Source organism: Cololabis saira, chromosome 12 (assembly GCF_033807715.1).
Source record: "Cololabis saira isolate AMF1-May2022 chromosome 12, fColSai1.1, whole genome shotgun sequence".
In the NCBI taxonomy this organism is placed as follows: domain Eukaryota; kingdom Metazoa; phylum Chordata; class Actinopteri; order Beloniformes; family Belonidae; genus Cololabis; species Cololabis saira.
The window spans coordinates 27603470-27747648 of record NC_084598.1 but is presented as its reverse complement, the minus strand read 5'-3'; the positions used below and the strand labels follow the sequence as shown (position 1 = coordinate 27747648).

General features: G+C 42.6%; 5 protein-coding genes across 11 annotated transcripts; 2 read left to right on the top strand and 3 right to left on the bottom strand.

Annotated features, from left to right (window-relative positions):
* The first annotated feature begins 23655 nt into the window (after positions 1–23655).
* On the top strand, positions 23656–31890 carry LOC133457281 (PPARGC1 and ESRR induced regulator, muscle 1). The gene is made up of 4 exons (XM_061736343.1): positions 23656–23737; positions 24052–27899; positions 30113–30229; positions 30600–31890. Exons 2-4 carry the CDS (start codon positions 24074–24076, stop codon positions 30713–30715), a joined length of 4059 nt encoding a protein of 1352 aa, XP_061592327.1. The 5' UTR covers positions 23656–23737; positions 24052–24073; the 3' UTR covers positions 30716–31890.
* Positions 31891–32371: 481 nt separating this feature from the next.
* plekhn1 (pleckstrin homology domain containing, family N member 1) lies at positions 32372–44496 on the bottom strand. Of its 2 annotated transcripts, none has more exons than XM_061736345.1 (16): positions 44339–44496; positions 42589–42679; positions 42272–42433; positions 41542–41622; positions 41031–41121; positions 39069–39202; positions 38343–38483; positions 37298–37378; positions 37120–37195; positions 36724–36869; positions 36334–36495; positions 35439–35681; positions 34819–34974; positions 34241–34486; positions 33970–34030; positions 32372–33177 (listed from the first exon to the last, which is right to left on the bottom strand). In XM_061736345.1, the coding sequence occupies exons 1-16, from the start codon at positions 44410–44412 to the stop codon at positions 32993–32995; spliced, it is 2130 nt and encodes a 709-aa protein (XP_061592329.1). In that variant the 5' UTR covers positions 44413–44496; the 3' UTR covers positions 32372–32992. The 2 variants fall into 2 exon arrangements, with proteins under 2 accessions (XP_061592329.1, XP_061592330.1); XM_061736346.1 differs by having other exon boundaries at positions 36343–36495.
* Positions 44497–52729: 8233 nt separating this feature from the next.
* klhl17 (kelch-like family member 17) lies at positions 52730–69564 on the bottom strand. Of its 4 annotated transcripts, XM_061736341.1 has the most exons (13): positions 68641–68796; positions 68086–68243; positions 67077–67341; positions 66273–66394; positions 65951–66172; positions 61540–61656; positions 61181–61412; positions 60916–61060; positions 60551–60718; positions 58409–58497; positions 58175–58248; positions 57891–58072; positions 52730–54937 (listed from the first exon to the last, which is right to left on the bottom strand). In XM_061736341.1, the coding sequence occupies exons 2-13, from the start codon at positions 68092–68094 to the stop codon at positions 54709–54711; spliced, it is 1854 nt and encodes a 617-aa protein (XP_061592325.1). In that variant the 5' UTR covers positions 68095–68243; positions 68641–68796; the 3' UTR covers positions 52730–54708. The 4 variants fall into 4 exon arrangements, with proteins under 4 accessions (XP_061592325.1, XP_061592323.1, XP_061592324.1 ...); XM_061736339.1 differs by lacking the exons at positions 68086–68243; positions 68641–68796 and adding an exon at positions 69382–69564; XM_061736340.1 differs by lacking the exons at positions 68086–68243; positions 68641–68796 and adding an exon at positions 69382–69564 and having other exon boundaries at positions 61199–61412.
* Positions 69565–69824: 260 nt separating this feature from the next.
* Positions 69825–89961, top strand: noc2l (NOC2-like nucleolar associated transcriptional repressor). Its single transcript, XM_061736338.1, has 18 exons — positions 69825–69881; positions 70246–70374; positions 70463–70643; positions 70723–70978; positions 72310–72400; positions 72500–72578; positions 72767–72877; positions 72989–73102; positions 73256–73444; positions 76154–76293; positions 77295–77406; positions 79209–79322; positions 80854–80955; positions 82174–82317; positions 83987–84100; positions 84309–84447; positions 86809–86907; positions 89693–89961. Exons 1-18 carry the CDS (start codon positions 69862–69864, stop codon positions 89821–89823), a joined length of 2265 nt encoding a protein of 754 aa, XP_061592322.1. The 5' UTR covers positions 69825–69861; the 3' UTR covers positions 89824–89961.
* Positions 89962–90914: 953 nt separating this feature from the next.
* Positions 90915–143916, bottom strand: samd11 (sterile alpha motif domain containing 11). Of its 3 annotated transcripts, none has more exons than XM_061736335.1 (13): positions 142960–143916; positions 141648–141739; positions 129083–129258; positions 120898–121007; positions 112939–113031; positions 109862–110026; positions 105043–105196; positions 99132–99247; positions 96180–96258; positions 94477–95273; positions 93774–93907; positions 93018–93128; positions 90915–92765 (listed from the first exon to the last, which is right to left on the bottom strand). In XM_061736335.1, the coding sequence occupies exons 1-13, from the start codon at positions 143693–143695 to the stop codon at positions 92481–92483; spliced, it is 3048 nt and encodes a 1015-aa protein (XP_061592319.1). In that variant the 5' UTR covers positions 143696–143916; the 3' UTR covers positions 90915–92480. The 3 variants fall into 3 exon arrangements, with proteins under 3 accessions (XP_061592319.1, XP_061592320.1, XP_061592321.1); XM_061736337.1 differs by lacking the exon at positions 142960–143916 and adding an exon at positions 142531–142598 and having other exon boundaries at positions 90917–92765; XM_061736336.1 differs by lacking the exon at positions 93018–93128 and having other exon boundaries at positions 90916–92765.
* Positions 143917–144179: the final 263 nt, after the last annotated feature.

Here is a 144179-nt window from a genome sequence, read left to right as displayed (position 1 = left end):
GAATAATATTTGTGAAAAAATGCTCGCTTTTTAAGCGGTATTGTGAAATGATCCTACATTTTCAACTATTGATTATACATCATAAAATAATTGAAATGGTCAAAATGATTGTACGAATACAATAATTATCTTAAATCTGGCAACACTGCTTTAAACCTAGAAAGCCCAAAGGTGACATCATGGAGGGCTTGTCCGGTAATTCTATGGTCATCTTAATCGCAGATTAGCAGAACATCTGGGTAAAACACTGCTCGGGTAAAATAATTATATTTAGTAGATTTTAGATTATATTTATGTACCACAATTTGATTTGCGGATGCATGCATTGATGCTTCAGAAGTTGACAAGCTCTCAACTTTTGATGTCCCTTCATTCAAAGTAGATGAACGGCGTTACACAGGACGCTTCCAACGCTGTGAGCGTGCTGTACCTGTCGGTAGCTGTCTCAGACTGTGAAAACTCTAGACATCCTGGTTTATCTGTGTTTAGTAGGAAACTTAATCCAAGCCCGTCATTTGGTTCTGTTTTGTTTGGATTTAGAAAATGGTAAGTAAGTACCCTAAACACATCATTTTAAAGTTTTAGGTTGTTTTTTTTTACATAAACTCCATAAAACGATAATAAGAAAGTTGGAAACTAATGTCACAACTGATTTTGATTGATTTGATTTGATTTGATTTTATATATATATATATATATATATATATATATATATATATATATATATATATATATATATATATATATATATATATATATATATATATATATATATATATATATATATATATATATATATATATATATATAAAATAAGATATGACAAATCGGTTTCTTTAACATGACATACTGTAGGTGTATCATTTAAGTCTATGATCAAGAGAAGCTCTTATGAATAAAAACACAGGGGGTTTATAATAAGGTGTGCACCGAAGGGAGCATAAAAGAACTCAAAAGTCTGGTTAGACTTTACCATAAAAAGTCCTGGAATCAGTTCATATGGACAAATGAAACCAGAATAAACCTGTATCACTGCGGTGGGAAAAGAAAAGTTAGGAGAAGGAAAGGAAAGGCTCATGATTCAAAGGTGGCAAAGAAGAGTATGCCACACTAACCAATGCTTAGTTGACTCTGCAAAGTGCTGTCATGCTGGGTGTAAACATGCCGGTGAATGCTATACCGCTGCTCTGTACCGCTTGGTTTATGCGCAATTGTAAATGTGAACAGTGGTACTTAATGACGACATCTCTTTTTGCACCACTATGACTCAGGTGCTGTGTGAAAATGACTAATGAAGAAATGAAGCGAGACGACACGCAAAGGAGACACCTAAAAGGAGAATACAACTAGCGAAAAAAGAAGATTGTTGCAGAGATCGTGGGAAGAAAGCATGGCATGCAGGGGCTCAGGAATCTGAACAAAACTTAATTTAACTTTGTCATAACAAGTACAAACTACCAATTCTCTTCAATGTTATCATGCTCAAAATAGATGGCTGTATTTGTTTTATCACACTGTAATAACAACGTATGTATAATGCTACAAACTGCTGATGAGGGCCAGTTAGATAAATCAGATGATTAGGTTGGTGAACAATCTTGTAGAGCGTGACCCAATGTAGGTGGGTTTAAAACTCCCAATTGCAAGAGAAGCATGTTGTCTTGTGTGCACAACACAACAATTCGACAGCCATGAAAATCTAGACATCTGAACTGAGTTTAACTCAGTCTTCCATTAAAGAAAAATAGAACTGTTTCCAGTGAAAACAATGCCTCTTTCTTTGCTTTTTCATCACTTTTATCCCTCGTCTCACCATGGATGAAGTGACTTGTATAAGTAACACAAAAGTCCACCACCACATGGAGAAAAGTGGAAACAGAGCAAAGTGGAGTACAGAGCTGGGAAAGCATTCAAAACGAAGGGTTTTATAGCTATAAATTAATAAATATGAAGAATCCTATAATCCCAGAGCGATAAAAGAAACAAGACCAGGCTGAGAGGACCAGGACAGGAATGCGCCGCTGTAAAACAGCTGCTATTCAGGGAACCAATGTGAACTTTAGATGTGGAAAGCTCATTTGAAAATGCGGAAAAAAATAAAAAAGTAAGAGATTAAAACATAAACGACCGATGTCGATATTAATGTAGCCTTTTGATATTATAATGGAGAAAATTGTCAGAATAATTTCTAGATCTCTAAAAAGCATGATTCGCAGAGACAGCAGAAGCATCACTTTTGTGTCAGAGGGAGGAAAAAGCCTTTCTGTGTCTGTTATTGTAATTTTAAGGTCTCTGTTCAGCCCCACAGCTCGGATACTTTTAAGCCAGATCAGATCCTCTATCTCCGGGTTGTCTTCAATGAACCTCCTGCTGGAAGCTGATCCCTAAGACAAAGCCCTGTTTACACTAATGGCCCACTAGGCATTTTGCCACAGAAACAAATAGCAGTAGGGGGAAGTCAATAGAATTTAGCATTTTGACATTTTCCCTCCAGTTCTGAAAACCAATATTGACCCAGCCTCCCTGCATGACTCTCTTTAGTCCAAGACCTTGGCATACAAATCAAGCCTATGCAGCCAGAACCGCAGGCAGCCAGTTGTGGGTTGAAGCCAACAATAGCCTGCCCAGGATGGGGCTCTCCCACTGGGCAGGTGGAGCGGCTACTGTCCCTGGTTTCAAGCTGGTGCATAGAGGCCCGATGTAAGAAAAAGTTATGCTCCCTCCTGCTTTAATGATTACATCTGAGAGGACCAATTGTGCCTGTAGTCCAGACCCTGCTGGTGAGTTAGGTGCACAAGTAGAAGGGACAGTGGGGCCACTCGCATGTGCAGGACAACCCCATGCAGGCCAGTACTTCTCAAAGGCCAGATTACAATCAATTAGAACCTAATGAGCGGAAAGCTGGACTTGTAACCTGTTGCAGCAGGGTTGTTGTTTAGAAAGCTCCCAGTTGGTAGACACATCAATAACCTCTGAAATAGCTCTGGACTGAAAGCAGGACTCAGCAAGAAGTGCCTAAGTGCGTGGCCATCTATATCTGAGTGCCATAAATGGAGAGCCAAGAACACGATGAAGAGTTGTATTCAGCTGTCCAGAGGAAACTGACAGATATCATTTAAAAAAAAAATAACAGTACTCTCCAATCTTTCATCCACTATGGTTTTATTTGATATAACTCACAGTGACAAACACCTTTTTTGTCTTATGAACATCTGAGCAAATTGAAAGAGAGAAAAACTGAAAATATTTGAGTTTCATCTAAATGTGTCTCAATACATCTTTATTTTCAGCGGCACCATCCAAGCGTGTGCCGTTGTTTCACACACTGTGTTACATAAAGTGTCAGGCTTGTGGCATGATTTAAAAAAAAAATTACAGCTAATTGTCACGTTAAGAAGATTAACTGTCAAAGAGTTTTGTGTGGTGCTGCAGCTTCTCCTCTAACCTCAGCTGTGATGTGAAGAGGTGAAATAAAAGATTACATTTGGTTCTTTGTTTTAGTAAATAACAAGTTTGTTGTTTCTTCAGTGCCATTAAATCCCCATGAATAAAACACCAGCATTACAATAACTCCTGCAGCATTTTTATTTTAACACCTACTGTTCAATGACTTTCAATATGTTTTAAAAAAAGTTTGTTTGGTCAATTGATTATTTTTTCTAAAGCTTCCTCCACTATGCTTAAAAAGCCACTGCACACGTGGCATGCTTATATGAAATGTTAGTTTGAAATGACAGTGAGATGTTGTATCAAGACTGTAACTCTGAGGGGATTTCAATAATATGCTTCATTTGATTTACTGTCCGACCTCCCAGGAATGGAAAAAATTGCTTTCGCCCGAGGGCTGTCTTTGTCCCTTTTACTGACGTGTCTATCAGAAGCCGTTGTGAAGAGTCACAACTGAATGTCACCCCTTTTACAGACTGATGAATACATTAATATCACATGCTATATCTCTTAAAATGTACCTTTTGTGTGCAAATTCTTCCTTAAATCATTCAGTCTTGATAAGGCTTATACTGGCAGGTGGTTGACTTAAGATCTCATGCAGAGTGCTAACAGAAAAACAAATAGTAGAGGCATTCAAAAACAAAGCAATCAGCAGCTTGTATTCTCCTTTCTTACATGTGTGCATCCCTGCCTCTGCAGCAGCGGCTCTATGGGGAGGTCTATATAGCTTTCACCAGAGAAAGGCAGGAGTGGGCGAGTGTGTGTATCACTTCCCAGCAGGAGCTCATCCTCAGGCCACACTTACCTGAGGAGCCCCTTTCTCCACAGTGAAAGGTCTTTGGATGGTTGGTTGGCCCACAGCAGGGAAGCGGGGGGTATAGAGAGGACTCATATAAGAGAAGGTAGAACAGCAGGAAGAAAAGGGACATTCTGGCCAGACGTGGATTCAGGCGGAAGTTGAGTTGTAGGGGCTATTGAATCTTGAAGTCATCATAAGTGCTGTGCCTCCTGCTTGCTCTTCACACAAAACTGCGGAAAAAAGTACCTTTTCATAAATTCAAGCATGAGAAGAATTGGAATAACCCTTGACAACTGATGTAATAGGATTATTCATCCATCCATTAGTGTTATACTGCTGTATATACTCCTATTAACACTCACCAAAACTTTCATTCAAAACAATCACTTCATTTCTCTCTTTTAGTTGTTTTTTAAGGTTTTTGGAATACGTAGATTGAAAAAAGTGGCATAGACATTTAGGTTCCGGTCTATCAGACAGAAAAATAAAAACATTTTAACATTATTTATCTTGATTCTGTTTCTTGTTTGTGTTCCTTAAAGACCACATGGCAGTTGTCTTTAGTCTGCAGTGAAAATGCTGGAAAAAGAAGGAAAAAAAACATGCACGAGTTTTAAAACGTGTTTCTCTCGCTATTTTAAACCCCTCACTGAAAGCAACAAGCAGGCCTGCCTTATTTCACAATCCAAGCGCTCCTCGACCTCAGTATGTGGCTGGCTATGATGGAGGTGTTCAAGTTAAAGGCGGATTTGAAACCCTTCATCGATAGTGAGAGCGAAAGAAAATACATCATTCAGCCAATGTCAGATCTACGCCTTCACATGAGAAGGCGTAAATCGGATAACGGATATCCTCAAAAAATAAAAATTAATTAATTAAAGGAGCTTGAGGCAGGATTTATGAAAAAAATTAGTATACGTTTTAAGTTTTCTAGTAATAATGTCAGATGAAGCGTTCCAAACCAAAAAGAATGAGCCCTCTAGTGTATCTCTCTGTTGCCTTGAACAGGCTGTTGCTGCAAAATGTGCTGCAATTCGGACTCCGAATTTCCCGCACTGGGCGGCGGATGTGACGTCACATGACGCTGCATGCACGTTCTCCCCGTTCTCCTGTGCCGGCTTCGCTGTTGGCTGCAGTACCCCCTGCGGCCGTCGTGGCGAAGGGTGGCGCTAGAGAGTCTCATTTCTTAAAAGGAGCCTCATGCTCCTTTAAAATCCACCACCATGTGGTGACTTCAGGTTGGCCCAAGTTAAATCATAAAAATCTGTCCAAATTTTGAGATTTTGTGAAAGAAATCTGACTGTAAATTGTCATAATAAAGCATGATTTGTACTTTAATGTAATCTTCATGAGATTCTTAGATGTTGTTAGTTCTTTTTTAGAGCTTCCACTCTTTTATCATCTTGAAATGTTTCATTTTGATGGAAATTACTTCATGAAACTTGAAAGAGTTTGTTGAAAATTCAGAAAAAAACTTTAAAAGGTTGGCTGGTATAAGCAATATTGCTTTTTCAGATACCTAAACATACCCTTTCATCAAAGAGATGAGCTTGGATTGTAACATTTTTGCTTTTATTTTTTATTAATTTAATAACTTTCAGTTAGGTTGGACTTAGGTATGAGAAGTACTCAGGAGTTCAAAACAAATGGCGTTCTGATTCAGAATTTTCTACATTTTTTTCCCTATTGGAAAAATATATTCTGAATGTACATGGCACCACGCACCATGTCACAGATCATTAATCACTTCTCGGCACTCATCAGCTCAGCTGGTGTTTGTATGATATAAAGAGCTATTCCTTCGCTGTTTCACGGCCCTCCTTGAGAAAATCTCTGTCCTAATCTGCTGTAAATATCAACAACCAAATCAACATTCATTAGAAAAATTCTAGCCCTTTACAATAGAATAGCCCCATCGAAAAAGGATGAATGGACATTTTCACTTTTGATGTCAGTTCTCATATATAATCATTGCTGTTTTTACTATAAATAAAACGAAACGTATTTGAAAAGTATTTGAACTAGATAGCTCATGCTGTGAAAACTAGAAACACCTCAGTAAGAAAACTACTTAAGTTTTGGTTTCAGCTCGGTTCAAACATAATTTTTCAGGCTTAAATAGAGATATATGGGGGTATAGAACTTAACCTGTCCTTTCAGGTGAATGACAATTTTGTTTAAGAGCAGGAGCGAGCTTAGTGCGGATACATCCGAAGGCATCTGAGAGACAAATACTTCTTAGTACCTACATAGGTCTAAAAATGAGAAGGAATAAGGAGTGAACCATGCAGAAGGGTGAATGTAAGCACATACTCACGGCGGCGATCGCCTGTCTGAAATAACTCTAGGGGTCATTTTCATTTTTGCTTATATTCGGGAGTAAATATATATTTTTCTTTTTTGCCATTTGGTCCCATTCAGTCTTATTCATTGAGCACTATCTTGTGAGCGCCCCTTGGTGAATCACAGGCCTTTGGCGTACTGGGGTTACTAAGAAATGCCAAGGCTTTCAGTAATAATCAGACTCTGGCATCACCAACAGAGAACATGTGGCTGCAGTCACATGACATCTGTTTCAGTTGCTGAATGACTTCTATTACTGTGGATCTGACTCAGAGTCTGAGAAGCTGGTAGTGACAGTGAATCCTAATTAAGTATCTGTATATGACACAGCACCACTGATAATGGTTTAGGGAGACCCTTGTGTGCCTACTGCAACAGTTTAGTATCTGTAAAACGCGTGTAAATCTTTTAAGCTGAGTATGTGCTGCGACCAGGCTTTGAGCTTATAAAGCTGACCGGATCTTTCCTTCCACGGGACAATATTAAAAGGACCTCACGCCTTATAAATCTGTCTCCACATGCCCACCTTCTCATGTTCAGATTGATGTGGGAACATTCGCAATCCCCAGCTGATCATTTTAATATATGATGTTGTTAGTTTCCTCATGGCAAGCAGTTGGGTAGCACTGGTAACCACTGTGCTGAGACACTTTTAATCAACCAGAACCCACTGTGAAAGTCAGAGCCCCGCCCGGCTCCCCACCTGCCACAACCAAGCAGTTCACCTCAGCAACCTCAAAGCAACGGCTAGTATTTAGTAATATCGTGTGCCTGTTCAGAGGCTCCAACTATAATGTACGCACTGACGGCACCAACCTCTCAGAGGCCTGCTACCCCCTCCTAAGGTTATATTACAACACAGCGGGAGCTCTGAGAGAGGACAGGACGGGAAGCAGCGATTGTTTGGAAGTTCTCAAGACAAGCTGGCATGTTCCCAGGCTATGGTGGGGGAAGGCTTTCTCCCAGCATGCCATGGCCTGTGTAGTTAGATTAAATTTGAAGTGAGTTGCTCAAGTATATGGTTTTTCTTGGCTTGTTTTCTACCAGCCCATCATCTCGGTGCATTGAGTCAGAAGTGCCAAACTATTTTGACCATGAAGACCTTTTGTGGTTTTTCCCTGTGTGAGTATTCTAAGAAACCTCGTGTAGGCAGCACTATTCAGATCAAAACTGTGTTTGTGAAAAGTTTCACCATGTGGCAGAATTGACAGCATGTGGGGACAATTTCCCCGTGAAGAAATATAGCAAAGAAAACAAAGCTGAAATTTTTCACAGAGACGATGCATACATATAAAATTACTGACAAACTGCAGAAAACAATTCTTTTTCTTTAAGGAGCATAAAACAGAAAACCTTTGACTTGAAATCAGTCATTTTCTGTATCTGAAAAACTTAAAACTGAAACATCTGCAGTTTTTGGTTAAAACCACAATGTTGTAACACAGGTTGTTGGCTAATGTTACATTTGAATGCACTGATTGGAAAATGTAGTCAGGCACCTGACTAAAACTGAAGCTCTGCACCATTTGTCTTAATCTGCCTTTGTTTGCAGGATCCACAACAGAAAGATAACATCGCAAAACTTGCTAATTTGCACTAATTATCCTCAGTGACCCACAGGCTAGCAGCAGGGGGGACCAACTTCGAATAATGCATGAAGGCTCTTAGGTTGATATAACATAAGGTTTTCCTGTTCTCCCTGTTCTGCATTATGTGAATTCAGCTTGACTAAACAAATCCTGCCCATTTGAATATGTGGTCCTGACAATCAGAGCTGATTATTCTGCAGTGTGAATGGATTGCACCTCTGAGAGGTTTTAGAAACTAACGGCATTGGTAATCCTGACCCCTGGCCTTTTTCTTTTGTTGTGCCTTATTAAGCAGTGGAAACACCAGCCATTGCTTCTTATAACCCTTTCTGTTATTGCAACTACCAAGCAAATAACTTCAACTTACTTCTTGTTGCCTAAGCTTTCCATTTGGCCTCATGGCGTCATGCAAGTGAAGGGTCTCTTTCCTTGAAAAGCTGCACTCCCCAAGACCCAGACGAGCAAAGCAGCACTTGTCAGAGACCTGCCTTATTGTTGCATGAATGGTGTGGCCTCAATGCAAATTCTTCCACACTCTCGGGCAGTAAAGGCAAGAATTGACTGGCTGGTTGTGTTAATTTAGCTGCCTTTCAGTCCTTCAGTCTTCCCCATGTCAGTGGCAACAGAGTTAAAAACATCTGAAGTGTCAGCGCAAGAATGTGCCATTCAGCCTCGAAGAAGAAATGTCAGGCAACAAACAACCAGCTGTGGTTAAACAGACCATAGGGGGCGACGCTACAGTTTACTATTACTACCGTGTTCATTGATAACTTTGTGCACTGACTCATTTGAACACTGTGTGTGATTCACAACAACAGGAAGCACAGGAGTTGCAAGAAGCTTTAGATATGAAAGGAAAATATGCAGCTGTCACACCACAAACAGCTTGTGGAGTGATCTTTTTTCTTTCTTTCTTTCTTTCACTATGGAGGGACAAACTGTACCCTTTCTCAGTAATTTTGCCCCACGACAAAGCTTACCCAGGGGATGGCCCATGCCCACAGCTGCCTAACGCCTACTCCTGCTGACTCAGATCCAGAGGGCAACCAGGGCACAACGCAGGCTGTCAGACATTTTGCTCAGACTTATAGGCTGAGGCAGTGTGCTAATGGGCTGAGTAGTCCAGCTGTGATTTACAAGTCACTTCTGACAAGGTTATAACCTGCCCCGTTTCCTTACTGGACAGCAGACACCCTAAAAACTGACTGTATGCTCTTGTTACAGCCGTAATTTCAAATTTCACTTTCTCTGGCAGCTGGAAACTGCTTGTGGACTTCATCAAAATCTCTATTGCTGCTAAACGTACTCGTGAAAAATGACTTGAAGATGGTTTTAAATTCTGAATATGAACCAACTATATGATATCCACTTCACTACCCCGCTCCACACATGCCAGTCTTCATTATGATGTGGTTAAATTGAGTATGTTGCTTTTTGTGCTGAGGGTGTTTTTTTTGTACTTTCACACTGTTATTTCATACAGTGTGAAGATGTTTTTTCCCCTACTCCTTTTTCTTAGTGTCACCCTTTTTCTCACCTAATGAAATGGCGGCGCTGACCCATTGGCTCGTGCACCTGTCTACCTATGTTTTCTCTTTGGATGGGCTGTATTGGAATGATATTTCATTGTAAAATAACCAATAAAGGAATCACATCATCATCATCATCATCATCATCATCATCATCATCATCATCACTGTCTGCTAATTTTTATGGCATAGTTAATATATAAATGATAAGTGAAGCAATGCTCATGCTACGGGGGTCACCAGACAGGACAGCAGACACAGGGTTTCGTGCAAGAAATCCTTTATTTCACCCAGACACACGTGCTAGACTCAGAACCTTCAGCAGCTCTCCTTCCTTCCTGCAGAGCCCCGCTCTGCGTCATTCCTCTCTCGTCTCCAGGGCCCGCACACTACTGAAATACACAGAGAGTGATTAGACACACCTGTGCACCATCAGCTGTTCCAACCGCGTCACCTGTGCGCCACTCCCCCGCACTCCCTCTCTCCCCTGCAGACCATGCTCCAATCCTGCACCCTGCCACAATAAGGTTTATCACCTCTTCTGAAAATAATTGCCTGAAGTTAAAACATTTTCTCAGGCCTGCTCACTCCTCAGGTTAAGGAGGAGACATGAGCTCAGTGCAGGGCCCTCCCCGGGTTGGTAGAGGATGGCAAAGCCCAGGACTGCCATTTAGGTAGGAGCACTGGGTGATATAATGGGAAAAAAAATCGGGGATAAAAAATATATTAAAAAAAAAAAAAAAAAAAATTCTCATGACCAGGATTTCAGAGTGGAAGTCAGTGTGAGACTGTTATCTTTGGACTTTTTGTTCACTTTTGATTTAAAGTGCAATTTTCAGGCTGTTGTTCACGAATTATATACATACAATTTTTATTTTTGATGTGCATTTGAAAATTACTGATCATTTAAAATACATTTTTATTAGATGTATTATGGAATATTCCCCTGATGGACTGGAAGCCTGTTCAGGGTGTAGCCCACCCCTCGCCCGATGACAGCCAGAGTAGGCAGGGATAGGTGGATGGATGGATGGATGGATGGATGGATGGATGGATGGATGGATGGATGGATGGATGGATGGATGGATGGACTGAGTAGAGTAGTGTGTGTAATATATCATAGTACGAATCATGGAGAATATAGAATCTATTTTCCACCATTGTGAGTGTTGTTGTAGTTCAAGTAGCACAAACATTCAGGCCAAGAGTGTACAGTTTTCTTGTTCTAATGAGACCAGCTCTTGTTCTTAGGTGTATTTAGTGCTGGTCAGGAGTCAGGACTCCAGTGACACGTCTTTAAGAGTCTGTTGTTACAGACTCTGTAACAACAGTAATAATGATCTTTATGCTAATTCTTAATTGAAACAAGCAGACAGGGCTTGCAGAATGAGTGACAAGAGTAAAACATTGTTTGGTTCGAAAGATTGTACAATCCTCAACATGTGTCTGAGTTTCTGTCTATATTATCAACTCAACTCTGCTATGTTGGTGGGCTTCAGCGTCTGCTAACCCTGCATGTTACCTCATCAGCTCACCCAAATTGATTAATGTAGATCTTCATCTAGACCAAGAACTGCTTCACTAGAGATATTAAGGATGGATGATGGGTTAGAGATGCATAAAGGTCCTCTAAACTTCCTTCCTTTGGAAAAACATGCAATAATCTGGTACTTCTCACTTAAATCTACATTCATTCAACCTGTGACCAAAAGAACGATGAGGAGAGACTCACAGGAAGCAGAAGAAACTCTGCAAGTTTGAGCCCACAAACAGGATGAACTCCATGATCCTCACCGAGATTACATTAATTCCATGACTGAATCAATTCCAGGAGAGACAAATTAGCACAGGAATTTATCATAATTATCTTCCTCTTTATGCGGTACCGTGCTGGGACCTGGACAGACGTCACCAGGAGCTGACCTGACCTGACCTGACGACCTCCCTTATGGACAAGAAGATGGCAATGGCATTTTCCACTTGTGAGTGACTCCCTGGAAAAAGAAAGAATAAAATCTGGAAACTAATAATCTCTGTAACTGTAACCATGAAAGAACCCATAAAAACTTAGATTATGTTACAAATCACAAGTAAACATTTTCGTTACATCTCTTTGGCCTTGATTTGATGTTTTGGATTTCCCAGTGAAGGAAAGAAGAGTTATGTGTCTCGCTGAAAAAAAGTCTCCTTACTCTCTCTGCAGAGCATTGTTGGCTCTTGTGAAAGTCCTGGAAAGGTGCTGTATACTTTTCATGATGTGGATTCCAATTAATTAAACAGCAGTTCAACTTTCCACTGTCCCTTGTGCTAGTGGACAGCCAGACAGTCCAGGCGTCGGCATACAGCCCAAATGGAAATCTTAAGCTTTATGGAATAATTTCTACTTAAAGAATTACAAAACACAAAAATAAAACATCTGACCATGATGACAGCAAGAAATAAACATAAATTATGAACCAGTGCCCTCAAGTCCATAAAGAAAGTTATCATATTAGTCAACTTTGGGTTTAACTGCTTTGTGGCACATTCAATGGTAAACGATACACACATCTTTTTCTACCAGCTTTTAAAAAATATATTTTAGGACTCAGGAGTTTTCTTAAAGGCGAACTATGTAAGAACACAACTCTGGACCCAGTGGGTGCAGCATAATGCAAGACATTTCATGTATCAGCTTCTGCCGTAAGACACCCTCACCCTTCATCCTGCCCCACTTCTTTCCAAAAGACAGCTCCACAAGGCATATTTTGTGTTCACAACACCAAATGAAATACAGGGCAGTGACTCTGTTATGTATCAACTGGCATTATAACTTTAGTATTTATATTTTAATATATTTTACCACCAGTAGTTTAGCCTGCTTATTAATCTAGAGGGAACACTGCCAATGCGACGCCATGTTTCATTCCCTTATATCACTCCTTCTCTTTGACTCCAGAAGCAGTTTTTTTTGATGGGAGCTAAGAATAAGAATAAGAATAATACTTTATTGTCAATGTACCTGGTACAGTGAGACTGAAAGCAGCATCACCTCTCCAGTGCAAGACAAATAAGAAACAATAGTGCAAACAATAAGAAATATATGAATATAAGAAATATAAATAATATAAAAAATATAAAAAAGGTTAAGGTGCATTTGAATAGTGAAGACCTGAGATTCTATTTACAGATGATAGTATTTAGTTACACATGTAGTGGAATATTGCACAGATAGAAGTATTGCACGGTAAAAAAAACAGTAATGAAGACATTCACGTTTTGTTCAGGGCGGTTATGGCTTTGGGGAAAAAGCTGTTTTTAAGTCTGTTAGTTTTTGACCTGATGACTCTGTAGCGTCTTCCTGAAGGCAGCAGGTCAAACAGGTCAGAGCCGGGGTGGGAGCTGTCTTTTATGATTTTTTTGGCTCTGCTGAGGCAGCGGGAGGTGATACAGCTGGTGGTGATACTGATGCTGTTGAGGCAGTTTGTCTGCCCTGAAAGACAGACGTAATGCATCCCTCAACCTGACTTATGCTTCACACTCTGGACCAGTTTTGTCCTATTCAGGTCCTCGAGAGGTGCTGCTCTGCATGTTTTAGAGGTTTCCCCGCTTCAACACACCTGATTCAAGTGAATGGATCCCCATCTGCGTGTCGTCAAGATCTGCACGAGTCTATTAATGACCCATTCATCTGAATCCGTTGTGTTGAAGCAGGGGCACATCTAAAACAGCGGACTTCAAGGACCAGATTCTATAATCTTGCACAAGACGATCTGACAGCGATTCAGGTGACCCAACTGATACCCATACCACGTTTGTCAACAATCACACACAGGAAATGAGGCGTAACCATTCGCAAAGCAGGAGTTGTTTATTTGAAAGCAGACCGAGAGAAGAAACAAAGATTTAACTGTCTGTGTGCTGATTTGTTCAGGATGTGAGCAAAAAGAGGAAAGACAATAAACATCCATAAAAGAGGGATTGTCTGTGCTGCTGAGAGCAGCGGGTGAGTTAAAAATTGTAATGAAAAAGTAGATATCTACCCATATCACAGTGATGTCAGTCCAATTATTTGCTTTAATAATAACTATGGTAATAATAACTGGAGGTCAAGATATCTTTCAGGAGTCGGTACTTGTGTCTGAGTTGTTCACACATAATGAAAAGTCCTGACTCCTGATGGACGATGCTGAGATGACGATTCTGACATGTGAGTAAAAAAACCCTCAGCGTAACTTCCTCCTCGTTGCTTGAATGCACAAAGGTAGACGGACTACTACAAAGATTAGCCCCAGTTGGGCTTTGTGCAATAATGTGTAGGTTTCTCTTGTAGGTTGTAGGTTGTAGGTTTGTCTTGTGTAGGTTATTTGTGCAATAATGTGGACATTTGTGCAATAGGTTCAGTCAGGCTCTGCAATAATGTTTAGGTCTCTCTTGTGTAGGTCATTTGTGCAATAATGTGGGCTCTGTGCAATCATTTTTTCTTCTACTCAGGGGTAGTGTGTAATAGGTTTTCTGGGAACAGGGAGTGGGAATTGATGTGTGTTAACTATAGTATGGTTTGATTGTATATGTGGGTAAAGACTTCGGGGTTGTGTTTTTATGTTTATTGGAGTGTGATTGTTGCCTGTGCCTCTCGTGTCCAAGACAAATTTCTCCTAAGGGAGACAATAAAGATTCATCTTATCCTAAGATTAATGTCTCCTTTAGTGGGACAAAGCAGTATCATAATATTCATAATTACATCATATTTTCAGTATATATTTACACATCATAACGTGTCTACGTGTTTCACATAGAATCATAAATGTTTCACCAAAGGATAGGCGGCACTTAACGTACAAATTAGGCCCGCCGTGCAAGTTGGAGGGACTTTTTCTTTCCTGAGGGTCTTTTTTTTTTTGTTTATAAATGAACCATTTCTAAAGTGGAAATACTCAGCTATGATGTTGAGTGTTTGTTTTTTTCTGGATGCCGTCTTATAACACGCTATAATGTTCAAAAGCTAGGGACTAACTCAATCCGAGCTGCTTGGTGCTGAACCGCTTTAAGTGGATTCAGCTGGGGTTTCTCTCTGAAAACAAGTCCTCGTGCTGGAAACAGGAAAGACAAGAGCCAGTGACAGTAAACAAGAACAGTGAGGCTGCAAACTGTAAAAGCAAAACCCTGGGCTTAAAGATTCAAAGGGCTCTGGAGGGTTGACGGGAAAGAACAGAAACAGTTCTCTGAGGGTTTGCCTCTGTGAGAAGCTTCTTTCATGCTTGATCCAGTTTCAATATGAAAATGCTGATTGGAGCCTCTATAAATCAGATGTTATTAATTTCCACTTTGAGGCAGCAAAGAAACAACAAGTTGTTACTTCAGACTATACATCATCACATAGGCAAACTTGTTTGCATACAATTGCACTCATCATGACACAGTCTAAGAGCTGCTGCTCTACACTGTTTTCATACAACTCCTCATATGTTTTATTTGCGAAATCCACACAGCAACTAACTTTTGCTGTGGAACACAATCACAAAATTAGGTACAACGTGGTGAATGAGGTACTTATATACTTCCCAGCACTGCTCCCACTTAAAAAAAGAAAAGAAGAAATTTACTTTTTTCGTAATCCTGACTGGCGCCGTTCTGAAATATCTGCATGTCACGGTCCTGCCAGGATCCTATGGTGTGTACATCTCTCTCTCCAGTAGTTCAAGGCTGATTGTGGGTTGTGCATTCTGTAGACACTCAGCGAAGAGACGCTAGCATCAAGCTGTGATCCGCAAGGACCACAACACAGAGAAGTTGTGATGAATGTGAGGTCAAAGGGCTGTGTCATATGACGTGGCACGTTGTCTGCGGTAGTCAGAGCAGCAGAGTCTAATAGGTGTTTTGCATGTGATGAGTATGGTGCACGGTCGACTCTGCTTCCGAGCAGCGCTCTGGAGGGGCGTGTAGAGGCTCGCAGGAGGTGAGTGATGTGCGGCACTGTGATTAGTCTTACACTTCCTATTGTTCCCCTGTCGCTGATAACCCCAGTGACCTGGGCCAAAGGAAGGAAGGCCATCGCTTGGTTTGTGGTGTCGGGCTTGTCAGCTCTTTGTCCCCTGATAACTTATTAACTCACACAGTCTTCAGAGAGAAGAATGATTTCTCACACAGCTTGCCGTATGGTTAACTCAGAGCAAACAGCTTTTCAGACGTCTCTCCGCAGAAAGCCCCAGACGGTTACAAGGAAAACTGGATTTCTTTTTTCTTTTTCCCAAGGCTAGGGAGAGACAAACAAAATCTTGTCATTCCACACATTTATTACATATTGCTTTTATTTTCTTTTTAATAGGGAAATGTTCTCTGCGGAGCAGTCCAGAATTGTTCATATATACGCTTGAGTTATACAGATCCAGAGCTTTTGGAAATAAAATCTAATTGAAGAAATGTCTCAAAATTGATTTTTAAAAAAAGTTTGAAAATCAATACCAGAAAAAAAGGGAGGATGAATAAATGGTTGAATAAGATGCATCTCTTTGATTTAACAGTTTTAATGTATCTGCACAGTCCTACAGATATTACCACAATCAAGAGCTGTTGATGAAAGCACATGATAAACAGTTTAAACTGTCTCTTACTAACAGCCGTTGAGGTTCGCAGGCCTGTATGTGGGCAGAGCAGACAGAGACGGGAGTCAGCCAGGGTCACTCCTCACACCTCAGGCACTTGACTCATGTCATGTGCATGCTGCCTGCAGCAGAGCTCTCACTTGGCCTGCATTACAATCACTTTAGTTGTTTCACTTCAAGGGAAGAAATTGATGAAATTGGGTTGTGAGCAACTATTCAGACCGACTGTTTGAGAGAAGAATTCACCGTCTGTCTGGAGGACCAAATATACCCAAACGCTGGCTAATGTGTAACGATGTGGCTGCATGCCTAATGGAAAGCAATGGACACGGAATGAGTTTGCTTCATCACGCCTGCTTAGTTTCCCATTAAAGAATGTGGAGAAGAAAGATTACAGACTTTTACACAGACGATGATCTGAAATGTGTTGTTTAAAGCGGCACAAAGTAAATCTGGACATCAACAGCGCTGAAGATCACCAAGCTGCACTGGATGTCTTGAAAATGGTGACTAAGAGACTCAATAAAGTAGTGACAGAAGAGAATACATGACCGTGAGCAACATGATTATAGGGGGGCCCACTGAGCTAAAAATGACTAAAGTTATTTTGTGCTGCTTTAATTCATACCGAAGCATAATGCTGCCCCAGAAAAAGAAAAAAATATCAGTATCATGTTATAACGTGAAAAGTTTATTGTTAGAACAATAAATTATCACGTTATAACGTGAAAAGTTTATTGCTAGAACAATAAACATTTCACGTTATTGCAATATACAAACTTATCACGTTATAACGTGATACTGATATTTTTTTATTTTTCTGGGGTGGCAGCACTACGCTTCCATAAATTCACATTGCAGTTTATTGATTTGTTTAAACTGGTTAATAGAAAGACCATACAAACATATCTGCTGGTATAGCGACGCTGACTTACAGTTCTGCAGATGCAAAATTGGCAGAGATGTAAGCACTGTAAAATGTAAATTATTATTATGGCGTATATAACTTTGTTTGGTATTACCCCTTTTTTAATATGCTCTTTGTGAATAAATGCAGAAGGAGTTGGACGCATTACACATTGTCTAATAGGTATCAGTTCTTGCCTGAAGCCTTCCGAAGAGAGCAGAGAAGACAATATGAATAATTTTGAAAAGTTGTCTTTGTTAGATTTAAGAAGATGAATTCAGAGGTCTGACAGCCTGAAGAGAAAAATTGAATGTATAATCTGCATGTTTCAATGCATAGACAGAAGCAAGGTGAACCAGCTGCGACTGCAATGCCTTTTGTCTTTTGTGAAACTCTGCATATTTACCTCACAAAATTACCCGTGCGTACTCGAGAGATCGTTGTGGAGATTTGATCACCTGTTGCAGAGTCCCTATGTGGGCTCAGTTCTTCCCATGCAAGTTTGTGATCTTTGCAGTTATAACTATACTTCAGTAGGGCGAGAAAAAAAACAGTGATCTCTGAGATATTGGGGAAATGTTGACAGGTTTAAGTCATCAGCCTGTCGGAGTGATGTCAGGTGATGTTAGCATCAGGTGATCTCCGGTTGACGGGAATTTGTCATCACCATGACAGGTTCCTGATTGCACTGATTTTCTGGAGGTTAACATGGTTCAGCTACTCCACTTTTACTCTGCTGATGCAATATGTGTTTGTCATCTTTATTGTGAAGTCAATGTATAAATGCACTTCAAATGTATAATTGTTGACCAGGAAATCCTTAGAATTCCCAATTTACTGCATTTGTGAAAATGTTTTACATTTAATGACATATTTTATTTTGTGACTGAAAACACACTTGAAAGGCTACTTTTAGGCAATGCTTTGCAAGGGCTTCCAGTCATATGTAGTTTCTTTTATTGTCTGGACTTTTATGTCTTTGCAATTATAGATTGCAAATTAGATTCAAAACAGAAATTCACAGCCAGAGAGTCGACAGCTAATTGCACTGATGGCGTGTCGTGGAAATCATCTTCAAAAAGATTTTACAGACATGTTAATGCGGCTAATTCTTTATTTATCCATTCAATAAAAGGGATTTTGAGAAGTCCCAGTGACTTGAGTTGCTGAGCTTCAGGCGGCATCTCGGAGTTCGTTATCAAACACCGATTAATTATCGCCATCTTGTGGCAAAGATGAAGTACTGCATCGTTGTCCCACAGTTCAAAATTCAGTTTTAAAAACTATGAAAGATTGCAGTCCCGCCTATAATATATTGGCTCTTCGGGCTCATATGTAATAAGACTTGGGATAATTGTTTTTTATAACGGCTTTCAGGAGTTTAGGGTAAAATGATTTGAAATAAACATGATTCTGATTCTGATGAAGCACCTTTAGCCTTGTAAGACCGACCCGGTACCGTAGCCTGGGCTCTTGTTTCAGTCCTGGAGAGCAGACTCGATGGATTTTGCTCCTAAAATACGTCAGAGGGTGGATATGTGTTATTGTAGGTGCCAAGGACAACATTTTGTTACAGCACCTGATCAAATCTCACGTAAATCCTCCTGAGTGGCTGCAGACTACAGGTAGGACCAATTTAAATCTTATCGCTGTTGGTTTGTTTGGTTTGTATTTGTATTGGAATCAATAAACTTAAGTTTTAAAGACACTTTATCTAACTTAAAATAGCATTATTACTTAAAATAACATGACAAGTGCGAGTGCTATAAAAGGTAAATAGTCAATAAAGGCCTGTTGGATTATGAGAGGTGGTGGCCATGTTGGTACACTGTAAAAACTCAAAATCTTAACAAGAATATGTGTCTTATTTCTAGTAAAATGTCTCATTTTCAGTCAAAAAAATATCATTACACTTAAAACAAGACTCATCACTGGAAAAAACAACAATTTTCACCTGTTTCAAGTAGATTTTCACTTAAAATAAGTAGAAAAATCTGCCAGTGGAACAAGATTTTTTTACTTGTAATGAGAAAATAAATCTTGTCCCACTGGCAGATCTTTCTACTTATTTCAAGTGAAAATCTACTTGAAACAGGTGAAAATTTTCAAATAACAAGTTATTTATCTGTTGATGACTCTTGCTTTAAGTGTAATGAGATTTTTTGACTAAAAATGAGACATTTTAACTAGAAATAAGACAAATATTCCTGGTAAGATTTTGAGATTTTGCAGTGTATATAGAAGTGGATAATAAAAAACAAGTGTCATATGAAGCCAAAAAATTAAGAAATACTAAAGGAAATTGGGCAAATATTGAATCCGTTAACTGTGAGAATTTATCCACTGAATAAATTATCAGTGAAGCATTACTTGGAAAATATTTAGCATTTGAATGGTTTAGAACCTTACATACATACTGCTGATTCCACCTGCTTCTTCAACTTAGACACCCAATGTGTTAATTAATATTGTTTGCATGTAGAGTAGTTCAAGAGTTGCAAATCTCTTGAGTTCCTTGAGGAATTTACAAATGGATGGTTGCAGGATTTAAAAACCAAACCCCCAAGCCAGTGAGCTCTTCTAACGTGGTCACTGCAACAGTCATGTGGGGTCAGCTGTGTTGTCAGTTATGTATTAAGCTTTTGTTTTCTAAGTCTTGCGCAGCTTGACTGGATAAACTATAATGTGCACATTAACATTAACAACTAAATACAAACACTACATTTCCAGAGTTTTTAATATTGTGTTTAACATTAATAGAAAATCATTAGTAAACTTTCTGATACCACACACGTTTGTTTGAACCTAAAACTGTTTACGCATTTTTTATTATTGGATTATAACGTTATCATAACTAATTCAGTAAAATGTGCATAATGTTTATGTCACTAGTGCAGCTAATTTGAACTGTTTTATGCACTGTAGGGTAGATTAATATGTATCACCATAGTCTTAGTTGGTTTTCTCAAATAAGAACATTGTGGAGTTAAAACAACCCTAAGTCTGTTATTAGATTTCAGTAGTGTAAATTTCTGCTAGAAACAAAAAATACATAAATCAAAGTAGTTTTGAGTTACTACTGAGTATCTGTGCTGCAAAAAGGCAATTAACGTTAGGATAACAGAGGCTACATTCACACTGCAGGTCTTAGTGCTGCTTTTCTTGCGTGATCATTCACATTATCATTTTAATGCTTATGATCAAGGCCGTACACAAATATCTCTTTGTTTAAACACCCTGTCACAGAACCAATGCTGAATTATGCCCGTTTATTGAGCTTTGTTTAATTCCCTGCATGATATAGAAAGCAATTGGGGTGAAATTCTGTCGCATTAGCAGCTGTTAAAAAAACAGCCCCAACAGATTCCAGTCTTAAGTCCACAAAATGACTCATGAGAGCCTAATCCTGTTGATGGAAACAGAATCCCACCCAAAGAAGGCCCACTGCCTCAGGTGCAGAAGCCACACACGAGCTCTGACTTGTCTCTTTTCATCACAGGTGATGAAGGAGAGGACCCTCGTGGGCAGGCAGCCTAGGCAATGATTTGACTTAATGATCTTTGGCTAAAACTAGGCAAAAAGAAAAAAAGGGTTTTGGTACTTCCTGGAAAAGCTTGAAATGCAGAGTGAAAGAGTACAGGAAAATGTGGCTGATGTGTGGGTTTACAAACACTGAAGTTCTACCAAATACGCCACTCGTGGTATATTTTATTAAATGTATTTTTTTTTATTTGGTAAAGGCTCTGCGAGCACACAAGACAATCATTCATAAGAGGTCATCTTTTCTGTAAAGTGATCAGTGAGGACCCATCATCATTAATTACTTCAGCTGCAATTAAGGCACATTAGTTCTGTTAAGCACAGTTTAACAGCTTATGATGAGATCAGGGCTGATTGGTTATCTTGAAATCTTTCAGTGTCAGTGACATTTTGACAGAAAGGATGGTCCTGTAATCACATTGTCCTTACTAAGTCTTACTGATAGCTGTAAACAAAGGCTCAAGACCTCCTCAGATAAGCCGCCCTCCCTAATGACAGATTTCAGATTCAACTGGAAAACATGCTTAGACATCTGTGTTTTAATTTCACCTGCTAAAACATTAAGTGTGCTCCAGCGCTCACCAGGATGTTCATTTATTTTAAGTTTGAAAAATCGCCTTAAATGTAAGTATATTAATCTTTCAGTTGCATTGGTATCGTTGTTCTACATTGGTCAAAGAGTTAACTTATCATTCCAGTCCCCTACCTGAGAATAATGTAGCTTTCTTCTTCTTGGGATTTAAAAAGGGATCTAAATGGTCTATATTGTGAAAAATAGCACACATCTTTAGAAAAATTAAGACTTAATTCTTGCAACCCTTCTTCACAATGTGTTTTACTTTGATATATATATATATATACATATACATGAGAGAGAGAGAGAGAGAGAGAGAGAGAGAGAGAGAGAGAGAGAGAGAGAGAGAGAGAGAGAGAGAGAGAGAGAGAGAGAGAGAGAGAGAGAGAGAGAGAGAGAGAGAGAGAGAGAGAGACGGTCAGACCGAGTGCTCTGCAAGGGGATATCCACGCATCAATTGTCAGAATCTCAATTTATTTATTGATTTCACAGTGATGTAAATGTGGCATGAGATATGAGTATGCGTGCATGGCTGTGGTGTGACACAGAAACAGAATCATTTTATAATGTCAATTAGATCAGAAAATATATTTTTCAGTACACTAATTATACTACAGCAGTCACACCGTACCAAAAATGATTAAGGTCCCTCAAAACATGGTTCGTTCCAAATTATGAGTTCTCACACTTTTAGTTTTGCATGGTTAGGCACTGGACAAGTCTCTTCCATCCGTCAAGAAAACTGTGATGGAAATTAAGCCTTGGCCATTGGATTAACTAAATCTACTGATGTGAATATTATCCTTGGTCTGGGTGCAGAGAGTGCAACCTGATATTTTGTTTCTAAAAGATTAGCTCTGACATTACAATGACTTGTTGATCAGAATCGTAAGGACTAGTCATCATTTGTGGTGTCTAAAATCATTACGCATCCCTCGTGTTTTGAAATCTGGCTAATCTCTCAAGTTTTATTCTTGGTAACTTAGATGCATTCAGTTTGAGTCCAAATAGTCACCTAATGGTTTAAACATATTACACAGAGGTGTTTATAAGTTCTTCCACAACAAAAACATGTCAAATAAACCCTTTATTCTTGAAAAAAGAGATGCAGAACATCTGGGAGGAAATACAAAAATGTGTTATAAGTGTCTATAAAAACATGTTCACAATAAGGTGTTTCTGTCACCCACAAAGCCTAGATGAACTATTAAATCACCCCTGTTTAATAAACAGATGAAAGCACTCAGATGTGACAGATTTTTTAATATTTTCTTTATATGGCTTTGCCAGAAACATTTACAGTAAATCACAGACTGTAAAAAATCATTACGGTTCACTGCTACTGAAAAATAAAGAAGAAATGGTCACATCCTTAATACCTTAAAGTCTTTAAGTCACATTTGCTGAATGTTGGATTGAAAACAACATACGCTGAACTCATTAGCAGGATTTATGCTATGTGCAAAGTTGTGTCACGCTCGAAGTGAATGTTCCCAGTTTAATAAGTGAATATGAAACAAACCACTGGTGTCAAAAACAAAGATATGGTGTCTGTCCAGTAAAACTAAAACTCTCTTTGTCTTTTTAGACAGGAGCAACTGATTTTCCCTTCTCTCCAGCATCATAAAAGCCCTCAATAAAACACTTGGAATTTAACATTTTCAGCATAGTGTTACTGGATAGAATTACAAGAATGTATTAATTTTTTTGTTTGTTTATAATAATTTTAAGTTCATTTTTTGTCATTTTTCATATGTCCAACACAATTACCAAAAATGGTTCTACGAAGAAAGAATGAAGGGTTATGTTTGCGTGTTTTGGGTTCAGGGGACTCGTGAGTCACCAACAGTGAACCTCCAGTATACTTTCTTCGGCTCTTCTGCAGTATCTAGCGACATCAAGGAAAGATTCAGATCATCTCTCACCTCTGACGTCACATTCCCATCAGCTGACTGACACACACCTCACATGACACCCGTGACTGCTAAGGGGGTGCTCTCGTGTCTGCTGGCAGGGCTGTCGCCTCAGGCATCGCTGGGTTTTGAGCTCATTATCACTCATTGAATGAAATGACATCACTGACTAAATTAAAATTCATTCATTTAGACACTGGTGTCTTCTACGGCAGAGATCGGCAATATGACACCAAAGCAAATAATGCTAAATGTGAAACTACAGTTAAGCAGTTTCCTAGTGGAGAATCTATTTAAAGTGCTGAAATGTTATACCTCTGTTGGAGATGGCAGATCTAAGAACACTGCGTGTATTACGTGATCTGAAGCACCGCTCTATATTTAACAAATCATGGGGCTTGCACCGCTCCACGCTCATGCACAAGAACGCCCACCAGAATGGACACAACACGGTGCTGCTGAGACTTCCTCAATCCTTTGTCCTGAGTGGACCAGCTGAAGTGGGACAGGTAAGAACTGTACACATGAAGAGCAACGGAGCAAAACGGCAACAAATACTGCCATTCTTACTAATTCACTTTCATTCTGTAGCTGATAGAGGTCATAATATTGTAAGTTGCTAAGTTAATGTCACTATATTGTGGCGTATAAGTGCACGAGTGGCTTTATTTAATCTGTTGATTCAGTTAAATTGCGGCAGCTTAAAATGTGACATTTATGTTTGTTGTATGTTCCCTGCTTGTTTTTTTCATTGTAAGATGCTAAAATGATCTTTAAAAACACGAATATGCTTGTATTACAGCTCTTTTTATATATTTTGCAGGTAGTTTTGAGCCCAGGTCCAAATGGATGACTTTGAATACAGTGTGGAGATATGTGACCGTGACTGGGAAAGCTTCTATACAGAGAGTGAAGAGTGTGCTATGCTTCCTCCTTCACTAGCAGGCATGGATGATTCTGGTATGAGTGACATTGATGAAATTGGGTCCATTCTGGCTCAGAGGGCCCAAAGAGTCGACCCAAAACCAGGCTCCTCTGAGAATGACCGCTCCATTGACGGAGTGCCAGACCGTGAAGAATCGCCCGTGGAGCACTGTCTCAGTGGACGCGGCCTCGGCGTAATTGAGAGCGTTCTGTCAGGCAGCGAGGAGGACATACATCTGCAGTCTGTCAATATGTTTTTTGAAAGACTGAAAAGTCTCACAGAGGTTGAGCCAAACCAAAAGAAAGTTGGAAACAACAGAGAGGTAACACAGAAGGAGGAGCAGTGTTGTGATGGGCAACAAGCCACTAGAACCACTTTGCCAAAAAACTTCCCCAAGTTAAACACTCCGCCTGCCAGGGGTGAAACAGCAGTTGGCAAAGAGACTGTGAAGCCTGTCGACACCACCAGGACCATAAACATACTGAGAAAAGTTCAATCTCAATCCAACTTTTCCCCTGAACCTGCAGCCTGCAGAAACCTGGCTCCCAGGATGTGCAAATCATCTGAAATAGAGTTGTTCATTAGAGAGGAAGCCTGCATGGAAACCAGTGTCAATGACGTGAAACGGTGGAATCAGTCTCGTGACTCAACAGAAACCACTGTCTGCTCAGAAACAACACCTCAGACCTGCAGTGTGGAACCGTGTACAAATCTGAATGACATGGAGGAGGAAAGTTTCTTGACAAGTCAGGTAATTCTACGTAAAAAGTCCAGTCCAAGAGAGGAACATATCACCGTCCAAGAGTCATCTCCTTCTGCCTCTATCAAAAGGAAGAGGAGAAAGAAGAAACGGCTCAGCATGGAAGTCGGTGAAGGTGGGAGGCCATGTGAGAGGCAAGTTTTACCAGTGAGGAGTGATTCAGAAGAGGAGTGTTTTAGGTTAAGAGATGGAGCAGGTCTGCGTTTATTACCAGAGTCGTTTTATTTAAATGAACCACAAAAAAGGTTAATGCCTCCTTTTGCTGCATATTCACCCATCACCAGTTTTCCGAACAATATATCCAATATAGATGTAAAAAATGTGCTCTCCCACTCTGTTCCTCCAAGTGACAGTCCGAACCAACATTTGGCAGGGAGTGTATCTATACGGACCAGGTACACAGCAGCAGATTATACTGAAAATAACGGAACAGACCACATGTTTTTCAGTCCTTTGGGCCAAAGCAATGGCAACGTAATATCCAGAGTAAGCTACAGTACTAACGATACAACAGATTTAAAGGTTTGCAGGAAGCTACCTGTAGATGGGTCACCTGGACTGAATGAAGGTCTGACTGGCAACTCAGGACATGAGAAACAGAATGCAAAAGCAGGGGAACTCCAGCATTCTGATAAAATAAATACTTCCCTTATGAGCTGTGAAAATGGACAAAATCGAAAAACTTGTGAAGCAGAGGTCAAATCAGTCAGTCATTTACAGAGTGCAGAGTCATGTGCTCCTGCTGTGGACACCAGCCAAAATGACAAACTATCTGCTGCGAAGGCACTCCAGGATTCAGAGGGTGGAAATTCTGGCAGAGATGAGCACCCGCTGTGTCAAAGTGAGGCTGAGCCCCAAGACCAGCTGGAAAGTGACTTTCATAACACAAATCAATGTGGCACTACAGTGGAGAAGAATCACGTTTCCCTGTCTGCTCTTGCTGGAATTGCTTCACACGCTCTCAATGCAAAATCTCCCAGAGTCCCAGAGGAGAGTCCCGGTGAAATGGTCAGCCCTGACATAATATCCAATGGCACCAATCACTCGCCATATAAAAGCGTTTTGTCTGAAAATCCCTCCAGTTTAGATACAGAACTGCAAACAGATCATCCCATGGAGGTCCAGGCTTTCGATATTTTATCAGAACAAAACACAAAAGCTGAGACAAGTCAGTTGGAATCATCACAGACATCAGTTTTATCAAGTAAAAGTCCGACAGAAACCAAACTGTCCCTGTCTGAAGACTTACGAACAAGTCCTTCAAACATCACAAACGTGTCGTCCTGTTGCACTCTGGACACGGATTCTCTCGTGTCTCTCTCAAATGAGAACCTCACAGACCTGTCAGGAAGTTATTGTTCATGTGCCAGCGAATATGAGTCTGGAGGTCAAACAGAAAACAAGCTACTCATGTTGAAAAAACAAGAGGAAGGAGATACAACATCTGGATCCCAAAGTCATTTGGAATCGACTTGTGATTTGCAGGACAGAGGAGAGGTTGCCATCAATACATCCAAAGCTGTAGATGAACCAGAAAAGATGGTGAATTCAGTGTTTGCCATGTCTTCATTTTGGAGTGAGATGGAGAAACTGACAATAAATGACATTCTGGGTCTACGAAGGATCAACAAAGATGCTCCATTCAGCCGTCTCCCACCTCTGCAGGAAAATGAGGAAACAGAAATGTTTGCAGCAGCTGATTTAGACGTTTTAACGCAGTCCACGTCCACGTCCGTGCGTACTAAGGAAAAATTGTTACCGATCGAAAATTACTGCTCCAGAAGTGTTATGTGGGAAAGTGAACCTGTCCCAGTGAGCCGAAGTGTCAATATTTACCCACAAAATACAATATTGGCACCTGTGACCGACACGCTCCAACCTGTCCTAACTGAAAAGGCTCAAACATGCCGCAGGAAGATATCTAAAACCACCAGTGTGCACAATTTACCGGCGTTAGAGTCTGAGTCTCACGGCTACATGTGCAAAGGTAAAGCGTTGCAAACCTTAGAAGAAACAAAATCTGAAACATTTGAGAACTGTATTGACGGCTCCACGCTAAAGCAAGATAACCACAGGACGTCTTCACTCTCCTCTTCCACAGACAGCTATAGCATCTCTCTCACAGATATATTTCAGTATTTCTTCAGAGGCAATCAATCAGTCCCCAGCCAATCAGATAAAGAGGACCTAACAGCTGTCTTCACTGGTGGAAATTCTGTCCCTGAAACATACGATCATTTTTTCTCTGAATTTGATACAGAAAGCTTCTTCTACCCTCTCACAACAACTGAAGAGAAGGACAAAGACGGACCAGTTCCCATCTTTTCCTACTCAGTCCCCACCCAATCAGATAAAGAGGACGTAACAACTGTCTGCACTGGTGGAAATTCTGTCCCTGAAACATACGATCATTTTTTCTCTGAATTTGATACAGAAAGCTTCTTCTACCCTTTCACAAAAACTGAAGAGAAGGACAAAGACAGGCCAGTTCCCATCTTTTCCTACTCTCGCTCAGCGAAGAGAAATTTACAGTTCCCGGAGGCCTACGAGTATTTCTATGCGTCCTCGTCGTCTGACGATTCTTCTGCGGAATCTGACGAAGAAGAGAACTGCCAACCTGTGAGGGTGTTGAGCAGGTTCAACCGTAAACCGAGCTCAACTCATATTGCCACAGACGTGTATGATAACTTCTTCACGGACGGTGACCTCAAAATGAACTTCTTCTCCCTGAGGTCTCTTTCCTTCAGGAACCTTCGTTTCAAAGCATCTACACAGCAGAAGCAGGGGTCACACTCTGTGTCTCTTGTACCTGTGAGCCAGAGGAGCAGATCAGCTCTGAGGGCTGGTCTTCCCTGTAATGTGCTGGGAAATCAAGATGTTATGTTTCCCGATCCACTGATTTACCACTTGGATGACCGGATCTCCAGGGTGCTTGCAGAGCAGCCTTTCAAATACGAAGGCTTCCAGGAAATTATTTCAAATCCAAGTAAGTCCACTGTAATGCGATGCTGGCTATGGTGAGTGTGGAAACCCACAAACAATTTACATTTCTAATAGTTATCGCTGTGAGCAAAGTATCTAACATGAGTATGTACATATCCATACTTTGTTTTTGTTTTTTCAGTATTTTATATTTTGATGACACATGATTCAGAGCATCGGAGCACTGTTGTAGCATCACATTTAATTTAGGTCAAACAGTGTTTTACTTGAATGAAGGCCTCCTGCCACACAGACATGTGAGTGATGTTCTGTTGCCAATCATCTACAGTCATTCAAGGGTAGTTGTAAACATAACAAATGAAAACATTTTCTAAAATGAGATTGTATCAGATCAGTGCTCAGTATTGGCTGGTATCCGCACATATTATAATCAGTATCTGAAACAAAGAAATTATATTGGAACATCAGTGACGTTCAGAATTGATAATCATACTGCTAATTCTGCAGTTAAAATCTTATGCAATAAAGTTAAAAAGAAAATCCAAGAGATGTCATCAAAAGTTCTGATTAGACTGTATACATCAGTGTAGCACAGCCCGGATGAGTTCAGTTCACTTTCAATTCCCTTTTATTTGTATAATTTGCAATTCACAATAAAAGTAATCTCAAGTCACTTTATACATAAGAAAAGTCTAATATAGTTCAATTAAGGACAATCCAGTTCAGTTTTAGTCCCATTCAATACAATGGACTGTAATTCAGTAATACAAATCATTTTGATAGATTCAAGGTTCAAGCTTCATATAATGTCATTTCATAAATAAATGAATAAAAATGAAAGAGGTCTTGCTAAAAAAAACATCAACCGATATAATCTTCTTTTTGGTGCAATCCCCCGGCCTAGACAGCCTAAAAAAAAACCTCAAGTAGAACCAGTCTCAAGGGGAGGCCAGTTCGGGGTCTGAGGTGACAGGAAAGGGAGACCACAAGCACAGAAAGTAGTCCAGGGACATCTAGCTATAAGACACAGAGGACAACAGTGTTGGATGCAATAATGATATATACATAGCAGAGAAGTAAAGAAAACAGTCAGGAAAAAACACAAAGCATCATGGGAAGTCCCTCAACAGTCTAGGCCTACAGCAGCATAACTAAAGTAATGATTCGGGCACCCATGCCAGTCCTTAGTGTTAGTTTTTATCAAAAAGGAACCTTTAAGCCTATTCTCAGAGGCATGAGGATGTCTTCATCCTCAACACTAACTGGGAGCTGCTTCCACAAGAGAGGAGTCTGAAAACTGAAGGCTCGGTCTCCCATTCTATTTTAAGAAACTCTAGAAACCTCAAGTTAACCTGTGGTCTGAGAGATAAATGCTCTGCTGGAATAACATGGACCTATCAGTTAGTGATCTGGCATCATGTTGAAATTGAAACTTGCTGGGAAATTTTAAAACAGGCTAAAAAAAATAGGCTGAACTACTGCAGCCTTAAAATATTTGGGTAACTTTGTTCAAGCCTATTTTGAAATAAAAGTACTGTTTAGGATAAAAGCAAGCATAATTTAATCCTCTATCTTACAGATAGTATCACTTCGGAATCAGTGGCTCCCCCTCGCAGAGAACAATGTCCATGCCGTATTTGGACACTTCATCTAAGCTCTTTCTGTTTTCCTCACACGAGGACAGATGTAATGCAGGCATAACACCCACTGAGCTGTCACAGTCATGACCGGGACGGATTTTCTTTCCTCAGCTGTCAGACGAGACAGCGAGCACGTAGCTTTGCAGCCAAGAGGAACCATGCTACGTGATAACTTGACTGCACTCAATGAGTGTCTCTTCTAAGCTGCCAGTAGAACCACGTCACTCATGTTTGGCTATGATATGAAATTGGCCTGCATCATTTTGAGGAGTCACCATGTAAATCCCTTTTCCAAAAACTCCACTGCTCTTTAATTAAGTTTTTGACTTATATCTGACATGGCCAATAAAATTTAGCACTTTAGGCAACTCGACTTGATAATTTCAAATGCAAGCCGCATTAAGCAGCCTTGTACACTTGTATGCAGGTGTTGGAAATTGACCGGGACAGAGGTGGAAGTCCTAACACATTACTTAGAGCTTATCCGCATCTGTTGGCATATAAATGTCAAATACATGAGCCCCAACCTGCTAATGGAGATCTCCAGATCTGTGGATCGTCCTTACAGTTGATTAGCATGGATAACTCAGTAACTCAAGACATTTTCTTTCACAAGGGTTGGATGCCTCCCTCCTCCCCATCAGACAATCAGATATGTGTCTGGTGTGTATTGCGTTTGCTTCGTGGGTCCTGAAGACTGCAAACCCACAAGTTGGTGATGCCTGGAAGGCTGGTATGTATGTTAATACTGTGAATAGGATTAATATACTTTAATGTAGTAGACATTTCTGATGCATTTTAAAGCTGCTTATTTAGTCACTATTTCAATTTATGAAACTATATTTCAACTTATGCAGTCTTTAATTGTAAGAAAAAGAATAATGAAGTGTGTAAAGGACTGCAAGGGATCTGACTTTAAACAATACTCACAAGCTGTAAAAAAAAAAAAAGTCTCTCCAAACATTTTGTGGTAACATCAACGAAAATGTGAAAATAAATCCACTGCAGGGAAGGTGATGTTTGCACCAACGAAAAGACACCAGTGTTGCAGTCTCCTGTGAGTAATATGATGACTCACTTTTTTTAAATCTATTTTTCCACAGTTCTGCTGGCGAACGTAAGCGCTCTGTCGGCCATCCGATACCTACGTAAATATGTCAGAGTGGAGGCTGCAGCCAGTGAGATGAAGTCGAAACATTTAGCACTGACAGATTCTTGATTTTTCTCCATCTATTTTCCCATGAAGACCATGAGTCTAAATGGGACGTCAGTCTTTTGAGGAAATGTCAATAGTGATAGTGATATATGTTTTCACTATGATTTTTATGTTTTAAGGATCTCTCCATCGAATGGAAGTGTCTAAATTCAAAATATTTAAGTCAACTTCTCGCTTACTTACTTTCTGTGAACTTTTGTCCCCTGAAAGCATTCAAATGAAGTATAAATCGACCAAAGACAGGATGGGGCACGTTAATCTGAAAGAAGGCTTTAGACATTTGTAAATAATGTTTTTGAGTATGTTCTGAAGGCAGATTAGAGGCAGGTTTACTCAGCGCTGTACAGACATGAGATGATAGATGAATGTGTGATAAGTAGATTAACGTGAGACGGTAGAAGAAATCAGGATGATGCTTGAGCCTCTTTGCTTCTTTTACCTCTATGAGGTAAAACCTCAAATCCAAAATTTGTAAACTATTCTCACAACAATTAAGGTACACTCCCTCAGAGAAGTGTAATTCATATAAGTTATGTGAAGGGCATTTGATTTTAATAATAGATTATTTATAAAGTGTTGTACTGTTGTCTTGTACTGTAGGTAACACTGAGCTGCTGGTTTTCCCAGTTTAACAATAAAAAGTATCTTTCAGTTGTGTCCTGTGTTTCTCATTCTAAAGGCACTCAGACATATAAGTGAAACTTTTCAAACACTAGAGGGCGACATAAGATTAAGTTGGTTAGAGCCTGCATTCAAGCATCAAGGGATTCATAGGCTCAGTATAGGGAGGGCAAGTTTATTGGTATGGTATATTTCATACACATAGGCAACTCAAAGTGCTATAAAAAGATATAGGCTTGAGACCTCACACACCTGCCTGCTTCACATGGCCAAACATAATCACAGAGTCTGAACCACCTCCCACAAATTACCAGTTAAAATGTCTGATATATATAAAAAGAAAAGTATTCTCAATTCAGAATCACAGCTACCCATCAACGTAATTGGTAACAGTGCAGTACTAGAAATTCAAAGAATGTCTTGAAAAGGGCATGAAAGATCAGTCTTTTCCTCCAGTGGCAGCTGTGAAATGTGAATTATGAATAAAAACAAAAGTATGCCACAGTTCGTGTCAGGCTGTTTCCACATCACTCAGTTAGATTACGAACCAGCTCTAACAGTAATGTCAAAAAAAAAAAATTCTTGAATATATATGGTAGCCTACGTAATGTTACACCAAGCACTTAAAAAATGCTCTGCAGTTATTGGATAAAGAGGTACCTTGGTACTTTAAGGGTCTTCGTGATCTCAGACTGGAATTTAAAACCAATAAGCGGCAGAAAATATTGTAGTGGTCTGATTATTAGTTTGTTTGTTTTTACAGTAGCATGGTTGAGTATAACGGTATCTACTGGTTTTGTTCAGGAAAACCTTGGTCACTGCAGGCAAATTCTTTGCAACAATTTCTCAAAGTATTGAGTACTTTGTGATTTGTGATCTTTTTGTTTCATGTTTGGATGCAATTTTAATACTTTTTTATCTCTGTTTTCTTCTTTGGGTTTTCTTTTATTAAAGACACCATGATCCCACTTTAAAAAAAAACAAACTAACTCAGTTTTTTTGACCATATTTGAAATAAACAGTGTTGGTACAAATTAGTACAAGTTTACAGTTTTTTTATTTCAAAATATAAATATACACTTCAAACAAAAACAAAAAAGTCACACAGTTATCAGTACTCAGCAGTAGTAATTCTAATATTAGCACCTTTACAGCCGCCTATTTGCTAAAAACAGTACAACATAATAAAATAACAGATGTACACAAAGAAAAAATGTTACTATAACAAGACCAAGTGGAATGCTTTTTAGAGCTTAAATAGAATCAAGATGAAATGTACAAGTACAATGGACAGGCTGTTCAAGCTCTTGATCATTGAACCACTATATTTTACATTAAAAAAAAAATTACAGCTAAAGCTGCAAGTTCTGTATATTACACATATCCGCTTCTGACTTTAATGCTACATGTCAAATAAACAGCTGAAGAGTGTGTTTGTCTCTGTCATACTGTGTTGTTTCTTGCCATTTCCTTTCATACACACACTCCTCGTTCCTCTGTGCGACCAGCTAACATCTGACAAAGCACTCCCTGGGGTTTGTTGCTTCATACTGTACACATTAGGAGCAACTCCGGCAGTGGTTGTTGGTCTTTATTATCTCTCTGATAGCAATCTGTTGTTTGCACACGTCGAGACGAGTGCCGGGCTTTTGTTTGGTTTTATGACCATCTCTGCTGGGTTACCATGGGACCAAGGCCTTGGGCCCCAAAGCCTAATCCTGTCCAGTGTGTCGAAATTCCAGACACTGGCTGAATCATTCCAGTCTCGCTGTCATACTCCCAAATGTTGTCATAGTCTACTTCCTGGTCATCTGGTTCTGTGGGTTCAAGGTACGAATGGCGATCTATAGGAGAGAAAGAAGATTCCGGGCTTTAGTTTGATGTGATGAAAGACAAACCTCACCCTGACTGTATAAACTTGGACACAATCCCAAAGTAGTTATGCAGTGAGATATCCTGCCCCAAACTGTGTCCCTACTATAAAACCAGTAATGTAACGTGCAGCTGCTGCACCAGGCTTCCTTTCTGCTAGCGTATGTGTTTGCAGTCAGACAAATAAAACTACTTGGTGATAGCATGCTTAACAAATGTGCAATAAATTGGAGCCCCTGTTCCAGTTGTGCACTGTCAGTCATGGTGGTGGTGAATATCCTTTAACAGTGTTCTTTTACGCTCATCTTCTCTCTCTCAAGACATCTGCACAAATGGCATAAGGAGCACCACTAAGCTCTATTTCATTGGTACATTTGTCCACTTCATGCACTTTTAATTCAATGGTTTGTTTACCAACTGACAGAAAGTTCAGACGGTGCTCTTTGGTGCATTCGATTGTAAGCAGTGTTCTGTGTCCTTGGTTAGTATTTAAAATGGCGCTGTGGTGACTTTCATAGCGGACATTGGTGAGGAAATACGAGGCAGAGGAGTTATAGATCTGAAAGTATGCCTAGTGTTTGTCATTTGATCTATAAATTGATCTGGCTCTGCCAGTGGAAACAGTACTCTATTTTGGGTCGAGGGATTTTATTTGCAAGACAAGGTGCATATTATCGTTTTTGAAGCCTTGAATTGACACAAATGCATACCATAAATTAGGGAATGTTTCATCAGGTGTGTGACTACATGCCTTCACTTCTTACCTGGTGAGTAACCATAAGACATCTGAGAGTTATTCCTCGCAGAGCTCAGCGGGAGGAGTTTCTGTCGGCAGATGTGAAAACATAAAAAGTCAGGTCCTGTCATGAAGTAAAACAAACTTTCTCATGTTCCTGAAAATATGTGTTTCATCTCAGGCATCTGTTCAAATATCACCTGTAGCACAAGTATACACGCTTGCGCTACGACTGCACAGCGTGCCAGAATTCCAGAAACCGGAGTGTCCTGGGAGATGAGTATCTGTGTTCACCTCACCTGCTCTTGCACTTGGCCGGGCACAGGCAGCAGCTTTAGCCTCGACACAGCCTCTGCTCTCTGCTCGGCCCTGCTCTGTGGAGTTTCCATCTCCAGGCCCAGAGCCTGTCCCTGGGAGTTGGTCAGGACGAGACTTCTCCGGAAGCGTTTGCCCATGGGAGGGGTGCGGAGCTGGAAGGACGAGGGGAGGAGCTGGGAGTCCTGATGATACTGTTGGTGCTGAATTGGCTCATGCCAGCTTTGTTGCTAGGGAAAAGAAAAGGACATACCACGAAAAGGCAACTATAAGTTGGAGTTTAGATTATTACAATTAACTCAAACTGATGTTTTACCAAAATTCTCAAAGCAACCATGAACACATTTTGATAATAAATGTTTTCTCTGTGTGGATGGATGTGATTTATTAGTAAAATGCTAAGAAACTTTCACTTTAGGTATCAAATGTGAATGCTTTAACTTTCTTTGCTTTAACAAAGACATCTGCGTATGTGTTTGTAAACGCACAAAACGTCTTGATATCCGACCGACTGGGCAGGTGTAAACCGACACTACGGATCTGATGTCAGCGGTCCACTTACCACTGACCCGGCCTCCTCCAGGGAATAGATTTCTGGGCTGCACGGTTCGTCATACAGAGGCGACAAGGGTTGCCGGGGGGCACACATGTCTGAGTGGCGCTGTGGGGTGTTGAAGGAGTAGTTCATGGACCCCTGTGACGTGCTCCAGCTGTTAGACTGATCATAGAGGAATGAAGCAGAATCAGGAGTTAGAGAGGACTGAAAGCATTGATCACTAGATTTCTGTAGTATTTCATTCTTTTATTTTAGCTTTCAGTTTGTGGTCGCAGAAGTCAAAAGCAAACACCATCTTCACTTAGTTTTGGGTTTTATCTGTCTCCAGAGTGTGATAGTGGATTAATACCAGACAAGTCTGGAGTAGGGGAGCAACAGAGATAATGTTTGTTTGTTTCTAAATCATAACACACATGCAGATTTGCACACCATTAAGTAAATAGATCTTTCAACCTCAGCTTGCATTAATGCCAGCGATACTTGATCTGTTAACACTGTATACAATATAAGTCTTGCCAGCCTGCTGCTAAGCGTCTATTTTAGTGACTGTGCGCATGGCATGAGCAGTAAGTCAAGAGTCTCCAAGGGAATATTTGGTTTTCAACTTAGACGCCAGACTGAATTACCTTGACGAGCGGGGCTTTCTCCAGTCGCTGTGGACTGGCCCGGTGGAGGGCAGAGTAGGGCGTGCTGTAGACCTGAGACACCACCGAGCTCTCTGCAGGCTGGGGATACGAGTTGTGCTGGGGGGAGGAGTAGCGTAGTGACAAAGGTCGTAGGTCACGCTCTGGCCTTGTGTGGGAAGACACGCTATTGGTTCTGCTGCCCAACCGTGCCGTCTCAGCCGAGGAGGGGCGACTGGAACTGTACTGTACCGGCAAACAAAGGAATGGGGTTTTACAACACATGCAGCATCAGGGACTTTAAACACTGTGGTACCAGAGAATCATTATAGACTAGCTTCTCTGTCTACACTACTAGCTCAAAGTATATCTTGTTTTTTTCTTAAAACAAAGTCTGCGTCAGAGAGTGACACAAACAGGTCTCCATCAAATTAATTGGGAGCTTGGTGGTTAGGGTCAGACGTGGAAGAGAACATTTCTTTTGGGCATCCAGTCCTCCCTTTCAGATAATTAGATGGGCAGACAGGCAGCACAGCCCCTGTTCTGGGGGAGTTCAGTCAACTGCTCTGATAATGCAATGTTTCAGTACTTCTAAAGTTAGCGGCATACTTTTTACTGCTGAATCAGGACTTAGAGGTGCCGGATTTCCCTTCAGTCTAAAGCTGTTTTGCTATGCTTTTTCTCTTTTGAGAGCCCCAAGCATCACCACTTGAGCACATGTAACAAGAGTCATTGGTTCTCTAGGCCTTGCTTAATAATTAACTTTGTAAAAGCAAGATGTTGTTCAGTTTCAGCAAAGCAGCTAACTCCTACCACATTTATACATGTGCAAATAATGTAGTGTCTGTCCTTAAGTTTATCATGTCAAGAATGTTTGCCCGTAGGCAGCAGCACACACCTGACTTACACGGAGAGGTTCAGAGTATCCAGGAGACAGTGGGTTTTCATCGTGAATGGGTAAATGAAGGTTTTGGGACCCATGTCCACTTGATGACTGACTGAACTTTAAAGACTCTGCTCTTCCATGGCTGTGTCCACTCCATCTGTCAAACTTTGGAGCCTGGATGTTGAAGGACACATTTTATTTAAAAAAAAAACACAAATACCACAGTTTTTTTTACCTTATTTTCAGCACTAACTGTTCATTTGGTAGTAACATATAAATGATGAAATGTCAGTTTAGAAAAGAGAACACAGAAATGGCTCGCTCAGTTGCTGTAGAACGTCGTCAGCTGTGAACGACGTCATCATTTTTTGACCCTGGAAAAGACGACATGCATCCCCTCACCTCTTTGTTGGTTGGGGTGTAGATGATGTCATACACTGGGGGCGGCGGGCTGAGGACGGGCACATCAGCGGCTTTAAAATGCTGGATCCAGTCACAGAACTCGGCCCTATCCTGACAGGACACCACTATGGGGTTGATCAGTTTGCCTAGGAAGAGAGAAGTGGAAGACAAAGCCTGTCATTTGGTCTACTTGCTCAATGGAATGTGCAATAGTAAGACTGCTATTCAGAAGGGATAAAACCAGCTCATTCATGGAGGGGTCGCACCCTGTGACGCTAGCAGATTCAAGGAAACGGCGACTTACCATAAAACATGCAGGGGAATGTGCGCTCATTAAAATATCTTGAACATGTCTACTTAAGAGACAATATGTGATGAGCAAGTTAGTGAGCATACCTTCAATCATAAACGCGTTGGGCTTTACATCTTGACAGGGCGTTGTCACTGTTATCATGTTGAGGGGAAGTTTACCCTGTAATCAGAGGGACATTTTATCTTATCTTCTCATGCAAATACATCCAATGGACTGAATGCACACATTGCATGTTCAACAGTAGCATGTGATCAGTGGTACCTTGTAGAAGAGCCCATCACTCTCTTCTGATAGGATGATGAGGGTCGATGGATACATGACCAGCAGTCTGCCATTCTGTTCCTGTGGACATAGGATCATAGTGAGCATACAAGTGGCACTGTAACTCCAGATTACCAATATGTATTTTATTGTATATCTTCTTTATTTTTCTGCTATATACCTGTATGTATGTGTATCACAAACAAGTATTTTATAACTAAGCTGCAAAGTGTCGGTGTTATAAAAGGCATGCACAAAAACACTTCTAAACGTTATAAAGCAAGTCTTTATCTGATACCACTTCAGCAAAGATAAGATCACGAATAAGGCCGAGCACAAAGGCAACCGTGCACGTTTATCCTTTAATGCTGTGTTGAAAGCCACACTTTACATCCCAGTGAGATCTTCAGTTGGACCAGTTTGCGAGGCATTTCAAGGTGCGGCAGGCCGAGAGTTTATGTTTCCTTGCTCTTAGAGGGTGTGTCTGGACAGACAGCTGACATTCCAGCTGTGAGGTGAGTCGAGTCACTGTGTGAGCCAAGCAGATACTTGTCACACACCCAGGCCCTAAATCACATCAGTGGAGTTACCGCTGCTTCCCATAGAGGTTTAACAGACCCATGCATGCAGAGTCATGACTACTGTTTTTATTGTCTGTTTTATACGAAGTTATGCGGTATAACTTGTAGTGAGTGCTCTTATCTGATTTGGTGAGCCATAGTCAGTTTCTTTTCTTTTTTTCCTTTTTTTGGTCAGTTACTTCTGTGTCTGACTCAGTAGGAGACATTGATGGGAAAATAGAGATATCAGACATATACTGAAGGAGATAGAGTACTTGCCAAGAGATGAACTTCAGTTTTTTTATTGCATTGCGCAATTTGAAAAGTAAGTGAGTCACCTGGATTAAGAACCGATGCTATCCTGCAGTATTAATCATGTGAGAAATTCCCACAGTTGGAAAAATGTTGGTATCATGAGGTACATCCTGCTCTGGTGTACATTTCCATAAATAAGTGATTGAGATAAGTGATGTGCTCTTATGTACCTGGCAGGGCAGGTGCTGCAGTCGCACTTTGGTGACATAGGCGATGGGGCCCAAACTGTCCCGCTGAGAGCCCTCCCACTCATAGATGGGCTCCCTGTTGATGGAGTTTCTCAGGTCCTCTCTTCCTTCACTCGTCTTGCCCTGGTTCAACCACAGCAAGGTCACATGGGTTAAAGGAAGTAGGAAAAAAGTATCTCCAAAGTAAATACAACACTGAGTAAATATAAACACATACATGTGTCATCTTTTCTCTGAATAGCACATATTTCTTCATCCCAAAGCTTCTAAGCTAAGGCTTTTGTTTTTTTTTTCTCTTGTGACACAGCTTGATTCAAACGTTTCATCAGCTATTTCCCCACCTGTGGGTGTAGAGTCAGAATTTAAATCCTGTGCAGATGTGAGAGTTGGTTTGATGTAGGCCATGTTGCGGTCAAGGCCGCTCCCTATTATCCAGGCCTCAGGGAGAGCCAGCAGTGACCCACTTGACTCACCCAGCTCACGCACTCACATCCTGCTCTATCAGAATGGGTGGAAATAAGGCTAACCTCCCAGGTGGATTAAAAAAATAGCTAGAGTTAAGTACTTATTTGAACTTTGAATTTATTGCCTTACTTGTTATGACAACTCAAAATCTATGTTTCAATCTCATTAGGAAGGTCTAGTCCTCCCTCCTCTCCCTTCACATCTTTAGCATGTTATATCACCCAAAACTCTTCTGAAACTTACTCTCATTCTGGTGAAGTTTTCCGGTGCGATTGCGGTGCCTCCATTAGCCTCAATGTTTTCTTTCAGCAGGCCAAACCATAGGTCCATTTCTTTTTGGTTCGCACAGTAGACAATGATGGGATTGAGGCTGACACCTGCAAGGTCAGAAAGCAAAATAAGGTGTCACCAAGGTTTATCTTTCAAAGTTTTGATCTTTTCAATCAAAAACCCTTCCACCTTTATCCGTTACTGCTACTTTGTCTGCAAAGTGGCAGTGGCATTCATGCTCTTTCTTGTTTGCAGACAGTTATCCAACATGTACAATAAACATTAACACATGTTCAGGACAGAAAACCACATATAAAGACCTACTACCGTAAAGCCCCCGTGACCCGCTGGGTTAGGCATTTAAAAGATTGGAGCAGACTCTCCCTCCCACAGACTGCTTACCCGGGAGGAATGAACAGGACCTGGGATGATCAGAGCTGCAATCTCTCTCTTTCTATCAGTCCCACACATACCAGAGATAACCAGCAGATCTCTGCTTTACTCCAGCCAGTGGCTTTGTACTCTAATTGCCTTGAACCATAGTCTAAATGTTAACCATTCTTCGATAAGCAACAGCTTTTGAAGTCTCATCTTTTTTACTTTTTTTTCTATCCCAGCTCTTCATTAAAAACCTAAAAAAGGGCAACTCTTTCCATCCTTCAGAAGGTTTTTCTTTTACTGTTTGAGCGAGACATGCAATTTGAAAACTCTCATTCCAGCTTTCACTTCACCGATAACATTAGCTGTTGCTCAAAGTAATTATTTACCATTATGTAACTTCTAAACCATGACAGGCCTTAGAGGAATTTTCAAACATCCTCATGAGCCGGATTGCCAGCTCGCCAGCACTTTTCTCACAAGGGAAATATCTTCATCAGATTTCCCACTTGACTCAGTATTTCCTCACACTTACTCCGCATGTTTCCTGTCAGTGATGCCTCCCGAAAGGTAAATAAGGTTTCATACTTGACAGTGTACACAGCTGAAATACTACACCACAAAATAACAAGCTGGAACTGGGAAATCACAAAACCAATTTAAAGATAAAGAAACCCCAAATAGTGTCAGTATTTTGACACCAGGCATTCTAGAAATATAGTAATTATAAAGGCGTCTGAACACAGAAACCTTACACTGTTGTGACTGAGATGGGTTTTTACGTAATGTCTCTGTAGTTTTGCATTAATCCATGACTTTTTCTGGTTTTGTCTAGACTAAAACCATTTTATTGTTACTGCATCAGTATTTGGAAACATAATAAGGGGAAAAAAAGCATCACTTTTTCTTTGTCTGACGAGAGTTCAAAAGCTATGTCGCAACAGATATTAACCTGAGCAGTATTTGGAAAGTGCCATAGATTATATGACAAGGCCAGGAGCAGTAGCCAGGCTTTTCTACACGACAGCTGGGCTGGCTGAAGTGCACCTGTTGTCTGACAAACAGGACCTTCACGGCCTGGTTTTTCCCCCCTGAGCGACAGTGACGGGGGGCCCAGCGCTAGTTAGTCTTGGGTTTGACTGGAGGTGAAGAGGTGAGGAGGGTCACAGCACCTCTGATTTACTGGAATGTGAAAACACAGGAAATGCAGCTGCCTGAACGTAGTGACCTTTAAATGAGGACAATTTACACTTTGATCCATCGCTGATCGGGCATAACCATTATGATCAGACCAGCAGAACAGACCAGTGGGTTAAAAGAAAAGAGAAAGAGAGCGCTGAACTGAGGTAAATAAGACATGAGTAAGGCTGTCACTACATTTCAAGCTCATTCAGTTACTTCGATGTAAAAGTCAGCCACCGACTTATAAACCTGCCAGACTGTCATTCTGAATGATTGATCAGCTAAGCTTATATCAAGACAATAAAACAAACCAGTGATTATAAAATACCAGCGCTCCGTGCCAACAACCACTTGGATCATTTTTATAAAGCTTACCGTTTATTTGGAAGGCGAACTCCTGCGGTTGGCTGTGATTACAATTCTGCTGCAGGTTGCAGATGGTGAGTTCTTTCAGAGGAAGAGTTCCCTGCACACCAAACAACAACGTTCAGTCACATGCTCTTTCATTTTTATCATTCATAAACTAGCACCATTGTACTCAACTCCCCTCTTTGTCCCAGATTTTTAACCAAAAAAAACGTAATCGCCGCGACCTTGAGGTCAGACTCGTAAGACAATGATGTATTCATGTCTGTCTCCCATTTGAGGCAATATGTAGTCTGACTAAGAGAGCATGCAGGTGCTTAAAGTCTCTTTTTCATGTGCAGTCGAGGTCTAAGCCTTTTGATGATTAATGGCTGCTCATACTTTATGAGACTGATGAAGAAACAGAATCATGTTTTCTGTTTATCAACAAAGTGATGAGCGATGAACACGTCAGGAGTCACAGTGATAAGATGTGAAACATAATGAGATAATGCTGCACTTTGACGGAGGAGGAGCCCACCTGGTAAGTCAGTCCGGTTGTGTTGTTGGAGAGAAAATGAAGGTGTGTTTGGAAGAGATCCAGGTAGCAATCGTGTATATCCTGCAGAGAGAAAGTTAGATAACATGAAGGATACAGTATGTGTAAAATACAAGTACTGTATGTTTTGTCCACTGATTCATTAGTCTGCATGGTTCTGACTGTAGATTACTTCCTGCTATGTGTAATGTGTTCTTTTGACATCATGACGCCATTCTTCCCATAAATCTTTTCTTTCTGCTTTTTGACATCGATGTTGTGTCACAGTTTTAAAAAATTGCAGTTCCCACCGCAAAGAGCCGGCATGTCCTGTATCAGCCCGTGGGATCAGAGCAACTCTCTCTACCCTGAGGTTCTCTGTCGGGGATCTTTCACAACTGCAGCAGAAACAAGCATGTACAAACACAGGCTGCAGTCTCGTTTGGGGGAAACTGATTGGATTATTCACTGACAGCCACCACGTCAAAGCCAAATGTGTTTCAGTATGTTTCAAAGGCTGCAGAGGAACATCCTGTTTCTCTCCACCTGTTTTTTTGTGGATTTGGTGTTAATGCGGTTTGCATGGATGACTGGCATGATGTGTCACCATAGGCTTGGCCATTGTTTAAAACCACAGTGAGGATTTTGAAGTGTTGAGTTTTGTTTTCGTTTACAGACGCTTTCCTCGCATTTCATCATACAGTTGTTAAAAAAGTGTTGTTGTTCCACTCACCTGGCAGTGGAGGAAGCGGAAACGGACTTTGGAGCTGTGAATCATCCGGCCGTAATTCTTCACATTGATGCTGCTTTTCTTCCAGCCGTTGGCGGGGTCATAAGGAAACGGAGGATTCCATTTGATGTTTTCTATCGTCTGCAGATCTTTAGGGGACATTTCCTTCAACAAAAATATAGACTTGAATGAGCACGTGTTCAGGTGGGTTAGAAATACTGCAGTGAAAAATGTAACATGTTGACGTTCACAGTTGAATGTCAGAAGACAGTCGTCTGTCGTTTTATCATAACTTCCTGGGAGCCGATGGAATTTCTTACCTTCCTGGGGGTGACTGTGCACAGAATATTGATGATGCTGTTGGACTTCTCCTGTCCCTCTTGGGGGTTTTTCTTGCGAAACAGGCGACTGCTGCTCATGGGAGACAAAAAGTCACAGGTTACCACTTGTTCCCCAATGTTTACTGTTTATTTCAGGTTTAACAGTTAGTGAACTTTACGGTAACTTCCTATTTATGGTAATTCACTGTTCTTTGCACTTATCAGATTTGAGAGGAATTGTGTGAATAAATGTGTTTTTTGTGGCCTTGTGTGCCAGATTTAGTTGTCACATCAGATAAATGACTTTTAATCATGTTTTGTGTCTCCCATCTTGTAAATCAATCAGCCCCTTCCTCTGTCTTCACTGCATCAATGACAGCCATTTAAATGATAAGAACAATCAGGTCTATGTGTCTGATAGTGGGGATATGCATCGGAACATCAGCATTCAATGTGCCTCTTTGTTTTGCATGCCCCTCATCTGCCACCATTAGTTTTACATCTTCATGCGGAAGCAGCCTCACTACAAAGATAAGGCCAGTGTCTGCTTTTACAGTCTCCGCGTGTAGTTTATCTGCTTCCCAGGGCATATGTGTGCTCGTGTCCTCCATGTGCAACAACACAGCCTTTTGTTTGTTTGGTGGGAATCAAGGATGGTCTGTTCAGGAAGTCCATGTACAGCATTAATTATTAATGGGTGTCAAATGAATGTGTTCCATTTAAATCTCTTTGTATCATTTACTTGTATGCAGAGGAATGTAAGAAAGCTACCAACAAATGAAAACTGCAGTTGCAAAGCGAAAGAGGAATGCATTGATGATAATAGACAGGTAGTGGATTTGCACAGTTGCCGCTTTGGCATTCAGCAGCATTCACTCCCATTCTCTTTGGGGAATACCTGAACCTCACCTGATTCAACAATACAAAGGTGCAGGAAACTGGAGTACTGAACGCATTGTTTGTGCTAAATTATTTCTCCAACTTGGAAGCCATCAGTCTTTAAGCTCAAGACATTTGGCTTCTTTGAAACCCAACTCTTTTTTGGGGGGGTTTCTCTGACTCTATTTTTACTTTAGACTGAAGAGCCACATGGCTTGTTCCACAAACCATCCCCCTGAATCATCATACAGCACAGACCATGAGACTGTACCCGTGTGGAGCTAATCAGAATCAGATGTGATGGTCCAGCAGAGCTGTAACTTGCCCAGGCATATAATCCTGAATGGCTCAAAAAAGACCAGATAGAAAACAAATAATAATCAATTTACGTTCATAATTTCCTGCATCCACATTTAAAGCTTGTTGCAAAACTACAAGCTATTATTTTATATATCTGGAGTCACGTCTTGTAATTTACAAAACTAAAATATCCCCACTTATGATTATGATATTAAAAGGGATTAAGTCCTGGTCCATTTTTGGTGGAGAAACCACATTTAAGTACAAATGCCAGATCATCTTCAGAGAGATGTAAAGTGAAGGCAAATGGTAACAGGATCTTTGAGACCGTTGGCCCGGACAGGCACAACTCAGGGACTCTTCCAGTATTACCATGTGATCCTGAACCTAACCTGACACAATTCACAACCTCTGTTTAAGCCTTAGGCTCACAGCCTGAGAAATACCAGCAATTCCTTCCATTTGAAACGTTCAGTCCAAAATAACGAAGCGGGGTCGAGAAGGTTTAGAAATATACTGCATATACTCTGCATTGACATATGAATACCTGGACAGGTTACATTTTTCTTACCTGTTTCTGCGTATGAAACTCTTGCTGGAGAAACGGAAGTTGTGCTGGGGGACACATGAAATGCTGCTCCCCATGCTGCTTTGGTCTCTCTGGCTTTTGTAGATAAACTGTGCTCCGACTGTGATGGATGAGTGTAATCCAGAGAGTGCTCCCTACAGAAGTCAGACTTGTACTGTGGGAGAAGTGGGCAGGGTGAAGGCTCTAAAGTCAGAACGTGAGTGTGCGTAAACGGGGTGGAGCTCAGGGCTGTGTCACAAGCTGTAGGTGTGGTGAATAAGCAATGGGATTCGCACTCCTGTGAGCGGTTGTCTGTTAAATAAATACCAGCAACAAAAGCAGGGGGGCTGGTGAGAAGTGTGCCATTTCACACCTTGCAGGAGCCAAATGGAGCTCATTGTTTGCCACCACTGCAATGAGCAGCTCACAAAACACTGGATGGTGTGTGTCTGTGTGTGTGTCAATCCTTGGGAAAATGGGGACTTCAAAAGGCATGCCCAGACATGAGTTTTCATTCTATTACAAAAAGTAATTTATTAGTGTGATTTTGAAAACAAAGCATGTGGGAAGTTCTATAGTGATTTCTTCCTGTTTTCTTTACTTATTTTACCTGTAAAAATGTAAAAAGTTAAGTTAAAGGTCAAAATTTTAATAAGGCTACAGGCATGTACAATGACTTTATTTGCATATTGGCTCCTGACTTTAATATCCGCTGGAGAAAAACTGCATCACTGCAACTGAATGATCTGAACACAAGAGCTGAATAAACAGGTGAATACAATTTCTAAATCATGCTTTCCAATATTAATATACATTTGATCATTAGAGACAACTTAAGAGTTTTTTTGTCTCAATATTTATGCTGCAACTGTAACATTTCTCTTCATAAATTAATAAAATGATTGTGAATTGGACTAAATTGTATTGAACAGTTTTTTTCATTTAGTCTTATAATAAAAGATTTTAACTTGCAACACCCGTGACTCAGTAGAAACCATGTAATTTTCCTAAGCTGACCTCCTTAAATAGGTCGTGGCAAGTGATTTTATGGATGAGACAAACTCTCGTGATCATATTGTGTGAGCTCACTAATCATTAGGTCATTGTTTAGCAGGGAGCTGCTGCCTTCTTGTCATAACATGAAATAAATGCTGCAGTTTTTCAGTTAATCCTAACCTGTTCAACTGGTTTCTGACACGGATACACCTGAGGCGCTGCGAGTTTGTAGCTTGTTAACTTGAGTCGTTTTCACTTGCAGCCTTCGTGTCATGTAATTTAATCAGTGAGGCCAGGTAATTCAATCAACGAAGAAAACTGATTGTCTCAAGCGCCAATGTAAAATAAACTGATCAGAGACAAAGCACATTTAAAACAGGGGACAGAAACATGTTTTATTGCATAATTATGTTAAGTTTAAGGTGAGTAAAAAAAGGAGTCTCCATGCACCTTTCACTGACTCATTGTGTACCACTCACGTTATTCCCACTGAATTGGGCTTGTTCTGGATAGTGAAAAATTACAGAATATATGTAACATTCTCCTCCAAGTAGGGGCCTGCAGGACCAAACATAACACTTCAAAAACTGGAAATTTGATATATATGTTTGTTACAAGCTGGTTTATTGACATCTTGAGGAGGATCATTTTTCGTTCTGGAGTCAGTGTGGTTTGATAACGGACCTAACAACCATTGCCCTTTAACACCAACGGATCACCATCACATTTTCACATCAAATCAAGTTATAGGTGGACTTCATCAGAGGTTTGTCTAAAAACATCGGTGTCTAAGCTGAATAAAACATCCCAAATCACTGAACCCAATTATAGCCCAAAAAGGAATTTCCAACTTTGAACATTGAGCAACATGAGCTTTGGATGAATATTTTATTTGGGGATTTTTTAAGTTCAAATTAACATGTTTATTGAAATGATTTTTCATACGTGTTTCTGTACATTGTTGTAACAACTCTCCGCTGAAGTAAATCAAAGAAAAGAAGCACTTATTCTGTTTTTAAAATGGAAATACACCATGATACCACTAGTTAAACAAAAAGATAATTTAAAATATTTTAGCGAAAATTATCTAGCTAGTTGTTTAAGGATCTTGAGTTTTCATTTCAAAAGGAATATTTTATTTGAGTAATGTATAAGATTATACTGCATTTATGGACATTTTACCAACAATGTTTCAAGAGAAAAATAATCTTGGCATCCTGGTTGTGTCATGGAAAGCCCACAGAAACCTTAATAGCAGTTAAAAGGTGTGACTCAACTCTCCTCTACTCTGTCATTCCTTCTTCCTTCGAACAAGGAAATCCATCAGAGAAGGTGTTTCCAGTCTTTTGGACGTTTCCCACTAATTTTGTTCCCCCCGTTTCCCATTTTTTCAGAAGGCTACAAACTAAACAACACCCACACTGCATTGGCAAGTAGAAATATGATAAAAACTCACCCTCAGACCAACCTTAACTTTCATAGGGTAATGTTTTTTTTAGCTCTTGGTATCACAACAGACATACCTCATCAAATGAGCATCTAATTGGGATATCCTGAAATTTCCCCCAAAAACCAAACCAAAAAGACAAAGTGTTACATTAGATGTACCAGCCTTGGTGCCTAAACTCAGGAAAGCTGCCTGATGTTTACATTCACTCAATCTCATAACATGTCTCAAGCTAACAATATTGAATTGGTAAATGCCAGAAACATTACGCCACAACTATTTAATAAGCCTGATATTTTAAAAGCCACTTAAGCATTTTGTAATTTGTGAGTTTTGTCGTAACATGACAACAGAGTGGCAACGGGATTTGGATGGTAAACAGTGTAGAAGGCTGCAGCTGAGGAAGAACATGCTTTGGCATCCACCGTTAAAGACTAACTTTTTCTTAAAAAACTAAACAGAGGACGGCACTCAAATCATTTATTTGCAAGGTAGACGTATTTGCTGTTTTGTTGAAACGCTACAGCAAAAGTTTAATTTACCTATTAGCTCCACTGGTAGCTAAATGGGCAAAACCCACAGGTGGTTGTCTCTGTTGATTTCCCAGATGGGGGATCAGGCAATTTTACTACATTGCCGTCTCTCTCTCTCGCTCCATCAAACTATTCTATAAAACTAACTCTCCTGATGACTCATTTTAATAGCTCTGAATACGTCACCGTTTGTTGCTCTGATTGTCTGTAGCGCTCGGCATGGAAAGGCAGATTATTAATCAACTGTTGGTGCTGCACCTTTTAGGCCTTGTGGATCATTTTCAGACTCTACGTCTTTCTAGATGTGCATCTGATTTATCAGGCTACAAATCCTGAATACCTGGGAAAAAAAACCCACGCAAGCAGTGGAAGGACATGGAAACTTCACACAGGAAGATGACTGAGGCCATAACAGTGTCCTTGATTGTCATCCATCCATCCATCCATCCATCCATCCATATCAGGGTCACTGGAGGCTATTCCATGTGTCATCAGATGAGAACTAGGGTACATCTTGGACAGATTGTTTACATTTATACCTATGTAAATTAAACTTAATCAGAGTTTTCTTTATTTTTAAAGCGCCCATTTTATATTGTTATATACATTAGATCTTCTGGAAGAATGGAAATGGAAGAAAATGATAGCAAAGGACCTAACTTTTCTATTTCATGTCACCTCCTTGTGTGGTGGGCTGAACTGTTGCTCTCCCTGTGAGATCGCTCAGTTGTGTTTATCCAGACTCCCCAGGTGACGGCACCAGCGCTAAAGTCACACCTCAGGGCACTAAAAGGAGTCTAGATATGAAGTTCCCACCTTCAGAAGTCCAACGGTGATGTGCCAACATTCTCACATTTGACCACCATAAAGAAAGCTTAATTGGGTGCCGGTCTTCCTTTGAAGGAAGGGTCAGTTAAGATCCAATTCAGTTTCCGACCTCACTGTTTTTGTTTCATAGCGGACATTCAAAAGATCAGCACAAATTAAATTCTGCAACTTGACATAATATTGGTTTTACTTTGTGGTATCAGATATTTAGCATTAGAATCACTGATGCCAGTGTCTGTGACGCAGGTCCAGACTAGGAAATGTTCTGATGTTGTAATGGTGCAAACATGACATAAAATAATGGGAAAAGTATGAATAGAATAAATTGAATAAAATGAGAATTAAAAAAAAAATTAAGGGGCATGCAGGATTAATATATAGTCAAATGAAAGAAATATACAAGGTGTGAAGATATATACAACATATACATGTGCAAAAAAAAAGTAATAGGTAGATAGAGTGGCTGTGGAGTTTGTTGTTTGATGGCTGAGGGGAAGAAGCTGTTCTTGTGGTGGGAGGTTCTGGTCCGGATTTACTGTAGCCTCTTGCCTGAGGGGAGGCGGTTGAACAGGCTGTGTCCAGGGTGAGAGGGGTCAGCTGCAATCGGACCTGCAGGGCCTAAAGTCCTGGAGTTGTACAGGTCCTGTAAAGATGGGAGGTTGCAGTCGATCACCTTCTCAGCAGTGCGCCCCAGTGTCCACGATGGACATGGAGGGGTTCATGAGGGCCAGTGGGGTGGTGGGGCCATGACCAGAGGTGGACAGAGTACTCAATCCCAGTACTTGAGTAAGAGTACAAATACTACTGGTCAAAATTTACTCCGTTACAAGTAAAAGTATCTCAGTCAAAATATTACTCGAGTAATAGTAGAAAAGTACTTGCTTTTAAAAGGTACTTAAGTATCCAAAAGTAAATGCTTTTAAATTTACTTTAAGTAAAAGTAAGAGTAAGAGTAAGAGTAAATTTCTTATTTTCCACATCAGTAAATTACTATATTTTTTCTAAATTAATTGTTGACAAACGCAGGCTACTTTGGCGGTATCGTTTTGATGAGGCTTGACGTATTTCCGCTTTACGTACATCCCAGTGGAGAGCGTGCACTGTGATAGGTCTCCTCCTTTGACAAAAACAGCTTGTGTCCAATAGGATTTTAGGGAAGAAGAAAAAAGAGCAGACCTGAAAGTAACAAGTACTTTTCAGCCTTCCTAGAAATTTACTCGAGTAAAAGTAAAAATATTTGTCTTGGAAATGTATTCAAGTAAGAGTAATAAGTACCAAAGAAATCTAATACTCAAGTAAAGTACAAATCCTCTGGATATGTACTTAAGTACAGTACTCAAGTAAATTTACTCCGTTACTGTCCACCACTGGCCATGACTTTCATGAAGTCCACAATCACCTCAACTGTCCTCTGGGCGTTGAAATGCAGGTTGTTGCAGCTGCTCCAGGACGCCAGCTGATTCACCTCCCTCCTATAGGATATAAATATAATGGCGAAATATGATTTAAAAGAATATGATTAAAAAAAAATGGAGACAGAGAAAAATGTTCCCAGTAAATGATGGGAAGTGAAACCTCACCCACCTTATTCTTTGATCTTTTTATTGTTCACTGGAAAACAGCAGACAACATCAGGGCGACACGCTGCAGCATGCCAAAGGCAATGATTTCCAGGGAAATGTTAATGTCATGGAAAGGGATAATGTGGCTATAGTCCTTCCTTTGAACCAGAAAATGGATTTTTAAATAGATGAGCCAGCAGATATGTGTTGGCAGTAGTTATGTTTCCATTACACTTGTTTGCATAAGAAAAGCAAAACTCTGAATTTGTGATAAAAAGGTACCGCTGGGGGATGATGCAGTTATCAGATGAGGAGTAAAAGGGTTTATATGAACCCTATAACTTTACCGTAACAACAAATGATCAGAAAATTACTTTTTACTTCTGTATTTGTTTTTCACAAGTACATTTTGTTGATATACCGATTCATTTTTCAATTTTGTGGTCTTAATTTAACTGACTTTACTGTCAAGCTCCTTTGTTTTTCTGTATTTAGCTTTAAATTATTTGAAAACGGTTTTGGAAGGAGCACAAAGCCTCAGGCCATATCGGTTGATTAAATAAAGTGCCTTTTTAATTATGATAGCCATTGGATACTATTATATTACTTTTGGTTGTTGTTTTCACAGCAGGTGCACTGGAACAGATGACACCTCTGTCCTTAGAGAAAGGGTGACAGCTTTGTCTGATAAGGACTTTTCAGAAACCGACACCAGGGGAGACAGGATAGGTTGTTGCAGCTGGAATCCTGGGAGCACAGACTGACCCCCCCCCCCCAGATTATCTGAAGCAACTCCTCCAAGTTGTACACATTCGTCTAGACAGGTTGTAAACTCATTAGCATCCTCGTATCAAAGGAGACGATCCACGGCTACGGCGGTTAGAAAAGCAAACCCACTGATTAAATGCTAACTCATGTGCCTGCATACCAACCCAACACCCTGATTCCATCTTCCAATAATTTCAATTAAAAAAATAAGTAACTACAGTGCCTATTCAGATATTAAAAGAAAAAAAACGAAGTTATATCATTTCTTAAGAAGTATAAACATTTACAACTTTTAAAATCAATCCATGGCTGAGGTTGGCATAGTGCCCTAAAAGCATCGGCATTATTGAGGCTAATCATGGTCCAAGTTTAGGAACAATGCTTTTTTTAAGCTTTGGCAGTTGCCATGAAGTCTCATAGATCATGATAAAAGCAACAACAAAAATCCCCCCCCACCCCGGATCGACCTTAGGAAAAAAAAGATAGACGTAAAAACATGTAAGGGCCAGATTAAGTCTCCAGACTTAAAGCCCATCAAATGGTTTGGGATGAACTGGACAGAAGAATGAAGAGAAAAAAAAACAACCCACAAGCGTCACGCATTCATGGGAACTTGCAGAGTTGGGAATAACTTTCTCAAGAATGTTTGATTTCCGTTGAACAAAGAACGCCAAAAAAGGGGTGTGTTCAGCTGTTATCTCTGCCAAAGATGGCTGCTTTGATGAGTCCGAAGTATAGAGTACACATTAGTTTGTAAACTGATTCCATGATTTAAAAAATAAAAGTAAATTCTTGATCAACAATGGTATTATTTCAGAGGACAATGAGACATGTATATACATGCATTACATTGCATCATACGTATATACAGTGGGTACAGAAAGTATTCAGACCCTTTGCTGTGACACTCATATTTAGCTCACATGCTTGTGCATTTCTTCTGATCCTCCTTGAGACGGGTCTGCTCCTTCATTGGAGCCCAGATGCGTTTAATTAAACTGATTGGACTTGTGAGACCTTACAGCTCACAGTGCATGTCAGAGCAAATGAGAATCATGAGGTCGAAGGAACTGCCCAAGGAGCATAGAGACAGAAAATTGTGGCAAGGCACAGATCTGACCAAGGTTACAAAAGAAAATGTTTCAGATTTTTTTTTTATAAATACATTTGCAAAAATGTCTACATTTCAGTTTTTTTCTGTCAAGATGGGGTGCTGAGTGTACATTAATGAGAAATAAAATGAACTTTTTTGATTTGAGCAAAAAGCTGCAATGAAATCTTACTTAGTGTCTTGTGAGGCACTGACTCACTGATCCACCTCACCGGGAACTAGATCAAATCTTTTGTTGGTCTAATACAACTTAATTTCCTGTTTGGTAGCTTTGCTGCTGACTTTCTTGGAAGCATTTCTAAAAGGTAAAAAGTGCACAAATTATTATTTGAAGATCAAAATTGGCATTCCCCCCCCCCCACCCTTCTTTTTACATACGTTTAAGTTGTTGGCATAGAGTTAAATGGAAGTAGTGAAAGACTGAGAAACACAATCCAGATCTGAACAATCAATTTTCAAGGCTACTACTCGAGATAGCAGAACTGTTTGGTAGGTTAGGATGTCAATGTAATAATAAACCCGGATGAGTTGCTCGGATTGTTTTCCCAATATCGATTTGACCTTGTTTTTACGTTGGATGTCCTTCCTGACACCACGACCCGCATTGATACCTCTACTGATGCTGGATAAATCTCTCCATGTAATCAGCAAAATATTAACGTTTGGAAAATCAACACATTGCATTTTTCTTAAGCAATATTTAAAAAAGACAAAAAGCACAGTTGAAGAGTTTTTTGCGTTGGGATATTCTTATATACCAGCTCTGCTAGTGTGTTTTGGGAGAGCGGGACTTTTTGTAGCTGAGAGCAGTGCAGGAGCAGTCACAGGTGTAAATGCCATGTGACTGAGGTCAAAAAGGGTAAAGTGAGAGTGTTCAGCTGTCACTGTGAAAGAGGAGCACGTTGGGACGCTACCAAAGAACTGTGTACAGTGAGCCTAGCAACAACTTTAGTTTTCAACAACCTTGACTGCTTATGTGCGTGTAACTAAGAGACTTCACATGAAGAATTTAAAGCAAGTCCTATCCAGACTTGCTTATATCGTGTCTAAAGAAGCAGGGATAATAGCTGCAACTTTGAGAAAGATATGATTTCTTTATGTGTATTTCAACCTGCATCTTTTTCAAACACATCAGGACATTTATCACATGTGGAAACATCTTTATTTCTTTTGTTTGGTTTTTTGGGGGTTTTTTTCGTGTAGGGTATTGCTCCATTTCGCAAAAGTGCAAAATACATAGTCCATCATAAATAACAAAGGCATCATAAATAAACAAGTATCACCACATTTACCACAAAAAGAAAAGCTAAAGTCATTTTGGAATTGCACAAATTAAGTTAAGATAACTCAAGCAATCTATGTACATTTTAATCCACAGCATAAGCAAAGGTCTAAATTCTGTGCACATTTGACGTAGGTTTTACCCAACTCTCTTCAACTTTATAGAATAAGAGCATCTCTATAAGGCTCCAATTGTGCCACTTTGAATATATGAAACAACGGTAGCTTCAGGAAAAAAAAATGGATCAACTAAATCCTTCAAAATAAGGAAGAAAAGGCAACTTCTTAGAAGTTTGGAGTGATATCACTGTACTACACATGAACTGAATTGAACCCAGATACCGACTCATAACAGAGTCCAAAAAAAGAGATAAAAAGTCATCCATTTATTTTTGACAAAGGAAGATATTCCCAAATTAGCCACCTTGCTCTTGCAGCCAGTAAAAATGTGATCAGTTATGCAGTCGTTTCTAGATCCATTTGGTAATAGAATTGGGTCCATTTCAACGATGAGGTAATAATAATAAAAAAGGAATTTGAATGCTCCAAGTGCCAACAGCATTACTCAGTACGTTCAACTGTTGCTTTAATGCAAATCAAAGTTTTCCTCTGATCTAGCCATCTGCTTTTGTTTTTAAAGTATATTATAACTAGCATCTAAGATGATATGGTTCTTTCACTGAATGGTCCACAGGCTTGCCTTGGAAGTGACCTTTTCCACAATTGGAGCAGACGTAAAGGTACAGTGTGTCACGTGAGATCATGCTTTAGGCAGTGAGGAAACATTAAGAAATGTAAATTAAATGCTATGTCTCATGACACAGCAGTCAGTCCTTTTGAACTCCCAATGCAAACAAACTCAACCGTTTTTCACACTAAGACATTCGCTTTGTCATTTCCATTGATGATATGCACATCACACATCTAAATAAATATATCAAAAAACAGTCTTAAATAGGCATTGCTTCACCCCTCCCCTTCTCTTAGCATCTTTAAAACAATATATTAGATTTTATAAATACATCTAGTTCTAAATAATTCTCTGTTTTTTTTTCTTTTTAAATACATGTGTAAAAAAAGGATCCAAACTCACTTACAGCTCTGACAGCATGGTCGTCTATGTTGTGTCCATGCGTTCTTGCAGGGGGAGAGGGGTGTATAACGTTGTTCGTCACTGCCACCTAGTGTGACATAGCAGCACTACAACACTTCATATCTTCTTGGGAGCCAGTGCCAATACGTAAACATGCATGTTAAACCACTAAAAAGCTACATTCCAAAAGTAAAGTCTTTCAGTTTCTCTCGCTCTTTCTTCTTCTTGTTTTATACACATTATAGTAAAACCTACTGACATCAAAGAAAGAAAAAAAAGCCTTGCAAAGGACACATTTAACCAAAAAGATTACACATGACAGAATTTGATGCCCACCATGTGTGTCAAACACCGATATTGTGGGCAGAAAAAAAAAAAGTTCACACATCTATTTCCAGAATTATGTCGTGAAGAAAGTGGGAGCCGGCGTGTGTATGGCGTAGCGACACAGAGGGTCGCTCAGGCTTTCAGACCAGATACAGCGCTGTTCAGAATTAACAGCGACGTGGGATTTTAAGACTGAGGTTCGTCAGCACTGTTGTACAATGTGCCGCTAATTCTGAAGCGTACTGCACCCAGCTTGGGGTCTCCTCCATACCGCCCCGTCTCCCATTCCCTCCACCGCCATACATTTACCTGACCGCTCTCAACACACGCGCTCCCCAGCGTCTCATACTGAGCAGTTGCGTCTCTTCCCAGAGCCAGTCTGGGCTGTAGCAGCAGAGGCTGAGGTCAGCCAAGCGCTGACCCCGTGTCAAAGGCTGGTGGAAGACACCGAGAGGGTGGGTGAAGAGGGCGGTGGGAAGTTCAGGAGCTCCAGCACTGCCACGCCCACGCTGCTGCGCCGCGTGAACATGCAGGAAGCTGCCACCCATTTGTTGCTGCGTGGGTTGTACTTTTCAATGGAGTTGAGACTGGAGCTGCCATCGTTGCCTCCCACCGCATATAACCAGCCGTCCATCGCTACCAGGTCATGAGTGCTCCTGGAGGAAGAGAAACACATCCAAATGTTGCAATATCTGAAAACATGCATGAGGTCATTTGATATACAGTTTTTTAAATGATAAAAACAATAACTATCAATAATAATATTCTGTTTAATATGACAAACTTTAGATTTAGGGTTGATTTAGCATAATTCAGAAGGAGAGATAAACGTTTATAATTATTCCCAAAAGCTGAAGTGCTGAGGATGAGATTATTTAGGCCTAAACAACCGATGTAAAGACATGATCTAATGTAGGAAGCGTCTTCAGAACAGCAGCAGCTGCAGAATGATGTTGGAGCTGCATGTTGAGTCTTTTCCAGCAACTGGATTAGGAAAGCACTTGGAGCCACACGTGGGTTATTTATGAAGCTGCACAGTCAACTGCTGTCAGGTTTTCCTCCTCCTTCGTTATTCTGACTCACTCACAAATCAAGTGGGTGAACACCGGGGAACATGTGTATCTGCTGACAGATGTTTCACAATCTCTAAACCTAGATTCTGTAGCCAAATACATTAATAAAATCTGTGCTTGTGTAAAACATGTACTGATGGTCAGCTCCATTTTTCAACTTTTTCCCTCCTCAAAAATAAGAGCTCATGAGATTTTTTGACATTTACACTTTAGAGGGGAATTAACCATAAAGATGACATCGAAAAAGGCCATGAATCCCTTAAACCTTGGATGGAGTAATTGCTGATATGTTTCTTTCTTAAAGAAGCTACATAAAAACACCCCTGCTATTTATATTTTAACATTTCACAGGAAGCAATTTGATCTTACATTTATTTAAAAGGCAGACCTCTAGAGAAAACCTGAACATAAAACTCACTCCTCCCTCACACCACAACACTGGCTGACTGCTAAGAGCTATTTGACCAAAAAAAAGAAGCATTCCCGCCGTATACGGAGGGTAACCGCCACTAAAAGCTTCGGCCCTCAGTATTCAATGAACAGTTACACTGCAACTGTTAGCCATTTAGATAACTATTCACAAAACTGTTGACCTGAAAGAGTGCAAGAAAAAATAAGGATCAATAAGTTAGAAATTACTTACATTTGTAAGAAAAAAAAATGTATTTACCAACTCAAACAGTTAAAGCACATTTGGCTCAGTTGGTGACTTCTACCAACTCTTGATACAACCTTGTTTGGGGCCACCTGAGTTAGAACCTGTGTTATTCAATGAGCTGTTCAGATTTAAGAGGTATCGTTTCATTACAGACCCACATCGGAGTTATTAACCTGCCTCATCATCCTTATAGCATAGACGTAACTGACGTTTGCAGTGACATAACTGACGTTTGCATAGATGTAACTGACTTTTGCATAGATGTAACTGACTTTTGCATAGATGTAACTGACGTTTTGCATAGATGTAACTGACGTTTTGCATAGATGTAACTGACATTTTGCATAGAGTAACTGATGTTTGCATAGAGTAACTGACGTTTGCATAGAGTAACTGACGTTTGCCTAGACGTAACTGACGATTAAAGTGACGTAACTAACGTTTGCAGAGTAACTGACGTTTGCAGCGACGTAACTGACGTTTGCATAGACGTAACTGACGTTTGCATAGACGTAACTGACGTTTGCATAGACGTACCGGTAAATGAGTTTGCATAGAGAAACTGATGTTTGCATAGATTTAACTGACGTTTGCATAGAGAAACTGACGTTTGCATAGAGTAACTGAGGTTTGCAGCGACGTAACCGACGTTTGCAGCGACGTAACTGACGTTTGCATAGATGTAACTGACGTTTGCATAGAATAACTGATGTTTGCATAGAGTAACTGACGTTTGCATAGAGAAACTGACGTTTGCATAGATGTAACTGACGTTTGCATAGATGTAACTGACGTTTGCATAGAGAAACTGACGTTTGCATAGAGTAACTGACGTTTGCAGCGACGTAACTGACGTTTGCATAGATGTAACTGACGTTTGCATAGAGTAACTGATGTTTGCATAGAGTAACTGACGTTTGCATAGATGTAACTGACGTTTGCATAGATGTAACTGACGTTTGCATAGAGAAACTGATGTTTGCATAGAGAAACTGACGTTTGCATAGATGTAACTGACGTTTGCATAGAGAAACTGATGTTTGCATAGAGAAACTGACGTTTGCATAGATGTAACTGACGTTTGCAGCGACGTAACTGACGTTTGCATAGAGTAACTGACGTTTGCATAGAGTAACTGACGTTTGCATAGAGTAACTGACGTTTGCAGCGACGTAAGTAAGTAAGTAAGTAAGTAAGTAAGTAAGTAAGTAAGCTTTATTTGTACAGCGCCCTTCACAGACCATGGTCACAGAGCGCTTCACAGTTACAATAAAAGTTAAATAACAGTTAAAAGATACATACAAATTTAAGTTTAAAAACGGTTTAAAGTTTAAAGACGTAACTGACGTTTGCATAGATGTAACTGATGTTTGCAGCGATGTAACTGACGTTTGCATAGAGTAACTGACGTTTGCATAGATGTAACTGAGGTTTGCATAGATGTAACTGACGTTAACTGCACCACGCTGCATTTCCTGCCCACTGGAAGTGAGCGGCACAAATCCTAACACAGACTTCAACAGGGGTCTACCTGCAGGAGGAGGAGTGGCGTTGAGTTGCCGACAACATCTCCAGGATGGCTGTTACGAACCTTTATAGTTTTTGTCCACAGCATGTCATAAACACCACGGGGAACTGTGTCAACTTTTGAAGAAAGAGCATAGATGGTATAACTACTTTAATGTAACGGGAAAAACCACGAATGCCACGTAGCTTCCTGAACTGCTCCCTTAGTTTTAGAAATGTTATGTTGCCCGACATTGTTCCCACTGGGTAGGCTGACTTCCTTTGTGATCCTGCTTTCATGGCTTCAAAGGTCACCGGACCTGAGCCTGCCGGCGGTGTTTGTATAAATGCAACGTCAGACTCCAGACTAACCTGCGTATGTTCATGGGGGCCACTCCTTCCCAGGTGTTGGTCTTGGGGTTGAAACGTTCCACCGAGTTCAGGCAGCTAGTGCCATCGTTGCCTCCTGCGACGTACAGCATGCCATCCAGCACGGCCACTCCGGCACTGCTGCGCCGACTCAGCATGTTGGCAATGGCTGTCCACGTGTTGCTCTGTCCATCCAAACGAAACAACAACCATGTTCATACCACAGAATCAGCTGTGGCGGACGATTTAGCCATACACTTGTCAATAGTGGGGGGGTACCAGTTTACCTGGGGGTCATACTTCTCCACCGTTGCCAGATGAGAGGAGCTGTCATAACCTCCCACGGCATACAAGCTGCCATCTGGAGGGAAAACGGGAGTAAAACACAGAGAATGTAAATATTAGCAGTCAACTCCCTCTGAATTCTTTATATTAAAATACAAACAGTCAAACGTAAACATGCGTTGCAACAGTTATTCAGAGCATTTTTTAAATGTATTTTTAGCCCAGCAGCCTCATACCAAGAGTGGCTACTCGAACATATCTCCTTCTGGTGCTCATGGCAGCAATTGAGGTCCACGTACTGGTGAGTGGGTCATAACGCTCTGCACTGAAAGAGAGAAGAAGACTAATATTTAGTTCAGTTCAATTACATTTTATTTATATAGCGTATATTACAATACAAGTTGTCTTTAGGTGGTTTCCAGAGACCCAGAACATGACCCCCGAGCAATTATTACATAAACAATGGCAGGTAAAAACTCCCCTAGTGGGAGGAAAACCTTAAGACAAACAGTGGCAAGAAAAACTCCCCTTTAGGAGGGAAGAAACCTTGAGCAAGACCAGGATCATAAGGTGGGACCCTCCTGCTGAACACCAGCTGGGTGGTGCAGGAAAGGGGAGATAGGAAAGGGAGGATGAAGAGCAGAGAGGGCAGAGACACAGACACACTGTCAAAGGTACAAAAGACAAGAAAATAGTATTTACTATCCGTGAGCAGGGGAACTAAGGGCCCGATTTACTAAGATCCTAAATAAAGAGTACTAAATTGCGTGTGCACTGAAAAAGTTTGCGCGTGCTGTTGTTGTGTGTTTTGCGGGTGATCAACTAAGATTGCGTGCGCAATTGATAACAGGTGCAAACCGCAGTATTTAAATGAGGTGTTGGGCGTCTTACGGTTTGCGGCGCAAACTTTGCGCCATGGAGAGTCTGGATGGAAAGCAGGATAAAGTCGCAAGCGCAAAATGAAATTTGACGAGTTGGAGTTATAGAGATATTAGTGGAAGAGGCAAATTGTTGTATTCAGCACCCCTGCCGTGAAAAGCCCCCCCTTGTATATTCAATGATAAGTAGACCAAGAAAAAAAACAACACACTGACACTTCAATATATTTATATATACACACTCACACAAACACATACTTAGGAGTTTATATTATATATATTTACAAATATTATGGAAGACAACACAGTAAGCAGGCTATTAATTAATGACATCAATAACCATTTACCCGATTTTTTTTTTTTACCCGAATCCATGAGCACATTTAAACATGAATCATTAACACAAAACTGGACGCTAAACAGAACATGAACAGAACACGGAATGAGAATATAATTTTTGTCAGACGAGGGGGTGCTTTTCACGGCAGGGGTGCTGAATACGGCACAACACCGGGGTATGACAACTGCAGAACAAGTATAGGCGCACAATAAGAAACACTTTTTTCTCCATGAAAACACGTGATTTATTTATTATCACAAATAAAAAAATGAATGTGCCTCCTGTGGCAACCTTTTGCTGAATAATACTCGATTTAACATTCAAATAAAATATTTCTCCTTTTGCATGTGGAGATTAGCACCTTCCTTTCGAACGTATTAAATACAGACGCAATCACAATCCACGCAAAAACTTTCAGGCTTGGTAAATCTCATTGCGCGTGGTAAATGGACATATTTGCATCTTTCCCTCCCAGTATTTAGCGATTTCTGGTGGGTACGCCCCATATTGATTATTCATCAGGGCAAAAGTACTAAATGGATTGCGTGTGCTATTTTGCGCATTTGAGAGACGCAGTCCTCTTTGCACGCTGTTAGTAGATCAGCTTGCACATTGGTTTGCGGGTGCTGTCAAGTTTGCACACGTTTTTACACACGCAAACCTTTAGTAAATTGGGCCCTAAGAGTTCTATGTACATATTACTGATACATGGTTAGTTGGTGTACTACAGAGACGACTATATAAACAGATGTAGACAGCAGACACTAAAGTGGTCAGAGGGTGGGACTGCAGGGCAGCATGCAGCTCTGGAAGCCCTGGCCTGTAAACATGTACAGCAGAGAAAAAGAGAGGGGCAGACCAGCACAACAAACTACAAGAACAATTATACTGCTGGGATACTTAAAATTAATAACTGAGGATTGATCTGAAGAAAGGAAAGAGAAGGTGAGAAGAAGGAGAGAGGGGCCCCGCTCAGCAGATCATGTTGGGGTCCCCCTGCTTAGGTCTATAGCAGACGAGCCACATTTACCAATGACTGTCCAAAGCTTTTAATTAAAACTGAATAAGCCTGTCCACGTAAATAAAAATAAATAAATACTTTTTTCTTTAATCAGTTGAGTTAATCCGGATTCACCGCCAACATGCAAGTGTGTATGTACCTATTGAGACAGGAAGCACCATCGTAACCTCCAGCAGCGTACAGTAAACCGTGCAGAACAGCTACACCTAAACAGCTCCGTCTCGTTCCCATGGAAACCTCAGGTTGCCAGGAATTAGTGATGGGATCATAAGACTCCACCGTTGCAAGGTCTGAGGTGCCGTCATACCTTAGAGAAATACGGACACAAAATAAATAAAAAAAAAAAAAAAGGTTTTGATACAGGTGCCAGCATGTCGCCTTGATTCATTTCTGAATAAATCTTCCACTCATTACACGACCAGCAAAATAGAGATAGATTATGTGTCTTCCAGTTAATGTTAGCTTGTTTAAACAACGATCAACACAACAGTCGTCATCCCTCACCCTCCAACAGCGTAGAGTCTGTTCCCGATGGCGGCCACACCCACCCGTGCCCGGCGTGTGGACATGGAAGCCACCATGTGCCAGCGATCAGTCCTGGTGTCGTACGCCTCGCAGTCTCCATGGATGGCAAACAGGCTGCCGCCACCTAGGAGACAAACAAACAAACACAGTAATTACTATTGGCAAAGAGATTTGTTTGAACATGTCACGAAATAAAACAGCTAAGCATGACAGATATGGGGTGTAGGTGTACCCTGATGGGTACCTTCAGGCGCACACTGACCAACGGCGAAGAGAACAGGGCTGGCGCCTTCACAGCGTCGGGGGCGGGTCCGGCTGTTGCTCAGGACTCCCCTCTGTTCAGGCATCAGGTGGTACTTGAGAGCCTCGATGAGCAGATCCTTGCACTCCGAGTGGTGACGCACCAGCAGCTCCGTGTCGACGTTGCTCATCAGAAAGTCACGCCTTAACAGAGGAAGCCGCACGCACTTCATCAGCTGATGGAAACAGAAGCGAAGGGGTGTGGACAGGCGGTGAGTTAAGGTCAAGGGGAATAGAGAAAAACCGTGTGAGACAAGAAACCCTCTCAGGTAAGAGGGGAAAAGAAAAAAAAAAGAGACTTACCCAAGGTACATGTTGTCTTCGTCCATCTATATCATGCTTCACCCAGCTCAGCACGGCCCGGTACACCTCCTCCTCAGACGGCACGTTCAGATTGTCACTGGAGATCAAGTCCAGAACCTACATGGATGGGAAGAAAAGCCATTATAAATATAACTTCCTTTTAAAAAGGATGAATAAATGATTACTCAATCCATCTAAAATTCAAAGCCTCTCCCTTTGATTCAACTATGACAATCAAAAAGCACTTGCAGGGGGATTTGCATCAGAAAACATGAATGCAACAATGAAAGCTTCCTGCCCAAACATGTCAGCACACAGGAAGTAACCTGCTTTGGGCAAAGACAGTATTATTTCCTGTATGTTGTATCTGAAGTCTGTTGAACTGTCGTCACTCCCTCCTCTTCCTCCTCCTCCTTCTCCTTCTCCTTCTCCTTCTCCTTCTCCTTCTCCTTCTCCTTCTCCTTCTCCTCCTCCTTCTCCTCCTCCTTCTCCTCCTCCTTCTCCTCCTCTGTGTTGCTTGATTGCTCTAATACTTCAAAATGACATTTGTATGTAATTTCGTGTGACGTAGTAGGGTCTTTTCAGCGCAGATGTGTCATCATACATTTGAAGTTAACTCTACCTGGTCATGTTCATGACATCGCTGGACTTGTTCCCAGATAAACCTGAAGCTGCCAGAGCTGGAAGGGAGCAGAGCAGCCAGCTGCCGTCTTGCTGAGACGGATCAGGGCTAACATTTCGCAGCCTCCGACTAGCACGGCCTCCACTAATCCACAGTCACACAGAGAGATATTGATGCTGCCCCACCCTACAGATACTCCTACATCTGCATGCACAAGCTGCATCACATAAACTCACCAGAGCACGCGTCTGTGTAGAGGAAATGTAAAAAGAGAACTGCCTGTTTTCGGGTGCAATGACCACATTCGTGCCGTCGAATGGCAGCAGGTTTAAAGGAAGCATTACTGACAAGGGTTTCAGCTATGTTTATATGCTCAGGATGTCTTCATATCCCAGATGCAGTAATCAGGATGCATCCATCGTGCCTCAAAATGTCAAACGTGACGCTGAATAAGTGAAACATAAATCACGCTGACTTGTTAAAATCCCTTCATGCCATCCCACTTCTCTCACAGAACATGGAGGAAAATATTAGCGTACATTTCTCAGCTCAGAGCCCCTTTAGGGCAGCCAGCGCCAGTGCATAAATCCAGACCTGGTGCAGGTTCATGACAGGCAGAGACGGCTACAGACAGAGCAGGCCAGAAACCCAGAGTAAAGGGAGAAGAATGGAGTTGAGGAATAATCTGCCTCAATGCAGCTTAACTTTCATCCGTTTAATAGACGATGGCTACTCACTCACTGTACGGTCAGTGTGCCAGAAACAGAGCGAGGCTTACTCCCAGAAAGCTCCATCATTTCACTGCTGTGGGACTTATAGATAATGGCATTGATGTCAGCATGTGTTTGCTCCTGTCTGATTTACAGTCACCTGGAGAGGCCGACATTTCATATCAAAGACGAATTCTTCCTTTGCATTAAAATCAGCATTATGGTTTGTTTACCTCCTTTTTTTGCCAGATGCCAACAACGTACATGCAGTGCCATAGATTACTTTCAAGGACAACCCTGCACACTTCTGTGAACTGTGAGTCTCATATGTTTTTGTTTTTAACTCAAATACAGGAGTCAGCCCTGCAAAGTGGAACTGAGAGTGTGAGCTGCCAGTTGTTATGTACAGTAGACTGCTAAAATTGATGCTTTTCAGGGGCTGGTGCTCCGCTCAGCCAACCTAACATGCTTTGGTTGTTAAATGTGCATCATTAAAACTTCTTTGGTAGTTACTTTATTCTTGCGGCCTCGTAACATCCCTCCCTTGAGGTACAATGTTTACATAACCACTAACCAGAACTGGAGTCATAATGACATATTCATTTAACACCTTACTCCACTGAGGTTTTTCTGTTCCGCTCCAGGCATCACGTGACCACAGTCTGATCAGACGGCAGCTGATCAGAAGTTCATCCTCCCAACAACAGGCACAGTCATCGACTCTGAGCATCCAGGAGCTTCGCGTGTAAAGCCCTGTGTGTGTACACATTCATTCTTTCCACCGGCATTTTAAAGTCATGGGTGCGCAAGCCTCTCATCAATAAATGTCTTTCATTGTGAAAGACATTTGTGGAATTTCATTGTGAAATTCAACAGTTCTGGAACCACAAACAGAAAATAAACTGTTGGATGGAAACAAGCACTCAGACCTCTACATTAAAAGGTAAAAAAACAGGAGTTTAAAAGACACATCCTCTGAGAGTAGTGGTTGCCATCGATTGCCATCCTGGGGACTTCAAACCTGGGTCCTCCAAGCCCAAGCCCACCTCTGAAACCGCTAGGCTACTAAGGATTATTGGGTATCACCAATGAATGAAAAGAGTGTGGTTAACTCTATAAAACAGCCAAACAGCTGTGAAAATATCCCTGGCTTTGCCTAATTACCAGTTCGGGGACTGAACAGCACCGTCCTGACCACCAAGTGCAGCTGAAAAGTGATAATTTGGCTGAACTGACATGCCTGAAAAAAAGGTCCATGGTTACGTAGTGAAATTATTTAGAAGAAAATCAATAAATAAAGTTAATAAATAATATGCAATAAATGTAGAGAGCACCAATTTGTTAACCTCAGGTTCAAAAATAATTTTTTCTTTAATTATTTCTTGTTAGGTAAAATATGATTGTAAACAGGTGTTTAGAGAACAGGGGGAAAAAAAGGACAGAATGGTAGTAGCTTTCATGCACCCTGCTTGCCATGGGAACCGAATACAATGACTCATTCTAAGCAAAATAATGGTGTGTCTGACAAACACAGAAAACCATTTCCTCGAGCAGATTTAGCAGCATTTTTTGACAGAAGACTCCAGGGCTGGGGCTGGGGGGGACATTTATATTTAGATTCAATACCGTTTGTCTTATAAATTGAGTGCTGATTCATTGAGCAGTTTCGGCCCGTCGCTACTCAGAACTTGTAGTAGTCGCAGTATCTCCCTGTCTGTAAATACTGATTCTGTCTTGTATGACATGTACTTTCCTTTTTAATGCTCCGGCTTTTATTTAATTCAATTTATTCTATTTTTTACTGAATCTTGAGAGAAAGTCTGATGAACCAAATCCCTCATTTGTTTGCACAAACCTGGCGAATAAAGTTGATTTTGATTCGTAAAAAGGAACAATGTGTAAGATTTTATGTTATTTTGGCAAATTTTAAGCTACAAACAACAAAAGAATAAGAAATAAGTGCAGTCATATCTCAAAAATGATGAGTGTGTATTTAGTATTCAGACATCTACTGAGTTAACAAGCTAAATAACTAGCTTCGCTCTGTCCAGTCTTGTAATACTAGTTTCTGCCATGTGTGGCAGTAGAGAGCAATATAATGGCTTTGGTTTCTGGGCGTACTGGAACTTGTTCCACTGCCCCCATGACGCTCATTCAACACCAAATGCCTTGATCTCTACTACGTCCCGCCTGCCCACAGTAGATTGGCAGGGCACTGATTTGACTTTGAATTGCAACCGAAAAAGGCGCAACTGAGAAAGGCGGCTCGGAAACGGGGAGGGTTTTAGAAATGATGACGCAATACATTTGGCATTAAATTGGCGCCATAAGAGGGGCTGCGCATTTTCTCGTTTGTTACAGGACAATAGGGGTTTTCCACCAGTACCTACTCGGCGCGGCTCTACTCTGTTTTAAGGGTTTTCCACCAGGTGGCAGTACCGGCTAGTATCTACTTTTTTTCCGCGCCTACCTGACCGGGGTTCCAGGTTGAGCTGGGTTGGCCTGAAAATACGTTGTCACCAGGCTGCGGGCCACTGATTGGCCAGAGAGTAACATCTTGCAACTCCTTCACACCCCTCATTTTTAAAACCCGGCAACAGCAACCTAGATATTTACTTCGCAACTAAACTCTGGTACAGCAAAAAATTGCAAGCAAACCTACTCCGTGGTGCAACGATGAGGTCCACAGGTTTCTGTGGGACTGAGAACGAGGCCAAGGCCCCACCCACATTGAGGTGCTACTGAACTGTAATGGAAAACGACAGAGACCGAGGCGAGCCGGGTCAAGTCCAAAACTGTATAAAGGAAAAGGGGCTCCAACTCGCTCCATGCAGCTACACTAAACGTCTGACGCCCCCCCCCCGACCAATCGGTGGCGTGTAGTTTGACGACGTCAGATCCAGGGCCGACTCAGCACGCTTAACCTCGGCAGAATAGATACAGAAAAAGTATCTACTCGGCACGCCTCCACCCGCCTCCACCCGTAGTGTAAAAGCGCAAAACGGGGGCGTGCCGAGTCTTGCTGAGTAGGTACTAGTATAAAAGCGCCATTGCAGGAGACGGACAGGGTTGCACCTACCTGCTTCAGGGGCAGGAGCATGAACTCTTCTGTCTTGGAGACGTCCACAAAGTGCTGAAGCACGTACTTGTGCGCTGACTTGAGCAGGTCGCTGCAGGAGTGCGTGTCAGCGAAGCCTCGGATGCCCAGGCAGTTGGAGGGGTCCAGCTGGCTGAGCAGGAACTTGCAGCAGGCATCTCGCACCCCGTTGAGCTGAAGGAGGCTCGCTGCTGGGAGCAACGTCTAGGAAGAGTGCATTTATAGGCAGAATATGGTTATTCTATGGCTGGAAGAGGTTATGGAGAACAGACGTCAAGATATATGATTAAATATTCAGCCCTACTTGCACGTTGCCTTCCCCGACTACGATCTCAGCCGTATAGGCGTACTGAACCAACTGCTCCAAAGCCTGTGAGTCGATGTCGTGAAGGGTCACATGGGTCTGCCGACTCTCAGACATCTCATCTGCACGGCCACACAAAGCGAGAGAAGATTTTTTTTCCCTCTACCAATTAAATGTACTGAAACAGACTGATAAAGATCACCCCCATATTCAATCATGCTCACACAGTCTCTGTTAACGTCTGCAGTGTTAAATGTCAGCACAGCGCGTTTGTTGCGCTGCACATAATGAGTTGTTTTGACAGAGGGAGGTTTTGAAATTCCTGAACGTAAAACCCTCTGCCCATCTCAAGTATGCACATAAGTTCTTCATCAACAGTTACATTTTTCCTCGACTGTTAGGTTTAACTCATAAGTGCATCTACCGAGGTTTTCTGTTAAACCTGCCACTCATGTGCCACACTGGATCACATGAGGGGTAGGTTAAACGAGTCCCTGCACAAACAACCATCTCAAGACACGCGGCATTCTCAAGAAGGTTGACTATCGGGAAGAAATCAGACTCCCACAGATCATCAGACAACCTGTGCCTCAGACAGGAAAAAGAGGAAGGAAGTGATGATGCTGAAAGGTTGAAGCAGCCTTCAGTGCATACCCAAATTCTGGAAAAATCTAACTTATGATACAAGAAAAAATTATGTGCAATTCTATATGAGAGCTTAGGCTGTTTGAGCCATGCCACGTGATTATCTTTGAACAATTGTCTGAATGTATAACAAGAAATCTGACAAGCTGTGTCACTTACTGGTAAACATAGCATGGAAGTAGGGGCTGCAGGACGCCAGCACCACTTTGTGCGCCTTTATTTCTTTGTTGGAGACATGGAGCACAATGTCACATAGCAGCCCACGTTGTCGCATCCTGTTCATGGACACGAATGAGTCGTGGTAGTGACGCTTGGAGTTGTGCGAGATGCTGTGACCGTCGCGGTTGAGCAGCTGCATACCCCCCTCCATCATGATGGCTGATGCTGCCGTTCTGGGCTCGTGCCTTGGCCGCACTCTGGCCAACTGAAACGTGAAGAAAACCATTAATATGAATGTCTCCCGACTAGGGAAATCCCTCCTGCTTTCTCCACGGGGGAAAAAAAGTCATAAGAGATGTATTTGCAGGGAGGAAAATGTTTCGGTAGGTGTCCTGAGCCATCATTGCTCCCACCGTTACAGTTACAATGTCCACCTTGTCAGTTGTGACAGGAGGTTCCACCAGCCTGGCAGAAATCTGGGTACACATACAAAGTGCGCCGTGATGGATGGCCTAATTATTTGAAACAACATGTCAAGTCTGATAAGATCTCACTTTCACAATGAGTCAAAAGGCTTCCCTCTGTAACCTACAATCAAATCAATCCAGGTTTTTCATCTGTCTGCCTGCTTTGGCTCTTTTAATTGGAGTTTCTCTGGTAACAACTTTCATCCAATAACGTTTCTTGTTTTGTTTTCATTCATATGTTTATGGTTGATAAGGCACGATAAATTAAACTCTTCCAGTGACGAGCCCCCACAATGTGAGCAACACTCATTTCATTCATTCAGTGGGGAAAAAAGGGAATATATGAATATAAAATCTGAATTTCTTAGGTCAAAATGACAAGAATATAAGAATAACACAAACATAACACGATCATAACACATACGTAACCCCCACAACCTCTCAGAGAAAAAATATTGAAGAGTCTGAAGTCCAAGAAGTGCATTACTTTGGAAAAAAAAAAATCTTATAATTCAATGCATCCACCCATGATCTACACCCACCTCATCCATCCTGATGAAATCTCACACTTAAGTACACAATTATCTTTGTCTCATTGCATCTGTCATCTGTTCAGCGACTTTGTACACGTTCTCCCCTGTTCCACCATCACACCATCTCAAATGTCATCCCAGCTGCCTGGCGACTGCTGCTCCGGATCCTGTTTTCCAAAACACAATAGAGCTCAAAATGCACCAGCCGTCTTCCTTCATTGGGGGGGCCGGGGGTTACTCTCCTCTTTTGGCCACCAGAACAATGCTGCAAACTAAAAACGTGCATAAACAGGAGGTTGAGACAGATGACAACACAATTACTGCGGTTTAAACTAAAAGTAAAGCTCTTGTCTCACTCAAAACCTTGGTTGGCATCCTCACAGGGGCTCTGTGGATGTTATTGGAGACATGCTTTTAAGCTGAAGGATCTCCCCATTAACACATTAGACCTTTAAGTGGTCTGAGGAGACCCCCCTAAACCCCCAACCCCCACTACACCTATTTTAAATGACAGTAGCTGTGAGCAGCTGCAGCAGCAGAGGATGAATGTGCAGTTGTCTTTACCAATGGTTGTGTTGCGGTTATCCTCGGACAGTGTCCTCCTCCAAGTGATGGAAAGGGACTCAAGAATTGCCACAGTCCGATCGGCTTTACACTGCTACCATCGTCCGCCTGTCTATAGTCTGTCTACAGCATAGGAAATATGAAAAAAGCTTCTGTTTTGTGTTGCATGCATTGACGTCAATGCAAAAAAAAAAAAAAAACCTGCATGAAAGCTGACATCAATTTGTTAAGGTGGAGCTATAACCGGCGAAAATACAAACAGCTGTTATCCCATTCCGTTAGAATCGTATGCAATGGAAATAAAGAAACACTGTGCGAGCAATAGATAAATGCGTTTCACATGAATGATTTGCAAACCCGTTACGTTTAATGGTTGATTATTGATCAGTGTGACAGGAACGGGCTTAAACGCCAGCTTTTGTTTAGCCGGAGTGCGGAAGTCCGTTCGAAATATCCACCAGCGCTTCTGCTGAAGGCGGGGTTTCACGTGATGGCGCTGTGAGTGGGCGGAGGTACAAAAAACGGTACTTCTGCATCAGCCCACGTAACTAAAATCAAATGTACCGTCACAGACTCCTGAACACTGCAACCAAAAATCCCTTCCTTTTCTAAATGAGTGTTTTAGTGCAAATGTCAAATGTAAAATTATGATGTTCTATTAAAAAAAAAAAAAAAGTAAAAATGCATTTTCACCGTGCGAGTTATGTCAATGTGAGAAATTAAAACACAGACAATTCTCACCCGCAGTCGCCGAGGATGTTGATATGACGGCAGGGATTTCTTCTGGTCTGTAAGCTTGCCCAGGTTTATGGCTGTGTTAAGCTGTGGGTAAAAGGTATAAAGGAAAACATTACACTTCGTGTGTCTCGGGAAACAGCTGATCATTTAATGTAAACCGCATGTGTCACATCAACACAGCGAGCCCTTGTGGAAGCGTCGGCTGGCAGTACAATTTCAAGGTTGGGATGAACGGACGATTATTTTTTTTTATGTAGTTCCTCTTTTGATCATCAACATTTTTTATCATCTCATTTATTTATAAGAACAGGTTTGGTGCTTATCTGAGTGTTGAAACTAAAGTAATTGGAGTTTGTTGTTAATACATTTTTTAGGACTAATACCTACTGACACACTGTTGCTGTGAAACATAAAACCAATTATCTCGGTGTTGCACCGGGGCATTGTGGGTATTGAGGTTTGGCGTCACGTTTTGGATCCAGCATGGCAGCGCAACAGAAACGGTTTGTTGCTAATTTCTTCAATTTTTTGCTGTACTCAGTGACAATTACAGTTTATTTAACATTGTATTTAAAACTTAAACCGCTTTCGAGGTATTCGTGAAGTTTGAGACTTTAATGAGAATGTTTTAACCTAATGTGACTATATTTTAGCAATCCATGGTGTTAGCATAGAGCGCTCAAGCTGACATAAAAAGTTAAGTGTATTCACTCTTTCGTTTTAAACTATTTACAAGCTTTATTATCAGAGCTGTTATCGGGTAACTTTCACGTGGACCTCAAAACCACAAAAAGCGTTTGCATCGATGCGAGAAATGGTATAACACGTTTAGTACACGTGTGTCATGTGTTGAATTGCTGTTTGTAGGAAACTGGAGGAGCTCAACATGGACGAGTTCCTAGTGAAGGGGTTTGATTCTCTAGATGAAGATGATTCTGGAGAGGAGACTCTTAAACAAGAAAAGAACAAGAAAAAGAAGGACGTGAAGCCTAAGATGTGAGTAATTTACTTTGAGATGGTTTTCTGTCTGCATGTAAATACTGGGATCAAATCTCTGCAAGCTTCTACCTCTTGTTATTTCTAGACACGAGAATAAAGGTAAAGCCTCTCAGCACAAGGAGCAGCTATCCAGGTTAAAGAACAAAGATCCAGAGTTTTTCAAGTTTCTCCAAGACAACGATCAAACACTGCTGAATTTTGATGATGAAGACAGTTCTGAAGACGAGGATGAGGAAAAGTACCACACACTACCATCTTCACTGAAGGTAAGCATGTTGCTTCTGTGTATTCACGAGTCCTGTTCTGTTAAATAAACATTCTCACATTTCCATGTTTTGAATGAAGGAGGGCAGCTCTGATGAAGATGAGGATGGTGATGATGATAATGATGAGGATTATAAGGGTCCGAGTTCTTCGAAGAAAAAGGCCGTGGAGGCGATCAAAGTCACAGACAAAATGATTGAAGAATGGAAAGTGGGCTTGAAGAAAGAACCCACCCCTCGTCTCTTCAGAGAAGTTACTCAAGCCTTTAAGGCGGCGGTCGCCACAACGAAGGGTGAAGGACAGGCTCAGTGTCGGTACAAGGTGGCCGATAGTTCAGGTACGTCAAGATGGATGGATAGCGCTTTGTTGCTTAGACTGTACAGTGGTTACCACAACTTTCTAGAAATTTGTTTCATATAAGCAGCATTGTTGTGGCATTTAAATGACCTCCAAGTCCTACCTTGGTAGATGTACTTTTTTTTTCAGTACTTTTATGTTGTAATAGTGAATTCACCTGTAAGTTGATAAAAATAGCCCATAAATCTGGCAAAAGTTCAAAACATTCTGTTAATTGTGAGACACTGCAGATATGTTCTGTTTTGCTTTTTCTGTGACTTGAGAATCTTTTGGCTACTGCCTCCTTTTACAAACAAAACAATTAAACCACATTAGGATAGGCTCAGCAACATATTCTGTCATTTACTGGTTTCTCCCTCTCTACTGTATAAACTGTTAATATAGAAACAGTTGTGTTTATCAATATGTATCCCTCCATGGGAACATCTTCGATGTTTCTCTCTGTACAAACTAACTAATGTAGGTAATTGTACACTCAGCGGTTGAGATTGCCATCGTTTTACTGATATATTCTACAATATACATAATGGTATTAACGATTCAATATGTTTTCTGCCTGTTTGTCAAAAGACAACTGATAGAAAATTAGCAGGGACCTGGTTAACTTTAACTTGGTCTTAAAGCATCTAATTTAGCTTTAACCACATACAGATAAACATTTAAGTCACTTAAAACATCTAACTAATTGTTGTTTGACAGAATAGTTTGAACCAAAGTACTTTTATGAATTAAGAGTTGTTTTTTTTCCTCTTCCTGACCACATGGTCTCATCATCTTTGTTTGCTCACTTTAATAAACCAGGAAAGGAATGCAATTGTAACGCAAATGAGAGTATTTCAGTTACCTTTTGTTCAGAATCCTGCAATGGGATCTTGTCACCTAGAAAAGTCTTTATATTCTAATTTATACTTTTTTTGTTATGTCTGTGTACATGATTGAAGGTGTGTTTTTAGTCTAGAGTGGAAGTGAACCCCCAAGATATTAGAAAGGATTTTACGTCTTTCAAAATTCACACTTACGTGATTATTTCTGTAGTCGACACAATCCAACATTCACACCTCATGATGAAAACACAGGAATGCTTTTACAGTTAATTAATAATTTTCACTTTTGTCAGCCACGTTATAAAATAAATATCAAATATATTCTTTTCAAATGTTATATCTTTCCAGCAGGCGTCTGCCTGGATTTTGAAGAAAGAACATTATAGTTGGACACAAATTTTTTTTATATGTAAGACTTGCTTAAATGTTCTGTCAGATATCGTACAACTGGTTTCACTTAACACTTTTCTTCCTCGTTTATACACAGTGTTCAACGCATTGGTCCTTTTCTGTATAAAAAGTATTGGTCCGACCCTCCAGAGGATGCTTAGCCTCAAGCCAGACAAAGACCAGAGAAAGTATGAAGTCCACACTACACCTGCTGGTTTCATTTCTTCTTGATGGATTCAGCAGTTTAACTCCACACTTTTTTCTTCTCTCCTCCATTTTGTCTCCAGGCTGGTGCTCCCCTCTTCTAGTCCAAAGTGGCAGAGGAATCAGACTGACATCAAGATGTATCTCAGTGGAGTCGTTCAGGTTCGTGTTGTTGTCTGTTTTATATTCAGTTAAGTTCAATCACTTTTTATACAGTTTAAGCAGGGAAGAGATCAATTATTGTGCAGGAATAGAGTATCTGTCGCGACATTCCTTCGTTGACTCTTGTGGTCTGAAAAGGTGCCGGTGATCATTTGTTTACCACTAACTTTCTTGCTCTCCATCTGCAGCTGTTGTCTTGTCTAACAGAATCAACAGTCATCAACGCAGTCCTGCAGCACGCCAACCAGCTTGTACCGTACTACCTTTGTTTACCTAAACAATGTCGTCCGCTCATCAAGGTAATTCCTGAACCCTGGAGCTGCTGCATTTCAATGAAATGTTCAGTTGTTCATTTGGAAAACTTGGAAGTGTCTTCTTTTTTTTCATCTTCTTTCTTATTTTTTCTTCAGCAATTATTAAAGCAGTGGAGCACAGGGGAGGAGACGAGCCGGGTTCTTGCTTTTCTGGCTCTCAACAAAATCTGCCGACACAAGCAGGAGACGTATCTTACCCCTCTTCTCAAGGTGAGGATGCTAAAAGGAGGCACACACCAGCAGATGTGAATGTAAACTGGACTTTCATGAAATTGTGCTTTAAAGCTGCATCTTGTCTGTCCACAGATTTGTGTCTGGTTAATTTTATGTAATCTTATGTCCCTTTTTTCCCCCCTTCCACAGCAAATGTACATTTTCTATGTGCAAAACTGCAAGTTCACATCTCCCAACGTGCTGCCCATGATCAACTTCATGCAGAGAACTTTAACAGAGATGTACTCCCTGGACACACAGGCCACCTATCAACATGCCTTCGTCTACATCCGACAGCTGGCCATTCATCTCAGAAACGCCATGACCATGAAGAAGAAGGTAGGATTGCTTACACGCTGTGCTCTTGCCGAGACGGCCTTCTTTGTAACCATTCAGGCGAAGCATTACATTTGAACCAGCAGCACCTGGTACTTTTAATCGCACGCAGATTTATAGCGCATGTACCGTTCATCATTGGCCTTCCGGGGATCAACATCACTCTTAAGTTTAGAACAAATTAAAGGTGAAATCCTTCGGTGACTAGATGGCTAAATATCATCCAAAGGTCAATCATAAAGAATGCAATTCATGCACCTTGTGCAACATGCCAGTGTGTGAGCAAATGACACCATCACGGTTGTCAGTCTAAGCTAAGATCTCTGTTCAGATGGGTGTTATAAGAAGAAATGTTGTGTCCTTATTTATGCTCACAAAGATTAAATTGTCACAAAGAATGACAAATACGTAAATAAACCACAATCTTCTGATCATACACATCTTGAACAGTGACTAAAATAACACGAGTTGAACCTGCCCTTGTGCCCCTGTTCAACACGAGTTGAACAGGGGCATAATGAGAAATAACGTCTATTGTTTCTGCCTGTACTCATTATAATTAAACCAGGGCAAATGAAACTGATAACAGCACCCCCTAGTCCTGGACTGGTGCTAGAGCCAGTTCAGAGCGGGTTCATCTTTGTAATATTATTGAATAGAAATTTTTCAGTATCATTTGACTAGGGCTGGGGATCGATTCAAATGTCAAGATTCGATTCCGATTCTTAAGATTCAGAATCGATTATCAAGATTTGATTTGATTCGATTCCGATATTGATTTGGGTTAGTGTTATTAAAACTGTTATTTGAGCTGTTGCATGAATTATATGACTGTAGTTATGCAAAATATTACTACTAGTATTATATTGAGATTAAACGGCAAGTATTGGCAGCTAATGATGCTGTAAGGACCAATCAGCTCCCAGAATGCTGATAGAACTGCTTTCAGAAACATCATGTGGGTCAGAATTACCAAACAGATCCAGGGCAGCAAACAGAGACGGATGAAATCGGTTTTATTTTTTCCCACAGTCCGTTTTTATTTGTTCCATTTTCAGTCTATTTTAGTTTTTAATTTTTGAGCATTTGGTTTTTTAGCATTTTTTGCAAATGTAACCCCAAGACAGTATATAAAGTAATGAAATATAGACAATTTATGCAATTATAACCTAACACTTTAATGTTTTCATACCTTTAAACATATTTAAAGGCAAAAACATGACACCAGTTTTTCTCGTGTCCAACAAAACATTCCTTTTTTGGGGATAAACAAAAAAATAACCAAAAGTTGTAATGTAATGATGAAAAAAAAAAAAAAAAAACATAAATAATAAAATAAAATAAAAAGAATCGATCTTTAGACATATGAATCGATTTTTAGGAATTAATATGAGAATCGATTTAGAATTGGGAAATCGATTTTTTTCAACACAGGCCTACATTTGACCCACCCTTTAGTACGGGAACACTGCGCATGAAGGACACATCAGTTTTTTTCTTTTTCCCCTTTAAACCAGTGCCGTAGTATCTTCAGTCTTCATTTAGAAAGATTTTTGGATACAGCAGCTCATACATGTGAATGCTTATGGCGATGCTGAACGATTTTATAAACGCAGCTACAATTGAGACTTGAAGCAGCTTTTTTGAGTTGGATCCATGAATGCATGTGGGTGTAACTGCTAATGAGAAAGATGGTTGTTTTTCTGGTATCTCCAGTCCACTTGCCAAAGTGTCTTTGGGCAGGACGCTGGTTCCATTTTGCCCGATACGTTCATCCCTCTGTGTGGGTGTGTTTCATTGATTTTAAAAAATAAAAATGGGGGGCGGATCATGAAGTCTTGCAAATGGAAGAGATAATGGCATCTAATAAAATCTGAGCAGCCAGAGGTTGTTGTTAAACAGAAAATAGACGTCCAAATGTCTGTTATGAAACTGCATTTGGACTTTCAGCAAATTGTATCTCTGTATCTAGCGATGCATCCACCCACTATGTTTTAGTTTCTGTCCAGTTTCCATTTTTTAATTGAATAATAACTGGTACTGATTCTGATATAAAAGTATGGTTGTTAATGTTGTTCTCTGTCATTCTTAAATTAAATATATTTGCAATAAAGGTACAAAATACTGGGGGAAAAAAAAAAACCCTCGAAGATGACATTCATCCCTTCAAATAAGTTAAAAACAACAGTGGTTTCATCCGTGCAAATTAAAACTTGTGTGGCTGTTCTGGTACTAAAAAAAAATTAAAGGTTAGAACTTGAATTAGATTTTTTTTATTTTTTTTTTAAATTGATCATTCCAGTATGTATTATGTCCGTATCGGCTATTGGGTGGGACTGATACCATCTCTTACATCACACAAGATGAGATTTTAAACTCATAAAAAGGAAAATATATGAGAAGATTGGGAGAAACGGTTCATATTTTTTTCATCCCATGTGTGATTGTGTACGCATAAAGAAAGGAGGGGTAGGTGTAGCGTGCGTGTGTGAGGCACAGAACGGTGCCATGTAAGATCAAACTCCCTTTTTCTTTTCTTTTCTTTTTTCTAGAGGATCTTTTTCATGCAACTAAGTCTCTGAAACCTTTTTTATTAAGATCAGTTTAAACATCTTCCTACAGTTAAAGAGCACAAAGCTTTTATCTGAATGTTCATTGACTTGTCTGATCTAAATAGATTTTTTTTTTCCTGTTTTGGTTGATTGTTGCTAGGAAACATACCAGTCGGTGTATAACTGGCAGTATATCCACTGTCTGTACCTGTGGTGTCGGGTGCTCAGCACCCTGCATCCCAGTGACGTTCTGCAGCCTCTCATCTATCCACTCTGCCAGGTGATAATCGGCACAATCAAGTGAGTGAGCGCTTTGATTATTTCTGTCAGCACCTCGGATGAAAACTCATCCACTTAACGCAGTGTTTTATATTCTGTCAGAAGCATTTCTCGTCCAGACGTCTGCTGTTATATTTGATTTGAATGCTTTAGTATCATAAGACTTTGTAACCCTCTGGATTTATTTATTAAAAAAAGTGAATCCAGAAAATCCCCAAAAGTTGACCCGTGTTTGAAATTGAAAAACAGTCAATATAAGTGAGTTTTTGGTACCATAAGACTTTGTAAATTCCATGTGGATCTTCAAAACAGGGATACTTATTATCAGCAGTATCTGAATCAAGTGATCAAATCTATTGATATTTATGACTGATTTATAGCTGATATAAGCCTTGAATGAAGTTTACAACTCTGTCTTTATAAGTCAATATGTTATAAAATTGATCTTGAAGTCTGTATGGACCCAGTTTTGCATTGATGCTGTTAAATGTAAATCCAGAAGTTTGCGTTAATTAATCATTATTTCATAAATTGTTACCAATCGTACAGGACTGTCTCAGAAAATTAGAATATTGTGATTTTCTGTAATGCAATTACAAAAACAAAAATGTCATACATTCTGGATTCATTACAAATCAACTGAAATATTGCAAGCCTTTTATTATTTTAATATTGCTGATCATGGCTTACAGCTTAAGAAAACTCAAATATCCTATCTCAAAAAATTAGAATATTGTGGGAATCTTAATCTTGAACTGTAAGCCTTAATCAGCAATATTAAAATAATAAAAGGCTTGTAATGAATCCAGAATGTATGACATTTTAGTTTTTTTAATTGCATTACAGAAAATAAAGAACTTTATCACAATATTCAAATTTTCTGAGACAGTCCTGTATAGTGTTGGTACTTGCTTTGAACTGTCAGGGTTGTGATGTCTTACTAAAACCACCATATTGCTATGCATTTTACTGGCAGCAGGTGGAGACATTGACTGCTGTCGTTTTCTTTTTTTCCCACTCAGACTTGTCCCTACTCAGAGGTATTACCCCTTGAGGATGCACTGCTGCAGGGCCCTAACCCTGCTGTCCAGCAGCACCAACACGTTTGTGCCTGTTCTGCCTTTCCTCTTGGAGGTAAGACCTCTGGTCAACGCCACAAACCACCGTGCAGATGTGTCAGAGTCAGTGCGGCTTAAAGAGAGCTACGTGGAGTTTCCAACAGTCTCTGGCATCAAAACACATCACACATCACACAGAGCAACGCACCAGAACTGAACCCCTCAAATACGTCTCAGTGATGTGTAGTAAAAAACTGTCAGTTGGTTTTTCTTGTTTCGGATGGAAACGGTGAAAAGGTAGATGTGAAATGTTCCGTCGGTGGCTTGCCGTGGAAAAAACATCAGTGTTGTGTGAAATGCGTTTTGGTCTCAACGGCTACAACTGAAGGAGCTTGGGAGGAAATGTATCTGCGAGTACCACCTTTGTTATCAGACCAATTGCAGGTCTCCAACTGACAGCTTCGTCGTTAGGTCAGGTGTTAATGCCGCGGTTGTACGTGTGTGTGTGTGTGTCTTGTGTACAATTGTGTGCAAGTGGTTGCACATGCTCTGGGGCTTTGTTGTGGTTTGTGAAGGAGAGCACTGGTGCTGGAGGCGGTGACAGCCTCGGCCCACTGGGAGTGGTCAGTGTGTGTGTGTGTCTGTGTGTGTGCATTCAACAGTTTGACCAAAGCGACAAAGACACAGTTGTGGTTTACACTCTGGGCACTAACACACTTTGCAGACCACATCCTCTCTGCCTATGTCCCTCCTCCTTGCACACGCACTTTCAAAGCCCCCGCCCTGCAAACCCCAGCAGCAGCAAGCTGTGTTTATTTGTGACGCACAGTACTTCCTGTGTTTCTTTTTTTTTTTTTTCTCCCTTACTGTTCCCCTTGTTAAAGGCAGGCGGAGGTACGCTGCTACTGTTTTAATTAGAGCAGCAGAAGCAGCCCCCTTCCTCCGGTGTGTCTGTGCCTGTGTGTGTTCTCGTATCTCCAAGGGGGGTGTATGATTCGGAGCTTCCTGCTTCTAGCTGTGTGCGTGTGTGTGTGTGCATGCGTGCGTGCGTGTGTGTGTGTGTGTGTGTGTGTGTGTGTGTGAGCACATCAGGGTTGGCCCATGCCTTCCCACTTCCCCCTGGCTCCCCCGCAGACCGCCACCACATCCTATGTTTGTACAGACGGCACCGGCCAGGAACGTTGCTCTGCTGCGCACACAGAGAGCATTAACGACCACACACACACACTCACACATGCACAGATACAGGGATCAGAAATAGCTCAATACACAAATACAAAACAGAATTTCACTTGCACACTGTGGGCAGATGTGAAAGCTTGCAGACAAATGGCCCACACGTTAGAATGTACTTTCGCAGACTAAGATAGAAATCTGTCGTCTTGGTAACGCAGGAGTTTTTAAATGTGCGGCGTTGTTTAGTGATTGTCAAAAACTCAGTCATCGCTTAGACGCTGAAATCCGTCGGTATGTTATCTTCTGACAGCAGACAGAGGATGTATATTTAGTTTCTGTTCAGTGCATACGATATATAACTGTTAGAAAAACATTTTATAATTAAAAGTTAAGTAAAGATCTTTATTAGTTGGGTAACTTAATGCACACTGATTTGGAAATTTGCAGGTTATCAGGTTGAACTATCAGGTTTTCCTTGATGGGAGTTTTGATTGGACAACAGGTGGTTAATGATCTTCCTTTCACAATAAACTGGTTCCCTTTAAAATCTAACCAAAAGTATGTTAAAAGCCTATAATAATATAGAACTTTTTTTTTTTTCTTGTTTTTTATTTTATTTGCTTTAGTCTGCTCTCTGAACACAGCACTCTTCATTCTGTTGCCACAGTGAGGATGGAGTTCAGTTTTCCTCTCTTTTTGCAGATCTTCCAGCAGGTGGACTTCAACAAGAAACCAGGCCGAATGAGTAAGAAACCCATCAACTTTGCAGTCATCCTGAAGCTGAACAAAGTCAACCTCATGGAGAAGGCCTACAAGGTGAGCCCTGCTGCGTCCAACTGGGACGTGTTTACTCCTGTTGGTGTCTTTAGTGCACTTAAAAGGAGCAGCTGATCAGATGAGTGCTCCTCTTAGCCCGTATGTGCACATAAGGGGATTGAGGGCAGCGACGACAGCCCCTTGTCATTGCTCTAAAACTGTCCCTGAGTCGCCAGGCTCGGCTTCGCAGCCAAGAGGATTGCAGGACGGCTCTTTGGGATTATCCTCCGCCCTGTCACTTGGACTGTTCGCACTTCTGTCACCTGGGGAGTTGGCTTGTAAACTTGGCTCACTGACCTGATCTGCCTGAACCTGGAAACGTATCGTTTTCATGTGTAATTTGGTCCGTTTTCAGGGCATTCGCTTGACGCAGCGAATGGAGTAATACCAGCGGAAACCGTGGCGACAGCATTGAGCAGTATAACTCACATGCGAACTGCAAAAGGAGCAAACCTGAGATAAAAAGAAGAGGCATGTCCCAATGTATTTAATGGTCGAACAGCCCACCGCCGTCTAGTGCGCTGCCTTTTTTTTTTTTTTTTTTTTTTTTACATCTCCTGGAGCATGCATTATCATGATCTCCTCAACCGTTGCCATGTTGCTGAAACTGCTTCTTCTTCATCTTTTCCTTCATCTTCTGGTGTTTCTGGGCAGTTGCAAACAACTTTGTAGTGATGCATTTCCAACACCAACCAGTCTGAAAATGACATCAAAACATGGAAATGAACTCTGAGCTCAGCACTGCCCCCTAGTGGATGAATTGACTTAACAACCACAGCATCCTAAAAGACACATGGACTTACGAGAGCGAACGCTTGAATCCAGACATGCCTATTTACGTACATAAGGGAGCATAAATGGCTTTAAGTTTGGAACAGTCCATTAATATTAGTGTCAAGTTGTGGGCCGTCCTTGTGCACTTTGGCACAATTAAAATGGAACATAGGGTCTCCTAAATTGATTGTAAACATAAAGACTAAGTAGTCTTCTCCTTGTCAGCTATGTTTCAATGTAATTATCTTCATTCTACCACTATCTTTTGTTTAATAAAGGTTTCAAAGTCTTTGAATAATTTCTTTCTTCGTGCAGCCCGTTGATCAGATATGTTATTTTAGAGGGAGCTGGCAGAAAGCAGACAAGCACCAAAACAGCACCAAACTAAACTCGATAATCTTAATTTTCCATTTCTCCTCCGTGTTGTTTTTTTTTTTTCTCCGACATCGTGACAAGAATTCTGTCTACTGGGTTACTTCTCTAATATGAAATCCTGTAACCAACTCAGCTGCTGCTGAGACTGATTTAAGGTCCAAAGGAGTCAGAAGGATGGGCAGCGATCATAGCAGAAGATACATGAGGAGTTTCAGATGTTCAAAAAAAGCCTAAATCAATACTGCTTTTGCAGTGTGGGATCCTCACAGAGATTCTCTCGTTATACTTTGGTCTCAAAACTTTAGTTCACTGGGATGTCATAAATGATAATGATTTTAATCTGAAGCAACTGTGTGAATTTTGTTGTTCTGTTTTATTTCAGGATGGATTGATTGACCAGCTGTATGACCTGATTCTGGAATATTTTCACACTCAAGCCAGCTCCATCGGCTTCCCTGAGATCGCACTGCCCACCGTTATTCAAGTAATGCAAATGTTATTACCTGTGTATGTGTACAAGTGTCAAAGTTAACACAATTTCTGTTTAACGCCACTGTTTCTATTTTCAAAAGAAAACCCTCACGTTTCAGGAAACGTGACCCTCAGTCCATACTGTAGTTTGGAGAAACAAGAAGCGATGCAGCTGAAGTAGACTGTAAAATACAGTGCATGAACCATCAAAAAAGAAATATAGTTTTTCTTCGTATGGTGTGCCACCACAATGCTCTGGAAGGCGACGGGAAGGAGCCCACCGTCTGTCAATCAAAAGTTAATTCTGGATAGCAGCGCTTTTAACTTTTAACTGACCAACAGCAGAGTATCGCGCTTCACGTGTGGTGTTGGTGACGAAATCAGAAATTACCGCTGCCTACCACGCTGGATTAGTCTAAACTGCCGGTTCGATCTGATGATGGGTCGCTATTGGCCAAGCCGACTGTCGATCAAAAGGCCACGCCTCATATTTTCCATAAATTCACCCTTTATAGTTCAAGAAAATGAACCACTCTCACAGTTCTCGTGGATATAAAATAAAAAACACAAACCAGAGCGTTTTTTTTTTAAACCAAGCTTTAAATACCTATTTTAAAAAGCTTTTAAAGAGGAGATATTTTGACATGATGTGTTTGACATTATTCTGTGATGATAATAATAATAATAATAATAATAATAATAATAATAATAATAATAATAATAATAAAGTTTAATGAAATGTTTGCTTATTATAAATAACCTTTGTTGGACCAAAGTCTGCCCTCTCGAGACTTTCGGGCCATGTTTTTCACTTCATTCACACATTTGAACAATATATATTTAAGATAAACAGAGCATTAAAAAAACTATAAAAGTCTTGATTAATCGCAATGCATTTTTTTACATTTTTTTTTTTACATTTTTTTTTTAATTTTAAGTTTAGACAGGAAAGGGGGTTGAGAGAGGGAGAGAATGGGGACGACAGGCAAAGGGCCGCAGGCCGGGACTCGAACCTGCGACCGCTGCAGGAGGACTGTAGCCTCAGTACATGGGCTGCTTGCTTTAACCACTGTGCCACCCAGCGGCCTGTGATTAAAACATTTTAATCGTTTAACAGCCCTAATAGATATATGTACATGTATATAAGCACGCAATCAGAAGACAGGATCTTTTTTTATTTTTTTTGTCAGTTCCTTTTGGTTCTCATGCTCCTCATCCTTGTCCCCTGCAGCTGAAAGCTTTCGCGAAGGAATGCAAAGTGGGCAATTACTCGAAGCCGGTACGCCAGCTGTTGGACAAGGTACAGGAGAACAGCCGCTACATCACGGCCCAGAGACAGAAGGCCAGCTTCGGAGTGGGTGAGGTCGCCGCTGTGGTAAGTTGGAGCCTATGTGACGTTTGAAAATGAGTTGTAAATACTGCTAAACGTTTTTCAATCAAAACAATGTAGATGCACCATACAAGTAGTCGGAGGAAGTTGTCACATATTAGTCGAGGTCATTTAAACATAAAGTAAACCAACACTAATCTCATGTGGTGTTATTCTAATTGTTATTCTTATTATCATCGGTCATCACTTCTGCATTAGTTGTGTCTTCTTCATATATTGTCCAAAAGCACCTAAAATGAGCAAAGAGGTCTAGCGGGGCAAAAAAAAGACTGTGTTTGAGAGTTAAATCTGAAATATAATCCTTCAGTTGTTAGTCACGGTCCTGCCTGTGGTTGCAATCGCACCACACCAGCAAACAGCCACCTGCTGCTGCCGTGAAGCCGTCAAGATGCCCCTAATGGAGGTGCTGATAAAACAGCCCAGAAGTTGTGAAGTCGGTGACACGGGGAGAGGGTTACTCTGCTTCACTGGTGGAGCGAGCTGCAGGTGTGCCACTAACCCTCATAAAAAGAAGCTGTTTTATATGAGGAGGCAATTGGAAAAATGTGAACCAAATCCACCAAACTGTGGATTTGGAGAATTTTTACACTTAATATCCTGAAATCCCTTCGGGATCCGGTCCAGTTAGAGAAAGTCAAGCAGAGCTTGAACCTTGAATTTAGGACGGTTTAATATGTTAACTGTAGCAGACTAAGATGGACCCTGTGGTTAGTGAAAGCTCTTACAAGCTTTAAAACCAGTGTCACCTGTTTTAATGAGTAGCTGGTTGAGATGCGTGTGCGTGTGTGTATGTGTGTGTGTATATGTGTGTGTGTGTGTGTGTTTGTGTGTGTTTGTGTGGCCGTCTTGCCTTGGCTGCACCTGGACTGTTCATGTTTTAGAGTTTTTAAAAAGGAAATTGAAGATGATGGTGTTTGTGTAGATTTAGCAGAGATGTGTGCATGTGTGATTGTGTGTGTGTGGAGCAGTTAGAGCGGCACCATGCCAGCGCCTGTCACCTCAGCTCTCAGTTCAGCAGAGGCTGTCGCCATGGCACTGACACAGGCGAGGGAGAAGGGACAGCCCTGCTGCTACCGTTACGGAAAGGCCAAGGCCCCCTTCTGGCTGCCGGCCCCCCACTGACATGTCACCTAAACTGAGAGCGAGCCTGCTTAATGATGCCCAGCTTACATCCTGGTCATCTACTGGTCTTTCTCATCTTTCTGAGATCTTAGTCTCAATCTGAGGGTAAATTCAGAAGTAAAATGCCATGTTTTTTTGTTTTTTTTCTTGCACACATCCTTATTACACATCTTAATAGCGGCACAGCAAATTGTGGTAAATGTGTTAAGCTAATGGGGGCAAGAGGCTGCGCTCTGTTCGCACTATTGAATTTGTCGGTCAGATAATGTGATTGAGCCTAATCAATATCATCCACACAGACCCTGTAGGGCCAAGAGAAGATCTTCTTTTTAATGCTTCTTTAATCTGTTTGTCTTCAGCATCTTCTCACTCTCATCACTGTCTTGGTTTTTTTCCTGATTGATGTGAAGATGCAGTTGAAAGCCGCAAGCATCAAGATGATTTGAGGCCCAGAGCGGAGGCTTAATTTTTGTGTGTGTGTTCAGTTAATACCCGTCTGGCCTCTGCTTATGTGCTCTCTGTGTTCTGTCAGGCGGCCTGGGAGAAGCAGATCCAGGCGCAGGGGACCCCCCTCAGCAAGTACTTTGTCAACTGGAAGAAACTGCGAGAGAAAGAGATACAGCTGGAGATCTCTGGCAAAGAAAGGGTGATTATGATCTTATTATTATTATTAATATTATTATCATCTTATAAGTCATGATGCGTGCGTACGTGTGTGTGTGTTGGTGAAAAAATCCTTTCTAGCGTTTTCCTTTTACCAATATCAGTTTTTTAAAGTAATACAGTCTGGTAAACCGTTTCTGTAATCGTCATAAATCTCATGCAAGCAAGTGTGTGTGTGTTGTTTTATAAAGATGGAGGATCTGGACCTGCCTGAGATCAAACGAAAGAAGATTCAAAAGAAGAAGGAGGAGGACAAGAAGGAGTTCAAGGATCTGTTTGAGTCGGACAGCGACTCGGATGAAGGGGACTCGGGACTCAAAGTCAGAAAAGGTAAGCTAACGCTCACATGCAACTTCCCCTCAGACTGAAACCGCTCTGGACTGGTGAAGCAGAGAAGCTGAGTTACCGCCCGTCTCGGCCTCCAGGGGGCAGTGTTTTGTCACTACAGAGCAAAAGTGGTCGGAAGGTACTGATTCTTAAATCTGATTCCCCTGCTGTTAACTGTGCATGTGAGAATCTCACGATCTCAAAGATGTGTCCACATGAGGCAGATCACCTGCGTCACAGTCGCCACGGGGCCCTGAGGTGCTGAAAACATCCTCACAGACCATTTTCAGTAGAGATGAAAGTTCAGTCCTAAATCAGACTTTGGTAAAAGTCTCCGTCCGTCCAGCCGTTTGGGTCGCTGCTCACGAAGATATTGAGCTCATGCTTTGACCCCGCGGCATGTCTTGTCCACTCTGGGTTGTCAACAGGTCAAAGACAGATGCAGCTTCTTCTTAACAGCTTTAGACTTGGTCATACTCAAAGAAGGGGAAGAAAAAATCCTCTGCAAGGTCACAGGAAAGAATTAGCCAGCAGGGCGATATATATTTTTTGTTGGTTATTTATTTATCTTGAAATACATCTGGACTGTATTGTAGGGAGAGTCCCCAAAAACGGATGGGCAGCTGCTGGCAAGTGGCCTTCCCACCCTCCTCCTCCTCCTCTTTTCGTTTGTCTTTCCTCCCCAATTGCTCACACACAAGCGGAGTGGGCCCCCCCACCCCACCCCACCCCCAACAGGAAGTACAGACTTGGATCCCAGCGGGTGTTCCTAATTCAAAACAGCCCACTGGAACAGCCAGAGGTGGCCGCTCCCGCTCCTCGCTCTCTCTTTTTCTTTTTTTTTCTTTTTTCCCTTTCCTCTCCTTTCTGGTACTTTGAGTTTAAACCAGCTGTCCCCACATGTTCTCGGCACACATGCATGTGCAGACGCACTTTCACATCTGAACAATAGTGCTCATCTGCACAGCCACCATCGCGCCACCCAATTGGAGGAGACGAGTTTTTGGGCTGCTCACCAAAGCTGCTTGTGGTCTCGCATGCTCCTGAAGCATTTGGGGGGCTCTTGATTTAGAACTGTGTGTGTGTGTGTGTGTGTGTGTTAGGGATGGGTGATATTTTACCGTTCACGATAAACCGTCAATAAAATTCCCCACGGTAAGAATTTGCCATCTCACGGTAAAAACGATAAATTGAGGAAATGAGAAAGAAAGAAAGAAAGAAAGAACGAACTATCGTTATTTGGATAAATGCCAGAAAGAAAGAAAGAAAGAAAGAAAGAAAGAAAGAAAGAAAGAAAGAAAGAAACGACTATCGTTATTTGGATAAATGAAAGAAAGAAAGAAAGAAACGACTATCGTTATTTGGATAAATGAAAGAAAGAAAGAAAGAAAGAAAGAAAGAAAGAAAGAAAGAAAGAAAGAAAGAAAGAAACGACTATCGTTATTTGGATAAATGCCAGAAAGAAAGAAAGAAAGATTCCCGTTGATGACACTTTTTGTATTGGTATTTTTTTTATCGTTATTGGGATAAATGCCAGAAATTATCGTGATAACATTTTTTGTCCATACCGCCCATCCCTAGTGTGTGTGTGTGTGTGTGTGTGTGTGTGTGGGGGGGGGGGGGGATCAGAGTGTGGCGATGATAAGTGATCCAGTGGGAACCTCTAAGGCACTACTGAAATCTGCTTCTACCATGTGCGCAGCAAAGAGTAGAAGATGGGAAAATCGTGTTTGTTGTCTTAAATTCAGATGGGAGGAGAAGTACCTGATGTTTTAATAGATGTTGTTTATTTGTGTGTGCACACTCTGGAAAATGTGCGCACTAGCAGTGCTGTACACAGAGGAAGCAGCTCTGCTTTTCCTCCCTCAATCACGCCGTCAGCCTCTCATCGCGTCTCGACTTCAAAGCCTTTGGACCCTAGTTGTCCCTTTGGCTAGACAACACACATGCACACTCCACTTAGAGGATAGCACAACACAAGTTCAGACAACTCCCCACTTCTCTCCAGCACACACACACACACAAGCACGCACACACCGACTCTGCCATCATCGTCGTAGCTCTGGAACCTGCCTGCTATCTCCATTTACTATATTTAGGCCGTGAGCATAAGATGTCTGAAATTGTCGGTAGTAAACTGTCATGGGTGTTTGTGCAGCAGCAGCGGCGCCTGTAATCGACTCTCAGCTCCATCTCAGGAGGAAATAGACACTTCCAGCTGCCTCTGATACCTGGCCCACATATCTGCATCTCCAAAGTCCTCAGACGTCAGCAGAGCTTCAGTGCAAACTTAGAAATATCTGAAGAAAGTTACTCTCGACAAAAATCAGTGCGGTGCGATGATTTTCACTGTTTTCCTCGCAGGTAAGAAGAGCAGCCCTGCGTCAGACGACGAGGATGATGATGACCTTGAAGATCTGAGTGACTCGGGTGATGACGGAGAGATGGAGGGAGGAGACATAGGTTGGTGTATAATCAGTGTTCAAATATAGCAGCAGTTTAAGATGCTTTAAATGTTTAAAATGTATAAAGTAACTGTAGATGAGAGAGGTCTGGTTGGTGGGTATCGATGACAGCTTAATTACAGTCAAGGTTCAAGAATTAGATTTTATTCACTCTGTTTTTTAATGTATTAAATGTAAATATTTGAGTCCTGGCTAGATGGGAAACTGATCATTTGCACAATAGCAAAAATAAAAGTGAAAGAACACCCTGAAATTTAAGCTTTTCTAAGAAGTTTAACCTCTTCTTGTTTAATTCAGTCCCTGAAATTAATTTTAATCCATTCATTAACCTACATCTCTACAGTGGAAACCTTTAACCTGTCCTGTAAAAACAAGTTTTGGGGATATCATCCAAAAGTGCAATAAAACTGAGCAGCACTGTCAGCAACAGTCAGTTGAGCACAAGTAAATGAGACTTCTGGGGAGGAACATCAAACAGAATATAAGTAATGAACACATTCATTATTTCAAGAAATTGATTCACCATCGTCAGCTTATTTACCATTATTAGGCCCATTTCACTGTTGAGAAATGGTTATGACTACAGATGCGCTAGTTTTTGATTTTCTTAGGGTGCTTTCACACCTGTCCCGTTTGGAGCAGTTGTTCCAGAACAGGGAACGTTTCCCCCTAAAGATCGGATCGTTTGATATATGTGAACACAGCAATCGCGCTCGGAAGCGGCACAAAACAAGCGAGCCGAGATCGCCTAGGAGAGGTGGTCTCAGCCCGATTCCATTCGAGACCTGAAACGGTTCATTTTTTTTATTTATGGTGAGAACATAATCGACACAGCAACCGACACAACTCCATTCATGTGTATGTGCGACCGCGCCGCAAGGAGAATAGTCGGTGCAGCCTCCACCACCTTCTCTCTTATTGGACGTGCCGAGATGTTGTCACAGCGCGGCACGGTGAAATTAAACAATGTTCAATTCGGACAGGGTTTGCGCAGTGCAAAACGCCACGGCAGCGCCCTCTCGCCCGCAGAGCGGTCCGCTCTGCGTCGGTAGCACATACATGAATGGGATCACCGGCGGCTGCGGTCTGCGCACCCTCTCTGTGAAAGGGGCATGTTGTTTTTCCCGGGATGCGGAAGAGGAAACTCATCCCACGTTCATTTCTGACCAATCAGAGAACAGCTGGTTCGCGCATGGCATTTGTTATCAGCTTTGAACCGGTACAGAAGTTTGCCTTGTGAACACAAACCCCACAAATGAGAAACGAAACAATTGTATCAATTTAGCCCCTGAATCAGAACAAAACAAACGGGCCACAGGTGTGAACCAGCCCCCTTGTCTCGCGCTCAGAAGGCACGCCGATTTTTCCCGGTGGCCAGCCGCGGTATTGCAACAAAAAATCCCATGGGGCCCAGAAAGCTTTTTACCCATAGACCGCAATAGTAAAAGAGAAGCCTCTAAAACTGTTCACAGGACACCTCCAGCTGTAATCACCGGCAATTACTAATCTTTGTATTCTATATTTTTAAGTCATGGACTTTATATCTGTCAAAAATGTTTTCTAACGGCCAGAAAAGTCAAAGAAAAGTCTTTCTGGGCGTGACGTCACGGCTGACGTCACAGCCGTGTCCGTGCACTCCATGGATGTATTATATTAATATATATTATGTAATTATATTATATTAATACATTAATAATATATGTAATACTATACATGTAATAATATACATGAATTAATATATTATATTAATACATATTATATTAATATTCGCGTCATTGCCCCGGGGCATGATGGGAGACCCCAGAGCATCATGGGAGGTGACTCAACTGCGCATGCTCTATGGGCCCGTGTACGCGGAAGTAAACCCGGAAGTCAGAAATTTTTTCGGGCACATAAGCTGGCTGAGCAAAATGCATTGAAATGAATGGGCGGCCATTTTTGGTCTTCCATCCAGTTCTATAATACATCCATGGTGTGAAAGCACCCTTAAAGGTGTAGGATAGCAGAAGCTGCAGACTGTGTGCTCTACTGGCTTTGTTTTTAGCCTCTGAACATGTTAGTTTCATATTGAGCATGCTCTGCAGGGTGATGCTGCTTTAAGTTTTGGATTAAGTTAATTGTCTCACATGTGTTGGTTCTTACTTTTTTTGCCTTACAATTTGGATTTTACACAATTATGCACCCACAAGAAAAACTTCCATAACATGGTCCCCAGTTACTACGTCTTATTGATGTGAAAATGGACTTCTCCAATATTCTTAGTTTCTAAGATGATGTATTTACAGGCAACTTAAATGAATCCAAATGTCCGAGGCTGTGCATGTAATGCATGTTCGGAGTATGGGGGGAAAAATGTCTGCTGTTTGCTGATTTCAGCAAACAGTATTGGTCAATAGTGGTCATAGCTGAGCGACTCCAGTCAACAATTAGTGCATCTCTAGTTTTTAGCCACAGTTTATGCAAAATTATTGTTATTGTACATTAGTACAGCAAGTCATCACTTCTCCTCTGCTTTGCTGCCTTCTGGCTCCTTTCTCTTTAAGGACCCCCTTAAACCCCCCTGAACCCCAGTCTGCCTCGACTGGTCCAAAACACCAAAGTTCAAGACTGATTCTTTAAAATAAAACAAATTTCTTTTAAAATATATTTTAAAATGTAAAATGTGACGTTTATAGGTACATTTATGATGGATGCTATCGTGTTGACATCATGAAATGTTTTCCAGTTTCTGGTGTTTTCATGCAGCTGAATATAAAAACTAAAGTGCTTCCTGTTACTTCCAGGTGATGACAGTGAGGAAGGGGATGAAGATTCCTCCAAGACTCCCCAGCCGCTGTCCTCCGCTGCCCTGATAAGGCTGGCTGAGGGAGATGAGGACGTGGTTGTAGATCTGGATCTGTCCGATGATGATTGAAATCCATCAACTCTCCACATTTAACACATTTTTTGACTTTTTGTATTTTTTTTTTTTTTTTCATTACACGTGTACAGTGGAAATAAGATTGTGGTGTTATTTTATTCAAACTGCAAAAAACAAGACAGAGTTCAAGAATCCAAACCGTGTCACCTTGATTTATTTAAGTTTTCTTTTTAAAATGCAGATTAATGGCGGCGTGCAAGTGAATTTTAACACCCAAGTGCACCTGAAACAATAAAATCAGTGTCCTTTGTACACGCAAACACCTGTAGACGCCACGAGGCTCGGGGAGAAGCAGCTGGAGGGAGTCGGGCTGAGCCGGGCTGAGCTGGGCCAAGACGCGGGGTACAGAGATGCGGCTGTTGAGCCCCGAGGCAGCGGTGCCGTGCCAGGTTGGCAGGGTAATGTCTGATGCTGTGCCAAGACTTATCCTAGGTGGAAGAGCGAGCAGCAACACAGCCTGGTCTGTTTCCGTGCCAACTCTTCATCCACCCCCTGCACAGATCTCTTGTCTTTTTTTTTTTATTTTGTTTTTTTTTTGTGCATCCACATTCTCAGACGCAGCTTTCCTCCTCTGACTTTTCTGCAGCCTGTGCCAACTTTTGCAACTAGATTGAAGCTGATACTGGTGCATACGGGTTGAAGGCATGTACTGGATTAGTTTAGCATGGTTTTGGATGTCACAGACGCATATTCCTTCAAGAAAAGCCTTTCATCTTGTCACATTATCTCTAAAATAGTTTTCTAGCAATTTTACAACTGTGAAAACCCGTCTAAAACAAAAAGGAGTCCCAGCAGAGAGTTGTTTGGTGTTTTGAAGACGGGAGGCAGGCGTCTGCGGGTGCGGGCTACTCCCGGTTCTGTTTCTTCGTGTGTGTGAGGGTCAGGTTTGCCCCCACAGGCAGGGAGGCCTTGGCCTGCGGCTGAACCTCACACTCCAACAGCTGGTGTTGACCTGAACTGTGCCCCCCGAGTCACCACCTCCTCCTCCTCGCGCACACACACACTTCACCCCATCCCCCACACCTTTTTTTTCTTTTTTTCGTTGAAAAACCGCAAACACCTAAAGAGGAAAAGGCGTTTGTCCTTATCTGATGAAAGCACACAAATGTAAGAGAAAAGACGCGGCAAAGTCTTTCTTTAGGTTTTATTTCACCGGTGTGGTGAATAGAAAAATAGGATGAAGACAAAACTTTTGAAGGGAAATCTAAAGACCTTTTTTTTAATTAATTGCTTGCGTAGTTAAAAAAAAAAAAAAAAAAATCCATAACGAATTCAAAACATTTGCATTAAGAGCTTTTGTGCCTTTTCCCTGCAACCAAGAGAAAACAAAGTAAAAGTATCTTTGGAATCCATCTTAAGGGCAAATTTTAATACATATCATAATCTGCTTTATCTACTACATCATAAGTCCTATAAATAGTTTTGTCCTCATATTTATAAGCTGGGGTAGCATTTGAAACTGGAGCAACTTTTTTCAATATTACACTTAAAATAAAAAAAAATAAAAAGGGATGAACAAAAGTACCACCAGAATTTAGCAAGTCACATTTTTCAGTAAGGAAATCCTTATTCGTGCAACTACGTTTTAACGAAAAAAAAAAAAAAAAAAAGTGAAAGTACCACATATGTAACCGTCAGAATATTTTCATCTTAAGCATGATTCTGTACAACGTTGCATGGTTTTCCTACCTCCCACAGTAGTCAACACAAGTGTACAATGACAAGCTGCACAAACTGATGCCTCATTTCGGATACTTTGAAGCCTTTTTGTACATCAGCTTTTACCTGTGTCACATCAAATAGTCCATTGTGTGAGGCACTAGCCAAGCATTTCCCTGTTGGACCAGTCTTTCTCTGAGACCATTAATGCAAAAAACAAAACAAAAAAAAAAACAACCAACGGACACGTTGTGAAACATGGATCCAATTCCACTCATCCAGTCATCTTTGGTATCGGGACAGTGGAATGCATAGTTGCAGTGATATAGGAGGGAGCTCGTCAGATCTAGTGCTGCTTAGCATGTGTTTTAACTCCAGCCTCTACGAAGATAGTGCCACGCTGCTGTTTGGCCTCAGGAAATAGTCACGAAATAAAGGGATGGAGGGGCTTAATAAGGGAGAGGAGATGCGCCGCTTTTTTTTAATTCCTGGGCTCTGCGGGGCTCGTCGTGAGCGCAGTCGGAGTTGGAGACATAAGAAAGAAAGTGAGAAGTGCTTCCTCCTGCCCAGGAAGGAAGGAAGAGTTTCTGCTAGCGTCTGTCTGACTTGCAAGAATGTCGCATTTGTGGCAGGGCTCTGCTCGTTTCTTTTGGCAGGCTGTCTGTGACCAGCTGTCTCCTTCGCCTCCCCTTTTTTTTTCCCCCTCTGTTGCTCTGTCTCTCCGCGTTTCTCCCCTCAAGCCCAGTTTCTTTGGATTCTGCTCGACTCCAGCTACTGCAGAGGCTGTCCTTCGGTTTCTTTTTTCCAGTCTAAAATGTTCCCATAAATTTCTATTTTGAAGGTTTCAATGTGAAGGGGGAGTCTGATTTTAAAAAAAAACAAACAAAACAAAAGAAAAAAAGACCTCTGAGTCAAGTGCGTCTGATTGGAGTGACTTTGCCCAGGCCCATGTTCGACACAGGTCTTTGCCTCCCACACCCATCTGTGCAATCCTACGAGGGAGTTTTGGCCTCGAATCTTCCCGCCACTGCCGAGCCGTTGCCATTTTCCTCCTTGGGGGTGGAGCACCCCGGGGTGGGGCCGCTGTACGGAGAGGAGCTGCTGCTGGTGGATGTGGGTCGATGTGGCAGGGACAGAGAGAGGGGCAGGGGGTTGTCAGATGGCGTGGTCAGGGGGTCTCGATCCCTCTCCGGGGGACGCAGGGTGGCAGAAGGTGGAAATGGGAAGGCCAGCGGGAATCCTGTCATATAGAAAAGCCTGCCAACGCGGCGCGCCACCTGCGGGGAAAAGAGACCACATGACTGTCAGGACAGCCTGTTGAGCAGTGTGCAGAGGACTAACGGTTTCACTGTGTTTCAGAGAGAGAGAGAAGAGAGGCGTCAGTCTGTGGGGGGGGGTGGGGCAGGCTAGTTTAGGGAAATCCACTAGGCTATGCTATACTAGTCATTTTCCTTGCTCTCAAAGACACTCACAGCTCCTTTCCATCCATCCATCACACATAAACACACACGCAGGTCTGTGGTGTGTACCTGTGAGCGGATCTTGAGCGCAGGCCCCAGCTTTAGTCCCATGGTGTTGAGCAGGTGCTCCTCAGTGAGCAGCGGCAGTGTCTCTCCATCAATGGCCTGCTCCCGAAACACCTGGCAGAGACACAGCCGCTTCAGCCACAGCGCTGACGTACACACACTCGGCCCACACACTCGCTCACGCCAACTACACAACAGTGGCTCCAGTCTGACACGTTACACACACATGACACTCGAGTTGACGGCGCCAACTGAACCAGATAAATGAGCTACTTGGAATATGCTCCACGTTTCTGGCGCTGAACTCAAATTAGACGGTAATTACCTCACATCGTGTCCTGAGTGATTAAAGAAAATAATAGTTTTAAGACTAATAATGATGCTTTTGTTTTTTTTTTCATATATAAAAAGATTCGACTTTCTGCTAACGGCAGATCATTCAACAACAAATGTGTGCACGCTCACAAACACACCTCTCATACACATGTACGCCTACGTGCACTGCAGACTCATTCACAAGAAACCCAAAAGCATGGCCAAAACTGAACATGACCATTCAGGCATCCACACATATTCAGAACCCTTTTCTGTTTTTTTAATCTGCATATTGGGGGTATCTATCAAAACATTTGGAGATGCCCTTGAAATAAAACAGTAGTTTTGAAGTAATGCTTTGTGAAATGTCATTGCTGTGATTAGTAGTCAGCCTGCCCCGGGCCTCCATCCTCTTCTCTCTCTCCTACCTCCCCGTGTTCTCACCTGTGCGTATTCAGCACATCCAGCCAGGCTGGTTATGAATCCACAAACGTCCTCCACACTCCACTTGCTGATGTCCTCTACGGGGTTGGCTGTGGCCGAGTCCTCCCCGTCCATGAAAAGACCACCCAAAGAGCCTGACGAAGCACAGCGGGGGAAAACCACGCGTCAGTTTTACAGTGGATGTAAAGCTACCGACCGTTTTAATGTTCTGTTTTTTTTTTGAGCAGTGGAGAGTCTGAAGAAAAAGCTGAGTAATGAGACCAACAGGTGAGGATCAATAATATAGTAACAGCACATCAACGGATCAATGAACTTTTGCTCCCGAAATCACTTAGAGTATCTATTTTACTCTTCAAAACCACTGAATTATCATTATGTTCTGATTTCAAATGATTTCTGTCCTTCAGCTGATAAGCATTTATGTAAATGTGTGGAAGCTAATAAATCTCCTATTAATCCACATGTAGACGAGTGTGTTCGTGGGCTGCATGTGTGTGAGTAAATGACCCCGTCTGTCGTGCACTCGTGTCTGTGCTGCCGCTGGTGTGCTCGCGGGTCACCCCGGGGTCAGAGGCAGGGCCCCTAACAAGGAGAGGTCTCCACACTGGAGACGCGCACACAGAGTGACGCTAATGGGTTTCACATGTCAGCGGTGTGTGTGTGTGTGTGTGTGTGTGTGTGTGTCTGTGTGTGTGTGTCTCACCAGTATGAAAGTAAGGGCTAGCGTAGGGGAATCCAAAGGGCAGCGTCTGGGCGTGCAGAGCGGGAAGTGGTGGCATGAACCCAGGTGGAATGTGGTACTTGAAGTCCGCCTTGCCCAGTCCCGGCGTGAAAAGTTGGCGGCTGGGCGACTCCGTACCTGCTGAACTGCATGGAGCGCTCAGCCTGTCTGAGCTCTCCCTGGCCTCCTTGGCACCGCCACATCCTCCCCTACCGCCAGTCTCTTTCCCTCTGGTTCTCTCCCTATCCTGTGGTTTAATGCTGGGCTTGGCACTGAGGGCCTCACGCCTCTCCTCGCACGTCTCTGTCTCGCTCTCTGAGTCATTCATTTCCTCGTCGTGCACTTCCATGTCTCCTTCCCGTCCCCTTTCCTCTCTTTCTCCTCTGTGATCTCCGGCACGGAGCTGTGCCTGGGGGTCCCTGCGGGTCGCCTTTCTGGATTCGGCATCCGGCCCAGCGGTGGAGCTCTGCACGTGGGGGTCTTTGGGTGTGGAGGACGCCACCGGTTGTTGCTGCTGCTGGTGCTGCTGGCTGAGGTTGAGGAGAGGAGCGGCGGCCCCGTGCCGTAGGACCAGCATCGCATTAGTGCGACGGGCCAGCTCCTCGCGGAGAGGATGTCCCTCTGGGATGTCATGGAGGCTCCGCAGGGCTGGATGATCAGGAGGTAGGCCAGGAGGAAGAACTGCCAAAGGCTCTGCGCCCAACAGACGCTGCTGCTGCTGTCGCTGGTGGAGACTCTCCAACTCCTTCTGTCTCAGCAGCTCCGCAGACATCTCCAGTCTGGAACCAGTGAAACACACAGGAGCTGAGCATGCAGGTAAAAACCTGACAATCTACAGTATGTTCTATGAGACAATAAACCCACTAGGGATGGGCGGTATGGACTAAAAGATTTATCACGATCATTTCTGGCATTTATCATATATTAGATAACGATAAAAATGACGATTAAAAAAAATACCAATTCAACTCCACCTTTGTAACTATAAATCTATCACCACATTCAGTCTTTGGAGCCCCCAAAGCACTGCTCTAAAATAATACTAAATGCTACTAAACAACACCAATTAAATTGAATTAATAAAAAACTATTAAATTAGTACACCTGTACTGCAAAACTGGAATGACTCAAGCTCCTCGCTCTCAGATTCGCCATGTTTGTTACACAAACACGTCATCAACAGGAATGTATCTATCTATCTATCTTTCTTTCTTTCTTTCTTTCTTTCTTTCTTTCTTTCTTTCTTTCTTTCTTTCTTTCTTTCTTTCTTTCTTTTTTTAATTTTTCTTTCTTTCTTTCATTCTTTCTGGCTCATTTCCTTCCTTCCTTCCTTCCTTCCTTCCTTCCTTCCTTCCTTCCTTCCTTCCTTCCTTCCTTCCTTCCTTCCTTCCTTCCTTCCTTCCTTCCTTCCTTCCTTCCTTCCTTCCTTCCTTCCTTCCTTCCTTCACGCACACGTACATTGTGCGTCGATTTAACGCAGAACCATAATTCAGGCTTTACACAAAAAACGTCACCAACGGGAATTTATTGTTTTTTACCGCAAGATGACAAATTCTTACCGTGGGGAATTTTTTTGACGGTATATCGTTAACGGTAAAATATCGCCCATTCCTAAAACCCACTTAACATTTTTCCGTCGTTATACAGTTTTATTTTATTTCGACATTATAAACAGCAACACACACCTGGCCAGATTCTGCTTCCTCAAAAGCTCCTGCTGTCGAGCGAAGATCTCAGCCTGAGCTGGTTGGAGGAAACCGTAACCTGTTAAAGAAACAACGAAGACGATGAGATAACAGACCAGTAACCCAAAACAACAATCATCCAAAAGTGACTTGTAACATCACAATGGCAGAGACAAGCAGTGGAAAGTAATTCAGCGTATTTAATGAAGTCTTTCTACTTAACCAGACTCTTTTCCTTTTAGTCTAATTTATACTTCCGCCAAACTTTCCTTGGAAGCGTTGCACTTTCTACTACAGGGCAACCGTTAAGCAGCTTTAATTGCTTTAATAATGCTTTAACAAGCTTTTAAGATACATTAACATTAAGTAGTGGCTTCCAACTTTTATTTCCTTTCTTGTCTTACACACCACAGCGTGTGGCCGAGGGTCCCGTTTCACGTCTGTGATGGTTAACAGTTGCACCAAACTGAATTTCTTTTCCTCTTCAAAGTGCCATGTGCAGGTTGTGTTAGTCACTAAACATTTACATACTACCCTATGAAAATGTGTCTTTAAAGGTCCCGTACAGTACAAGTTTAGTCCTTAATCATATTCATAAAGACCCACAATAGAGTTGTTTTTCTTGACTGAGACTCAAAAGCTTTCTGAGTTTGTGAGATCATGAGGCTTAAATCTTCTATTTTTTGTGTTCTCCGGTGAGCCCAGTGTCGGGTCCCCTGCTCCCCGCTCATCCTGCTGCGACTGATTACCTCCCTAGACCAATCACACGTGTTACTGCCGGTCATGTGACTGGCAGTAACATGTCGGGGGGAGCTGACCCGTTGATCTGAGCTTGGGATTTTAAGGACCGGCCCGCTTACGAAAATTGTTTACATGAGCATAAAGTTGTTTTAAATAAAAAAACAAAACAGCAGGATCTCCTGGTATGCCTGCTCTTTCAAAACTTGCTACTGCTTAGTCCATCGTGAGCCTCTTAAAACGACAGCTAGATGGCCCAAAAACTGGGCATGTCGGAGTTCAGGTCAATTTTAAAACTTTGCAAGTCAAGAAAAGCATAATACAGGACCTTAAATGTATTCTGTGAAATTCCTCAAAGAAAATACATTTCACTTATACATCATTTCAACCCTGTTTTTGTGTTTGTCTACTCCGCCTGTTCTGTTCATGCAATCTACCCACGTTAGGACTGAGATTAAACAATTTTTCTGCTTCTAACTTTCCTTTCCGAGAGCATTTTGTTGATGTGAAAATACTTCAGAGGACTTCCTCAACTCTTCTGTAACAATAAACTAAACAGTCTACGGTGCTCATTTGACACAGGAGGGTCGAGCTCCAGATGAGACGTTGAAGCCAGAATCTTGTGAGATTGATAGCAGATGAGTTTTATTGATGAAGTAACCGTCTTCTATCTACTCCTTTAGCATCGGACTGGTTTATCAGAGTAAAAGAACTGATGGGGGAAAAGTTGAAACTCATGTTGAAAGAGAGGGGATCGGTACCCAAAGTTGACTTTTTTCTAATTTAACATTTCATCTTTCATTCATCTTACCATTTACATTCCCTTTAAAATGCAGCATCCTGTCATATAAGATGTATGGTGTGCGCTTAAAACTTTAAAGTGCTGTAAGTTCAAAGACGATTAGCTCATGCTGTAACGCAGCAGCACAGCAGGTCAACTCTCTGCTGGTTCTTATCACATATTCATTTCTCTCTAAATGCCACTTTTTCTCATTCCTTGTCTTTTCCCGGTCCCTTGAATCGTTCAGGCTTATAATTATAAGGCTTTTATCAGGCATGTGCACGTGCATTTTTTTTATCTATTCAGCATCAAAACACCTGAGTGGATCATTATTTCTTATTGTTAAGTTCATCAGTGCCTAACTGCTGCTCCTCATGCTGCGTCATCACTGAGCAGCGCCGTGTTAAAGTGCCCAGAACTCAGGTACTAAACTGGCTCTAAATGTTATTAAAGTACATATGGACTCTCGGCCCGTTTTATCACGTGCACCTGTTCAATCGCTCACGCAAATGCCCAATCAGCCAATCCCATGGCAGCGACTCGATGCAGTTACGCATGCAGACATGGTCAAGAGAAGCTGCTTTACGAGCTGATTTACGACACTTTGATCATAGCATGGTTGGTGGTTCCAGACGGTTCGGTCTGAGTATTTTAAAAACTGCTGATGCGCTGGGATTTTCACACACAAACATCTTCAGGGTTTACAGAGAATTGTGTGAAAGAGAGGAAATATCCAGAGAACAGCGCTCCTTTGGGCATAAAAATGCCTTGTTGATGCCAGAGGCCTGAGGAGAATGGGCGGACTGCTTCAAGATGATAGAAAGGCAGCAGTAATTCAAATAACAACAAGGTCACAACAAAAGGTATGCACGAGACCATTTCTGAATACACAGCACGTGCAACCTTGCAGCAGATGTTTCAGCAGCAAAAGATCTCACCGATGCTACTCTTGTCAGAAGTTAAAGGAAAAGGAAGCTATAATTCACATGGGCTCGCTAAAAATGGAGAATGGATGGGAAGAATATTGCTCCATGTGAAGAGTGTTTGTTATTTTTGTTGTGACAGTCAAATACAAGGGTCACAATTAGCAGTAAACAACATCTTCTGATGTCCCTTGTTAAAGAGATGTTACTGAAAGTCTAAAGGGAGGTGAGGGTACAACCTGGTACTAGCAGAGTGTACCTAAGAAAGTGACTAGTGAGTGTTTAGATGCTTCTACACTTTAAATTGTTGCTAACCTGTAATTTATCAAGTAAACTTGGTTTCATTTCATTAAATCTTGAAGAAATTACACAATTTTTACCTGGTAGTTTTTGCATCTTCACATGGTACTTTTACCTAAGTTATAGTTTTTCCAGCACAGAAACAGTAGGAATGACAGTTTTGACGTGGAGGAATTATTCATTTGTCTGACAGTGTTGCCGGAGACTCACCGGGGGCCTGGCAGAGAGCAGACGGCATGGCAAGGAACGGAGGCCGCAGGTGAGGTCCTAAGGCGATGTGAGGAGCCGTCGGAGGGGAGAGCAGGGGCGGAGGATGGGACATGTCTCTGAGGACACAAATATAAACAGAACATTCATTTCAACTAGGATTTTAGTCACTATGATGATGAATGCTTACATGAACAGTTTCTACTGCACATTGAGTTTTTTTTTTCTCTTCCCAGCATATCTCAACGCTTCTCTTATGTGAGTGCTTGCTGCCACACCGATGTATGCGGTGTATTTTTATCAGCGGCGCTCCAGAGGCCCCAATGTCGCCCCGGCGCCTCATCAGTCTTGTCACACCGCAGCAAGCGCCGCTGGCCATTGCTGTACCCTGAGCTGCATCCTTTCCTTCTCCTGTCGCCTCACACACACACACACACACACACACACACACACACACACACACACACACACAATTCCAGGCCAACACACATAATGAGGGCTGAAAGCACAATGCCAGTGTGTCATGCTCCGACAGCTGGGGCAGCCCCTGCGTCTTGACCGGGGTATGGGCTGAAGGACCTTCTAATTAACACTCATCCCTCCTCTCTTCTCTCCAATTTTTACGCCCCTTTCTCTGTCTCGTTCTCTCCAGCTCTCGCTCGCACTGAAAAGATGGAACATCCTGCAACCTCTGCCTCTGAAAAGGCCTCTCCATTATTGGCTTCCTCTTTTGTGCTCTTTGAGGGGGAACGGTGCCTCTCACCTTTCTCCCTCTCTTTCAGTCTCAACCATCTTTTAATGGTCTTTACTTCCATCTATATACTTCTCTGTGACCTCTAAAAAGCCGCCCTGTTCACCTTTTTTTTTTTTTTTTTAAGCTTCTTCTTCTTTCTAAGCTTCAGCTACATCTTTTGGGGGCGAAGAAGCATGTATGAGGCTTTCACCAGGTTGATGTCCATGTACCTTGACCCTCTGTGAATCAAAGTGTGTTTTGAGGCGGCGTGATTACGCCAGCGTCCTGGTCTCGCCCCCAGGTCCCCACACACAACTCTTCACTGTCCTGTTTCTCTCCTGCAAAGCTGCAGCTCCCATCACACCACTCGCAGCTCGGCTGTGTGCGTGTGTGACCGTCGCATACATGGGAAACAAGCTGAGGAAAACAACAAAGTCGAAACCAACACTGGGACGTGCGCAACCGCAAATATTGTTTTGCAGCCGTGTTCAAATTAGCTAGCGCCTGCATGTCTCCCACCTCTTTAAACTGTGAGCGACCAAAGAGGAACTGCAAACAGAAAGGGCACATGTGCAAGAGCAAAGTGTACGTGTGTGAGGGAGGGAGAGAGAGAGGAGGGTTTTTTTCTTTTTTGTAGTCGGAAGGTAAGAGGGTAAGGAGCTAGTGGTATAGGTGTGTGTGTGTGTGTGTCTGTGTGTGTGTGTCTGTGTGTGTGTGTATTCATCGATCGCCTCCGTCGCTGAAATGTTAATACTAATCGTATAACCGCTCTCTCCGGCGGTGCCTCGCACTCCAGTGGCAGCTCCAATTAATCTTGGGTGAGGGCTGTAGCGCGTGACCCCAGAGCCACTAGCTGGGGCCCCGCTAGCCGCTGCTTATGTAATTACACCGCCCAGTGTGTAATCACCTGGCCTAATCCCTCAGGGCTAGCAATTAGCCTTGCGACGCGCTGCTCCGCCAGGCTACAGCATGCTCCAAACTCCCATCCGCCCTCACCATGGCAAACTCCCATCACAACCCCCTCCCGTTCTGATATTCCCTCTTTCTTCCCTCTCCTCGCACCGCCTTGCTTAGCGTTAGCCCGCAGATGAATAACGGTCAATTAAAGCTGCATGACTGGGGCTGCCAGGCGTCTGCGCCACCATAATTAGCCCTAATCACGTAAGAGAGGGAGAGCAGAGAAAGAGTGTGTGTCTGACACTCCCCTCCTCTCCCTTCCTCCATCTCTCTCTTTCTTCCTTCTTTTATAGGAGGTAATTTTGAGGGAGGAGAGGCAAACAGTCATTTTGCTCTGGGGATGTGTGTGTGTGTATGCGCTTGCTTGCTTTCTTTCTTTCTTTCTTTCTTTCTTTCTTTCTTTCTTTCTTTCTTTCTTTCTTTCTTTCTTTCTTTCTTTCTTTCTTTCTTTCTTTCTTTCTTTCTTTTTGGACTATCTCTGCATTTTGCTGACAAACCACTGACATGCTATAAAGGGACGAGGCCAAAAACATTCACCTAGTTTTTGCTGGAGACTGAGAGAAAGATTCGTAAATGCAAGGTGGACTCATAATCATACAGAGGTCTCTCGCCGGATTGTGTCCGTCTCCGCCTGCAGCGAAGCCGCAGGCTCCTGGGGAATTCACTGGTGTGTGGCGACCTGTCAGAGTGGCGACAGCGGCCCCGTCCTGCAACAGCGTAGGACGAGTGTGTGTGTGTGTGTGTGTGTGTGTGTGTGTGTGTGTGTGTGTGTGTGTGTGTGTGTGTGTGTGTGTGTGTGTGTGTGTGTGTGTGTGTGTGTGTGTGTGTGTGTGTGTGTGTGTGTGTGTGTGTGTGTGTGTGTGTGTGTGTGAGACACCGCTGCCCTTAATGACTGAAGCGTGGGGGGATTAGGAGCGCCGCGCGGCCGCCTTCGGCTGCCTCTCCGCAGGAACACATTTACACAGGAAGCTCATTAAAATGGATGAGGCTCCCTCCACGCTTGCTCTTTCCCTCCCTCCCTCTATCTCAGTCACTCCCAGCAGCCCCCCCCACCCCCCCTTTATCTCACACTCTCTCAATCTTTACTTTGGTTCATCTCTCTCTCTCGCTCTCCGTCACCTTCCCGTCTTTTCTGCTTCTTTTTCTTCCCACCAGTTTCAAACCTCCATATTTTCCACTTCCTCCGAGTCACCCCTTCTCTTTACTTTTCTCCAGCCCTCCCCTATTTCCCTTGCAGATGCTCGGCAAGTTTAGCGCCATTTAAGGCCAGACAAATGGAGCGCCAGGCTCTAAGCTCATCGAGCGGCCCTAATGATTCGTTTTTAACAATGGGCCCTAATGGGCCCCAGATAATCAATGATGTGGGGTCGATGGAAAGGTGAGCCGTCGAGAGAGCTGCGGGGAGAAAGAGGGGAGAGCTTCCAGCTCAAACTCACTCGCTTTCATTTTATCGCCACTTTCTGCTTTTACTTGCCAATTATCTTAATTTTAATTCTCTTTTCAATCTTTTCTGAGTCTTTCAGGGATATTTGGTGCAGTCTGGCCTTCAGACCTGCCATTTGTAAATATACAGAAGCAGGAAGACTTTGGGCAAGCAGGAGGACATCAATGTTTTATCCCAAATATACGGGCACCACGGTGCGGCTGGAACAGCCTTCATTCATCGTGACGAGGCTCCCCTCAGAATATGGAGCCGGGCTCCGGGATGATCTGCAGAACGTTTCTTTACGGACCACACGCAGGGACATTGTCATGTTAAAACATTATGGGAGGGTTTTCTGCACTGTTGCATGATGCTGAAAGCACATGATGCTTTAAAGAACATTTTATGCTGTGTCATTAAGATTTTCATCAAGACAAAGTAAAAGACATGGCCCCCCCCGCCCCTCCCCTGCCTGAAATCACACAGAAGTATCTGTCTACCAGAAGAGGCCGGTCAACGGAGCCAAGGAGCCTGCTCCTCTTAAAGGGCAGACCAAAATATGTTAAAATGTCATTACCATACATCTGTCGCATTTATAACAAACTTCGCTGCTCCTCTTTAGAAAGCAGACGCTCTTGAAATTGTAATTAAAATGCATCAATGGCAGCACCTGCAGGCCTCTGTGTCTAATGGTGGTGGGGCGTCTGGAGGATATTGAGACGTGGTTAGGCCCATCACAGTTTCCAAGCTGCAGCACGGACCTGAGGCACGCAGTTCAAACGTTAGCTCAGAGGAACTATTAAGATAACAAAGACAGTGGACTTGGACTGGGAGACACCACTGAACTGACTCTGGCCTTGATGCCTTACTTGTCTAGGTTGGACCTACGAGCAAGGGGTCAAACACTCTGCTGTGCTCCTGGGGTGTAATGGGGTTGCACACCATGAGGGTTGTTTTTGTGAGTGAACCTTGTTTTATTCCTTACTGGAGTCTTTGCAGCTGAAAAATGCGGCTCATTCAAACAGATTGCATTTATGTACGGGTGTTTTTGGTCTTGTTGACCACTTTAAGCACTTTTTTCCTGCAAGTCCTAATCACATACACATGCATACCCCTCTATTCTGGTCTCTGCAGATCTGTACAGCTTTTCATGTGGACAATCACACAGGAACACATCATGGGGCAACGTGGGGTTCAGTCTACTGCCCAAGGACATTTAGGCATGCAGACTTTGAATTAAGAACTAAACTAGTGACTGCTCAACCCTCCTGAGCCACAATCACACCTCATTTTGAAGTGTAAAGTCTTGCCAGAGAAGTCTCAGGTACTAACACTGCACTCTGAGGTGTACCAGCTGCCACAACACAGAACCCAGCTTAGATTACGGCACACAAAGGGGTAGTGATTTTATACTAAACAAATAAAGCTTTGCAGCTTTATTAAGCTACAAAACACCACATATCTAGTTTTAAAGGTAGGATATGGAATAATAAGGTTAGTTTATTATAAGAAAACAATGAATTGCTTAACTGAGGCCAGTTGAAAGGATCTTCAACATATTTTCCTTGTTCATATCTTTTTTTATTCACTAGAAAACACATATTGGAAGTGAGAGGTTAAAGGGAGCATATAGGAAGATATGAGGACAAAGTGGAATAGAAAAGCCGAATGGATGGATGGCGAGGCCTGGTTAACTCTCCCCAGTCCTTTGTGGCTAATTACTCAGCGTGCTGTCGGAGAACAGCCACGGCTCAGCGCGTACATTCACTCTGCACTGCTAGCCGCTCGCACACACAAATTAGCCGACATATTCACACAAACAAGCCCAGATTCAGTCCACATAGATGAGCACGCATGCAGACCGCCAGCTTGAAAAATGGAACAAACAAACACACGCGAATGCTCAGCAACCAACCCCCCCCCCCGTCCAACACAGAGAATATATACACCCCCACTGTCTCCCTGAGCTGCACCACACAGCGCCTGGCCGCTCGGCTTCCTGCTTATTTCCCCCTCCTACCCTCACCAACGCCTCTCCGCCTTTCTCTCTCTCTCACGCACACACACACACACACACACACACACACACACACACACACACACACACACACACACACACACACACACACACACACACACACACACACACACACACACACACACACACACACACACACACACACACAGACACAGACACAGACACACACACACACACACACACACACACACACACACACACACACACACACACACACACACACACCCTACTGCCGCACCGCTGGCCCATTATCGATCCCCCGCCTCTCCCCGCGCCACATAAATAATCGACAAGCAATTATCCGCCCACTCCCGCTGCCCCCGGCTTTGTTTGAGAGGCGTAGGGGCCAGTGCTGGAGGAAAGGGAGGGGTGAGGCGGGAGGAAGAGCCGGCGTGCAGGCGTTCAACTCCACAGTGGTAGCCAAGAGGTTATTGGATCCTGAGTTTAGCTATGAACGTGTAAATGCACATACTCAAACAAACATATGCAGCATGCTAAGAAAAAAAAAAAAAAAAGGACAGGTGTGTGATCTGATGTTGCTCAGGAAGGGAAGCCTCAATACAAGAATGAATTGTAATGATGCAAGCCGGCAAGGTGATTGAGTCCAATACAGTTTGAACTGTATGCATAAGAGGAGGAGATGGGTGTTTTGTTTTGCTTTTTTTTTTTTCTCTCTCTCTTTCTCAAGATGAACAATGCTGATATTGGAAGCAGGGCAGGTATGCAGAGTCAACACCTACAGCTCGCTGTAGCAGGTTCTTACCTGTCAGTGTAATGTGCGTCCCGGTGCTGTGGCAGACCCTGCTTGCGTCTCTGGCTGGATGATGAAGAGCTGCCTGCTGAGGGCAGGTGAGCTTCTAAGGCTGCTGGATTCCTCACTGCCGCAGCCAGCGCCTCCTGACGAGCGCGCAGCATGTCTGAATAAAGAGGAGCACAGTGGAGGAACAGAGATGAGACGATATAGTTGGCATGATAAAGATGATGAAGGATTTATAGTTGAGGGAAAAAGGAGAAAGATATGATAGACTCAGAGAAAGAAAGCCAAGGGGAGGGTGAAAACAAGTCTAGCATCCAGCTGCTCACATCCCTGCTCAGATATTGAGATATGGGAAACATGCGGAACAACTCAAACACTCGCAGAACCGCCACCCTCTAGTTGGTGCACCACACCGTAACTATTTGTGTTTCAGGTTGCGTAGAATAGAAAATTGGGCTCGTACAGGTTATTTGTTTGTCCTGTGCTGACGGATGAGAGGACTAGAGGTGCAGACAGCTCTTAAAAGCACCCGACGAGTCACTCAAAAAAAAAAAAGAAAAAAAGCCATTTACCTCATTCAGCTGAAAATGACGATGCTGCATTTTCTAACCAACAACATGTCGGTGTATAAACACAATAAACAAAGGTAAAGCAGACATGAAATCAAGTCTGAGCGGGCAAGTTTCTAGCAGATGTGAAAACATTTGAAAGCAGATGTGCAAAATAAGTACAGAAAGGTGCTGTATGTTGAGACGTTAGGCTCCCTGAGTCTTTTTATTCCAAACCAGTTGAGGGGTCTCACGAATGACCAAAAAGCGTCTTCTCTTAACAACCAAGAGGTTTTTTTTTTAACCCTTGCCCGCCATTGCCTTCATCATAACCCGCCCCCCTCCCGCCCGCCATCTGTGCCTGACCTCCACCTCCTCGACTACTCGCCTCATTCCACCTCTTCCTTCCCTCATCCTCCCTATCGCCCTCATAGGAGAAGAGGACTCATCATTATCAGCCAGGCCAGGCCACACCAGGAGACACGGCTTCTAATGAGAGAAAAATCCATCCTGGCTCCCCAACAACCAACCCCTCCGACCCTCCACCACCCCTTTTTTAATTAGACAGATCCCTCGGGAGCAAGAGGCCATTTCCGCCGCCGGTGCGGGTGTGATGTGTGTTTTTGCGTGTCTGCGTGATTTAGGTGCTCGTGTGTGCATGGCCGACTGTTTGTGTGTTGTAGTGTGAGTGTGTGAGTGTGTGTGTGTTTGTGTGCTGAAGAAGTTGAGTGGGCGCCGGTATGGGGAGGGTGAAGCGACAGATATTAATGCAGCCTAGCTCCGGTGTATCGATCTGTTTGCTGCGCCAGGCCGCCAGGGACCCGACTGGCGGCAGACGAGTGTGTGCATGTGCAAGTGTGCGTGTGTGTGTTTGTGTGGGGATGAGGGGCGACGGTGGGGTGTGGGTGGTGTTGGGAGAGATAAGAGATGGATCAGAGGGAAGTGAGCTCACACACAAATGCACACAGAGTTTGTTGTGCACTTGTGACTGGGTGGAACAGTTGACCTCTGAGTTTCTGTGGTCACAATCCCACCTCACCAATTATTGGGTATGACCGGCTCTGTTAAAGGGGCACTTTTATCCATTTCTAATATGGTACATCCATAAACTCTGGAGGCCTCCAAGCAACCGATGCACAGGTATCCTGGCCATACTGCAGCTTTTGGCTTCGGACCTTAAAGGAACAGTCCAGTGTCAAAACAACTGCAGGTCTATTATAAGATGGTAACGAAAGTTCAAACTTCATTAGGGACCAAAACGACGTCAATCAGATGGGCTGTTCCAGTTGGAGATTCCAACAAGGAAGTAAAACATTCCAATTTTCAAGTGCAAATACACCACAAACCTTGCATGTGGTACAGCAACTCAAAGTGATTATGCTCCGTTCTGCTGTGGCAGCATACTGCATTACGGTGGTCGTTTCTGAAAGCAGCACGCCGGCTCTACATTAAAAGATCAGAACGTACCGGTACTGGAGTATGCAGTTTTGAAAACGGCCTTAGTGTGGATTGTCCTCCAAAGAGAGAACACGGTTTATTTTTCCGTAGGTTGAAGGCTGACTGGTTGAACAGTATCTTGGGTAAAAAAAATTACTAGATCACCTATTTCACACTAACACGACCAAAACTAGCCCACGCCTGACGTTAATTCACCTCCTGAAACCAAACATACTCAAAATCCTACTCAAGAACTCTCTTAAGACTCTAATACCGCTGCTTTTCAAGAGTTATTTTAGGTTTCGGGAAGTCCCAGTTTCCCATTCATCAGCCCCAGTCCCTTTTTTTTTCTGCTATCCACTTCTTCTGACCACAATCATTTCTGGAGCTGGGGCTAAATCCTCTCAGTTAAGCCACATTCTCCTCAGCATGAGGACGTAGCGGCGCGCTGCGTTGATAGAGCCTGGCCAGCCTGGTGATGGATTTTGCGGACTGGCAGGTACACAAAAGCAAACATCCATCTGGTGGAGCGCCTGATACGCCACAAAATGAAGTATCTTTTCAGGAAGATGTATTTAGCTAGTCTCCTAAGCTTGCGTAGCGGCAAATGTGGGGTAAGTCTGTTTCACTGAATATTTTTGTCTTTAAACCAATCCCATCCTGGAATTTTCTTTCTTTTTTTGGAGGGGTGAAGGGAAGAGGATGCTAAAAAGATGTTGACTAGAGCTCCTTGTTTTAATACGGCCTGAACTACGGGACACAAAACAAAACGGGCCCTCCAACCTCTCTCTCCTCTCACTTTCATCTGGATCTGCACCCCAACCTCTCATATTCTTTCCCCTCTTCCTCACTGTCCTTTCATCATGTGAAGAGGGAGGGAGAGCCCTCTTGGCCATTTCTACCACTCTGCCACCCCAACCTCAGCCTCCCCCTCCTCCCCTTTTCCCAACTCATCTTTTGCCCATCAGGTCCACTGAGAGCCCCTCAAACAACACCTTGCACCTACACATTTACACGCACACATATGTGCACCATCTAACCCCCCCCCCACACACACACACACACACACACACACACACACACACACACACACACTTACTTTCATTTTCTGTGCCCTACACTTCAAACACATGAAAGGATGCTCTGCGGGGACCGAGGCTAAAGAGAGAGTTGGCGGTAAGGAAAAAGAGGAGGAGGGGTGCGGGTATAGAAGCAGGCTTGAGAGGGAGATGTATAGGAGAGATGAGGAGCCCGAGGCGGGGAGGGAGGTGGGGGTCACGGAAGCCCCACTGGAGACTAGGTCAATGTCAAGGGGCTCTCACTGCAGAGATTCACGCCAGCCTCCCAGGAGACAAAACGGGCACCTCCCGTCCACGTCTCCCGTGCTCTCCACATCCGAGCGTGTCACTTTCTTAACGAGCTCCAGCCGTTAATTGGAGGAAGGGAAAATGCGGAGGGAGCATGCTAAAGTGTTTTAGATAAAAAACCTGTAAACAGTCAGTGGACATCTGGAGAAAGTTGCGAGCTGTGCTGCCCGGGTCTCCTCCATTTGCTTCAGAGTGTGACAAAAAACCTTTTAGGGAAATGTTTTTTTAATTTCTCGGTCCAGAAGAACTTATTTACCGACTCTTCCCTCGTGTCTTTGACCGGTTCATTTTTTCTGACCATTTTCTTTCCTTAGTTCCTTTGACTCTCGTTCCTGGGGTCCCACTACCCTCTTCCTCTCGTACATATGCAGCGTTTGAGTGCTGCTCACGAGTGCAGGATAAAGAACGGAGTGGAAACTATCAAACTATTTCAAATATGGGAGCGAAAGGAAGGGAGCGTGTCTTTGTTGCACCAGAGTGACTGCCTAAAAACCAACAAGGCTTCTGGGAAAGGAAGCCAGCGATCAGACCGAGCCCTGAGCCATTAAACCCTCGCAACGCGCCGCATTCTGCCTGTAAATCCTCTAAGATACAGGGGAAAAGGCAATTAAAACATTTATAGGCTTCGCCCCCTAGATTTGCAGCCAGCAATTAAAAATCATTACTAATCAAATAAAAATAAAAGTAGCTCAAACTACAATTCAGCCGGAGCATCGATTGGATTTATGCAACTGCAAAAGAGCTCATAAAGACCGGTAGGGCTAAATACTAAATTCCTTACAAAAATGTGAGAAAAATATTAACGTTTAATGGCAGAAACAGTGAAATTAATATAATGCCAACATATAAAACTGAAACGAGGAAACTTTTCTCATTTTCTTTTATTCCTACCGAACCACCACTCTCAAGCTAAAACCGGAAAAATTTATGTCTGTAGAAAATGAGTAAACGTGCGACATGCTGGCGGTTTCCTGGGTGTTGGGAGATTTAAAGGGGTTGGCAGGCAGCCAGCGAGACCTCCTGGATCAATCATGGCGTTGATGCATGTGAAGGCTTGTGGGTGTTGTTAACAGCAGAGAATCAGGGCGGTCAGAAATCACCCGGAGTGGCACCTTGACACTGGGTGGGCAAGCGCCGTAAATAGAAATGTCAGCCGTCTCCATGGCGGGGGTTTTATCCTGACAGAACGTGGCACACCTTAACACGGTGCTCCGAACACAGCGCTTCACTCTGGGGTCACAAACATGCACTTGACCCCAGACAGGTGACGGACAAGTTTTCTTTTGTTTTTTGTTTTTTTAAAGAAGGAGTTGAAATTTATGAGTAAGAGGAAGAAAAACTACATGGCGAGCTTTCATGAGTCAGATCTAACAAGAAAAGCGAGATTAAAAGTGAAGAATCCACGGCGTGCAGTACACCAGTAAGGATGATGAAAGCTGTTCGCAAACATTGATAAAGAGCTTGCACACTGACCGTGGCCGTGGAGGCCCATGCTGCTCGCTAGCTGATAAAGGCGCTGCTGCTGCTCCTCGTAGGACCCCTGCTCGCTGAGCGCTGACATCATGCGCCTGTAATGCTCCTCAGGGCTCATGTGGCCGTGGCTGCCGCCCGCCTCCCCTATCGGACTCTGTGAGTTTTCTGAAGAAGGAAGAGGAGACAGTTCATCAGGAGATATACAGCAACTCGAGACAGCAAACAAACAGCAGATAGTCCTAACTCGTTACCGCTTTTGGGATTTAAAGGAAACTTTATTTTGAGCATGATGTTAAATGGCATGTTCGGGTCATGACTGCGTTGGTGCGCCACGAGAAAGTCTTTGCATAATATTTTCAACCATGCATAAATTTCACTCATTAGTGTCTCCCAAATGGTTATTTTAGATCTGCTCCTGAACGACAAAAAGAAAAATTAAGGCCTCAAGACTAACAGACTTACAGGAATTATAGGAAAACAGTGCGATGACTCCTGTCCTATCCAGAGTACATGAATCCTTTTTGTGGGGGAGCTTATTTGCATAGAAATTAAAAACAATTAAAAGAAGCAGAAAAGAAAATATTCCAAAGATGTTGGCGGGGGAAAATACTTCAAACATGTCCTGATAGTATTTTTTGCTTCTTTGGACGGAGGTCTGATCCGACTCTGCAGAAGTTGTAATTAATCATGTTAAGTCATGGAAAATGAGAATCGTTCAAGTTTCCGTTTGTTAACAGGCAACAAATAAGAACATAATGTGTCTGAGTTATTTTCCTTCAGTTGTGCTGTTGCTGTGATGTCACACCTGCCCATCGCAGTATCGATGCAATTGAATATTTTGCAGCCGTGATCTGATTTTCTTCAAGGAGTCCCTCTGACTAAAAAGGAAAGGTACCTTTTTTTTGCGGATTAATTTCTCTCAGAAGTTTCTACCCCAAATATGTCAACTCGGAGCCTTTACTCTGATCATTATGTCCAAGATGCAGCATGTGTGTATCACCGCTGTGTAACTGATGTAGTGTATGATATCTTTCGAACTGTCTGTCTCCATATTTAATCTCTCTCTCCCTCTGACCTCCCTCCTCCCCTTTTTCCCAACGGTAACGTGATCTAAGGTAAAGGTGGTGGGGGATATATGGGGAGGTGGTTCAGAAGTAAGAAGAGGCAGACTGAGGATGAGCAGGAGGAGGGAGAAGCGAGGGTTATTTTAACCACCCTCCTCCTTATTGAAACCTGAGTCTGGCCCCGGGCAGGCGAGCAGAAGTGGCGCTGAGGAGCGGAGGTGGGGTTGGAGGTGGTGAGGAAAGAAGCAAACACGCAAGCATCTCTGTCTCCGCCGCCGAGCTCCAGCTAATCCGCCCAGGGTCCTAAAGTGTATGTGCTTGTGTGTATGTGTGTGTGTGTGTGTTTGCCGACTAGTCTGTGCCTGTCCTAAGTTTCCCTGCTCTCTAAACACAGCAGTGGGTGCCGTTTATGCATCTGAAAGAAAAATAGACATCATTTACACAGCAGCATCCAATCTTTCTGGCTCCATCCATACTCTTTTCTCAAGCTCTTTTTGGTCCATTCCTCCACCTGCATTAGTCATTAAAGGATAGCGTCTGTCGCCAGCCTCGGGGGCGAGGAGATGTAAGCGGTATGGACAACACACACATTCAAACACACGTACAGGTGTGGAGGCAGGCTTTGGGTGTGGACAGAGCTCTAGGTTAAGACACAGGATCAGCAGTGTTTTGAAATGGCTTAAATGCATTTCTGTGCATGGCTGCACACACACACACACACACACACACACACACACACACATATATATATATATATATATATACACACACACACACGTACTCGCAGAGTCTCCTGTATCTGTCTTTGTCATGTGACCATACAGCTAATTTTCAATATAAATGGTTGTTTACTATAGGGGTTGTTTGGTTTTTGATTTAGAAGCATGAAACCAAGCACAGGCTATGAAAGGGACAAAAACACAAACTCAAAATAAAATCACACATACCCCATGTGTCTGAGAAAGAAGCTCAGGCAGAGCACACAAACAGACACACACACACACACACACACTTGTAAACGCACACACTCTGAGACAATAACAAACCCATGCATCTTTCAGTGGCTGAGTTGTCAAAGTAAGACGATAATGGCCCAGAATGAGTGTTTCTATACACAGAGAAAGAAGCTCCAGGCAGGGCCGCTGCCAGTCCCAGGTCACTCAGTGGCTAAAGGTCAGAAAAGGACACATGCTAAACTTTATTGCAACCAAACTCAACACAAAATGTAGCCACCATGGGAAAAAAAGGTGATGTATGAAGAGCATGTTGGTATCTGTGTACAGAAAAAGGCTGTGTGTGTGTGTGGAGGAGTTGTTGGTTTTAGTACTGCATAATGAAACAGTCGAGAAGTCTTCCTCCGGAGCCCAGGAGGAGAGACCCAGAGCCAGCGCCACACCGGGCGCCCACTTTCACACCACACAAGGGCGACATGAATAATAGAGGACTGCAGTGGGATTTAAGGACAAACTAGGAGCGTTGCCTCAAAAGCGGGCATGCCAATGTCCGTGATTTTTTGGCCTGGCTAATTTTACAAAGTTGGACAATGTGAAGACACGGCATGTCTGTGTGTTTGGGAAAGGATTCCCTGTTAAAGCCAATCAAACTGCAGCTGTCAATCATCCCTGTTCACATCAAAACTGTTCAAATTAAGACCTGCTGCCCTGAAATGATTCATTCAGTTCAGGAGAAGGAAGGAATAATGCTGAGTAGCTAAAAGTCTACTTTGGCACACCGATAAATATTAGTATAATTGCGATCTCTGCAGAAAGTTTAACTTTCTAACTCGTGTAAAGGGGATAAGTCTGCATTCAGCCGGTCCGCGGTATTCTGCCACCTACAGGTACGCGTACCACTTTTGTCAGCACAGGTCTGCTGACATGTTTTTGTGCATCTTTACAGAACTTTCTTCTTTATTCTGCATGATACTTCTGCCATCACTTAACATTTTAACACCCACGTTTTGTCAGAAAAAGCAACTGCATCTGCCACATCACATTATTCAAACATAGTTACCTTTTGGAGATAGACTGCGTGACTTCTTGCTGTCGGAAGGACACTCGCTGCTGCTGTTGGGAGAGAAGCTTCTCCTTTTGCCTAGAAGGTCATCTGTAAATGTACGCACACACAGAGATGGAGAAAGAAGAGAAGAAAAGTCAGACAACAGACCAAACAGACAAAACTGATATTGTTGTATAAAGTACATGGCAGCTGCTTTTGAAATGCAGAAGAGAAAGTGATAGGCGGAAAAGTGGAGAAGTATAGCGGTTGAAGCAAGCCACGTGCATCTGGAGATGTGCCTGATCCGTCAGCAGTTCAGGGGGTGCCGGTACCACTGCGGATGACGGACCTGCCCAGGTAATCCACATGTGTCTGTTTGACTCAGGAAGAAGAGCTTTCTCTATGTGTCTCTTCCAACATCTGGATCCCACAGTCTGTTATTCCCGTCTTTGTTTCTTTTTTTTTTTATTTTACCCAGATGTCATAAAGCTAGTGACTGAACTAAAGTGCATGACAACATCTCTGTTTTCTGCTTGAGGTGTTTCCATCAGCTGGCATCCTGGCTTCATCATTTGTGAGGTTGTTTTTTTATTTTATTTATTTTTTATGTTTTTACCTCCACATCCCCTCTTGCAATCCTCCCTTCAAAGACACTCATTTCTTCATCTGCTTTTCTCTCCCTCTGTGCTCATCAAGATTAGTTTGAGCCATACTCCCAACAGGAGCTCTCTCTCTCTCTCTCCTCCCGTTAATACCTTCCTGCTCCTCTTCCCTGCTGTCCCTCTGCCTCCACCTCCGCCACCAAAGCGGCGCACCGACTGTACAATTACAGAACCCCCTACTGCTGCCTCCTCCTCTCCTCCCCTCTCATCACTCTCCTCCTTCCCGCCCCATAACCCTCACCTCCACCCCCTCCAACACACCTCAAATCAATACGGGCCTAATCAGCGGAGGGAGGGGATACCGAGCACATCGCGTGCAGCGCCGGAAGGAAAGAGCAGTTTGTCATTGCTCCGTCTATCTCACCTCATTTCTATCTCTATCTCACCTCTGTTTTTCTCCAATTCTTCTGTTTCCTCCTGCACATATACAGCTTAGCCACAGCAGCAACCGCTCCTATTTCTTTCTCGCTTTCACTGCATAGTTTCAAGGGTGGGGAGGGGGGATTTTTCCTCTGTCACTCACTCTTTTTTCAATAAAACTGTTTTTCATTTTATGACATAGCATTTTGAGTTTAATTGTAACTTTACAGGATTTTAGCAAACATCTTGGAAAAACAGGGATCTAATTAGATGATGATTAAATCCTTGTAATCTCACTTTAAAACATGATGATGCATTCATGCTCAAATGATTAAAAAAAAACTATTAATATTACTATATTATGGGCTCGGTGACATATGGGAACATGACTTCATCGACACAATCTTTACAGCTTTAATAAGTATTACATTTGTTTTATCTTCTATACTCAAAGGAAAATTGAAGGCCGTTATACGAGTCACAAGTTTCATTGATTATAGCTATCCTCCCTTTCTTAAGGACTCATTCAGCCAACCTCGTTCTGAAATTTTGTACATCAGGGGTTTTAGAACTGGGTAGCTGTTCACAGATTATACTTATATATACTATCAAATACAACAGCTGGTGATAACTACAGATAGTGCTGGAGCAGAGAAGTTTTAGCAGCAGCAGCACTAGAACTCCAACCCTTTTGTAACGCATGACAATTTATTCAAATAACACCGAATGGCATCTTTTCATTTACAAACATTGCTTGCATTACAGGTAAATAAACACGAGAATGACAGAAACCACAGAGAAGGAGAAGAATTTTCAAAAATGTGAAACCAAGTGAGGGGAGAAAAGGGAAATGTAGTTCTGGAGTCATGAAAAGAAAATCAACTTCAGATTTTTTTTTTAAAAGTCACAGGATCAATCGGGTCTCTAAATTCAGAGCAAAAGACCCAGCAGACATAAAAAATGAATAGTTGGATCACAAACAAGAAGTCAAAAAGGACATCAGCCGAGAGCATCCGGGGTGTGGGAAGAGGACCCACAACCCCTGCTTTATCTGCAGCTAATAAACAGATGGCCTGCATATAACAAACTCAAAAACCTTGATGTGCAAATAATCAGGAAAGGAAAACATAAATCTACAAATGAAGCGTGCCATGTTGGCTGCTTCCTTCAACAGGCCCCTTTGAAACCTAAAGCAGTGCAAGAAAAAAAATGATCATCTGCTGCCAGAAGATCAGAATGATCTCTACATACTTATAAAATCAAATTACAATAATCTTACAACATCACTGGAGCCATACTCGCACATGACGGCTACAGACAGCCACAGTTATTTACAGAAGGTAACAGTTAAATGAGAATATATTAAAACGAGTAATGAGAAATAAGAGAAAAATTAACAAAAGCTACTCTCAATCCCTTTTTTCATCCCCTCTTCACCACATCAGCCTTAAAGTGAACCAAGAATATGTTTTACATGGTTAGAAGAACGCATGAGCACAAGCTTGTTCTCACTGCACATTCCTCCTTTATAAACACAAGTTTTTGTGTAGGAAATGGTGTACACATGGCCTTCTGCGTGTGTGCATCCGGCCCCAGGTGTTGAGGGGAGGACGACAGGACCAGGAAGAGAGGAAGTAAGGAAGGAGGTTCACTAATAATAGAGGTGTTTGATGTTGCCTCTTAGGTCCTAAGGAGATACATGCTCTGTAACATCCTTAAAGATAGAGAAGGGGGTGTAGTGAGGAGGGCTAATGGACGAGATCATGCTGACGTACACTGAATGGTTTTCAGAAATGATTCTTTCTCTGTCGTGTCCTTGACGATCTTTCATTCTGTTTTTTCCTCTTTTTCAAACCAAGTCCAATATGGCTCAATGGCCTATTCAAAAAAACAAAAAAAAAACTCATAGATGGTCTCCATCTATCCTATTAGTGAAACCCCATTAGTTAAACCTCCTCTTCTTCAAAACTCACGCACACACTCACACTCACGCCCAGAGCCTCTCATGATCAAACACACACACTGAGTTGTCTCTTGAGCCGACCTCACTCAAGACACTGCGTCTCCTGAGCTAGCGCCTGAGGGCCAGAGATTTGAGGGCGGAAAGCTTTTAAAGCCAATTAAATGGGGTTTCTTAAAGCACCGGCGCTCCCTTTTAATGCCAAACACTGAGCTCTGCTTGCGTCTATACGAACCCTTTTACTCCCACTAACACCGCGCACAGTCAACTTTGCGACCCCGGGCCTTTTCCGATCACCTATTTGTTAATTTTGCTGAGGAATTAGTGGTTATGGAGCTACAAGTTCGGTTTTAACTTCCAGGCTGGGATTCAAAACAGGGCAGTTTTTTTAGGATAAAGAAAACCATTATCTGCTGTGATGTGGCCCCTTGTTTTTTAAGCATTCTTGGTAAACACAGTCTGCTGCAGGGTAACTTTTGGAAAGCCATGTTCAAGCCTCCGTCTCAGTTTGTCCTTGCTGGTTAACCTTTTCTTTATTTGCTGTCCCTCCCACTGAGAAGAAAGATGGATAAGAACAGAGGGATGGAAAGAGAAAGAGGACACAGCGGGACCTAAACCTCTCGACTTTCAGGTGATGCCACCAAAGCAAAACATTGGGAGGAACGGCCTCACCTGTTGTTTTTTTTGTTCTGTTTTGTTTTCTTATGTATGCATTTTTTGTTTTTTATGATTTCCTCTTCTCAGTCAAACACCAGTCCTCCTCCTTTTCCTCTCTCCATCCCATCGAAGAGGATGTTGACAGCTCAGACAGCCAGACTCCTTAATTCCTCTCTTACTCTGTTAATCTGTCATCTTTATCAGGCCGCGGATGTATGTGTGTGTGTGTGTGTATGTGTGTGTGTGTGTGGGGGGGGGGGGGGTTCTGGAGAGACGAGCTGAAGGGCGGGGGCGTGACAGGTGGGGACGTGGGGTGGGCCGCCAGCCACAGCCCCCCGATCAATCTCCACATTACAGCTGACAGAATGGTGCTAATAACTTATTGATCCCCCCTCCGCGCGCCGGGGCCTCCGCCGGCCCTGAAAGCCCTGCCATTGATTGGCTTACGGGCCGATGCAGCTGGGAAAAGGATGAAGCGGGTGGGGGAGGGATGGACGGCGATGGCTGATGCATGGGGTTGGGGCTGCGGCGAGAGGAGCTTCTGATCACGCCGAGAGGAGGATGCACTGCCAAGTTGTGCAAATGAAAGAGTAACTGCTGCATAAAGTACATCTCTGTTTGTTTCATTCTCTGGTGAGGTAGGAGGAACTATGAGATAGATGCAGGAAAATACAGGTAGGGGGTGAAATCAAATGATGAGACTGAATCTGTGTTTCTAAAATATACAAAAAGACCTGCACAGGTAGAAGAAGTAAACTTTCCATCATCAGGAAGTGAATCTCGACTGTTGTAAGTCAAGCGCTCAGACGGCCACTGTTGCAAAACTTACTTTGGCCTAAATTTTTTAAGTTAAGTTTAAAGAGCATTCTGGGCGAGACAAGACGAGACTGCACAACTATGTTGAAAAAGAAGATAGGAAGTTTTGTGTTTTACCAATATGTGTGACGGTACCAACACCTCTCTACCCTGGAGGAGCACAAACACTGCTGACAGAGCAGCAAAACAAAGATGAGGAGGGACTCTGGTTCTTGTTAACAACAGATGGTCCAAACGTCCGCATTACTGTGAAGCAACGTCTCTGCAGCCTGGTTACTGAACTGATTTACCTGCCGAGGCTGCAAGTGACATCATCACCTCAGATACCAGGGTCAAACACATCAGTCTACCGCACTCCTGCAGTTTCCTTGTTTTATTCTACATTTTTACTGCAACAAAACAAATGCATGCGTTTTCTTTGGACACTAAAACTGATGGACACAAAATAATCCTCTTGCGCGTTCCCAAAGTGATGTTTTGGACCACACATTGAAACTTTTGCAGCAATAAATCTCAAAAAAATGTAATTAAATGAAATGTTTCATTATCCTCTGTTACTCTTGCATTTACTGCTCTCTTTATCAAATCTTTCAGTCAATCTTTCTAGCTTTCTTCCGCTTGGAGCAGCTGTTACTATAGCAACAATTCATGCCAGAATGTCCATGATAATATTGTTAACAAGCAACTTACCATCGCAGGTTATTAAAGACTACTTAACTTTTGAAAGCAACAGTAAATAAATATATGACGCATGCAGGAATGCGCTGCTTAATAAACCAAACAAAATAAGCATTACAAAACCTTTTCCAACAATTGCAGCCCAGTTGCACCTCGGTTCAGCTGTTGGACGTTTGAAATATTCACTACCGCATGTCCCTGTTTGCCTCAGTAAGACAGAGCTAATATCAGTGGAGATCACAGAGTGTTTACTTTGGTGCAGAATTTCCTTTCTATGCTAATCATGTAATAATGAGCTGGTAATACTTTAAAAGCCCTCCTCAATCGCAATTAGTTTGAAAGAAAAGGTCTTGGGCAAACATGTGGGGCTGCAGATCCACATGCACGTAAACACCTAAAACCAGGCCTTGAAAACCACACACAGAAAGATGCGTATGCACAAACGCACACAAAAATGTGCTCAAGCCCCAAACCGCTGCTGCAACCCCCAGCCACACACACACACGCACATACACGTACACACACACACACACACACACACACCGACAGGCTGTAACTGCCTCTGGGAGTCTGAGGGTAAGGAGCGAAGGAGAGGGAGAGCGCGGCGGCCCAAAAACACCTTATCTGCCTGTTTGAGTCTCCGGTCTGACCACAGAGCCACAGTTTACAGACTCCACAGGCAGCCAGACTCTCAGCGTCGGCGCCCTGCTCCCCCCTCCTTGACCTCCTCCTCCTCCTCCTCCTTCCCACTTCTCACAGAGCCACTGAATAGCCAGTGGCTGTGGAGGAAGGGAGCGAGGGAGGAAGGGAGGGAGGGAGCGAGGAAGAGAAGGAGGGAGGCAGCCCTCCTGTCTGTCCCTCAGATTTAATTAACAGCCCACTCCGGCGCAGAGACAACCCGGCAAGCCTGCTTCCCTTTGCTCCTGACCCCCGCCACACAAACACACGCACGCACACGCGCACATACACACACATGCCCTACGATACCACTACTGCACTCATTCAACCCTCTTTCTTCCATCTCTCAATTTCCAAATGTTTATTCCATCAATGTCTCTGCCTCTACACCATTGCAGACTCCTTTACCTCTCACCCGTCGACCTGCCTTCTCTGCCTCCACGCTTCATTTTAAAACACTTAAGGAGGATGCGTCAAATACTGGGGTTGACAGACAGCAGAGACAACACGATATATGATAGCAGCAAGCTGCTTTTAACATCTCAAGCCAAATTATCCACCGCCATACCTCACGCACGTTTCGCCTACCTACGTTGTTTGAATGCAAATCTAACCTGTGTTGATTTTGCGTGGGCTTGCATCTGTGTAACTATGTGTTATTTGCGTGTAATTGTGTGTTTGAGAATATCTGTGTGTCTAATTTCACTGGCAGACAGAATTAGAGCCAGTGGCTGATCGGATTGGACTTGTTTACAGACACGAAGCGAGCCGCTTAGGCAGCCTGTTAAATCTCCCTTTAATGCCCAAACGGACAGATTTTAGGGTCTTGGACCCCCTACAGCGTGGGCCACACTTTGCTCGCACCCTTCCCCCTTCTGCCACCCGACATTCACCTCTATCAACTCTCAAACCCCCCCCCACACATTTATAAAACTGCTAAAGACTTTGACTTCTCAGCTATGTTAGGTAGCAACTTTAGTGGCGTATCAGGCATATATACTGGGGAAGAATCTGTCTCAAACTAGGGTCTAAGGCACTAAACTAGCCGTCGCCTCCTCCTCTCACCCACCCTACCTGATATCACAGGCACCGTATGGACGACTAATCTGTCAGACAGATGAGATGAGCACACGGGGAGAGGATATGTACTTGTTGGGTCTGGGGTTATTATGCCACTTGCTGTGCCTTTGGCTAATGGGATAAGAATGGTGAGGGTCGAACTTCGGCCAAGAGTAGAGCAAAGGTATGGTCCGTACTCGTAGAAAGGCCCGTCATTAATTCATTTAGGCAAATGCATCTTTCAAGAAGAGCTTGGATTATCTAATGTATGTTTTCAACTCTCTTCTTCTCATCACCGTTTCAGATCTACAGTTTTATTTCTTGCGGAGAAAAGTTAGCATTGGTCTATAAACTCATTATTCTGAATTCACTACCAAAACGAAGTTGATCCTTTTTATAGTTTCAAGCACATTTTAATACAATATCCGTAAAAGTTTGTTGACTCTTTACTCATTGCAGGCTCGCTGTTACTGATCATGCAGCGCACGGCACAAACATTGTGTGATATTATAAAGCGATGCGCGACTAACCGAGTTTGATATCTGGTGCAGCGGGTTTGATTGTTCAATTAGGGAAAACAGATGGCTGCAGAATATCCTCAAACAGGTTACTTGACAAACAGCTGATTAAATGTGGTCTGTGTTCTAAGTGTAAGCTGTACGAAAAGCTCTGAGCTTAACACATGCACACTATGGTTCCTCTGCTCACATGAAACAGGATTAAAGGCAAACAAAGCTATTTATTCAGAGGTAATTTAAAACAGGGGGTTTAACTAAAATCCTAGAGTGCAGCAGAGAATGTGGGAAGAACATTAGGTAATCAACTTGAGAGCGACCTTTAGGAATGAGTAATAAGCTTATGTTAAATTCCCTCGCAAAAATTAGAGGTAATTATGGATCATTGATGGAACATTTACGTGCGGTAATGAATGATGTAAAGGTGGCGTACATCATCAGCCGATGCGAAGGAGAACTAGGAGTGTACGACAGGAGAATGGAAAAAGGAAGATGCGTTATAGTTTTTGGCTGTCGCTCTAGTGCGCACATACACACACACACACACGCACACAGACACACACTTGAGCAGCAATCGCGGGGATCCTACCTGTGTGTCCAGTACTAGAGCTGTGGTCAGAGGCTGACTGGCCTTCGGGCATGCCGTGCTGTCTGGTGTGGTGCAGGTTGGAGATAATTGTAGAGAGGTCACTGTCACGGCTGTAACAAACACACACAGGAGACAGAGGATTTCTAAAAACAGCTGCAAACATCCTTCATTTCACCCGCCAATCCAAAAAACCGGTACGTAAAAAAGCAGCAGCATATTAATTTAAACAGTCCTGCTCACTACTTACCACGGAGCCCCGCCATCCAGACAGACCCGAGCTTTCGAAAATGAACTCCTCCGCAAAGACTCGGCGGCTACAAGTGGCTGTCCTGTCAACTGGCTCTTAGCTCGGAGGTGTGTAATACACTTTGACAGACTATCGTATCCAGCACTTTCAGGTCTCATCCCTACTCATCTTCCACACTAAGATGCATTAATGAACATATTCATGACTTATGAGTAGTTTACCAGCTTAAAACCACTCACTATGGCTCTTTTAAAACTGTTTCAGAGAACTATGGCAACTAAATAATGTGAAGAGACAGGTTGGCGATACTCAAGAAATATAAAAACCAAAGCAGGCGTAGAAAATGTCAACTCTGTGGAGTTGACATTTTCCGTGGAGTTTTTTTTCTTACTATATTTCAACAAGAGGTTTATCACACACACACATACACAAAAATGAAAGAATTTTTTTTTGTAAATCACAAGACTTTCTCAAACACCCTGTCCTGCCCTTGAGCACCCAAAAGGGGAGCAGGAGACGGGTTTATAGATTAGTCCTAGATTTGGTTGGAGCCGCCCTGTCCTTCCAAATTCCCCATCCGTTGTCTTTCTAAACTCCCCACACCAGTGGACCCGCACAACTGTGTCATGGAGGTATTTCATTTGCAATCTGATTACCATCCTGATCGCATTAAAATGGAATCATGATGGGAAGTAGGCGCTTAGCATTTGAGGGGAATATGGCAGCTGTGCGTTACAAGTGTAGCCAGCGAGTTGTGCGTATGGTAGCAGAATGAGGCGGCTAAATATTTGTTTTAATGTCAATATCGGTTACTTCTATATGACTGAGACACACATGTGACATGAGAAGAACATGACGGCTCTCCTACACTGTGTTTCACGCAAAAGACCTCGCACATTTCCACATGTCGGTTTCACGTTAGCAGAATCCTCTGGTACAAGCAGGAATCTTATTTATAAGATTAACTGGCAACTTTAAAGAAAGCCCAATCATCCACGAAGGGGGTCTGGTATGACACGGCAAGTACAGTTTATGGGACAGAAGCGGTGAATGGTTCTTAGCTGCCACCGCCGTGACGGGGCCACACTGTTTGCGGCTGCTGGATTTGGGTTTTTACAGTCCCATGATTACAGGCTCCTGCTATAATGTCAGGCTGTCGGTCGCCAAGCTGTTTTCCACACGCTAACAGAAAAGATGAAGGAGTAGTGCTGAGGGCCTAACGCTGGTCTCGCCAGTCACCTCTCAGTCACGGCGAACCGATGACTCAGAAAACAGTCCCAGACAAAACAGTCCTCATCGGTTGCTAGGCAAGGAGACGCTTGATTGGACTGGAGGTGCAAACTCTTTCAACTAATCATAGACTTCTTTTCAGGGTGTAGCTTCCTAAAATTGGTAGCTTTCTTTTTCTGAGAGCCCAACGATTTGCTGTATAAAGAAAATGAGGCGCAGGGAAGTTTTGTCAGAGGGCATGTGATGATGTATCTGCGTCATCCAGTGACTGCGGCCGAAAAACACATCAGACCATCCGCAGTTACACGGCTCCGTCCACAACACTCCTGGCAAATCCATCAGTCAGCCAGCTGCATTATAACACCACCCTCTGTCTATCATTTAAAGTGATCATGATAATACTATCCTGAACTTCTCAGTGAGGTGATGGGGTTATTATCCTGTGGCGAAGTGGCCGTGCTAAGCCATGAACGGCAAGGACATTGTTAGGTGGGTAATTAGCGCACTTCTCTTGAGCTGTCCCGCCTCAGCTTGGGCTAATGAGGGCTTAGCCCTATCCCCACCCACCTCTTACCTCCCTCAACCCCTCCTCCTCGCCTTCTGTAGACGTAGGCAAGGTCATACTCAAGCCATGGAAGATGGAGAGGGGACTGGGGACGCTGTTTAAAACCCAGTCACCTGAGTCAGCGCTCCCTAAGGAGCTGCTAAGGCTGGGGTTAGCTGGGAAGGACGGGGGCCTCGGAAATGATGGGGGGGTGGGCGGGGGTGACTATATCTTGCCAGTTATGTGTGATAGCATAGAAGGACGGATTCGCTTTCTTGTCACCTAAGTGCACACTGGAGACAATCATCCCATCCTCAAATCATCCTTTAACCGGTCAGCAGCCCTTCCATCACCGGCTACCGGGATGCCAAGAAACTGCTCATGTTATAAGTCCTATACACATCTTTTCTCACATGTTTATATATTTGATATTGGTCCAGTCCTTTCAGATACAAATGGTGAATTAATATGAATAAAAGCAGCATTTATATCTATTTCAAAGCCTGAATGCCGAATAACAACAAAAGTATAATACAATGGTACGTGTTTCATCAAATATTCCTTATATTCCTCAGAATGGGTTGTGCTCATTTCTACATTAATACATCCATCTTAGGGCTGGGTGATATGGACCAAAAGTCATATCTCGATATTTTCTAGCTGAATGGCGATACTCGATATATATCTCGATATTTTTTCTCTGCCATAATTGGGGTTTCCCCCAAAGCATTATAGCGTAGCATCTCTGTTAGCATCTCTGTTAGCTTCATTTTTTTTCTGAGGCAAACCCTTAAAAAAACAGGCAGTTTTAATACAAAGCCTCATGCCAAATGTCACACAGGTTCTTTTATTAACAGAGGTCTGCACAATATCAAAATGTATAAAACAAATGAAATAAAAATAAACTGCCTGCATATAGAGAATAAAAATGCTTCTTGAATTTTTTAAATCGATATAAACGATATTGTCTCGTACCATATCGCGTTTAAAAATATATCGATATATATTAAAATCTCGATATATCGCCCAGCCCTAATCCATCTATTTTTCTTTACCCACTTCCTCCTGTTCAGAAGATTACCACAACCTGTTATCAGGCGAGAGGTGAGTTACGGGAGGGTTATTTCATCGGCCGTCACAGGACCACACAGACACAGTTTTGACAATAATACACATTGCAGTTCAGAATAGCCCAAACAACATACAAAAAACGGCCTTTCCTCTGGCAATAGGAGTTAACTGGGTATAAATGCCCAGCAGTGCCCTGCTGTGGTATTGGCGAGTGAAGCTGAGGTGACAGGGCTAGAGGCCACAGTGTGAGCTGGCAGAAGCTGGCAGCCCAAGCTCTCTGACGCCATGTCTCACACCACCGCTGGGAAAGCACTGACAGACAGACAGCGGGGATGTGAAGGAGGAGGAGGTGCAAGAGAGACAGAGGAGACAGGGAAAACTGGTTGCAAGTGTTGTTTAACATCTGGTGCTTGCAGGTTTGATACCCTCATCTGCTCAAGACAACAGGCTGAACACGCGTAGCCTGCTCCAACCCGGCACAGGTGGCCTACAGTAACAATCAAATAGCACCAGGCCAGATTAAATATTCAACAGCCTGAGCTGAGAGGAAGGTATAGAGCTGGAGAACATCTGCACAGTGCTCGCCAAGAACACATCCGAGAAAACCAGCACTTTCAGATGCATCAAGTCAAGAGCAGGAATATGGATGTTTTCTATTTATAATTTGTCTGACTCCTGTGAATAAACATGAACACAATTATCATGCTTCTAACAGCTGAATTGAAAGGAAACCTGCAACTGGAATCCTCCGAGCAGAGGGTGTAATGAATAAATACAGAAAGAGAAACATAAATAAGTAAGAGTAGCCCAGCTTCCCTTCTCCCTGTTGTTTCCTTCACTGTACAGGCTGACATGGGGTCGATAAACCATCCCAGAGAGAACAGAAAAGAATAATGGAGAAAAAAAATTAAATATATATATATACACACATGCAGTAACACTGCTGTGTTATATTGAGTTTCTTCTGAATACAACTAATTCTGATCTCACATGTGACATATACTTTTTTAGGAAACTTGCCACAGAAAAAGGAAACCTACACCGGTTTGGGATGCAGTTCTCCTGAACTTTCACAGGATTCAACATATGAGATGAGAGCTCTATCTTCACTTGATGTCAGTGTACCATATGACAGGAAATGGTGAATAATAATTGCTGCGTTCTTTACATGTGGAAATAATGAGCCTTACGCTTGGAGCCAAATCTGAAGCTAAACTGCTGGAACACTGCTGACCATCTTTTTGTTAACCGTGTGTTTGGGCAGGGAGTTGCTGGACAAAACCCCGTGCTATGTGGAAACAATGGACGTCTTGCTCCGAGCCAGTGTCACAGCGCTGAAAATTCATAGACTCTGTTACCATGGTAAATGCATGCAAACAAGGCGGAAAGCTCCCCTAAAAAGCTATAAAACGTCCAAGCTCACTAATTAGAGCTTTAAGGGGAAATCATTTCCAGTAATATCACACTGTCCATGACCCTTAACTGGCAAAAGGTAATGGCACAGTTGTTCAATAAATCCAGAGGACAAAATGTCAAATGCAGCCGACATGCAGCACCTTCTGTTTTCTGCAGTTTTGTGCAGATTTTGTGCACACTCAACATTAAAAGCCCTGTTAGCCAATATGAGCCGGTGTTGTCTCTTCAGCATCAATCTGCTACATATAATTTCATGAGATTCTGTCTTAATTAGCACCAAAGCTCCCGCTGCCTGAGTGTTTCACTGGAACAGAAAACAAAACACAGCTTAAGGTGATGAAATTGCTTGTCAAAACTGTGACAAATTCAAGCATAATTCTGCAAGGGCGCCTGATGGATTGTCAGTTGAATTCACCTTAAAATAAAATGAATTCAAGCGTCTGACGCAAACCCGGTGGTGAAGGAAACTGCAGTTCCCTAACTGACCTTGATTGGGGGCTGGTTTCAAAATCAAATCGATTTTCATTGATCCCCATGTTAAAATGTCCAACTTTGCAGCAGAAATAGATGCATTTAAATGTCTATTTATATATATATATATGATATGGCATCAGCTAGCAGAGCCACCGTCCAGACTGGTTTCTAGCCTTTCAATCTAACTTTGCCCAGACGTCTGCTGGAACTCAGCGCTGAGAAAACCCCGAGAACACACAGTCTATTGGGCAAACGTTGGCTCATCAAGGGTCCCTGAGTTCTTGTCTCTGAACTGGCAGAACTCACTTCAAATGTAATTTCAGTAGCATCAGTAGAAATAAGGATGTATGGACAGATTTGATCAGAATGAATGTAGGTTTCCATTAGTTAGCATTGTAGGTTAACATCAGCCAAGCCAAAACACCTAATTTAGTGTAACTGAGCTAAAGTCTAAGTCATATGTTCAATGCAACTTACTAAGTTTGGTGCTTTCATCAACAAAGACTGCAAAAATGCAAACATATGCATATGTGCTCATCGTTTGTTTTGATTAAAGGAAACAGTGTGTAGGTGAGTTTTTTGTCTTCTTTTTTCCTTAAGGGTGGCGGCGTCAGCAGGTGCCAGTAATAAAACCAAGAATGGTTGCCAAGTAATTTACCAAACTCTCAGTCAGCATTTCTCAATCAAGCCGTGTCATATGCGGCCAACTGAAACAGACTCTAAAGAAGGCTTTGTTTTGCCCTTGAGTAAGACTTTAAAGTCTTCAGACTGTCCTCCCATTAAAAAGAAAAAAAAAGTGGGTTGTTTGTGCAAACAACTCATTCAACCCAAAGCTATGCTTCATTGTGACAGTGGCCTTAGTTATTATGATAGGTGAAAAGGAGGAAGTGAGGTGGAGTAATTACACCGCCACAGGTTCCAAGGAGACAAGTACAGCTGGATGATTACACCCACAAAAACCAAACCCAAAGACGTAAAGATAACGTCTATGTTTTAGATGAAGGGAGAAAAAAAAGCCTCTCAACCAGGATCATTCCGCCTCAGGATTTGTTCAAAATCAAATACTGTATTTCACCCCGAGATGACATCAGTCAGATACAAACCATCTTGTAACACAAGACACCAAAGAAATGACAAATAACACTTAAGTTCCTGGTGTGTTTCCCAGACTCACAACAGGTTCTGATTTCATGGGATGCATGCATCTCACTGAAATGATGATTATTTATCTGATTCTGTCTCTGGGGAACACTTAAGCCTGTATACAGTCTGTGCTTACTCACCAGAACAGGCGCAGATCTATGGAAAACACCAATAGATCACCAATGAAAAAAAAAAGAGAAGAAATCCAGCGTTATCAGTTTATAGAAGATGGACTGTCATATAATCAACTTTCTAGATGCCTAAATGGAAATATTGAGCAATGGATTCAACATTTGTTGACGTTGACTGACTAAAATTGATGCATTGCACAACAGTCGCCCGAATTAACCAGACGATCGTTACTCTTTAACGTTAACAAACACATTTTAAATTAAGCTTTTCACTAAAAAGTGGAGAGTCCTGTTTTAACGTGGAGCTACCAGTAGTTAAGTAGCTGTACTAAGAACGGAAATTTAAAAGACAGACACTTTTGATGTGGCCACCTGGATTAAAGTGCAGTTACAGACAGGTTGCTACAACTGAGAGGGTGTGACGCCGCCGCCGCCGCCGCTGCTGTCAGCCCCGATGACGTGAGGATGAGACAGTACAGACACACTCACACATGTACGCAGAGGCCCTGTATTTTTCACATCCGTTGGCCAAATCCAATTTGTTAAGACCCTTCTACGACTCACTTACGAAGCTGTGGTCAATGGAAATCACATTTCCATGATTGGACATCCCATTATCTCGTTCGTCCAGACCCACAACGGCGGGGATATAGCAGGGCCGAGACGGCTACCCACGACAGACCGGAGCTGCGGCTCCAGCGAGTCCGCCGCCTTTCAAAGGGTAAAAGCCTGACATATTAGTCATAAGTGTTCTTTAAATTCATTATCATCTTAACACGCCAGCGGCACAAGTGTCGGGGGGAGGGGAGGCCCTCTTAAACGAGGTTAGTGGATCCATTTAAAGCTTCACAGTTGCCGTGCTGTCCGCCGTGTCACACGCAAGTCTCAAGACATGAAAAATATCCCCTCCTGTAATGAGGCTGCACAAGTTGCTTATAACGAAGCCGGGGACTTTCGGGGGTTAATCAATGAACATATTCTGCATCATATTTGTCAATAACATGTCAGGCTTCTGAATTACATAAACATGTGTATGTACACGCAGAGTAATTAAAAAATCCATATGATAATTATTCTAGGCTTAGAATACATAAAGATTTGTTTTAGCTCCTAAAACCCAACAGGGTGTGAAAGACCTTGTGACTCATCTTAAGGCGATGACCTCACTGTAACCATGTGCGCGTGAGAGTGCATGTATGAAGACGTGAACATGATTATTCACTTCCAGTCAGGTGAAGGTAGAGTTTTCCCTTCTGTAAAAAGTCTGGTGTTTTTGCTGAGTCCTCTGAAAGTCGCAGTGGGGAGGATCTAAGTGGATGTGGTGGTGGAAATGTAATAAAAATGCAGCACTATGTTTTCATTAGAGTAGAATTATGTTAAAACGGCAATGTTCTGACATAAGATGTAATAATACTCCTTAAAACCATAATAAATGAAACCAACAAGTGTTTTCTTTTCAGCTGCTCCGTACCACTGCACAAGCATACAGCAGGTGACTCAGTCTTTCAATAGCAAGTCAGGACAGATAGACGAAACTTGGAAGGAGCAAAAAGAGATATAACAAACAACGAACCAATTAACACCTTGAAAAGTCCTCAGTTTCCATTAGACATCCCCGCGTAAAATCAACGTGCACTTTGGAGACAGGGTCCTTAGTCTGAGAGCTTTTAAGACCTCGAAATTATCTTAAAATCTCCTCAGATGAAAATACTACACTAATACTAAGGTGTCATTACTCTCTTACAGCCACATCCATCCGCTATCAGATAGGATATGAAGAAAAGCAAAATGGCTGAGTAATAATAGGAAATATCTTTGACAGAAATGGCCAACCCGAAATTTTCTTTACATATTGATTACACAACATATGCATGTTCAGATGCAATAAAAGTCCATGTTTACATCAAATGAAAAAATGCAATGCATTACCTTTTTCTCATGATACTGTAATGCAGCTCATCCTCCTGTTTGATGTGGGCATGGTCGCCGCTGGCGCGCTCGCTGCCCTCGCTGTCGTCGCTGCTGAAGATGGAGGCCAGCTCCTTCTTGGGCACCCGGTTAGGTGGAAGGGGGATGGTGCGTTTTTCTGCCAAGCGCCCTCGGTTCTGCAAACCATGTGACACGGAGCAGAAGACACTTCAGCGACAGGATTCACAAGCCCAAGGTCTTTCGTAAAGCTGTGAGTCCGACGGGCTCGGCCTTCAAATATGCAGACGCCCAAGGTTTCATTTTGAATCATCTTTTAAGTAAGCCCCTCTACCAAAAAGTGACCAAACTGATCCAGTAACACCTGAACTTTCTGCATATCAATAGAAATGAATGAGGAGTGACTTTGCTCAAAAGTAACAGATTCACCTGTTTATCACGTATCTAAACCGGTGTCAGTGAAGACATAGAAGACGTGACACAACCATGTTACAGAAAATGTGTGGCGTATAGTCTTGACTCTCTTCTTTCACCTGGCTACTTCTACTTCTTCTTTGGTACAAGCAGTTCCCTTCAAGAGCAAACAAAACAGAAGTCCCAACGCTTAATTAAACAAACAAGAGCTATGCAACGGTATGTGTAAATGTTTATTTTCTTCCAAACCTGCCCGGAGAGGCAGAGAGAAGTAAGGATTAAGATGAGAGCCTGGCCCTGGGGGGGGACGAGGAAGTGACGCTGGGCGACCTTTAATGTGACCTGAAGGGGTCACTGCAGATTACCCTGGCCCCTACAACCACGAAACAGGCAAAGGGCGGGAGAAAGAGGAGCGGAGGGAACAAACTAACTGGGAGGAGTGAGTGATGGAAAGAGTAGAAGAGTCAGAAATTGGAGAAGAACGAGGGAACAATAGGCTGGAGTCAACATGGAAGAGAGGACAAGCAGATGTGGGTTTGTGCAGGAGTGAGAAAAGATGAGAAATACAGAAATAAAAGAGTGTGGTGGGTCAAAATATGATAGAAATGAAGCTCCGCAGGAGGAAGGTTTGCGCGACGTGGGAGAGTGGACTTTCTTCTCCTTGGCTCTCTGTGCATACATCTCTGCTCTCCCTCCTGGACGCCTCCGAGCCCTCCAGCTATCCCTTACACCACACGCAACCCCACACTCCTCCACTCCTCCTCTTCCCTCGCTCCATCCATCCCAGGAGGTGCAGGAGCTTGAGTGGCAGGCGGGGGCAGGAGGAGGGATTTGGGGGCTCCTAGCCAAGAGGCAAACAGGTGCAGCCCCTCTGGAGTCTCTCAAATGGCAGGCATTAAAACGAGTTGGGGGAGCGGAGAAGGATGAAAACATCCCTCAGGATGACTGGGCCACAGAGTTCTGCACATTTCTTTCCTTTTCCTTTTTCGACATCTTGCCAGAAACGCGGTTTTTCTTTTCTCTCCTTTTTAAAAAAAAAATATATTTCCTGCCGGAGTTTTTACAGGTTATACGCCGACATCTGAGGACAGTGAATCAGTTTCTGACACGACTGGTCCTCCCACGAAAAGCATCAGTGCAATAAGTTACTGCTGGACCCCAAAACAGACGAGGCAACCAGGAGCAAAACATCACGTCCGATGCAACGGCAGTTCTGCCAGGCACAAACCTCAGTCTCATTACTGGCGTCTTCCCAGTCTAAAGGAAAACATCACCTCCCCATCTAGACACAGAAAAAGCACGCATACTCAGACACACACCTGTTCGAGTATCAGAGAATTCCCCTACAAAGCAAGGGGATTACACTTGGAGCAGGCATGTAATGTGCTGTGTACAAGAATAGCAGTGTATGAGCAGACGTGAGCGCGCCTGTGAGCGTGCACGCGCGTAGACAACCACCCACATGGCCATGACATACCCGGGCTGACAGCCCCCATCCCTTCCTCTCTCTTCTCCTCTCCCGGAAAGCCCCAGTCCTTTCTTTAGTGGCACTGACGCAGAACTGGGGGTGAGCTCCCACTGCTTCCGGCAACACTTCCGCAGCACGGGGGAGGGCTCTCTGAAACAAAACACGAAGCAGATCGCACCCCGAGCGGCCCACGTAGGAGCGCTCAAAGGGAAGGGTGCCGAGAGCTCGGGGCTCGTGCGCGCCAGGCACCGAAAAAAAAAGAAACAGACGCGGGTTCGTGCTGAGATGAGGCAACCTTACTGTGTGTGGTCAAACTTCTTTCAGCCGTGGAAAAAAGTCTCTCATAAAAGTCCCACTGAAAGCACCTCTATGAATATCGCCTCCCACGCTTTCTGTCTGACAGTCAGACGGCCAAGAAATATCTGGGCTGCACATTTACACGCACAGCAGAAACACGTATACTGTAGGTATAGAGAGACACGCGTATGAGGTCTGATTACAGTCTGGGCCGTCAACATTCAGCAATATGATCCATCAATTCTCTAAATGCAATTCTTTCTAAATCAACAGATTCGGTTTACATTTCTAAACCTTGATGACCTTGACCTCACTAATCTATCAAAGTTTGGCTATAACTCACATCATTTGGAGAGTTTAAGAGCTTTAACAGTTACATCAGATAAAAGTTATATCCATATTGGTGCAGACATACACAACATAAAACAACCTGGTTTGGATCTAACAGGTTCACCGGTCACCAGTTCATGTTCCAGATGTCAAATCGTGGCAACCAGTGCAGTTTGGCCCAAATTAGATACTTCACAATATAATGTAAAAGGATCTCCGCAAGCACTCGGTGACAGTGGAGAAACTTCTTAAGATGATGCAATACAACCACGAATCACTGAGATTGATTCAAAAGCAGAATATTTTTAATACCAAATTATGTTTTTACAGTATATCCTGATTTTAAATGTCAAAAAAAGAGGGAGCAGAGGAATCTCTTTTTCCTGTCGAATCCCTGCACTTCCCAACTAGCACCACACACTTCAACTAAACAAGCATAAGTGATTTTAATCAACTTTAATTTTGTTTACTAATACAGAAAATGAAATAATGCCTAAAACCAGAAGGCCCTTATATTTTTATTCTTCAATAGGGTTCAGTGTTTCAGACAGATATGAACACTGTAAAACTAAGATGTCTTAAAACGATTAAATCTTATTATATGGATGATGTACCAACAGAATGGCGACTTTTCCTTCCCACCAAAATCCCTCTTTGCCACTTCATTTGACATGAAATATTGTGTAATTGTGTACAGTTGTTGCATCAAGTGTGTTTGCATCTGGATTTGAGTACATATTCCCTGAGTGAGGATAACTACTGTGCACGACAGGGCTCCTAGTTAGTGAAAGAAAGAAAAAACTGTTTATAAACACGCTCTTGGGTTCATCATTCCTGCAAGCGGATGTAAATCTGGGTGCATAAATGCAATACCTGAGACTGATTTGTAAACTGCACGCAGGGATTTCCAAACAGTTTCCCTCTTCAGAGAAGGAGGACGTACGCGGGTGCACGTTGGACTTCAGTGGTGCTGAGGAGATGCTGCCGGTGCAGCAGCAGATGGGGATTCTCTCAGTGCTCCGTCGTGTTTACATGTCATGTTTAGTCGCGCCTCAGTTTGCTTAGAGATTCCGCTTCTTCTGATGTAAAATCATAAACAAAGGAAATAAAGGTATAGCTAAATTGTTGCGAAAAATAAGGCTTACAAGAAATTAGATTAAAATAAGATTATGTAAGTAATTCAACTGTCTTTTTAAATATTTTATCCATGAAAGGGTCAAAAATGTGCTTAATATGAAGACAATCTGTTGTTTTGGTGACAATATGCAGTATTTGCAAAAATATGCTTCTTTAAATCGTCTGTAAGGCGACGAGAATCCATCAGATCACAGTAGGGAAAAGGTTTAAATGCAATAAAATGCTCTTGTGTGAAGAAACAATTCAGCGAGGCTAGCGAAGACGTTTAGATTCAGGCAGAAATGTAAAGAGGATCTAATGTTTTCTCTCTAAATTTACTTCAGACTTTTAAATGAGCTCTGGCTGGAAAACTGAACTAATAACCGTGTGTGTGTGTGTGTGTGTGCATGTGCATGCGTGTGTGTGCATGTGTGTGTGTGTTTTCTTTCTTCTTGCGTCGTTTCCTGAAAGGTGCAGAGCCCCGACGCCGGCTCCAACCGGCACAGGCGAGCGCACGCCCACACGCACACGCAGCCGGCAGTAGCAGCCCGTGACATTCCTGCAGCTGCGGCGCTCTGCCCCCCCCCATCACCCCCCATCACCCCCCCAGATCTCCCTGGGGGACGAATGCCTAATGAGTCACGCGCCTGTCTGCCGTTACCTCGCAGCATGTGTGTGTGTGTGTGTGTGTGTGTGTGTGTGTGTGTGTGTGTGTGTGTGTGTGTGTGTGTGTGTGTGTGTGTGTGTGTGTGTGTGTGTGTGTGTGTGTGTGTGTGCATGTGTGTGTGGAGGCGGGATGGCGGGCCGACTTGGCGCGAGCAGCAGGGGAAGGGGGGAGGAGGAAAGAGGAGACGAGGGTGGTGGAGGGAGGAGGGAGGTGGGGGGGGGGTGAAGCGGTCATAGGGGCGACAGAGCTTTGAAACGAGGCCCAAGCAAATGATCCATTTGCTCTGCGTTTCTAGGTCTGAAACCCGAGCCGTCCCAACATCCAGGTGATTCCGGGCCAGATGATGCTCGGTCTCACCTCCCGCTGCCCGGCACGGACACGCGTGGCATTTTCACAGGTGCATCTAGAAAAGGGGACTCCACCTGGATTCGTCACCTTAGGTCTAACTGCCATCTCCAGACACCCAAACATGACTCCAGAACAGGCTCACAGAGCCCTGGGACATTTACATTTGCTTTTCAGTAAATAGTCAACAAAGTTGTCAGTAGTTATTTGACTGAAAGTTGTTTTTCTGTTGTTTTTTTTAAGAGAAGAAACTCAGATGCATTTTCTGAACTTCTTATGAAATATAGATAGATAGATAGATAGATAGATAGATAGATAGATAGATAGATAGATAGATAGATAGATAGATAGATAGATAGATAGATAGATAGATAGATAGATAGATAGATAGATAGATAGATAGATAGATAGATAGATAGATAGATAGATAGATAGATAGATAGATAGATAGATAGATAGATAGATAGATAGATATGTTGGTCTGCTGGCTATAAGTGAGCTAGCTGATGATGTCACATGCAGCGTCAGCAGGTAACAGGTGAATTCTCTGTAGAAAATCTGAATGGAACCCAACCCTATGACTGCTATATTTGGTGTTCCTACGGATGATCCACCAGTTACCTCTCCTCAAGCCAATTCTATTGCATTTTCTTCTCTCATAGCCCGGAGACTTATCCTCCGCAATTGGAAATCTGACAAACCCCCAACATTCACAGAATGGGTCAAAGATGTGATATCTTTTATACCTTTAGAAAAGCTCAGATACAACAGATTCAAATCTCGCCAAAAGTTTATAAAGGCCTGGTCCCCTTTCTTAGAATTCGTCCTTACGCTGTCTTTCAATGATGTAGCTTAGTATTATTTTTGTCATGTTTACAGTGTTACTCGGATTTGTGGAAACCCTCAATTGTACTACTAACCAATGTTTGGACTAATGTGTAACCCTTAATCGTCCATGTGTTATTCATCTATTTATTTATTTTAACATCATTATTGCTGTTATTATTACTAATGTTATTTTATTTGTGTACTTTATTTTTTATTTATTTTTTTTCATTATTTTTATTTTATTTTATTATTACTTTTTTTTTCTTGTTTACATATTATGTTTTACTGCTATTATCTTCTTTGTATGTGGGAACTGGGGAGGGTGGGATATATGTAGGGTTGTTTGTCTTAAAAAATATTGAAAAATCTTATAAATAAAGTTATAAAATAAAAAAAGAAAATCTGAATGGAAACTTGCAGCCGAGAGTTAAATATCCGGGGTAAAGGGACAGTCCTCCACACACCACCTGCTCTCAACAACTACTGCAATCCCTCCTCCTCTACAGTTGTGGCTCTGGTCGTGTTCCCGTTACGATTGTGCGAAACCTAAAGATCGTAAACAAAACCCTGTGATGGAAACCGGGAATTCGAAGCCCCGTCTCAGTAAATCACATACTGCAATATAAGTTTTATTTCATTATGAGCTCATCAGTGCTGCAAGCATTTTAATGTGCTGGGGGCGACACACAATCACACGATTATCAATGAAGACATGGTCCACACCTCCTCCTCCTGCTCTCCGTTTTTCTCCTGCCCCGCATCAATCTTCCTCTTCTACCCATCTGGATTTGGGATCTTAGTCCAAGTATTAGTTGAGCTTTGGAAAGCTGCTTCTGCATGTAAACAACTTTCTGTTGGCATCGTTAGTCGCCGTAACAGATGTTATAAAGGGCCAGAATTAACACCAGAAATCCTTTAAGCAACAGAGCAACGAAACCGACGTCAGCAAATGCTTGAAACATCTGCGTTTCCATAAGAGGAACTCAGCAGAGGACATTAATGCAAGCTTCACTATTTCTGGCGTTATTTATGGCAACATGCTTGTTTTGCTGTCATCCTTAAATGATTTTAGCTGATTTCTTTTTCCTCACCTGAATTGTTTTTCTATTTAAAGAAAAATTGTGTGTGTAATTGAAAGACAGATGATTTATAGTCATATTTAAATAATTCTTTCCATTTGTACATGTTTTCACAACATTTTATTACCTTTCACTGTCTATCATAACAATCACTTATATAAGAACACAACTTATGAAATTTGAGAAAAAAAATCCATTGCCTTCTCTGCAGACACTATGAACCCAAAGTATTTAATGCTTCTTTTAACCAACTTCACTTTATTTAATACATCAATTTGTGCTTTTTTAAACCGGCAACACAATCTATTTTATTTTTTATTTCATTTCACTTTATAACCTTATAACATACACTGAAAGATGATTGGACGTCGCCGTTAAAGATGCAGCCCTGAAGATACGTTTCTCTAAGATTTCAAAGTACTTGATTGTATTAATGCTGCCATCATGGAAGATTAAGGACACTGAGCCGACCCCGGAAGGCTGTGGATAACAACCTGAAGGGTCCTTTGAGCCTTTGGTCAAGAGGATGTTATCCACTTCTTCTGAAAACCTTCAGGAACACTGATCTGTCCGACCACTGACCACATGTCCACTGTGTAACAGTTCATCCCAGATGCCTCCGACTCTGGAGATGTGGACACCCACCAAATCTGGACATGTGTAATGTAAGGCTACTTCTTTTTTTTTTTTTTTAAGTGTAGATGGCATTTGTGACGGTAGCTCCATATTGTGGTGCTTGAAATAAATCCCCAGCCCACGCGGGTTATATCAGCTGTTGGTGAACGTTGCAGCACCGTCTGGGCGACTTTACATCTTGGGTGTCCGGCTCAGACTCGCCTTCTCATCTTTTGTGCAACGAGATCAAGGATATTTTTACTTTCCCCTGGGAGCAATTTGTTTTACAACCAGCAGATAAAACAAGAACAACAAATAAGTAGATGAGACGAGAGGTTACGAAACAATAAATATCAATAAACTCCAATAGCAGCAGGAACAAACGAGTTCTCAAAAACTACGGGCCCTGCACTTTTACATCTGAGGCGGAAGGGAACCAACATGAACTCTTCAAAAAAAAAAAAAGCACATGGCTTGGATCAGGCAGAAGAGAACAGGCTTTCTTCAAGGTTCTGACGTTATGCAGGTCATTCAGGCTGTTTCAGGTCACACTTGTGATCTTGAACAGACGTTAACAAGACCCTGCAGACAATTTGTGCTGATTAACCAATTCTAGCTGATAAATGAAAGCACGAGCACAGATCTGCACAGTCGTGGCTTAACGGCCACCTTGTCATCAAAATAAATACCAAGATATTTATTCTGACTGACAACCTCGATGATTCTTCCTAAAATCTGTATACAGATTCATTCGAGTTTTAAACACTTTTATGCACCTGGCGGTTTTAGGAGTAAAAGGAGAAATGAATAAGTCCCTTTCAATTGTTCTTTGAGTAAACATTTATATATAAATATATTCCAGTGATTTTCTCATGTGTTTGTTATCAAGATCATCAATCTTTGCTACTAAGAGACTCAGATTTTTATGAATACTACTTTTGTACAGAATAATAACAGTCACCTGCTCACAGGCCCTGTTTGAAATAATATTAGTAGTTTTTCTTCTCCACCTCTTATTAGCACTAAACTACCCAGGACCGACTTATTGTAGGACTGAAATGCAAAAATTGAAGTATGTGAACAAATTCAATTAGATTTATGATTAAAAACATGACATTTCTTTGATCCATCCAGAATGCAAGGACATAAATGTCAGAGGAAATGCATTTGTTTGGCATTTTGTTCCAACCTGTCTGATTTCGGGGTTGTAAAGATGCACTCCTAAAAATGAATGAAAAAAAAAAAACTTGCTTTTAGATTTTAAGGCTTGAAATCATTTTGATTAATGAAAAAGCAGCAGACAGTTCTGCGGTTTAAGGTTAAGGCGCTGCTCTGATGTCGGGACGTTGTCTGAGTGGCTCCACATGGCGTGCATTTCTTCATACATATTGTTGAAAGAACGTGTTCATTCCGAGATGCAACTCTAAGTCAGCCATGAGATCATGCACCAATGCACCAAATTTATCAAGTAAAAGTGGAGTTGGCAGAATAAATCTGATTTCAGATAGCAGTGTGTGGGGTGTACGCAAGCCTGCAGACTTAAAGCAGCACTTGGTTGTTGAAGGCCATGTGAGAGAAAGACGAGAAAAAAAAGTGAGAAAGCGCTGTAGGGCAGACAGGCATGCGACCAAGAATCACGCCTCCCCAGCACACAAACATGAACACACAAACAAATGTACACGCATGCAGGCACACACCAAATGCGCATGCTCTCCTGCACGCTGAGCCCCCACGCGCTGAGCCGAGCGGGCAGTTGCAGCCCAGTGGAGCGGCACAAGGAGGTCTGGATGGGGGGGGTGCTCGGAGGGCAAGAGGCGGCGAGGTGGAGGGGAGGCTGCAGGCTCGGCGCTGGGAGGTCAGTGCTGGTGCACTGAGGCGTGCCAGCGCGCCCTTCGCTCGCCCCTCTCCCTCCTGTTTCCTCCCTACTTCTCTCTCTCTCTCTCTCTCTGTTTCTCGTATGGGCCCACTGAGGTTGCCACAGGCGAGCTTTACAGACAGGTAACGACTGGGCTGTTCTTTCCCCTGACAAACGCAGGGGAAGTGGAGGCGTGAGCGAAGCTGTGGCTTGTAATTCAGCAGAAATTTCCTCTTGCCTTTGCCCTCACGCCAGTTTAATTTGACCCTGACCAGGAGAGTCTCATGTAAAGTTTGGCACATAAGGAAAAGGTACACGGATAATCAAGGGACTACGCTGTCTCAGGTTGGAAGAAATCACACTCAATTTTAAACAGTTTTTCTCCATTTAAGAAACATAGTTTTCATTTTTTTCCGTGATGAGTGTCAATTAAGTTCTGGAAGAAACCAATAAAGTCAACTTAAAACATAATCAAGGAGGATTTTTGATTTGAAGGTGGCAAAACAAATGAAATTAATGGAACATCTGGCATCCATTGACCCCAAAACATGTGCAGTACTCCTGTATTTGGTAGTTAGAGCATTTATGTGTTTGTTTAAAGTTATCCATGAATGTTTTTAGAAATATCACCATAAGTGTGAGTGTGCGAAACCACATTTGGCAAACGAACGATGCTCCAACCATTTTTAGCTGCATCTTAACACGCATTTACACACCCCAGCGTCACACACAGCATGAACAAACACAGTCAGCTGTCAGATGTTATGATCCAAACATAAAGAGGCGCTAAATATGTTTTCACAAGCGTTACATTTTTACGATTCCCACGCACGTGTGAGTTGCCGTTTGGTCTCTGAGGAACAGTGACATTTTTTACTTATAGTCGCCGGAGGCTCGGTTAGCTAATTTATCTGATGAGGAAAGACACACGCAGAAAAGTGCACAAATGCATCCGGGCAACACCGCAGTTCTGCACACTTCTGGACCGGTGACCGATTCCGGTGTTGCCATAGGAACGCAGCATCTGAAACAAGCACGACCACACGACACAGAGGCGTCTCGCGGAAGTGGACGGCCTTCATCGCGTGACTTCCCAGCATCTCTAATTTTACTAAATGTGAAACCCACTGAGATAGATCAGAACGTATGAGAAGAAAAACGTGCACTCCCATTTTTATGTGTGTTCGTGCAGACGTGTGCGAGACTGTGACTCCTAATTCCCGTTTGCAAGAGAAAGCCCTTGATTGGATGAGGTCTTTACGAGCCGGAGGAGGGGAGTGTAATTTCCTCCCGGCCTCCGCCAGTTCCGCTGAAATAACAGAGCAGAGGAAGCCCAGCTCTCCCGAGAGGAGACACACATGTGCGTGCACAAAGATGCACACACACACACACGCTGGTTAGCTGGCAAGTCAGCCAGCATCAGGCTTACAAACGCTCACAGACTTCTCAAAGTAGTCCACACATATATACAGACAAAAACACAAACACAAGGAGCTAACAATAAACTTCAATAAGCAGACGCCGTCTCGGGGATGATATAACATCACAATTTCAAGGAAAAATCATAGAACCACCAAATTATGGCATAAAATCTACATAAATTGATTCAATTTTATAAGAGGTATAATCAACTTTTCATACTTGTTTAACTGCAACGGTTCGGGTCATAATAAGCAGCTTGTGCTGAGACACATGGAGGAAACTTCAGTGGGTTCAGGCAGGTGAAACATCTCCCACCAGCTGCTGTACTTTATGATCGCTTGCCTCATGCCTATAAGCGAAACAAGATCACTCAAAGTTCAGCCGTCAAACTTTCAAAATAAATGTCCGCATGAGGTAATTTGTGTCAGCAGCCAGGCCTGTTTGTGTGTGTGTGTGTGTGTGTGAGAGAGCTCATCATTGAGGGAGTGCTGGCTGCTATCCCTGAGGGGAATCAGCGAGGAGAGAGGGAGACGCCAGTACAGGCCATACAAGTCCCGCTGCCTTCCCTCCTCCGCCTAACCTTCGCTGTCTCGCAGGGATCTTGCCAACATACTTAGTCTGTGTGTCCATGTGTGTGTGTGTGCGTGTCCGTGTGTGTGTGTGTTTGTGTTATGGGTTTGCGCGTCATGGTGATATTCACTCAGTGGGTTAGGATTTAGGCTTCACCAGCACACGAGGAAGGGGGGGAAGCAACAGAGAGGCCTGCAACAACAACAACCTTAAGGCTCTCATTTCTCCGCTTACGTCAATAACAAAGTTTTCTCCGTCACCGCTGTAATTGAAGTGGAGCTGCACAGGCCATGGCAAGCCAAGATCCAATCATCCTGATATCTGTAATGAGCCTAAACATAAGCAAACATCCTCCGAATCTCAAAATCCTTCTGTTAAAAAAATAAATGTTTAAATGAAGACGCAAGCACATTTTTAACCGCCCGTTTCCCCCCACGACCTCCCTCGTGTAATTTGCCCCGGCTGAAACCAAATTATTAAGGAGCACTGGTCTTCATCCGGGAGCTGTTAGAAATGTCACCAGTCTACCTGTGTCACTCAAACACCTCTGGCTTATCAAAACCGCCTTTGCCTTGCGTGCGTCGCACACAATAATCAGCAGTAGCCACGCTCAGTAGCTCGCTAAGCCTCTTACACCCTTCCCTCAAGATTAGTGCTTGGGAGCGACGACAGATGCGCTCCGTGGTGATAAAAACACACACACACACTCACACACACACAAAGACAAACACACATCCCGCTGCACCTGTGTGAACAGATTTGCTCAAAGCTGACACACATACACACACAGCAGAGTGATGCCATAATCGTGACACACCTGCAAGGCCTCGAGGTTTGGCACGGTGCCCCTGGTTGAAGCCCCGAGGAAAGCAGTACGCAAACAAGAGTTCAACGGCCAGGTGAGGAAGCTCGGCTCGATGAGACTGAAATCTCCAAAACGACACCATACCTAACGTCATAACGGCCTCGCGTGGCAGCTCAATGCCTCTGAATAAAAAGCTGCCTGATACTCTGCATCTGTGAAAGGCTGAAAGTGGATTTGATATTCATGCTGGGAAAAATTACCATCAAAGCTGACATGTGTGCCTGTGGGTGCTTCACCATGAAGGTTACATATACAGCGCTTCAGAAATGCGTGCATTCACTGTTACACCATCAGAGCCGGGCAACACACACAAAAAACACGATATAATACTAGCAAGTAAAAATATGACAAACGTTCATGTAGACCTCGGTGACCTCAGATCCCAAGACCAATCCCTCATCTTTTCTTTAGGGTCAGGCAAAAAAACATTAAAAAAAAACATCCAGTTTCAGCTTTGTTAAGATATTTCTACCATATCAACCAATGTCCCAGTTCTATTTGGATGTAATACTCTCTTTGAGAAGTTACAGCCCCTAACACGATGGACCACCAGGCAAGAACAATCTCTGAACCCTAAGAAGCAGCTATTTTGTCACATAATATTTCCAAGTGGCATCCCCTGCTCGACTTAAGGACACCAAGTAGACAGGGCCATTGCAGCAGTATACCGTCAGAATGACAAATGAAGTATTCTTACCACTGGAGATGAAATTCGACAACCAGGGCAGTCACAGATTGGAGGGTGCACCTGCAAGATTCCTTTGGACATAAGAGTCTTGAGACTTTTTCCTGGAAACAAACAAGAGACATTCCTTAATGGATGTGTAACACCCCCTAAACGGTCAATTCATGTCCTCCGTCACCTTTCAGCTCATAAGGTCTCATTAAGTTTCTTCAAAGCTGCATCTGTGTTGAAATTCATTAAATATAAATTCTTGCATAAATACACAAATATAAGACTTGGTGATTTCCAGCGAATGTCCTTAACTTACCTCTGTACTCTGGCAGCTAAAGACACAGAAACCTACTGTCCTTTGTCCATAAGAATGGCTTTAATAACTATCATTTTTAACCTGGAGGCTGAGATCCCCCCTTCTCCCCTCTTCTTCGCTTCACCCACTCCCAACACACAAACACACACCCAACTTTGAGATGGGTGTGTGTGTGTGTGAGAGAGAGAGAGAGGGGGAGAGAGAGAGGGGGGGGGGGAGAGAACTTGCTCACCAGGCGTGAAAAATGAATAAAAATACTATCACACGTGTCAAGATAAATATGAAAAAAATAAATACATTGGACCAAGTGACTGTTTACGAGCGTTTTATAGAAAATGCGCACCAAAACACCTGCCAAGTGCGTCCAGGGCAGCAGCCAGAGCCGGATGGGAAATTAAAATAGTGGCATTAAACACCGACTGCTATGTTAATTGCCCAAATAGTAAGGCTGTTATTACTATTATTATTATCTGGAGTTTCTTTAAAAGCTGACGTGCAATGCGCAAAAGTGTCAACACCCCCGCGCATCAGCGCAGCTGCACTTCACGATCCATCCCATTAAGTTTCAAAATATTTTAAGCGTCTCACGTTTAATTATCCATGTCTAACTTTTCCCCCTCGGTCCGGTGCAGCCAGCTCCAGTAAAAACGATAGCAGCCCAAACTCCATGTCGGGGACTCGGAGGGTGTATGGAGGATCATGCGCCTCTGCTCATCTGGCGCCTTAAGGCTGGTTTATGGTTCCGCGTTACACCGACGCAGAGCCTACGGCGTAGGCTACGCGGCCACGCGCACCCTACGGGGCGCGTCGCCGCGTAACCTACGCCGTAGCCTACGCGCGTCGATTTAACGCAGAACCATAATTCAGGCTTTACGCACTGACTGGCTGTAACCCTTTCACTCCAAAAACTCAGTACCGAACCGCCAGACCCAACTCACGAGCCCATAACCCGCAAGATATAAGCTCCAATGTTTAAAGTGTACACCTCGTGGAAAAGTGAGGCTGCATGGTCCATACCTTTATGTCTGATACTCCGTTTCCAATCTTTAGCGGTCTCCCGTCCGCTGACAAACTGAAACTCGTTTGGGGTGAGCCACTCGCCCCGGTATTTAATCGAGGGTCCCTTACTACCTTGGCACAGCTTGTTGATATAAAGCAAAGCCTTGTTTTCCCCGCACTCCACCTCGATGCACGGCTCCCCGTTGTCGAAGAAGGGCTGAAAGTCGGGGATGGAGGAGAACCTCTCCAGCATTAAGTCGTCCGTGTGATGGTGGAGCCCGTGCTGCTGCTGGTGCTGGTGGTGATGCAGCGCGGATTCGTGGAGCCCCAAGTACGCGCGGTGATGGGCGAAGATGTGGTCGTAGGGCGGCGGATGCGGGGTCACCACGGGGATGGCGGCGGCATTTAAAGGGGCCAGGTATTCGGACTGGTTGAAGGCGGCCAGAGCCATGTCGTCCCCGTCCAGCCGCTCCTTCTTGATGGCAGGCATGTTAGTGGTGGGAGCCGAGCGCCGGTAACAAGTGAAAAGCCGCTCCCGCGGTCCAACTTGAGCGTCCCCTCCGCGCGCCGGTTGCGCCGAGCCAGACTTGGAGACGCGCCGCTCGCTTTTACGCAGTAAAGTCCCCGTGTCGCCGGGAGACGGCGGTCTGCTGCTGCTGAAGTTGCCGGATAGATTCCCATTCAGTAGTTTCCAGCCCTCAGCGGCGGCAGCAGCGCTCTCCGCCAGCAGCCTCACAGCTCCTACCTCCCACATTTAATCTCTCTCGCTCTGTTAATACCTGACATGCTGGGAAGCCCTGACTGAGCCCCTTACATTATGTTACTCACAGCAATCACTACCGGTCAGAGACGCACGTCCTGTCTCTCACTCTTATAGCGAGAAGAGAATATGAAATATATATTTTCCATGTATTATTATTATTTTTCACTAAGAAATATAATTTGAAATCGGCTTTAAAAACCAAAACACTCCAAATCTTGTATAGGGAGTTGTCCAATATAAAATTTCAAAGCCAATAAAGATAACAATAGGGTAATATTAATCATAAAAACACTACTTGTATCGCTTAAAACATATTGACATGTATCACAAGCCAAAACATAAAGCAGAAAGTGTGAGGGTTACTATTTTAGGCTATTTTAGCAACATTAATGGCGTTTAAAGTTTGAAAAGAGTTGGATTTGAAGCTGTATGTTGTTGAAGTCACGCTGAAGTTCACAGACCAGACGAGATTGTG

What these genes read in the sequence shown, in the direction of transcription:
- plekhn1 (XM_061736345.1), bottom strand. Translation starts at nt 44,412, where the DNA reads ATGGGGAGCAGCATTTCATGTGTCCCCCAGCACAACTTCCGTTTCTCC. An exon ending in TCCGCTTCCTCCACTGCCAG is followed by an intron (nt 41,623 to 42,271) that starts GTGAGTGGAACA and finishes TTCTCTCTGCAG; the next exon opens with GATATACACGATTGCTACCT. An exon ending in AACCTCTCCGTGTAAGTCAG is followed by an intron (nt 35,682 to 36,333) that starts GTGTGTGCTGCT and finishes TTGCCGGTACAG; the next exon opens with TACAGTTCCAGTCGCCCCTC.
- samd11 (XM_061736335.1), bottom strand. Translation starts at nt 143,695, where the DNA reads ATGTGGGAGGTAGGAGCTGTGAGGCTGCTGGCGGAGAGCGCTGCTGCC. An exon ending in ACGCAGTCTATCTCCAAAAG is followed by an intron (nt 110,027 to 112,938) that starts GTAACTATGTTT and finishes TTCCTTCTTCAG; the next exon opens with AAAACTCACAGAGTCCGATA. An exon ending in AGGAAGCAGAATCTGGCCAG is followed by an intron (nt 95,274 to 96,179) that starts GTGTGTGTTGCT and finishes CACTGGTTCCAG; the next exon opens with ACTGGAGATGTCTGCGGAGC.
- klhl17 (XM_061736339.1), bottom strand. Translation starts at nt 69,525, where the DNA reads ATGATCAGCTGTTTCCCGAGACACACGAAGTGTAATGTTTTCCTTTAT. An exon ending in AACATCCTCGGCGACTGCGG is followed by an intron (nt 67,342 to 69,381) that starts GTGAGAATTGTC and finishes TTCACGTTTCAG; the next exon opens with TTGGCCAGAGTGCGGCCAAG. An exon ending in GGTGCTTCCTGTCTCAATAG is followed by an intron (nt 58,498 to 60,550) that starts GTACATACACAC and finishes TCTCTCTTTCAG; the next exon opens with TGCAGAGCGTTATGACCCAC.
- noc2l (XM_061736338.1), top strand. Translation starts at nt 69,862, where the DNA reads ATGGCAGCGCAACAGAAACG. An exon ending in CACTACCATCTTCACTGAAG is followed by an intron (nt 70,644 to 70,722) that starts GTAAGCATGTTG and finishes TTTTGAATGAAG; the next exon opens with GAGGGCAGCTCTGATGAAGA. An exon ending in GTGATAATCGGCACAATCAA is followed by an intron (nt 76,294 to 77,294) that starts GTGAGTGAGCGC and finishes TTTCCCACTCAG; the next exon opens with ACTTGTCCCTACTCAGAGGT.
- LOC133457281 (XM_061736343.1), top strand. Translation starts at nt 24,074, where the DNA reads ATGGATGACTTTGAATACAGTGTGGAGATATGTGACCGTGACTGGGAA. An exon ending in GGAAATTATTTCAAATCCAA is followed by an intron (nt 27,900 to 30,112) that starts GTAAGTCCACTG and finishes TTCTTTCACAAG; the next exon opens with GGTTGGATGCCTCCCTCCTC. An exon ending in TGGTGATGCCTGGAAGGCTG is followed by an intron (nt 30,230 to 30,599) that starts GTATGTATGTTA and finishes ATTTTTCCACAG; the next exon opens with TTCTGCTGGCGAACGTAAGC.